Source organism: Dermacentor variabilis, chromosome 4 (genome assembly GCF_050947875.1).
Source record: "Dermacentor variabilis isolate Ectoservices chromosome 4, ASM5094787v1, whole genome shotgun sequence".
NCBI classification, from domain to species: Eukaryota; Metazoa; Arthropoda; class Arachnida; order Ixodida; family Ixodidae; genus Dermacentor; species Dermacentor variabilis.
In genome coordinates this window covers 211,878,730-212,022,908 of record NC_134571.1, presented here as the reverse complement: position 1 = coordinate 212,022,908, position 144,179 = coordinate 211,878,730, and the positions used below count along the sequence as shown (strand labels likewise).

The following is a 144,179-nucleotide window of genomic DNA, read 5'->3' as shown; positions in this document are numbered from 1 at the left end:
AAGAATCCCCCCGCCATGACGCGGCCGAAATTGCGGCAAGTGAAATGATGTTTTATCCATAGGTTAAAATGATATGAAACGGCATTCGAGTTGCAAGTTAACAGTTTATTTTCACATAGATGCATTACAGATTTGCCTTTGCAGTCACAAGTCCGTGTGCACCATTTATTGTCTCATTGCGTAAATAAACGCACCAGCCTAAGAGTCCTACAGCAAGCGCGTCTCAATTAGGCATAATGACTGTTGAAACTAATAGTGGCATAGACGAGCAAGCGAACGACTATATGAGCGTGCGAACTAAACGAGCGAGCAAACGACTAAACGAGCGTGCGAACGAACGAGCTAACGACTAAGCACGAACGACGACTAAACCAGCCATGGAACGGGCGGGCGACCGCACGTTTTCTTTGCGATGGCTCCACCGCCGCATCTTAAGCTTCGCACACTTTAAAGCTCACGCGAATTAGCACATACGTCTCAATTACCTATGATGCGGTCGCTCGACGATGAACGCACCGCGTAACACGGTTTCGGGAGAGCACGCACGCTTTTCATCGGTGCCTCTGTATCGCAAACCCACCGGGCGACCGCCAACGAGGAACACGAACAAATCTGGCAAACAAAGCTAGTCTTTCTAAAGAAGGCTAGTAAGTAACCACAAAAGGCAGAGAGTTGCTCTCCTGAGGCGCTTTCATGATCGAGACTGAAATTTTATCACAAGGACTGCGCTGAATCTTAATAATTTCGTAATCACGTTATCGCACGCAACCTCGCGTGCCCGCGAACTCAAGCAGGTTGGCGTTCAAAACGATTAAGCGCACCAAATATGACTAACACGACCACGTAGTGCGCATATAAGCAAAGCAGACGTTGCGTAAAAATCATGTTAAAGCGTGCGTACAAATGACAACATGCACAGTGAACTGTGCAATATCTACTACGTTATTGCCCGCAGCACAATACGCAAGCCTGGCACATACAATACTCTGAGAGAGCCACAACTTACATCACATAGTCGCGCGGAGGAAGTTGGTCGGAAGTTCTCCCTCCCGATTCGGTGCAGCCATGTCTTCCTTCTTAACGCGTTGCGCTTACCGGAAGGTATCGCGAACATATTCTTGCTTTTGCTAAAACTATATTGGCATCCAAACGCGCAGCAGGTCATGGTAACAGAAAATGACGTGAAGCGACGTCGCACTTGCCACAAAACATCCTTCGAGGCGTTCACAAGATCAAAACAACACAGAATAGGAACGGAAGGAATGCCGCCAACAAGCGCCGCTTCTCGAGCAAAGATGGCACTGAAGCGCGACTGTAAACAAACGAAGCCGGCGCAAGGGGCCACGTGATGCCATTAGGCCAATAGCGACGCGGCGTCGGCTTCGGCCAGAGCGCTGGAGGAGGAGGCGGCGTTCTTCAAAGCGTGGCACTACTTTACGAAGTTTAAGGGGTTTTACCTGTGGTGTGTTGCCGGCCACATGCGGCCACTGCCGGCTCACGTAGGTTCGTTCGCGTGGTCTTGTTACGCCTCGCTAGATCGTGTTCAGTCATGCCGTCCTTGCGCGGCGTCATTGTCGGTGAGTCAGGTTAAATTCTTAAATTGGTCGCGCCTGCGCCTAATTGAGTCTATGAAAGCCTGCACATTCAGCTTTGTGGGCTACAATGCAGTGCGGCTGGCGTGAGCTGTCTCCACGATGCGCTTCGAGCGTGTCGATTTCGCCGTTCTTTATGTTGGCGGAAACGACCTTGAAAGCAACATGGATCCACAAGAAATATGCGACAACATCAAGGTAAGTCTACTGAAATCACAAAATTTGAAACAATAAGCGCTAATAGTTGTGTTGTCTTTTGAATTTTAGGCCTTGATTGTTCAACGAGACGGCCCCCGTCGTGCTGGTTTTCAAGGAGCTCCCTCGCTGCGTAGAACATGCTGATGCGGAACAGAAAATGCAAAATCGTCGCTTGCTCAACCGCAAATTGACGGCTACGCTGAAGCGCATGCCGTGTCTGCGGAATTTGAACCCCGAGGTATGGACCCTCCTTTTTCCAGCGGCATGCCGTTACATACCGTCAGGAACACGCTTGGCTTATTTCTGACTCGGTAAAAAATGTTTCACTTTTTCTCGCTGCTCGCTGCGGAAGAAATGCGGACCGTTTGTCGTAGTTGTGTCTCCATTACAGGGTGGCATTACTGCGGTGAACAAAGCAAGTGTTGCCGTACATACTGTGCGCATTTCACCCTTTGTTGGGCGGTCGGAAAATATTGGTCCCACTTTTCAGGGCAACTTCGCTACTCTGTAGCGGTGAAGTGTAATTTCTACCATTGAACATTCCTGTGTAGATATGTTTCTGAATCACGTTAAGCACATTTTTTCGTCCATTTCTTTGTCAAACAACGCGATAGAGCGATTGCGCAGATTGTTTACTTCCCGTTCTACAATGTTTATTTTATTCTATCGCCTTCCTTCAAACCACCACAGCGGCAAATGGACTCTTTTTATCGAAATTCCGTGTTTTCATATAAGCTGAATTTTGGTGTGGTTAGGTGTCTAAATTTCTCGTGCCCACAGCTACCAAAACAGGTGATCAAATTATTAGCATCGCGAACAAATCGCATTCCTACATATGCGAGCTGCTACATACGAGCCCTCAAGAATTTTCAAGAAGCATCTTTTTTTCTAAGAACCCTTGTGATATCGGAAAGCCCTGATTGAGGATTCTCATACAAAGCATGCTCAGTAAGTATAATGAAAACGTGCACAAACAATGTATACTGTACTGGGTACTCTGGCTGCTTCTAATCACATTACAGGTGACCACGAGTAGGTAGAAACGGGCCTTGAGGCTGTATAGTGGGATGTAATATTCCCACTTTTCGCTAATACAGAATCGTAGTCAGCTTTGAGATTTTACGTTATGTGAAAAATACTTCATAAAAAAAACAGCACTTGTAATGTCTCGGACACAAAGCGGCCTGTTCTCTGCTTGCGTCTATGAAAGGGTTAAGATGCACACACTATTCAAAGGTCGCATTAAGGAAGAAATGAGCGGCACCGTACTGCCTTCATTTCTTCAAACCCTTCAACAAAGCTTGAACAAGAAATGCACGCGAGGGTGTCACTACAGACAGCTGCGGCAACGCTGACGCATGCGCGAGAATATAAAAATGAGGTGCAGCTGTGCGGTGCACGCTGCCGTGAAGTTCGAATTACAGTTTCCCCCTTGCGAAACTACCGGAAAGGATATATTGCATCCATCGGTGTTAATATATTTTCTTGTTTTCAGCCAACATACACATCCCCGTTAAATCAAATAGATCACTGTAGATGGTGGCCACAAGCATATTACAAGAACTGTGAATTGGAAGCTGTTAGCTGCCTGTGGCACAAAGTCTTGCAAGGGTACATGTAGTCTTTGTGTGCACATTGACTTCATGTTTTACTAATTTGACTGGCTCCTATTGCACTCTGGCTGAATAGCAATAACACACAGGCTACTTTACGTTCGAACTACTTGAAAGTCTGCGAAAGCTGAAGGTACATTCATAAAAGTTCATAAGTCCATGGCATTAGTGAAAAAAAATCTAAACCTTTTCTGGTACAGCTGTGCGTTATCAGAAGTGGCTCAATGCATTGCAGTGATTGAACAGGCACATATTGGCTGTACCACTTGGATTTCAGCCTGCATGCGTTGGCTGGACAAGAAATTCTACCATATTTTACCTCCAAACTTTTGCTCACGAGTGGAAAGCGCTGTTTCTGTTGTAAATAGATGTGGCTTGCACACAAGGTATGTGCATGCTAAGTGTCTTGGTAAAGAAAAGTAAAGGTATGCTGCATGAACAGAAGGTGCTGCAGCCACATAACCTGACCTTTGATCTTCATTATGCTCGCAGATTGAAGGGATGGAACTAAGTGCGTGTCTTTTAAATGCTTGATTTCAGCCAGTTAAATTTGCCAACACGGGGATTCAAACCACTGGTGTCCATCTGCTGTTGGGCTGAACTCTCAATTTAGTGAGAATACTAACCACTGCGTTCATTGGTGCTGACAGATATCAAGTCAGTTGTAGCTTGGCATTACTGTATTACGTCACCAAAATGCTACAGAACCACTTGAGATCCTTCGATGTCAGCATCCTCATAATCAGTGGGCACCCCATAAGAAAATAGGTCAATTTTGGATGGTATCCTTGCAAGTGTAAGAAGGCTAGGCCACAGAAACTCGCGTTACTGATTTGTGCACTATTCAGCCATGTTAAAATGTGGGGAGCCTAGACATCTAAAAGACGAGGAGCAAGCAAATTGAATGCAGCTACCAAGCAAAAAATGTGGAAGCGTAAGCTGTTGATTTTTTTACTCCAAAGGCACGTTCACACTGAAGACAGAGCGGCTAAACCGGGCAAAGCTCTTGGCCAGGCGGATAAAAGCAGGCGTTAAAGGGACCCTGAAACGATTTTGACGATTTTCTACAAACGTACTGAGTCGTTAGAGTAGGTCATTCTGAACATTAATTGACACATCTAAGTGCTCTGCGTAAAGCGTGTAATTTATTATAAGGTTTTAAAAATGCACATCGCTGCCGATCTCAGCGCACTGGTCGGCGGAATTTTAAGCCGCCCCTACCCATATGACCGAAATCACCCATATGACGTCAGTGGGGCGAGCTATCCGATTGGCTGACCAGGGCGCGTGATCGATAATTTTCCAACTTTACGGCAAACAAATGATGTTCGTAATAGTTGGAATGTTAGTTAATTTCTTTTTATAAAAAGAAAGTAACATAGAGAGAATGCACACGAACAATTTTTCAGTAAACTTAAGCACTTCCGGCACACAGCAAGTGTCGTCTGCTTGTGTTACAGTGCTCCGTCTTTGACGAGAGCTCCGCCGTCGGTATGGGTTTGTCCTTTCGCGAGCGCTTTGATTCGACTTTGTTGCGTTGTGGACTGCAGACGTAGCGACTGGCAATATGTCAAGCTGCGACATCGTGTCCCTCTGCAAGCCAGTACACGAGCTGACTGGCTGCAGCGCATCGGACTGCCACTATCCGATCGGCGCCAGGATTTGTGCGATTGTGGCCGTCACTTTACACCGGAAGATTACTAACGCAATAGCGTTTCGCGAGTCCGGTATTAGGGCAAACGCAAGCGCAAGGGGACAGGGCCTGGCCGCTTGACTGTGCCGTTTAACGGGTGAGCAGATGCGCAAATGTGAATGTGAAGTGGACAGAGCCTGGCCGAGCACGAGGTCGCTGGATCGAATCCCGGCCACGGTGGCCGCATTTCGATGGGGGCGAAATGCGAAAACACCCGTGTACTTAGATTTAGGTGCACGTTAAAGAACTCCAGGTGGGCTAAATTTCCGGAGTCCTCGACTACGGCGTGCCTCATAATCAGAAAGTGGTTTTGGCACGTAAAACCAAATAATTTAATTTAATTTAGAGCCTGGCCGTGTCCCCATGCGTGTCGTTTGAGGTGCAGAAGAGCAAATGTGAATGGTCTGCACGGTGCAGCCACCTGGTGGCATAGAGCTCAACCACACACAGTAGCAGTAACAAAATATATTCTTCTTTGCTGCTGGTGTAAATTTTTCGCGGGAGTGTAATCGTTAACACGTTGTTTTTGTAAATGTTTAAAATATTTTACACTTGGTTAGACCACTATTAGCTCTTTATTTGGCTGGTTAAGCTCTACGCCAACGGGGCCAACGGGTGGCTGGACCGTGGAGGCAGGCACCCGTATCAGGCAGCTCACGTACGTCTACGCTAAAGTTCCTTCATCAGCTTGAGTTTATGCCTCCACCGTTCCGTCGAAATATTCAGGTATTGTGTGATTACCGGAATACCAGACACGTTCGGCGCTACGACAGAATGCTTGCAACGCACGCTGCTTCGATAGCTTTCGCTTGGGGTCGACGGCCAAGCGGCTAGCGGAGAGGTTTCTCGCGGTCGAGGGCGGGCTCCAAAACAACCGGAAGTGGACGATGTGACGTCTCATCGTGACGCAGAGCCAGTGAAGGCGGAGCTTAGCCCCGATCGCTCGGCGAACGAGTTGAGGAGGAAAAGCATGGCTTGGGAGAAGGGTAACTTGTAATCGCTTGTAGCTCCTTTAATACGTAACGCTTCACTTAAATTGTGGTGCGAATGTTCTACTTAAGCTGTACCCTACGCGTTTACAGAATTTGTCCGAACCGTTTCAGGGGCCCTTTAAACGAGGCGGCAAGCCCGATCGCTCGCGGACGACTTGTTTTTCCCGCCCGCCAGAGCTGTCCGCTTTCCCGCAGCCAATCAGAACACCAGACGACGCTGGCGTGTGCGCAATAAGGATGGACGACCGGTGCCACAAGACGGCGACAAGTGCGCCACAAAAACGCTTGGTGCTCCGCCTCGGCGGTGCGGGCAGCCAGGCAAGCCGTCCAGTATACAGGGTGTTACAGCTAATTTGTGCTGAGGCTTTAAAAGAGAAAGACGGAAAGAAACTAGGCCTGCAGTACTCAAATGCAATCAATTCAGTAAACTACCCTTTTGAGCAACTTTAATACTTACAGCTCATTCAGAAACATCTGCTTTATTTTATGAAGATAGCTGCTGTGGTTATTTTTTCAGGACAAAAGAAAGTGCACAAGATCTAAAAAAGTACCATGCAACTATGCACTTTTGAGCAGTGACGAACAAATGAACAATGCGGCATCTAGACAGGATGTAAAAAATATGCAGATCCGACACACTGAAAATTATGTAAGCAGCTTTCTTTGCTGCTTCTGTTCATTGATGGCATTTGGCAGTGATATGTTAAGTCTTACCTTGCATGCACCACTTGTGTTTGTAGTACAGAGCTCATAGGCAGACGTGCACTCCGATGCTCAAGGTGGTGTTGTGCACCATCCATATCCTGTGAGAGTAGTGGCACTGTCATTCCCTTGCATGGCGCATCGCATAGCGGGTGACGTAGAAAAATCCGTTTATTGAATCCTTAGGAGAAATAGTTGCTGCCACGTCCTGTGCCCGACAGAGCAGCACCTGCTGGCCACCCAGGCTTCCGTCATGCAGCATGGCCTCCCAGTGTTGCAGTGTAGGGACATTGAAGTTTTGATGCTGGACCACCACTTGCATACTGTCGTTTTGACGCCGTGGTGCTGTATTGCAGCTTTGCATCTGCACATCCTGTGTCAATTGCTGGCATGGACACACTTGCCGTGCTTATTTTTTCAGAAATAGCATAAACATGCCATACCACACCTTGAACTATCATTATAATATTTTTAGTTTGCCACCACAACTGTCACCATGTCTAGTTGTAGTGTTTTTCTTTTAAAGAGACTCTATACGAAGGATGCTTTCTGATGGCATCTTTACCTTCTAGTATGATTATTCAGTGAGCACAAAGTGCTGCAGCTTCTGCAATGCTTTTGCCTATTCCTTCCAGGCACACTACTCTCAATGTATCATTAGCGCTGAAATAGAATACCGCCCGTTGCTCAAAGCAGCTTCAATATAGATTCCAATCGGAAGAATAGGCAGACTTGTGGCGGTATATGACTTTCTATAGCCATAAAAGGCAAGCTAGCATAGTGGGGCATCTCAATGCTTGTAAAAGCATTCAACTGCATGTATCTCCAAATAACTAAGCTCAAGCAGACACTGTCAAAATTCGTGCTTGTCACGGTGAGTTGGTGCGGGAACTTGAAGGTGTTGCTTTTCCTTCATTTTTGTGTGTCTCATGTTTTTGCTAAGGCTCTTGCCACAGCAAAGTTGCACTTGTGGTATTTTAGAAGGGTAATTTACTAATCACCTAGGCGATGTCATTTCCTTCATTTGGTTGCACTTTGTGCATCAGTGCAATAAATAGGTCAAACGGCTTAATACGAAATGTTGCCAGGCCATTTTGGCACAACACTTGTGGATAGCATTTTGGTGTGGCTTGGGCGAGACTGAAAGAGAGAAATTGACACATACAAGCACAAAGGCCAGGCCCTGTTCCCTTGTGCCCTGCACAACCACTATAATAGCAGCTAGTCTTATCAATTCATACTGAGTATCACAAAGTGTAACGTTGCAAGAACTGTAGCTTGGTTGATGAGACAAGGCACTTACAGCTGTAGCTGAAACATGTGTGATCAACATGTACAAGGTTACAATACTCTACACCCTTTTTGTATTTGTTTTTAACTTTGCCCACAATCTGATTACAGCTTTCCAGAGTTCCTTGGAAAATCCTCCCATGCACCTACCATGTGGCGTGCAAGATGGCAGCAGCAGCTGTGGGAACAGTTGAAGAGGCGAAGAAAGGTCCACTTTATAATAGGTTGTATGTAAATAAAACTGATCGAACACAACCGACTCGGCTTCCACTTTTGTCAAGACAATTGTCAGCAAAGCAATGGAGCAATTTCAATGGGCGATACTAATAAATAGTGCATAGAAATTCTTGGAAGCCCCGTCAGCTTTCTTGCTGTTACCGGGCTGTGTTGGTGAGGTGGTTTAGGCAGGGAATGCCAATTCACGAGGGATGGTCATGGCCACCATGTTCAATGTATGTGCAGCATTAATCAGTTCTCTAGACCGAGTGCACTAATGTCACGGCAGGCCAGGACTTTGTCACATGATACATTTTCGAATCTCGCATGCTTTCTTTGGGGCTGAGAAAATTAATGAAGCATGAAACTAAAATCGGCATGTTGCAGTTTTCAATTAACCATCACTGCATTTGTCCATTCTTGAAACAAATTTTATTGTACCAAATGCATACAGAATGAGTTTGTGGAATATCCAAAGTACATTTTGCTTGTTTTGGTCAAGCAGCTGGCAGAACAAAACCACAAAGTTCCAAAGCAGAAAGGTAACACTTCTTTTGAAGTACACAATTGGCGAAACAGTGTTGCTAACACACGAGTGCAAAACTTGCAGCCGATTAAAAAAAGCAGGGAGCTGTTACACACCACTTGGTTCCTTGACCATTCATTTTTTTCTTTTGTGGCTGATTTTTAAAAATCCTTGCTATAGCAAATGCAAGGACATCAGAAAAATTAATCAACGCACAACAGATATTGGTGCTATGGTGTAAAGTAATGAAGATATAATTTTGCATGCACATTATTTAGTCTGAAATAGAGGGATACAGCACAAACATTACTCTTCAATCCCAATAAAAAATATGGAACTCGAGGGCTACGGATAAATCTTGAGGGCCTCTGCTTCTGTAATGTGCAGCTATACTTAAGTACACAAGCGTTTTTGGATTCTGCCTCTACCTGGGTGCAGCTTTGTGACCTGGAATGAAAAGCCACAGCCATCGAGCTGCTGCAGTGGCGACATCACAGTAAAAGGTAAAAGCGAAAAATTCAAACAATAATATGGCCATGCAACTTGACATCAGATAGGTCACCTCAAGCTTCTATTTCCAATTTTTCTGGTGCTGCATAGAAGGACAAAAATTTTGAAAAGTGATAGTGTACGATTTTCATACATTACCAATTATGAATATCTAGTTTTTTTTTAACCATGCAGATATTTAGCAAAAAGTTTTGAGCACAGAGAGCCCGGCGTTTTTGCAAAGGAGTTTCTAGGTGAGGTGGACACACTTTGCTGGTAATGCGAGTTTCAGAAAAATTTATTTTGAAAAATTCAGTCACTTTTTTTACTAGTAACTTGGCGGCAGCCTTCTAAATGGCATATTTGGATGCAGTTGCATGTGAACGCACACCCTTTCTTTTTCTAAATCTCGAAAATTGCACTTATTCTGAAATATTGATTATCGCGCTCAATTGAGTACAATCAAAACTTGGTGCATCCTCCTCCACATCAGGCGGCAGTGCCCTGTCAAGAAGTGTGGGACAAAGCTTAAATGATAGCCTGAAATGGCACACTGACGCACATGCTTGCCAGGCAAAGTGTGTCGTATCAGCAGCTACAATGACTGGCCAAGATGTTTCCATCTGATGAGATAGCGGGACCTTCTTTTCTGCGCTCGCAGCACACTCGGTTCCAATATTGCCTCGATTTACCAGTAAAATTCAATGATGAATATCTTGAATTAGGTGCAACTTTCAAGATTTGTAAGAAATGAGAGTGCATTAAAATGTGACTGCCTCCAAATTTGTGGAGTTCCAAAATAGAGGAATTCCTCTGCAAGAATGCCACATTTGCCGCGCTCATAACTTTAAAACAAGAAAATCTGTATGGTAATAAAAGACACCCTGTACGTAACAGTGTGCATTGGAGCATTTCATGCAACCAGTATTCAAGCACCTTCTGTCTACAAAGAATTCATAAAGCAAATTTATGCATTAAGACTGGAATCAGTTACGAGCACTGGAAATGCAAACACTGTTACGAACCCTGGTCACATGCCAGGCATTGTGTTGCTGCTCTCTGCGTAGGGCCTATGAATAAAAACCACCTTCAACATCGTACAGTAAGCTACCAATTGCTATGTGTAGGAAGACTTACAGTTCTTCAAATGCAATTATGACCTAGACATTCTAAAGCTTTTCTAATAGTGTACTTTTAGTGAACAAGTACCCCAAACTTGAACAATTCTGAGGCTATAATGCCATTATTATCTGAAAGATGCACTACACATTTTTTTAACGCAGTAAGGAAACATTCATAATCGACAATGCCACCATAGACATGAGAGTCATATAATATTGCACTGCGTGCAGCAAGGATAGCACAATCTCGCACAAAAGATTAGTCTCTCCCGCAGCCTTTGAGGCCCCCTTTATTATGTCTCGCTTATGATGCCGTGACATGGTACGAAACCATGATGACGTAACTTATGATCATGAGTTACTCTTGAATGAAAGCTTCTGCACACATGCATATTCCTGCATTGTAATTCTGGAGTGCACTTACAGTAAGGACACTGTGAAAAGAAGAAAAGGCCAACAGCAAGAACCAGGCAGCGCAGTGCTATTTGCACCTTCTCGGCTGTTGTCGGTTTAAGTCACCTTCACAGCAGCAGAGTCGTGTTATGCGGTGAAGCATATTTAGCATCATGCAGTGAAGCATATCTGAAGTTAAAGGGGACACTGTCACGGGGCCCCTGCTGGTGCTTATGGTTACCCGACACTATCAGCTTAAGTACTCGTACTGTGACCTCTTCATGCATTTGGACAACACCAATCGCCATGTGAAAACCTCTGTTCACTGCTAATCTCGCTAAGACCCTAAATTGTTTCCAAACTACAAATTTCACCAAGTGGCAAACTTGGCAATGCTTCTGGAACCTCATTCTCAAGTACTTTAATACTACCAGGATGCTTCAATGTCAAACTGGATTGAAAACCTGGGATGAGATTGCGCAAGCTTCTAGCTTTCTGACTGTTTGCTTCACCTTCTACATCAGTGAGTAGGCAGTGTTCAATAGGCGCTCCCGCTTCACCAAGCAGACGACCGCTGACGAAAGCACGGTGAAGGCGAATAATGAGAGCGCAAGCAAACATTCAGAATGCAAGATCTCGCCCTTTGATTTAGAGAAAGGAAGGATAATTTTAACACCAAGGAACCCAAGTATGCGTTCAACAACAAAAGCTTCTGAACGGGCCACTTCCACATCAGCACTGCGGAAAGACTGATTAGCTTATCACCCAGCAGAAATTTTCACTCGTGGCAGAAATTTTCACTGCCACAATCGCAAGTTCAAAGATATTTGCATGATGACATTTTGGGCCAAAAAGAAGATCCGTTTGAGTGATGGTGTAAGCGTGGTGCCCACTGTTGGCTCGGCTTGTGAAGAGCGACCTGCTGATACCAGACATTCTAAGCAGCTCTTTTCGATGTCTGAATCGATGGTGACATGCACTAGGTGTCACTGCTCTTTGAACATGTTGAGCTGTTGTCCTTGCTTCATGAAACATTAAGTAACTACAGTTATGACATTGTCAAACAAAAGTGTTGTATTAGAGAATTTTGTTAACCACGAAGCATAATATCCCTGTACATTATTTGCTATGCAGTAAACTATTTTGCACCTCTGGTTGGTGAAAAAAAATGGATTTTTGCAATACCAGTAGTATTCATATTCGAAAAATATTCGCTTCGCACTTAGGTTTCATTATTCAAATTAGCTTTGAAATTGAAAAATTCATATTTCCACACCCATAGTTTTGCTCAAATACCTGGAGCATAAGTCATTTGAGGACGTAACTTCAGGATTAGCAACAGTATGCCACCAAAGAGTCAACACAGTTCAAATTTTTTTACATTCTTTTACAATTGTTTCCTAATGTACATTCATTAAAACTATCTTAAGCCTCAATAATTGACTAAACTAAACTTTGATAACAGCTGCATGCTTGGATCGAACGGTGCATGTTCCGGCCACTCTAGGGTAGCAGTTTAAAGGAAAAAATATCCGTTACTTAGGAATTCCACTTGGTGACCTTGTGCAGAGAAACCCCGGCTGGACCTTACCATCTGAATCTGCTGCACAATGGCTATCACTGGCTTTTTTGGTGTTCTCGATGGCATCCACTTGCTTGAGAAGCTCGACCTCAATGACGTCTGACCACTGGCAGCACTTATTTCTGTTTATCACAGATGAAAATTGCCTATGAGCTCTTATTTCGCCCAAAACACACACTTTTGCCACATTTAAGAATGTGGCACTCTCCAAGTCAGTGTGGTCAGCATGCCTGGCATGCACTTTCATCTCCTGCGTCAGAGTGAGTTACTATCCCAGATTAATGTGCTACAGAGATGACAGAGAGGTTGGCGAAGAAGTTGTGCCCAGACAGATATAATGATAATATTTATGTCTATTGCAATTCAAAGCCATCTATTAGAGCACCTTGCACCACCAGAGAAATCCTAATGGCTTCCTTTTCTTTCATCTCATAATGTGGGCGGTAACACCCCATTAAATGATCCCTAAGATGGTTTTTGTCAACCCTGAGGAAATCTCTCACAGAAAACTTGTAGACAGTCTTAATAAGTGTTGTCAGATTACTTTTCAATGTGTTCTTTATCATCACTGTGGTGGTCGTAATTTCAATTCATGTGCAGCACTCACACAGTGCGCACTCCTTGCAGACATCTGTAACTAGTGGCAGTTCACCAGCATATTTGAAGGGAGGAAGAAAGAGCATGGCCACACCAACCACACCACAGCATGTGTATGCATCAGATGACATTGTGGAACCTAATTCTATGTCAGCAGGAAATGCATGGCTGCTGTCGCTATTTCGAGTGCAAATATTTGTCCCACAGGTAGAGAGAAGTCATTATGGCAACCACATAATCCAGGCAGCTTAGCGCTGGGCAACTGCAATATTTATGAAGCAGCACACTGCATTCAAAGCCAGGCACTGTCACACTTGTCTGGGAAAATCGGTGCTTGTATACACAGGGGCCGGACCATTTCAAACCACAGTCACATTGGAACTCTGTCCACTCTTGTAGGGTGCATTTTCTGTGTAGTCGCTGCCACCGCAGGAATAATTTTCTTCCAACTGCACAAAGAGAAAATTGCAGCACTGTGCTCTGCAGTGCTTGGTGCAAAGGCAGAACAGCCATGAGCCTTCTCCCATCCACAATTCAGAAATCCGCCAATACATATATGGCTTACAGTGGCATCCCTACAGGCAGCACACACCACCTATATGCCGCCACTTAGTTTGCTACACACTGAGGGTCTCCATGCCTTTATGTAAATGCTCAAATATACTACAGGACAGGATCTTTAGGGAATAAAGGTTGTTTCACGGTCCTCACATCTATGCTGTGACAAAGCCAACTCCTACTGCACAGGTAGAAATTGCTGTGGAAAATTAAATTTTACAGTTCCATGTACCATATTTTCCATACAGTACTATAGTCTGCAGGATCTAATTTGGGCTGAAAAAGCCCCTCTCATTAAGCACCATGGCAAATTTTAGTTATAGGTGCATTGGTACATTGGAAGCCGTCAAGGGAGCATTTTCTCAAACAAATATTTCTAAATAGTTCATTATTAAAGGAAATGGAAGAAATTGAAATGTTGCATTTTCACGCTGCCAGGAGGCGAGTGCTAAAAGCAACAGCACTCAACCCCTTTGCCTCCAAGTGATCTTCCTTCTTCATCTTCCCCCATGACGGAGCCAAGGGTTCACGTCACACTCGCATGACAAGCCCTGTCTTTTCTTTCATTTTTTCCTTCTCTTCCTTTTTTGCTGTGGGGCACACATCCAGGGATGGCATTTAACATTGTTTGGCTTACGAAAGTCACGTGCCATGGTTGGTGATATTGCAGGCAGCACGTTTTACATAGAGACATTTGTGCATGTAACCTTGACTCTGGCTGGAGCAGGGCTTCGTTGCGACCATGATGGCTTTTGTTTAAAATTTCAGCTGTTTTCCCACTGTGCATCATTTTGATAATTTGGAGACAGGATTGTTAGTGTGTGATCTATGCATTGCACTTGTCGGTTTGCAACTTCCAATCTTGGTGAGACGCCTTTTCAAATAACAAAGTGCGACTGAACTTTCTGAAGGCATTTGCCTTCAGGAAGTTCAAGGGAAGCAGCCCACATCCGCATACCTTATTCACAGCTGTCAATTCTTTTTTTGCTGCTGCTCCGTATTAAAGATGGGAACCCAAGACTGTGGAAGTAGCGTGGGCTTGGTGGTCTGGAGCTTACCATTGGTTGTCGGATCGAACCGCTGGCACCAATTCTTAGAAACTGTGCACCCAGGTGCTCAGGATCGTGCCGCTGACTGCATTTTGCAGCGGCTCGTGAGTCCTCAGGGGGCCAGGCAGGAGATACGGCAACAATGCAACGAGTAACAATGAATGTTTACTTCACATTGTTACGGAGTGGTAAACTCTGCAAGTTTCCCGATGGAGAGCGACAGACATGCTAGTTTGATCAAAAACTGAAGGCTCAAGTCCATTGGCGAAGACGTCCTTTATAGTGCTTGGAATACCCTTGCTAAAAAGAAGGAGAGAGAAAACACTTTCTACGCTGGCGGCCACCGTTCGATACATGGAAGTGTTCAACAAATTTTCTAACCCCCACTGGCTCAGCAGAAGGAAAGGCACTGACGTGCGCATACACACACACACACGCACGCACACACACACACACGCACGCACACACACACACACACACACACACACACACACACACACATACACACACACACACACACACACACACACACAGAACGCTGGCACCTTCCCTGCCGAGGACGAAGAGAAAGAGCGAATGCACACACGAAGCTTAACCATCCCACTTGCTGAAGGGAGACAGCACTGTGGAGACTACGCAGACATCAGGGTGTTGTGCAAGCCGTGGGTAAGAAGGTGAAAATGCCTGTACAAATGATAAGGTCTTTTTGCTATTGGGGCCTCCTAGGCGTTTGCCAACGGTTGCAGGCGGCTCGGCGTATTTAAAAGGTCCAGCCTTTCACCGTTGCTTTGGCGCCGCGACACAAATCATTGACCACACAGGCCAGTCATAACATCAGTTAGACTAGTTCTTGCGCACGCTCAAGGACACTGAGCTTGAACGACGCCATGAATGCTCTGTCTTTTCAGTGCTATTAGAACTGTTCTTGTATTTTCTGTGCATACGAAGTCGATTATAAATCTCTTGTGCATTTTGCAACGTGGCCTTAGATATCCAAGCACTGAAACGCAGCCACATGATCAGAGTGAGCTGCATTCACTTGCATATCGTGAGTTGCCAGAATAAATTGAAGATATTGTGCTGCGACTGTCATTACTGCGTCATGAAGCAACCAGAAATGACAGTACAATGCTTCACAATGCGACTTTCATTTCTCCCCTGGTGCGCTTGTACTTCTCTGGTCCCCTTTCCACTGTGTAGGGCTCCCAGAAAAGCTTTTCTCAAGACAGGGGACCATACTGTGCGCTCAACCAGGTGGCACCCATCACCACAACATTGCCCCAATCAGTCTCACCTTGTCATCTCTCGTCCTGTCCAGTGACGTCCTTCACATTTCAAGGATGAAGGTTTAGCACTGTGTTTCCGATGACTCTCTTTAGAGCTCTGGGACAGCGCTTCCGCTGCCAGGGGTAATGCTACAGAACAGCGGTTCCACTGACCCCAAGCAGGTACGCCATGTTTGAAGAGACAAAGATAAAACCTTGTGCAGGCTGTCCGGCATGCATATACATCTTTTTCTGCGCCTCTTTCTAAGCAAGAATACTTTCACTGGTGAACAGGAAGGCAGCCTTTGTTTCTTTTTTTCATTATCGTTTCTCAGTTTTACAAGGCCATAAAGAAAAATAAAGAAAACAGGAAAGATTGCAAACCAGCCCTGCAATTTTCCTGAATTATTGGAAACGAATATGTGCGAACAGAGGATGCCAAATGAAATGAACAGCCAGGTGCAACAACAAGTGACAACATTCAGGTGGTGCAGGCGGTTTGGCGGGCCCATAAAATGCCTTAACGAGATTTATTTGAGCGTGAACATGGTGAGAAGGCTGCTTCTGCCTTGCAGTGGTGTAAAGACTGCTGCATGTCTGGAGGTTAAAATGCTCATCATTCTATCATACATGGAAGTATTCCGACTATTTAGTGGAGTCATGGGAAAGCCACTCAAGCCTACATTAGCAAAATGTGTAGTACTGATTACAGCGAAACACTCCCTCCATATTCATGCAACCGAATGCAAACATACTGAAACCTGAGGGGTACCTGACGAGCGTACCTGCCAACAGCCCATAGGACAGGAAAGGCAAATCCCTGTGCACGCATAGTGAATTCGTCACTGCTGTGCATGCTCATTTCGGCAAACTGGCATAACAGATGAATTGCGAGTGCAATATGTGACTGTAAAGCACGTGGCGCATCTTTGTCACCATAGCTTGAGCTTGGTGAGAATCAAGTGGTTTGATAAATGTACAACAGAGTCAGCAATGGTGGGACAGTTCTTAGAAACTTCACAGAATGCCCGTCTGCCTTTACAATGTAAAAAAAAAATTGGCTTTGATCCAGGAGCCAGATCTTTTTGACTGGGCAACATTCATGCACCAGCTCTGTCAGTTTTTTGATGCTCCCACTACTTGTGCTGAGGTCGCGAGAAAAGCCCGGAGAGAGTATAAAATTCGAGAATCATGTACCTCTTACACATTGTGGATGTCCTTGCACTGTGCTAACGCATGAACACCACCACGTCTCAAAATGATCGAATGCGACATATTAAAGGCACAAACACTGTTACCTTATACGTCCTTGGTATGCAGAACCCCAGCACCTCCACCACTTCTAAGGAACCGCTTTATTCTTGCCGAGCTAGAGCTGTGGCGAGGAAGAAGCGACACACACTACGTACGGATGAGGAAGATGAAGGAAAGTCACATTGCGCTCACAATATCGCTAACGTGGTAGTTTCCCAAAGGAAGCGGTCACACCACTGCATATAAAGTGTATGCACAGGGATTCTCATATGTCTTCCCTGTCCAAGGGACTGGTGGCAAGCACCACAGAGCAGCACTGGTCAGGTGCATTCCAATTAAATTCTTAAGAATTGAGAAAAGGCCGATTCAACACAAAGCAACGATCTGACACCCTTGCCAACAAACCTGTTGCACTGGCATTAAGTTTCAGATATTTGCGGCCACACATAGGTAAACCAATGGGCAAGGTTCTGACTGTGTTGTAGTGAGTACTGCTCCAGGAGGGCACATGTAACCGGCAAACAAAGGCCTCAGGAGAGCATTAGAATATAATCAAGGAGGCGGCAGGGTACCCAAGGGGCAGCGGAGGGATCAAAACTGGAAGCAGGGCGGTCCTAAACTGGAAGCAGGTTATGTTGCTCCAAGTCACGGACCACCCTGACTCCAGCCTTGTCCGCGAAAGCGGACAGCTGATCTTAAAATGCGTCAGAAAATTCGGAAAGTACGACTTACACACAGCCTACAGACATCATAGATATACTACTAGCACGCGCAGGCCTCGGCGAGCCCCAACCCATGGACCAGTCCGCGTTCTAGCTCTGGTGTCCCCGTTATCGATTTGGTGTCCTGGAGACGCCGCCAATAATATGAAATAGTGACACGTCGTTACTAGTAAAAAAAAATTGGAGGACGCTTAAGCTTCGCCTTCAAGAGTGGAACGCGACAGCGTTCCCGTCGACCCGCCAAGGGGTGTAAGACAATGGGCTACGGCGCAGCGACTACGCGCCCCGCATCGGACGCGGTGAGCGTCGAGCAACGCAGCGTTCGGCGCGACAACGAAATGTGTGCCTGAGCAAGCGACGCACGCCTGAGCCTTAGAAACAGCTCGCTTCTAAGGCAACACCGCGTTCACTAGAGGCGCTTTTGTACCGCTTTGAAGCATCGAACTCGTGGCTGAGTAGACGACTTCCGGCCACCGAGCGTGACGGACGTGTGCTTCATGGGCTCCCAAGGAGCGGCTTTAGCGGCCCAGCCGGGTCGCGGTATCAGGAGCACTGAAATGCCTGCCCAGGATTATGAAATGGTTGTTCCTCATCTGCCATCAGGTTCGAGTGTTTTGAACACAGTATTTCTGCATGGTGATGTCACCGCCAGGCCATATCGCGTCGAGCATTTTCGCGACGCCCTAGCGCGTCTGTCATTGCTGCCGGATGTGGTTGCCCTTGGGGCATATCAGATGAACCACCTGTGGGCCGTTACTTTCAACAGCGAAGGAGCGAAGGCAAAGATTCTGCAGGCCGAAGCTTTCAATGTGAAAGACCACCGCTGCGTGGTTATTGATCCGACCAACCGAGGCGTCAGGCTGAAGCTGTTTTGGCTGCTCCACGGTGTGCAAGACGACGACGTGCGCGTGGCATTAGCAGCGTTCGGAAAAGTGACCGAAATAACCCGCGATAAATGGAAGGTTAAAGGCTGTGTCGACAAGGCTTCAACAGCACGGTCGGTTACACTGAAATTGAAGGTGGGTGTTACCATCGAGGACTTGCCCCATCAGTTGCGCGTTGGTGAGGACGTTGCTCTCGTCCATGTTCCTGGTAGGGCTCCGCTCTGCCTTCGGTGCCGTGGAAAAGGACATATACGCCGTGAGTGTCGGGTGCCACGCTGCGGGCTATGCCGGCGTTTCGGCCACGATGAGAGCCAGTGCGTGCGTAGCTACGCTAATGTTGCGGGCCAGGCACGAAGTGATGAAGCGGCCGAACACATCATGGATGAAGCAGACGCGGTCGAAGCAACCCGCGGAAGTGGGGGAGATTATGCTACCAAGGAGTCAACATCCAAGGAAACCGCACCCGCACCCCTTGCAGATACCAGCCAAGCCGGTAAGGAACAAACCCAGCCGGCCGTCGCATCAAAGCCAGCGTGCCTTCCGGAAAAAGCGGATAGCGTGACTGCTGTAACCCTGGTTACGACTGGGCAGCAGGGCGACAAACAGGAAGACGCCGATACCGAGATGCCCGCAGCGTCAAGTGTACCAGTGAAGCGGGCTCACGAGGATTCGGATAATCAGGAACCGAGATTGGTCGGTGAACGTGGCGAGGAGCCTCCGCCGAAGGCACCTTCAACGCGCCGCGGACCGTTCAAGCCCAAACCGAAACTGCCACCGGAACGCAGTACTGCGTCTGCTCTCCCTCCGCCTTAGCGGAGGCTACTTTTGCCACAACGGTTGAAGCTCGGTCCTTGATCGGGTCAGTACTAAGCTCAAATGCCTTAATGGATGTGGATTCACTCTGTTTGATGTGTGAGTAGACTGATCGGCGTCTCCCTTTTGCTTAGATGGCTACCAACCTCACGTCCAGCCTGCGTGTTGCTACGCTTAATGTAAGGGGCCTGTCGGCGCGTAGAAGGCAACTGCAACTGAGCCGCCTTTTGCTAGAAAATGAAATAGATTTGCTCGCGGTTCAGGAAACTAAAATTGAAGACGAAGAACAAACAGACAGAATGGTAGCGGTCTATCGTAGCAGATACGGCGTTTGCGTATGTCATGCTGTTGGAAGAGCGGGTGGTTGCGTTATTTTTTTAAGAAATGGTATTGGTGCTGTCGATACTGTGTTCTCGTGTGAAAGTGGGCGTCTAGTAATGTGTGATTTTGAATCGGATGGAGTGGCTTGGAGAGCTGTGTGTGTATACGCTCCGAATGCAGTTGCTGAAAGGGAGAGTTTCTTCCGACAGGTGAAGCCTGTCCTGCTTACTGAAAGGCGAGTGATCTTGCTTGGTGATTTCAATTGCGTCTGTAGACCAGAGGATAGGACAACAAACAGTTCCTTTCGAGATCGGAGCGCCGAGTTACTTTCCGAAATTGTAGGTGAGCACGACCTTGAAGATCTACGCTTGATATCGACGCATGAAGGCCAGGCAAAGTACACTCACTTTCAGGGAGGCAGTCATGCTAGATTGGACCGTATATATGTTCCTGTCGAATGTTCGCTGTCATGTTCTGACTACCAGACGACCTATGTCTCTTTTAGTGATCACTGTCTAGTCATGGTTACAATCGGTACGAAGAGAATAGCTGCGAAATTTAATTGGGACTTGTGGAAGTTTAATGATAAATTACTGGAAGATGAAGAGTACGTAACTAAAGTCAAGGATTATATAGCGAACATGCTGCGAAGTAACTCCGGAAGTTTTATGCAAGTATGGGAGCAGTTCAAATGTGATATTAAAAGAGCCGCTATTGATAGATCATGCGCGCTCCGGCGAAAAGAAAAACAACGAGTTAAAGAGCTGCAGAGTGCCCTAGATTTTATGCTAAGTACGGAGTGCTACGAGCCGGGATTGTTCACAAAAGAAATTAAAGAGACTAAAACTAAGCTCGAGGCAATAGACGAAGAAATGTACCGTGGCGCAGTGATAAGGGCGCGTAACGAGAAACTGTGGTCCGGAGAGACGCCCACCAAACGCGCGCTCAGTGATGAAAAAAGGCACGCTTTGTCGAAAGAGATAACGGAAATATGCTATCAAAACGAAATCACAAATCGAAGAGAAATAATCAAGCAGGCATTCGTCGAACATTACACAGATATTTTCAGCCTTAATACTCCGGACACTGACTACTTCAGAACAGAATTCCTATCGCTGATGCCGAGATTAGAGGATGACCTTGTGCACGCTCTAGAAGCCAGTATCACGGCTGAGGAAATTGAATCAGCGATTCTGGAGCTTAGTTCAAACAACTCGCCTGGGCCAGACGGTCTCGGTGCATCTCTATATAAAGCCTTTAGAACAGAAATGGCAGTCGCACTTGAAAGGCTGATTAGCGAATTCTATGAAATGAAAGCAAGTCCTCCATCCTTCCGAGCGTCCCACGTAGTGCTAATTCCTAAAACGAATGATCCGATTAAGTTACAGTCTGTTGAATCATACCGTCCCATCAGTCTAACAAACGTGGACTATAAGATATTCATGAAGATTTTAGCTCGACGCCTTCAAAGTGTTATTAAGTCACTTGTAGGGCCACATCAAACATGCGGCATAAAAGGCAGGTCAATCTTTACCAATGTTCACACAGCTAGAACTGTCCTTGAATGCTGTGACGGAATGTATGGGCGCGTGGCCATGTTGCAATTAGATCTGCACAAGGCGTTCGATAAAGTCGTACACGAAGTTCTGTTCTCGATCCTAGACCATATCAATGTTGGAACTGTTATTACAGAAGGTGTTAAAATGATGTACAATGGTTGTATAGCGAAGCTGATAATTAATAGGCAGTTAAGTGATGGTATTCCTGTGCTGTCGTCTGTGAGACAAAGCTGCCCTTTATCCCCCCTGCTTTTCGCTCTCTACCTCGAGCCCTTTTGTTTGCGGCTGCTGAAGAGCCCAAACATTCGGGGTTACACGTTTCATAAAACTGAAGTTCGAGTTTTAGCATATGCTGATGATGTAGCAGTGTTTTGTACGGACTATGACAGTGTCAAAGCAGTTGTACAAGAGGCTGTAAAATTTTGTACTGCAAGTGGAAGTGCTATTAACTGGAAGAAGTGTCTTGGTTTTTGGCATGGGAATTGGCAATACAAGCCTGAGACTTTTTGTAACATGCAATGGGCGGTAACTCCAGGCACCTACCTAGGTGTCCCCCTCGAACATTATCGAGATAGCAAAGAATATTGGGACAATGAAGTAGCGCGAATGAAAACCCAGACCGGCAAATGGGGAGGGCATAAATTTCCAATGTTTGCAAGAGCCACAGTGTGTAATTTGTTTTTAGTCGCGAAAATCTTTTATGTGATGCAAGCGTTATGTCTGACGTGGATGTCTGTGCAAAAGCTACATAGAGTATTTGCGGTGTTCATTTGGGCCTCAACATGGGAACGTACAAGTCGTAGTAATCTGTTCCATAGAGTGTTTAACGGGGGGCTGGGGTTGTCACATTTGTTCCTCAAACAGATTGTAAGCCGGTTTAGTTTTTTGCGTGATCAAAAGGATGCTTTTCTGAGAACAATGATTCAAGCTAGACTGCGTGATTCATTGCCTGATTATGTAGTGTCGTCCATGTATGCGGGGCCAATGCCTTTGAGTGCTTTTTTGCGTGAAGTGGTCGCGTCTTTCCGAATACTAAAAGCAAGATTTTCTAGTGAATACCTGGCCGTTGTTACTAGCAAGAAGTTGTACAAAGATCTTGTTGATGTATTCTTGCCTGTACCGTTGTATCGTACAGTATTTGTTTTAGGTTCAGAACGAGATGTTCTTAAGAGAGTTAAACGTATGCCGGTAAGAGCTTCTGTTAAATCTTTCTTTTGTCAACTACATACAGGCACTCTCCCAGTGAAACCGTGGCTGCAAAGCAAAGGCATTTTTGTACCTTGGTCTGTGAAGTGCTTTATATGCAAAAAACCGGAGACGATTGAGCATATCTTTTTGGACTGTCATGACGCAGTGTTTTTGTGGGATATTCTAAAACGTAGCCTTAAAAAGGAATTGCCGTTAAGTGCTTTCGGAATACGCTTCCTGCCATGCGCGGAACCAGAGGGTGTGCCTGTCGATCTGTTAATGCTTCTGTGCATGCACAGTGTGTGGCGAACGCGTATGGATATTAGACATGAGCGCATTGTCCAGGCCCCAGCACATGAATACTTCATTGAAAGTGTGTTATATATACGCGAATTTTTCTGCACACAGAGTGATCCTCCTGATTGGCTAAGTGCTTTGGACAAAGTGACTAGCCTACATCGTTCTTATCACACCACACTGATCCGGCATTGACTAGTTGTTTTTTTGTGGCCATGTAATACTCACATTATATTTTCTTCTGCCTAGCCGGTAATAAAAAAAAAACTCGTGGCTGAGTGGTAACGTCTCCGTCTCACACTCCGGAGACCCTGGTTCGATTCCCACCCAGCCCATCTTGGAAGTTGCTTTTTATTTATGAAGTGCCTGCCGTGATTTATCGCTCACGGCCAACGCCGCGGACGCCGACGCCGACGACACCGGGTTTTCTGCGACACGAGCTCCTTAACGCTATCGCGTTAAAACACGATTTAAGCCGCTAACGCTACGTTCAGCACTGCCGCGCCCAACAACTTCTACAACGCCTGTGAGAACTTCACCAAGCAATGGTTGTTCTTGGCAATACTAAGAACTTGTGAATTTTGTGTACCGGTCATGCTTAAATTTGTAGTGCACTGTGGCTTAGTGAAGCACTACGATTGCGTGTAGCATACGTACACATCTTACCTGATAGACGGTGAACAGGGTCTTGTACAAATATCCGCTGAAGAAGAAAAGACTACACCTTCACATGTGTTAAAACACATGCCAAACTTGAAAAAACAGACGTACAATGAACCTCCACACGTTAAAATAGCAAAAGCATCACTTAAAAGGCGAAAACTATTGAAAACTTTGCAAGCGCCATGGCTATAGTGTACTAGAATAATGTCCTAGTGGCGCGAGCAAGAGGGAGGGACAATGCGCCGGCTGAAGCAAATGCCAGTAGCCGCCGTCGGTGGCGCTGCTGTGCTTTTTTCTAGCTGCTGGCGCGCGGTCGAGCCGGCTCAGACGCGCTCTGCGGCTGTTTGCTCCGTGTGTTTTCCGAGCCGTGTTACGTTCAACGTGGCCATGCTTATGAAAAACAGTGGATGATTTGAAAAGAGAAGGCGTATCCCTGCATCTACTGCAGCACAGGAGGTTCGATGCCAAAAAGAAAGACGGACACCCATTTATACGCTCCGGGCATGCCGCAGCGATTATCAGGGCGCTCCTAAAGCGTCATTGTTCGCCGCACCAACGGAAAATGAACTTGGGAAGAAATGGGAGAGCGCAATCTGCGAACAGCAGACAAGCATCTCACGGAATCTTCAGCGGTATTTCATTAAAACTTCTTTCTGGGCGAGTTGGTGCATACTTGACATAAGAATTCCGTGCTTGTGTCTCGTCCTTGTTACTTTGTGGTTGCATGTGTTTGCGTTGTTACAATTTTTTATGTTCAGTGGTATGTGAGCGCCACTTTCAGCCTCGATACATTTGGAGGGATTACGTCGGCATCATCAATAGCACCGAAGTGCGACTTCCACGTGGGAAGCTGTCGCTGGCGCCTGGCGCGGTGCCTACCCTTCTGCCCGACTGTACGTCCTACCTTTCTGTCGCACCTGTTGAAGAGAGGCCAGAAAGGAAGAGGCCAGCCGTAGAAAGTGCACTGATGGTAAGCACGAAGCCACGTAAGAGCGCACGGATCGCACAAAATGAAGAAAGAGCGGGAGAGCGTCAGCTCCGCCAACCACTTCGCGAGATACTGGTCGAGTCTGCGTAAGATGAAAACGGACAGTTTGCGGAGAATGAACCATTCGCAATTAGCTCGCTCCAAGTAGTGAATGTTCCCTTAAGCTCTGGTGCCACTTTAACTGTGGCAACGACTCAACCGTAGTTTTCGCGACAACGTAGGTACAAAAGCAAGAAAGGCTCGAGATATTGCATGAGAAAGTTCTGCATTTCAGTGGGCATGAAGACGAAGTGTCTGCTCAACTGTACTTTAGAGGTGGGCTGTGCCAAGACATATTTGTACGCTCCCTTGCCGCTGCGAACCATTTGCTACATAAACATAAAAAACATTAAAAATTGTAACAACGCAAACACATGCAACCACAAAGTAACAAGGACAAGGACTCTGAGAGACGCATCATCTGCCAAGGAATAATGCCTAAAAGTGACTTTCATGACCTTTCACGTGTTTTAACTCGAGGTTGCAGCCTGCTGCTGTGGTATTTGGGACTACAGCATCCAGTGACAGCCGCCTAATTTTCTATATCGCTGGTTGTGGCGAGAAAGTGCATTTTAAAGACAGGCTGTGAAGCCTGCCTGAACTTACTATTTATCAGAAAATGGGCAGCAGGAAATTTGAGGCTTGCAGAGTTTGCCTTATGAAAGACAACGGTGGTTTGTCATATCCTGCCTCCCCTATATACAAGTTTATGATCGACTTGGACAAAGACTTCATAGTTTGTTTTAGTCTTCTTGAGTTGCACGCAGACCGTGTTTTAGATGTTTTAGCTAGGTGTTGTTAAAGCCAGGCTGCAGCATCAACTTGGCTGCCCTGTACACTTCGAATCCATCACAGCAGAACTCACTGCTTTCTACATCACAACCAGGCTACATTTCTTCACAAAAAGCGTGAAGAAGTGTAATGAAAGAAGGCGCCCTGCAGGCATCAAAATATATTAAGCTAAGTTGATGTTCCTAGAACTCCATGCTACAAGGTGTTGTTTCGTCATGTGTTTTAACAGTAATAGTTACTTATAATGGGATTTGATGCTCGGTGTCTAGGGAAGGTACACTTTAGGGTTCCATTATAGCTGTGCTATTTTCATTGTGAATAAGTAAAGAAAGAGTAACCTGGATTTCTTTCGAGCGTCACTCTGACAGTATGTGCTGAAGATGCGGCGGATTTCTTAGGAGCTAAAATTTCGGGAAAAATTGTGAGTTTGTATGTGCGCAACTGCATAGTCAAAAATGAATTCATTCCGGGGTTTAATGTGTAAAACACACTAAGATGTAATTATTAGGCACGCAGTAAAGAGCGGGGGGGAGGGACACATGAATAATTTTGACCAACTGGGGTTTTATAACCGGCAACACGGACATGTTTGCATTTTCCCGCTATGAAAGTGCAGCCAACGAGTCCATTATTTAATCCTACGCCCTCGGGGTTAGCAGCGCAACGCCGAAGTCGCTACGAACTGTCCTGTCATTTGCGATAAGCACACGATTTAAATGGGGTGGTAAATATAGCTCCACAGAAGCAAGGCAGGCCCAGATATATTGGCTTTCGAGCAGTAGATGAGCAACAAGAAGCTCAGTGAATTGCCAGCTGGCACATGCGATACGACGAGCGCAATGAAAGCGCCGGACTGTGCGAGAATACGCTAGCAGACGGCATTGTCGATACTATGGTCTCGATGTGGCCTTCAAGATCTTCCTTTACACAATACTTTGTTAAATACAATCCTGTTCTGTTATAATGAAAGAACCATGTCCGTAAAAAACACTTAATAACACGGACCGCCTAAATAGCAACGAATATGAGAGCAGCCGGTCTGCTAGAAAAGGTCGCAGTGGCGACACCTGGTGGCGTCAACGGAAAGAGGCACGCGCGCCCCTTTCCGGTCGTGTCACTAGGACATTATTCTAGTACACTATAGCTACAGTGGCTAGAATAGGGAAGTGTGATGAACGCGCCAGCTCGCGCGTGGCGCTTTGGAAGGAAACTTCCAGGGGGCGCTGCCACACGCATACACGTCGGCAGCGACGGCGGCTAGCAGCCGCTGTGCAGGGGCCCTGCGCGGAATGCGATCATCCACGCGCGGTCAGGAATGCAATAACAAATAAGAGAGCTTCACACTACGTATATGCTCGCTCGTTCATGTCTACAAATTGCTATATAGTAGCATAGCTCCTTACGAATCACAGGGCGCCAACGTAACAATCCGATTGAGCGCACATCGATGATAGAATGCACCTTGTTTTATCTGGTTATCGAACGCAAAGCAAGAAAATTCCCAGTGGTAACTCGGAAGCAAACATTTTATTTTCAACACATTGCTTGCACAAACAACTCATATTTTGAAGAATTGCTTAGAATCTTTAGGAAGCAAACCATTCTCTGTCATCGACGATATTTTGATACGCGACACGCCAGAGCTGGTGCTCTTTTTTCACGAGAACAACAAAAAAAAACATTTTGTTTAAATAGTTTACAAGGATTTCAAACAGAACGTTGTCAGCCTCTGCTAAGTGACGCGCCTGAGCTTCAGGTGCTTCTTTTCACAGGAAAACGCGCTCTCTTTGTTGAGTGCCTTAGTGTAGAAATGTGCAAATGGGTGACCAAAATAAATTTTGTAACCTGGTTGGTGAATTTGGGGCCATGCTGTGCACAGCCTAGCGTGGCGTCATTTTTTTTTTTTTTGTAGGCAGAAGACAAGCTTTTCCAAGAAGTCACTGTGCAGCTCGTTGTAACTGAACCACACCGAAAAAAGTAGTTTCAAGGGCGTCTACATATGAGAAGAGCTTCTCAGAAGGGTATATGAGGCCCCGCAGAACTTGATGAACATCGCCAGCTATTCTTTGGCTTCGTCGTGGAAAACAAGGAGCTCGTCAAAGCATTCCTTGCACGCAGTCCTCAGGATTGTTTCGTGTACAACATGCCCTGCCATGTAGAAGACTAGCCGCGGATCGCTCATCTTTTCAAGATACTCATGGTATGGAAGCATTGCGGACTTCTTTATCACGTGAGAAGCTTCTTCTACCTTCCCGCTATGGCCTGCATCCTAACCACTGAGGAGAAAGGTCAGATCGCCCTCTTCACAGTTGCCACTCCTGGGCGCTTTGGCCAATTCGTAAAAACTCAAACAGTTCACAACGAGCAAGAATTGGGCAGAAGAGGGATGGTCGTTGCCACCAGAAAATCGTCTAATGATACCAAACAATTTCTCTAGGCAGCCTTGCCTCAGCCGGCACGTCAGCAGCTAAGCCAAGTTTCTCACGAAGGTACTTCATTAGATCAAGCGTGGCCTGAAGGGTGACCCTTAGTCCCTTGGCAGTGCTTGGTGAAAGAAATCCTGCTGGTGACGTTCCCGCGTGAGCCTCCCATCAGTTTAAGCAGTCTAATACATCCTTGACGTGCCTTTCATGTTCAGAGTTAGGTTTCAATCCTTCAGGTGGAATCCGTGCTGTCATTGCCTTTACTAGCTTCCACATTAGCAGAACAAAGGCTTGACTTGGTGCGGGGTCACCCCAGTGCTCCTTTAATTGCTTCTTGTAGAAAAACAGGCCCCGAAGCACCTGGGGAATGAAAAGGTGCAATGCCAGGTTTACCTTCATCTTTTCAAAGTTGTTAGGTCTCACGTGAGCAAGAGTGGTCTTCGGCATCACTTTAAGGGTAAGTGGACACTTATCCTCTATGTGTGCTGCTCTGATGTGCTCAGTATAAACAGACCCTTCAGGCCTTTTGCACCTTGCTTTTCAGGCATTTGCACCTTGATAACGCATGTTATCCGGCTCGGAAAATCCGAAATGAAGAGGCGTCTTCCGGTGTCAACAGGATATGGTGCAGATGGTTTTATGGACGTCGAGGAGCCAGAAATCACAAAAAGCCGCCACATTGAACGGTTCCATGAAGCTCCGTCCGCCGTGATATAATCTACCTTCAGCCCAGCCTTTTCTGCGAGCTACACGGCTTCTGTTAAGATCTTGCACAAAAGCAGCCTTCACATCTCCCCTGGAAGCGAAAACGCCGAATATCTGGTGCCAGCTAGGAACCAGTGAAAGGTTGAAACATGATCACAAGACCGTGATTGCAGGGAAGATGTTTGCCATTTTCCAATGTGAATTTTCCCCAAGTCCACCACTCCTTCTACTTTCCCTCCTGCGCCAACATTCAAGAACTCTGACAGCTTCATTTCGTCCACAATCAGGCCACCATGGCACTTGAATTCCTCCATAGATTTGGTTTTTCTTTCAATGCCTGTGATAATAGCAGGGTTGAGGCCAAACCCATCCTTGTATTTCCGCATGTGCACCTTCAAACAGCTTCCGCTTGGAAGGATGAGTATTCCTTCCCGCCCGACATGCTCGTCGAGCCTCGAGTTTTTCATTAGCATTATCACGCAATCCAGCAACCAGTCCGGATTGTACTACATACCTTTCGTTGACTTTTGACGAGCAGCTTGAAAGTATTGCATAACAGCAGGTCTTTGCTTCGGTGGAAGGGCGTGTAACCGGTCTGCGAGGACGCCCTTTTTAAGTTCTGCATTTTTGTCTCTTCAGTTTCTCAATAGTTTGAGTGTAAAGTGACAGCTAGGCTTTGAGCCGGCAAGTGGCTTGTGCGTGCGCTCTTCTACGTTTTTAAATTGCTGCAGCAAAAAAAGAAACGAGCACTACTTCCCAGAGGTCAGGGCACGTGGCGTTGCTGAAGCAGCAGAGCCGGCGCAACTCGCACCGGGCGACGTGTAAACGTCAGCGCGCGCCCCCTCGCGGCTCCCCTGTGGGCGGCTTCACTGCGTCTCGTAGGCGCTCCGCGCTGGTCGCCACACTTCCCTATTCTAGCCACTGTACTATAGCCATGGCAAGCGCAAATCCGCCATTGCTGCTGATATTGATGTTGATCAGGCTGTCCCCTTGCGATCGAGTCGGCAAGCGCGTGGAAGCGCGTTTCCTTATTCTATGGAAGCGCAAGTGGCGCAATGTAGCCAAAATAAATACAGAAAACTGCATCAACTCCAAATACACACACGCAAAAGAAAATCGTCGGGATTCTCTATAACGACGTTTCCAACCCCTTGACCGATATTTCATACAGCTCGTTGCATTAATTAAAATACCTGCAGTGCATTGTTTTCATAACGCGCTAAAAAAATTCTGCGCTTAAGCTTACCCGTACAAACACGCGGCGCAAATTCGTAGAACGCCACCAGTGCAGCCCCCCACCCCACAGGAATATATATGACTAGTCAATAATAATAGCATACAATTATAACGTGAGCGTCGGCGCAATCAATGGAGAATTCAATTTTATTTGTTATAGAAAATCAAATGCAATGCAGTAAACAATGGATAGAATTAAGCATATAGCTTCCTGGAGTCTAAAAAAAATCTGCCTTGAAACTTGACGTGGTGACGCGGCAAATTGTGAGTATATGATTGAAAATAATTGCTATAGTGTGTTCGTGTATGAGTAAGCTTCTCAAAAGGAGTTTCAAGTGTTTCCATGGTATGGTAAGCTTATATCTTGATTCCTCAAGTTTTTTTTTATTCATATAGGTCAATTATGTTTAAAAAGCGAATTGGAAATCCCAATGGTTTTGTTTTTTACTGGGGGAACACAGAGTTGAGCCACTGTTTTGAAACAAACTTTTATTTAAAGTAGTTACAAGTAACACCGACACCCTCGCTCATGACAAAACAACTTTCACTCACTGTGTCCAGACACTTGGTTCAAGTTGCATGTAATGCTTCATCTCCAAGCTTTGCGTGGTTTCTTAAAGGCATTGTGAAATCTACACGGTGTTTTTATTTTACACCTCCTCATCTCATAGCACAAGATCTGAAATGCGTGAACAAGAAGAATCAGGCCAGCACATATTCACAGAAATGAACTCTTCACAGTGCAGTTGACAAGTGCAAAAATTACAGCAGAAACTGCCAGTCACATGATATGAGCAAAACATAACTGTTCTTTTTGCGGGAAAGCCTCAGTCCCATGCCGACATTAACCCATATGGTGGTCATCACTGGCAATGTTTGAAAGATTTTCATAAAATAGAGACTGAATGTCTGGAGTATTTATCATAAGGGAAGTAGAAACTCGCACGTCTTCTAAACAGCCCTTTGCAGTGCTAAATGTATGCTGGCTATTGATAGTAATAAATAGTATGACTGTTACAACTGTTAAACAAGACAAAAGCTCACAGGAATATGAAGGCTTGAAGTGATAAACAGTGTTTGGAGGGAGAATGTAGCTGGAGTGAACCTTTTGACAAAGATTTGTCTTCGTCAGTGCCGCAATTAAGTTTGGCACAGCAATCTTTATGCACACTTAGCTCACTTTCCCACACCCTCAATGTAGGATGAAGAGGAGAATAAGATAGTGCGTAGAATGAAGTTGAAGTGTAGAAAAGAAATGGGGAGACAGTGAAAGAGAAGGTAGGAGCACTGTTGTAGATTATTCTTCCAAGGTTACTCTTCCAAAAGAAAAAAAGAAAAATATTAAATGTGTAAGGAAGCATTGCCAATTGTTATTATGCCTACTCAAGTAAGAGATGCACCATAAGGGATGCAATATAAAACTGATCTGATATGTAGGGTGGCCTAAAGCTTTCTGCATAGTCTTTACAGTCATTATGACACTGTCTGCTGCAGCTAAATATGCAGAAGTTTTAATTGAGTGCTCATGACCAGAGCAACTTATCCAGACTGCACACAATACCATTGCATAGGCCCTCTATTTTGCTAATCTGAAAAATAAAAGTTTATTCAAATGCGCAATAAGAACATCACATGGAACACAAAATCTAGATCAAATTATGAGGCATGCCACAGTGCGGGACTCAGTATTGTTTTTGACCACCTTGGGTTTTGTGATGTGCACTTAAATTCAACTACACACTTTTTTTTTTCATTTCACCACCACTGAAATGCAGCCACCTTTGCTGGGATTGAACCCGCAAGCTCGAGCTCAGCAGTGCAACATCATAACTACTGCGCTACTGAGTGTTTACACAAATTTATAAGTAGCAAAACACATTGGAGGCTTTTGCACACTGAAGCACTACACACCATCCAATGCACTTCCTTACATCTATGTACAGACATACTTACCAGCGGTTCATATGACAAGCATGGAGGCGTGCTCTAACACACTACCATCCAACAGCTGCCACATACCAGAGATGACCACTGGGTTTGTACCTATTTTCACAGAACACTTACCAGCAGCTCATACAACAAGCATGGTGGCCTCTCTCGTCCTCTAACACACATACCATCCAGCTGTGACATATGGCTGCACACCACAGACAAAAACAGACGGGCTAATCATCAGAGACCACATGTCATGATTTGTTAACATGCGAGCCCTCAACCTGCTTCAATAAGGCATGACAGCACAGCACTACTGCACCACTTCTCTCTTCCTAACTGCACTGGAGGCTTGTTACCAGTAATCGTGCCCTGCTGACGTGGTTATCTCTTCAGTTTCTATGTTGCTGTCCCTAAGCTGTTATTTAAGGACTTCCTTTTGAGCTTCAGTGGGCCTTGAAAGGCTAGATGATGGCTGCCACAATCTAGGGTTTTTTGTAGAGTGAAATCTTAACAGGCGCACAACTTTTTTGTTGGCTGGTTTATTTGAATGGTCTAGCATCTTTCTTTTTGGGTCACTTTCACTTTCAACAAGCATGAAAACTGGCTCAAACAAATTGTTTGCCTTCTCAGCCACACCCTCAGAGACTTCACCATCTGATATTGCCTGTCTGACTGAGTCCATTTTTGCTCTTAAGAGTGCTGAGCTTGACACTGCTTTGGCTGCTTCCAGCTTTGTTATACTCTGTACAATGTGCAATGCCCGACTTGCCTCACATGCTTCTTCGGGTGAGCTCTCATGGGCCTTGTTGCTGCTAGTTGGATTAGCGATGACCACACAGTGAATGTGCTTGCACACTGTAAAGTGTATAAGATGGTCATAGCAAGTGCACATATAAGTATGCACACACACTGCGCATTCCTTGCACCTCAAAGGACAGCAAGCACCATCTCCCACTTTTGACACTTTATATGAGAGCCCTTTAATAGACTGAGATGGCACAGTCCATATGCCATCTTCATTTAATTTGGCACAAGCTGCCATTTCACTGCCAGACCTGTGGTTCTTCTGAATTCTGCTCAGCTTCTTACCTTTTGCGCCTTTCATCATCTGGATAGCCCTTTTCATTAAAAAATGATTTGTCAAGTCCATGAGGGCAGAAATTAGTTTGTCACCATGCTTATTCTGTTTTCTCTCCAGCATAGTATGCTTTAACGTCCTGTGCTTGCTCTCAACGTGCATGTTAGTGTTGACAGCTGCTCTAGTCCTAAAGCAATAGGCCCACTCTTGCGGCCTAACTGCATAGTGGTCATTGAAGTACTTCAGGAAGTCCCTCAGTTTTTCTTCCTCACTAGGAAGGAATTGCTTAAAATAATCTTCAAATGCCTTTTCCGCGAGGAACTCTAAGAGTAGCCACACACTATGGTAAACATGTGGCCTTAGCTGTTTCTCTAAACACTCGAGTATCTTCTTACGCCAATTGTTATCCACATGCCAGGCACAGAGAAGTTTCTGTTGTGCAGCACCCATGACCATGGACCATGCTTTGTAGAATTGCGACACATCATCAGATATCAATGTCTTAGCAGCCACTTTTTTGGCCATGGCTGACTCCAGATATTTGAAGAATGCTGTCAAAGTTTGCTCGTTCATCCGGTTGCAGATGAAATAAGCTATAGCTACACCTGATCCTACTTTATCTAGCACCAGAAGAGTGGTCAGCTCAAACTGGTACTCTGTAGTTCCATGTGTGGATTCAAGACATACAGTACCTGCAGGGCCCAATTTTTCTAGTAGCTCCTTCTGAGGCTCTGTCATCAGAACAAGAGCAAAGTCTGCTGAAGGAAATGTACCCCTTGGGTCCACTGCACCTTGTGCCTTGTACAGGCGGACAAGTGTTTCACCTTTTTCTTTCATCACAAGCACCCACGTGTCTACACTGATAGCGTCATTAGCGTGACAATGTTATGGAGCAGCAATGTTAAACTGCTGTTTGATGTTATGCAGGGTTGAGCACTCTGCCAAGTGCACTGGCCTCAGCTTGGATGCCACAGATGTTCTTACTCGCTTTAGAATGGTTTTCATGGGCACACCCCTTTCTAGGTTCTCTGCTACGCTGGCCTTTTCCTTGTCACTCATTCTCAAGTGCTGAATTTCTGGCTTATGACCGTAATGGTTTCTTTGATACCTGACTTTTATGGTGGTGCCTTCAGGTGTCGGACTCTGAGTATTGTCCATTGTGACGGTAATAAATGAAAGACATATCTTACCAGACCTACAGCTCCCCTGACTTTTCTCCCGACGGTCACTATGATCTTCCTTTTTCCTTGACTCGCCTGATCTATTACAGTAATAGTGGATCCTTGTTTCTCCACTGGCCAGCTTTTTGGGGTCCCTGGGCAAAATGAACCAGCAGTTTTGGCTACCCTCTTCTTCTGCTTTCCATTCATGAAATTCTTTAATAAAAGCACAAAATAGCATTAGATAGTGACAAGTACTATTGGGAGAGAGATGCAAACAAAAATAATCACTCTGAAGGCTTTGGACACGGGCTAATGTAGCATTTATTTTACTCCCTCACCTTCAACTCGACTGTGTCATGAGGTTACCCTTGATACTGCTCAAATTTCTGTTAAAATTGAATTTCAAATATGCAATGCGCCATAACTTCAAAAAATTTATCATATTAGTTTTGTTTTAATAAGAAAAAAATATGAAACTTAAGCATGATCTATGCTCACTCCTTCCTCAATATTGAATCAGACTGTACATTCGCAGCAATGCTGTTACAATAAGACAAAGACGAACTGAGAGCACGTGGTGCAAGCTACGCCCCAGAACAGTGTGAATCCCTTCCCTCAGTTTCTTCTTGAAAAGCTCCTTCTTTTCAAGAAGAGCTTGATTTTTTACTGTACATAGGGGCTTGGCGAGGGAGTGTTCCATCGTCAGGCGGTTATGATCTGGCTTGGGCATGCGCCTGGTTCGAAGAGGCAGCATTATGTGCCATTTCAATAAACCAGTTGCTAGTCTGCGTTCTTCCTGTCTTCTTGTACGTTGGTGTCTTTTCCCAAGCGCAGTTTACGTTCACAAAAAGATGTCTTACCAAGTAGCCTCCTAACACACTCTTCTTAAAAAAAAAGGATTGCGCGTGCGTCAAATTTCGCTCTACTTTATGAAATCTACAACCAGAGTCCTTCAATTGAAGGACTGTGGTACTACTAAAGAATTTTCCCAAAGTACGCCGGGAGACCAAGCCGCTGACAGCCGCAATTGCAAGTGTGGTCCTGGACCTACGTCGGCCTGCATTCGGACCTATTGCGGCCTGCACTGAGGCGAAGACTACACCACGCACGCAAGTAGCGCAGAGCAACGTCAGGACGCAGAGCAAATTCCTCCTCTCGTTTAAGTAAAAAAAAAGGGGGGGGGGGGGTTGCGCGAGCGTCACATTTCGCTCTATTCTATGAAATGTACTGCTAAAGAGCTTGCCCACAATACGCTGGGAAACCATCCCGGCGACATCCGCAAATTCATGTATGGTCCCGGTTCTGCGTCTCTGCCGCATTGCAACGTGCACTGAGGCGAAGACTAGGCCACGCACGCATGTGGCACAGAGCAACGTATGAACGCAGAACAGCTTACTCCTGTCGCTTAAAAAAAATAAGAAGATGTACAAACGTCAAATTTCACTCCAGTTGCTGTGCAGGATAGCAGACAATGTCAAACGTATGTCATGTAGCGCATCGCTGGGAGCGCGCACACATGACTATACTATAGATGGATAAACAAACAAATTATATTTAACGAGGACACAAACTTCAATATACCCCAAGGAAATAAATTAGGCACCTGCGCAAAAGCTGCTCTTCGCGAAACAGATGGAGAAAGAGAAAACAAAGTCCCGCAAAGCATAAACAACTGCCTTTTTGGAAGCACACTGCGCAACAAGAAATTAAAGAAAGTCCAAGATATAATATTGCGTTTAAACGTCATTTGCTCACGATGACTGAGAATAAATTTAATAAAACTGTTCCTCACCCTTATGCACGTCAGCCTCAAAGTTGTGCGCAGCGATCTGGTGCACCGAATACTTCTCCATTGTAGGCAGGGAAGTGCCACATACGTCGCATTTCATCAATTTCTTGACATCCACGGCCATTTTGTGAACGTTCCTGATGTGTTGCAGCATGTTATTCCTCTGTATGAATAGTTTGTTGCAAAATTCGCAGCGACGATCGTCATCGTCGATGGCAGCTCGATCACAGACGCGCGCCATTCGGAAGCGGAGTAGGCGGCGTTTGGAAGCACGTGGTTTCTGCGTAATTGCACGCACTAAGAAGAAACCTCCCCAATCACGTGACACACTAGGTATTCAGTGGCCTCATAGAGACAGTTGGAAACCAACTTAGGGAACCAACATCCGGGAACGCAGGGTCACGTGGATGCTGCCTTCTATTGTTCACCGGCCTCAGCCGGCCTGCGGGGGCGTGCGTCTAATTGTCCTACAAAAATCCCTCACGTGACCTGATCCTAGGTGCCTAGGGACAGGATCGTTTAGGGACTTTTGAGAAGGCATGATGGTTGCGCCGAGCGACGCCGTGGCGTGTCCGTTCTCGGCGTGATCGTTCACCGGCTCGCGCGGACCGCGCGTTGTTCAACGTTGCTTATGTGATTGTGCTTGCGTTGCTTGTGTGTTGGTTGTACGTACTTAGCGGGAAAGCCGCGAGTAGTGGTGATGCGACAGTGCGGCTTTCGCCATCTGTGCTTTCGCCTCGGTGAGCTCTGGCAGTACAGAATCTGCGTTGTGTGACCCGTGCTTCCTTGACAATTGAAATGTCGAAGTGGCCTAGCGCCTCGGCAGCGAAGTTCTGCGAACCGCGATGCCGTGGCGTGCGTTGAATCTCCGGCCCACGCCGACCGCTGGTCGTGTGTCTCCGCAGTGGGATCAGTACTTGTTGGCTAAAAGTCGCGCAGTAGTAGTGGTGTGGCATGTCGGCTTTAAGTCTCGGTGAACTCTGGTGGTGTGAGATCCGTATTTCTGAAGAATTCATTGGTGCTGACGATTGAAATATTCAAGTGGCGTAGCGCCACGGCAATGCAATTTGCGAACCGGCGCTGTGCAGCAGCGTCGTCGTGTTCGCCCCTTTTCGGCAGCGTCATCACATGAGTGAGTGAAGTAACTTTATTTTGGTCCAGAGAAGACGCAGGGGAGATCCCGCACCACCCGGCTAGTCCCACGTAGGGACCGCCAAGCCGAGCTTGACGGCCCGATCGCGGGCACTCTGGACGGCCAGGGTTTGGTCGTTGAGTTCGGGGCTGCCCAAGAGCGCAGCCCACCTATCCTCGCTGAAGGAGGAGCCTATGGCTTCACACTCCCACAACACATGGTCCAATGTTGCCCTTAGTCCACAGGCAGGGCAGTCCGCACTGGGATATCTTTCGGGGTATATGGCATGAAAAACCGCGAGGTTAGGGTACGCACGGGCTTGTAAAAGTCGAAGGGTAACCGCCCGCGCCCTACATAAGGCGGGGTGCGGGAGGGGGAAGACCCGTCTTGACAGATAGTAGTGCGTAGTGATCTCATTAAACGTAAGCAAGGGTTCCCCGCGGGGCTGAGGGACTGCTGAGGCGGCGCGGTCAGTGAGTCCTCGCGCGGCCTCGCGTGCGCCCTCGTTAGGGTTAGAGGGAGAACCCTCAATCGACCCCAAGTGAGCGGGAAACCAAAATAAAGAATGCGGAGAGATACTTTTGGCGCTTTGGAGAATGCGGAGGGCCTGGGGGGAGACCATGCCGGTTTGGTAGGCCTTAATGGCTGCCTTGGAATCACTATATATTGCCTCTCTGCGACCATCGAGCACAGCCAGCGCGATTGCAACCTGTTCGGCTACGACGGGCCTTGAAGTGCGTACCGTAGCGCAGCAAGTGAGCCTTGAATTGGAGTCTACGATGGAGACGGCGAATGCCTCTTGTTGGACATATGCCGCGGCATCCACGAAGCTTGCCTCAATGTGGTTATTGCGGACATGCTCGAGTAGAGCTCCACCCCTGGCCCGACGTCTGCCGACGTTATTTGCGGGGTGCATATTGCGGGGCAGGGGCGCGATGTGCAGTTGAGACCTGATGTCGCTGGGAATCCGCATGGCGTCAGGGCACTGGTCGACAGGATTGAGGCCCATCTCGTCGAGTATCTTGCGGCCCGTCGGGGTGCCGGATAGCCATCACATCGCACATGCACTTTTACTTGCCGGGACTCGTAGGCGGAGGTATTGCACGTGTATTTCGCCACGACTTACGTAAGTAATATAATGTATAAGGTGGTGTTTGCTCACAACTGTTCACGCGTCCTTGAAATAGGGCAGCGCATGTTTTCAATCGTGTTCAGCGCTAGTGCACTATCCGTCACTTCATGTGATTTACTTTTATCGTGGGCTTTACGACAATTATCGCGTAGTGCTGTGAACAAAACGGAGCTTTAGTGATGTCACATGATCTGCCAGAATTCCACGAAATGCAGAGTAGATATATAATATTATTGGTACTAAGGGCGCGATAAGCACAGTGAGGTGGAGCTTAATACTGTGGCCTGTGATGTTCAGCTGCATTTGTGCCCGTTTTTCGCGCTCTTAGTTTTAGCAACGGGACGCAGGGTTCGGTGCAAAGTTGGGACGAATGAATGTGTATATACGTCTGCAATAACTTCACCGCAACACATTTGTTACCTTGAACATACTGCCCCGCCCGCTTTACTATAATCTCAGGTGCTCTCGAACTCTCTATTTGCCGGTATTTTTATTTTCACGTGCTGAATGGTCCTACCGCAATACATATATATAGTGAGGTGAAGCTGATTAATGTTGCCAAGTGCTTTGACAGTGTCAGATCTAACAGTTATAGAATGACATGGCCAATACAACAGCTCATACCTTCACTTTAACAATTCTATTAGGACTGTCAAACTAATCTTACAGCACAGAAAAGCAACGTAAACACCTCAAGAGTTGATTAGCAAGTAATACTGGAAAGTTCAAGTCTAGTGACCAAGGGTGTAGTGAAGTGCTTTAAACATTCAACCAACACACCTTAAGTGCTTAAAAATTTCTAGCATATTGATGCAGGCTGATCAGGCTTACTTTGATATTGGTTGTTTTACAATGAAAATAATAGTACTGCATAAGAGGACGCAAGCGACTCGTGTGCTGCTTGGTTATGCAAACCACATGGGTGCCAGAAATACCCAAACATGGTGCTTGTTTACACACGCTGCTTGCGTCCACTAATCTAACGCTCTCTAATGTCAGCAGTATAAAGAGAGGCTGTAAAAATATGGCTTTGAATTTCACAACTCCAATTTTGTTTCTTCTGTACTTGTACAACCTATGGTTTTGTGACAGCATCTGCCTAGCTCATTGCCACATTTTGCGAAAAAAGCAGTGATGATTCAATCAGAGTTGCCTGTCCTAATATTACTCCAATAATTCTTTAAACAGTTCATTTTTTTAAGCACAAAGCATGTCATGCCCAACTAGAAAATTAACCATGCAATAATCTACTAGAAGTGGCTAAAAAATCAGCAGTCTTCTGAAGTCAGCTTGATTTGCAGCTGCTAAAATTGGCTATTATTGAATTAGGGCAAGGAAGAAACGGCCTGAATAAACATATGTCTCATCAGAAAGTTGCGGTGGTGTGCTGCAGGCTAAAAGCCGTTTTGGCATTGGTCTACCTCTGTCCCAAAACCAGGCACCACAGCCAAGGCGACTTCACTTGGCTTTGACAGCTTCAAATTCGCTTTCACAAGCACGTAATACTCAGTCGAGGTGAGCTCAATGCACATCACCCGCACTGGGGATGCAAAGACATACGGCCAAGAGGATGCCACCTTGACGAAGCAGACACCACAGAGTGCACATGGCAAAGATGGAGTCATTTTTCAGATGTTGAGGAATCTTGCCGAAACAAGGAAGCAAGCACTATTGCTTGTAATCAATGAAATCTGGAATATTGGAATTCCCCACAGAGTGAAAACACTTGGTCATGATGCCACTACCGAAACCAGGCAAGAAACCTGACACCATAGACAACCTTTGATCAGTCTCACTCACATTGAGAGTGTGCATATTGACAAGGAATGTGCCTCGCGAGGCTGAACCAGCATCTGGAAAAGACAATAGCCTCTTTCTGCATCAAACCATCGTCAATGCCAGCCGCTTTGGAGGAAAGATGTATGGGTTCTTAGTCACAGTCCAACCAAGAAAGATGTTGAGCACAGTCTGCAATGAGGAGGTACTGGTGGCCTTTCGTGAAGCCTGCCCAGTCATTAGTGGTGTGAAAGCCTCTAATGCAACCATATGTTTGAATATGAAGTTATAGTAAACAGCCAAAGACTTTTACCAACTGCACAGGTGGAAATGCAGGTAAAACCCGGACCAGCACACTTGGTTGCAGGAGTGATTTGCTGATGAGGTAAGAAGGTGACTTAACAGTTGGTGATAAGGTACACCGAATGCAGGTATGCGCAATATGTATACAAGCTGTTAGGCTGAAACAGATTAATTTTCTTCAAAGCAATATCAAAAGCTCAATTTTGTTTAGGATGCCACTCATGTGCTTTAGGTAAGTGTGGACATCATCATCATCAGTCTGGTTACACCCACTGCAGCGCAAAGGCCTCTCCCATACTTCTCCAACTACCCCGGTCATGTACTAATTGTGGCCATGTTGTCCCTGCAAATTTCTTAACCTCATCCGCCCACCCAACTTTCTGCCGCCCTCTGCTACGCTTCCCTTCCTAGCAGTGTGGACAGGGTTATATACAGCGGCATAGGCAAATGATACAACTAGATACAGCTGTTATGCGTAATATTTTTTTCTGGACTAAATTCTTGCTCCTTGAACTCATTCGAGATCATTAACTGTAGCACCAAAGTAGTGGAACACTACCAGAACAAAGGCATGTAGCGTGCACATCTCAATTCTTCTTATGCCAGTCTTCTTTTTTACACCAATAGCTGCTATGGGCCAACTCCCCTGGTTCTGATGTCTACTGGTGTTGTCACTCTAATTCCCAAATTTATTGCTAGAATATTGCAGATAAAGTTCTCATTGTGATTCATTCAAACATATGATCAAAAGATTGGCAGTCCACAATTCTACATTTCAGCCACTCTCCTGAAGGTACAGTCGTGGCGAATACCGATCCTGGAGAGTGCGATCTAGCCAACAGGTGCCATGATTGGCTAACACCTGTTCAATGTCTGCGTGCTGTATATAGAGCTGGCGTCCACGCCTTCAAATTCTTACTCATCACTTTCCCCACTTGTGAAGGCAGTACTATGTTAATTTTTCTTCTTACATGTAATGACAGTGATTGGGTGCATCTGCTTTATTAATCTTCTAGTGCTTGGCTTCTCAGATTTGCTGGATGGGGCTGGTTGATGGGGCAGAGCGCGAGACCTAGTAATGGGTAGCTCAAATATAGCTTTGAGAAAACCAAATTAATTCAGCAGTAAGAAGCTAAAGGGTTGTTTTTCTGGAGACCAGAGACCAAGTCTGGATGTGAAAGAGGAGGAAGAAAACTAGTCTTTCCACTTCAACACTGGGAGGCACAACTCCCACTTATTTTACTTCTTTAAAGGAGATTACTGACTTGCGCTGGCAAGTGTTCACTTCAACAAACACCGAATGAAGCAAGCTTCCTGCGCATATTTCACCATTTATTGCATCACTTTCACAGTATGAGTGGAACTCCAATTTTCGTTATGCCACAACTTGCCCAATCTTGTGTTTTGCAGTAGGATTTTAGCAGTGCTATTAAGGCACTTACATATTCGTGAATAGTAGTAGAGAAAAAAAGTAAGAAAACAGTGGCTCTTCGTGCATCGACTATGCATGCACCTGGTGCTCTCATGTCCATTTTTTCCGCTATCTGCTAAACCGTTCTAAACAAGAAAAGCTCATACACAATTATTGTGCAGAGTCAGACAACTAAACCAATATCCTTGGTAAGCAAGGTTTACTTATTTGGCGACATTTTCTGTGGCCCTGCTATTGGGCTTTCTTTTCATCCTTTTCCGCTGTGCAGATTCATTAAGAAGTGACAAGACAGTTTGACAATTTTAATCATTGAAAGACTTAGCGAAACCTTTTTTGGGTTGTTTTTCCTTGCTTTCAGACTCTGCACATTGCCTTCTAAGGCATGTTTTAAGTGTTTCTTTTTTTATGGAGAGGGTATGTTAACATCTTTTACACCATGTCAATTATGTGGTGCCATAGTGCATTCTTGGATGGAGTCTTGCACTTTCATTCAGTAAAATATAATGTTTTTTGTGTCATAGGCCGTTTTACATTTGAGTATGAGTGTAGCATTTCGCTAAGTTTTGCCTCTGTCACCCAAGCTTGCTACCCACTGTTGTTGACATGTGACTTTTGTTCAATAGAAGGAAGTCTGTCACTTATCCTGTGCACTGGTTGTCTTTTTGAATTACGATTTGTTGCCTATATTAGTTCTTTTGTTGTATCTCAGATTAGGAATGGCTATCAAAGTTGACATCATTTAATCATATTGCACACAATGTGGATGATATGTACTTGCAATATATGGCCACCATAAATAGAAGTTAATTCAAGAATAGTGCCTTTGCATGGTGGGGCAGCCATGAATTGTAGCTATAAGTTACCAGCACTGCAAGTAGCACTGTTTGTGCAGAATATAGTTCAACTCTACTACTTTCAAACATCATTGTTTTTATCTGCATTTGTATAGCTCCAGTTCCTGTGAACAACACGCATCTGGCGGAAGAGTGGCTTGCACCTGCAGTGGGGCCCAATGAATAGCCAAATTTCTGCCCGTTTTCATGTTATTAGCATATTAGTTGAGGCAGTCGTTCTTATAGTAAACTGTTTGCGCAGTGTAGAAGCCACTGCGGGTGTCAGGATCTTGTACACATCTTCAGCTTTGCAGGGAACACAGCATCTGGCACATAGTTTGTCACAGGCCATGTTTTTGGGGCAAGTTGGGTTTACTCACTTGCAAAGAGAGAACCAAGCTTGTTGGATATGAATTAAACCGCCTGTACACTCGGTGGCCTTCTTCATTTTGTGTGACATATATGGTTATAGCTACCCTTGCTTTATGCACTTCTTGTCCGGCAGCAGTTTTGCTTTTGAAACACTCAGGATAGCTTTCAGCAAGCTGGACAGGAATAGCACTGAAAAACCAGCAGATGTTAATTGTTGCACTTGTCATGCGAAGCTTCCTACAGTATGATGAGGACGGAAATTAATGAAGGTGTTCCTCAAGGCCTTCTAGCTTGTCATGAGTTTGAAGCAACGTGATGTATAGCACTTTTCTGATCGCATACTATAGGTTCAGCAGGTGTGGCCATGGTTGAAGTGCAGTGCAAGGTCAAGAAAACAGATATCTATGAGCAGCACACTGGTAAAGGAGACGCTGGGAAAACTAGTGGGAAGCCTGTTGAACATCTAATTGACCAAGTTGCTGGCTTCATCAGGCAAACTGTGATAAAGAGAAGGAAGTCATCAACACATCAGAAGGTTTTTGCGTATAGACACTGCTAAGGTTCTCAGGCACGTCTCTTGTAACACGCCAACAAATCTTAGTGCGCAGGCTATGCATGACCAACTACATATGCCTTCTGTTTGGACAAAGAACTGCTCATTGTAACTGATGAAGATGGAGTGGACAAAAAAAAAAAACGGCAGCTCCACTAATCTGGTTTCACTGGTATTAGCAGTGCTTTGTAAGTATGCACCGCCATACTCCCCACTGCCTTCTTGGTTGACATCAGCAAGGACCGGCTTGAGGCAAGGGGTAATAGACATCTTTACAAGCTAAAAATGCATGCATGCATGGAGAGCACGTTGTGTCCAAAAGTAGGCACTTCACAGGGGCATTGGAGAAAAAACAGATTATTGACAGTGGCCAAAGGCAAGCTTATCTGCTACTAAACACCCAACACTGTTGCCATGTGACACCTCTGAAACAATCCTTCTGAAAGAAGAAATCATCCTTGTGCATCCATAAAGAGGGCGGATAGGCAAAGCCCCTTCAGCAATGCGGCCAGCTTCAAAAGGCCCACTTGGCACATCCTGAATGCTTCCTTCTTAGACTTTGATGGGTGCAAGCATTCCACTGTCCAAAAGTTGTCATTGAGAGCACTGTTGGTTTGGTGGCAATACAGTTCAGAAGCGATTGCAAGAAACCTTTCTTCCGAGTTGGTCTGGAGGCTCATGGTGCTCACAAAGCGACACCATGAGACAAGCAAGGTGACCGGATGGCTCCAAGCCCTTGTTCGTGTATCACACTGTTCTGTTAGTAACAACCATCAGATCTGAAACCAACAAGCTCAAGTTCAGCACTTGTGTGGTTACTGTGGAGGATCCATAATAGAAAGCACAAAACAGAAAACTGAAGGGAAAGGATAAGGCATTACTTAACACCTAGTATTGCTGCAGACCACCCCCTTTTATTTTGTCTGGTCATGCTACATTTTTTTCTATATATAGGCATGAACTTATCCTGTGCACAGCTTATTGCAGAGAGCATAGGTGATGTTCCCAATCGGTGTCCGATTTTTATATACACTATATGCTGGCTCAAAGAGGCTCGAAACACTGCAATGGAAGCTTCTAATAGAAAAGGTGCCTGGAAGAAAAAAAAACTGTGCTGCAACCATCTTGGCAACATCTTGTCCCCTTAATAAAAATTGTGCTTCCGTATAAACTTCAGCCCTCCAGTTTAGAGTAAAGTACCAGTGCACTTATGCAAAACGAATAAATTCTCAAAGAGCATGTGCAGTCCAGCCAGAAGCATAGGTATGAATCCGCATTGTGCTCCTGCATTGAAGGTGAATACTGCGTTACAAAATGACGAATGTGCCTTAGTAAGCTTCCCTGCAATATGAATTTGTAATGTACAAAGAATTGTCAATTAAGCTTACCAAGAGCACAGATGCACTTGCAAATTATATCACAATTGAAAATAATGAACAAACCTATGTGCCCTTTCCACTATTAGTATGCTTTACTGCACAATGCTTATTTCCACCTCTGTATTGCGGTGTAGCAAGCTACGAAAGAAACGTTGCATAATTGAGCTTTTTAAGATTAACTTTTTTGCAATACACCTATGTTCTGCGTTGAAGCCTAAGCAATGTACTGCGTTGAAGCATACTAAAAGTGGAAAGGGGCCACTGTCACTGGACATAAAAAGAGTTCTTTAATTATACCCTATGATTATACACTCGCGCAACTGCTGCCTCTCAGGTCGCCTGAGTGGACATACTATGCTGGGTGATAGCGGCCCCCTCCCACTTTTAGTATCCTTTACCGCGTAACTAAAATGCACTGCGGCGAAGAAGCAGTACATTTGTATTGAGTGAATAAACAAATGCTTTTTACAACAGTACAGAAATAAACGCGCACCATGCATCAGTCTACCACATGGAAGAGCGTCGCAACAAAAGGTAGCCGATTCACACAGGCTGTGTAGCCCACTTATCATTCGTAAAGGCTATTCTGGGTAATTCATAATTTCACACACACAGAAATATGTTTATATGTTTACGTTCGTACTCCTTGCGTAATAAGACTTCCAGAACTTCCACAACAGGTAGTAATTTACAACACACAAACGAAAACAACAGATACATATGCCTTGTTTTCAACTCGGTCGTCATGCAAATGACATATAGCACGGAAAAACGTGAACATGCTGTGTGTTAGCATCGTAAACTTCATACTAGGCAAGGAGCACACCACAATCCCGCGACAGCCGCTAATGAGACCAAAACGGGAGCACATATCTGTGAACGTGCAAATGGAGACCCTAAGCCACTCTGCTCCTCCACCACCCCCCGCTGCACGGCTGAACCACTCGTTTCAAGCACAGCACACCTAACACACATTCAGCACTGAACAGTGGGCGGTCGACGCAGTCGCATTTACATGACTTGTAGCGAGCAGCACATCCCTCGATGTCCGTTAAGCAAAGTCGGACACGGCGACGCCACATCGCGGTTCGCAGAACTTCGCTGCCGATGCACTAGGCCACTTCGACATTTCAATTGTCAAGCAAGCACGGGTCACACAACGCAGATTCTCTACTGCCAGAGCTCACCGAGGCGAAAGCCGCACTGCCGCACCACCACTACTCGCGGCTTTCCGCCAAGTAACGCAGAACCTACAACCAACACACAAGCAACGCACGTACAATCACATGAGCAATGTTGAACAACGCGGGGTCCAGAGAACGATCACGCCGAGGACGAACACGCCACGGCGTCGCTCGGCGCCAGCATCGCGCCTTCTCAAAAATCCCTAAACGATGCAGTCCCTAGGCACCTAGGATCAGGTCACGTGAGGGATTTTTGTACGACAAATAGACGCACGCCCTGCGGGGAGACGCATGTCTCCGTTCTTGGCTACGAGCTTTGCTGCTATTGGCTCGTTTGCTTGCAATTCACTAAAATATGTTGATTGGGATGTTTTAATATTCAAAGTAAACATAATATTTTAAAAGTGTGCCAGCCATTATTATCTAGTATAATGAGCCATTCTAGTATAACTAGAATGCGCATCAGCCCGGTAACACCTGAGAAAAACCTTATACCGCGCGGTTTAGCAGCAGAGCATAAAAAGACCACATGAGAGCAACAATGAAAAACAATATGTCGGCGCCCGGATGGTATCGACAGGTGAATGTGTAGCTATAATACTAGCTCTAAGTTAATGGTAAGAAAGGTAGAGCGCTGAAATGTCCGACGTACCTCGTAAGTTGATTGTATGCCTCTGACTTTTGCGTTATACGGCGGGAAGTTGCAACGTTCTAACTGGTGTTGTAAACGTCTCGAGGTGCTTTTTTGCGTCGCGTGCACTGTCACAAACACAAAATTACGTGTCTAACGAACTTAAATGGTGCCGCATAAGTTAATCAAGCTGCCAGGACGCGAGGGAATTGACAATTTGCACAAGTGCTCGTCGGGCCCTCTTTGGTATACTTTGGCGGCGCCACCAAAGCGGCAACGGGGACATCAAAGCTCGAACCCGGACTGGTCCGTGGGGCGGGGGCTCACTGAGACTTCCACGTGTAGGGGACGTATATCGCGGACAGCCCATCTTATATGCGAACGTGGCCACGCACCGCTCTGCTTCCAGCTTTGATCCCCCCGCTGCCATTTGGATGCCCTGGAGATCCTGCGCCGCCTGCTGCTTTGTAATAATCTCAGGTGCTCTCCTGAGGTCTGCGTTTACCGGTGTTATAGACCCCGGAGTCTGACAGCCGACATCTCCAACACCAGTCAGAATCTTCGCGATACAATTGGATTGCTTTTACTTCTTGTAAAATGTTGTAGAAAAAAAAGAAGGAAGAAACCCAGTCTAGGGAGCAGTTACACGACGCCTATTGGGTGCACTGTTTTCCCCGACAGCTACCTTCTGGACAGTTTGTTGTATAGTGCAGACGTTGCTCTTGTGGGGGAAATGACTGATGTGGAAGTGTCCGTCGTTCGCACTACTTTTGATATGTTTTAGGTGAAAACAAACCGTCGATTGCATTTGGTGAGCGGTTCTAAAACGCGTCTAGACAAAATCGTCTTTCTAATGCCAATCCCGTCAGATGCTCCTATTTCAGCATCAAAATCTTAGTGCTTATTCTTTATGCTTGTTTCAGAAACACTGTGTGTTATGCTGTGCATCAAAGTGTTTGTTGTCTGTGCACATAGGCTGTAATGAGTGGATAAATGAAGTATTGTCTGTCCATAACTATTGGAAAAGTTTGGCATGAAATGCAAAATCCAAGCTAGAATTAATGCAGGTGTATGTAAAAGAAAGAACAAAGCGCCTCAAAGCCACCGCCTCAGACCCAGTGTTGTCCATCCTCGTTGACATCATCCTTTTCAATGTTAAGTCAGGAACGACAAAATGTAAAATGTTGGTGTAACATAAAGGTATGTCTGGGCGACTGTGTATATCAAACGTTTAATCATCTTGTTGCCGCAACTTTTCGAGAAATTGTATACTTTGTGTGAAATGTACTGCTACGCCATCAATGACAAAAAAAGAAGGTGGAAGGTGTAGCACATTTCAAATGCCATGAGATGGCTCGGCAACTCATGATGAAAAACGATAGGGATGAATCTTCAGGTTTTGTTGAACCTGTATCCAAGTGTTTAAGCAAACAGACGACAATTTTATCCAAAGAAACAGGAGTAGTGGACTCTTGTCCGTCTACATGGAGATGTTGTACATGCGCCATATCCTATCGAGCAAATAGTTTTTCAGGTTTGTAAGAGAGTGGTTGAGCATAAGAACTGATTATGAAAAGTATTGCATCACTAGGATTATGTTGAGTCTGAGGAGGTTAGGAATGCTTGGTGATAGCAGTGCAAGATGCCTGCTGTGTGCCTCACGTTTGTTGCACATTGAAGAAAAAAATTAGGGAAGCTTGATAAGCACCTGTTTTCCTTGGCCACTCCACAAGGTGCACTCCTGAAAAGAAAAAAAAAACAACAACAACATGAATGCCATGAAATGTTTGGAAAAATTCAGCTGAGCAGGATGACTTTTTCTTGGTCCATGTACTGGTATTACAGCAAACGACATAATTTTATAGCTATTTAAAGCCCATGAATTGAATTTACTGTATATAAGGTGTTACTCCATGCCGCTTTAAATCTTACCATTCTGTGGAATCTTGTGCCTGTCACTTATTCTGAAGTGTCAAAATTGGTTGAAAGATATAAAATTATGCGATTGCAGATTAAAAAAAAAAGAAGTTGTTTACAGTTTGTAAATAAGTTAAAAGAGCTATATGAGCAGACACAACACACAAGGAATGAAGCTGTACCACAAGGTAACCAGGAACTAGCCTGTAGAAATAAACTAGAACTTAACGACAATTTAATATGTACCAACTCAAACAGAAGAATAAGAACTGTGGCAGCAGTGTAAAATTAGTTTTCTTCTATTGCAGCTGTGCAAGCTGGAAATAGAACATGCCTAGCATCATTTCCAAACATGCTCGCTCAATGTATTACTCAATTTTAATCCTCATGTCTAGGCAGTGAAACTAAGTTTTTTTTCATAACACCCATAGTCTGAAAATGTTTCCTCGTGATTGTACGGTACGGTTCTTAAAGGAAATGCCTGATTAGTATTCAAACCAACATTATATCAACATAGCAACTCCATAGAAAAGAAGTGCTTCAATGAAGCATTAGGTACACCTATATTAGAAAAAAATGATTGTCAATGCATTTGTGTAAAAAATTTTGTATGGAACTTTGTATATATATTAATACAATGTTACCTTTAAAAGTGGATCATACTGTATATGTGAGAAAGACAAGAACACAGAAAAGAATATAACTCAATCGGTGGTCTTTTTTTTTTTTTTGCTCAAAGAAAGGACGCTATGAATGTTAGAAACAAGGACGTAGTGGTCAACAACACCATGGAAACTAGTGCAGGAGCCACACCTTTGTAGATGTAGCTTGTGGAAGAAGTTTAAAAGTACAGTACTTTAAAATCTTTGAGTCAGGTATTACTTCAGAAAGCTTTTGCGTGGCTTCCCTTTGTGAAATCAAACTACTGCACCAACTCATACAAGCATAGATGTATTACAACAAAGTTCTAAGCGAGCTGATGTGTGACTGTGTCTACAGCTGAACATGGCTAAGTTTAGTTTGCAGGATGGTGGTGCTTTTCAGCTCCTGAACATGAGAGGTGCTGCTTAAACACAGGGAAAAAACTGAATATTCTGTTTTAAACTTCTTTTACATCCAAAGCTGAATGGGCAATACATGAACACTGCTATGGCAGGAGCCTGTGTTATATACTGACACTGTGCGCACAGTCATGTAACATACAACCTCTTATGGAAGAGAAAAGACGAACTGGAAGTTGCCGGCTGACCTTTACTTTTTTGTTTTAAGGAATACTTGGCAGTAGCACCACATGGGCATTATTGATGACTATTGAAGACACGTTAAACTTTTTCATTTGTTTTGCAAATTTTAGTAGTTTCTTGCTTTAATTCTATTCTGGCCCAAATTATGATGGACTGCCTATAAATGTGTCAAATTTACACAACTCCATTCCAAGGCACTTGACTGTCCACTACAAGGACAAGGTGGTAGGATGGTCTTTAGTAGATTTTCTGATGAGTCGTCATAACTGGAGAGCAATTATTCAATTATTGTGTAGTCATGCTTCATTTTTGCATAAAAAAATTCAATTACATGCTTGAAATGCATGAATTTTTCATTATGAACTGCATGCGTTACGAACAAAGAAAAATACTTTCTGCAATATTACTGCTGCTACACGGCATGTCGAACGTGCCATCAAACATAATAGTACCTTCAGCAAAATGGTCCTCTACCTTAGGATGGGGCCCATTGGGAATTGGAAATGAAGGCACACTGAGTCTGCAGGGGGTTCATTTCACCTAAAGCTCAGTGTCTGCTGCTTTTTCTTGGCCATCGCCTGACAGAACTGGCAACAACAAGTCTTGTCCACGAATGTGGACATGGGTGCCTGAAATTATTATTGTGGTGACTAGTATGCTTGGCATGGGACTGCATTAGCCAGTGCTTCCATGCCTAGATTTCTGAACAGAAGCATTGGAGAAGATGTAAGAATAATTATTTGTAGTAACTACATAGTTCAAAAGAGTCAGTATTTGAAGTTAAAATAAGTATTGGAAGCTAGCAGTTGCATTGCATAGTTCAGTTTGCCCAAAGGGGCTTGTGGCTTGTTGGCCGAATATTGATGAATGTAATGCTGCTTCTTTTGCTGTGAAATGTGCAGTCCTCCTCATTGGGTAGCAGTCATCAAGTTTGGCAAGTCATCTGTAAACAATCGATCAATAGCAAAGTTTGACACCCCAACGGAGCTCGAACGCTGTGAGAGATGCCATAGTAGTTGACTCCCAATTCATTTTGACCACTTTAGATGTTTCTAAACATGCACTTAAATACAAGTACATGAGCGCTTCTGCTTTACACCACCATTGGAATGCTATGGCTGCTGCCAGGAGTCACATTCGCGATCTCATGCTCAGTAGCACAACACTGTAGCCACTGCAGCAGGTACACCACTAGTGCAGTACTTGAAGTCATGCACACATCATTTCATCATTACCCCTTATCTGCACCCAGATGAAACACTTGCTGTCTCCTCGGGCGATGGTGCTTGGTCCATGCCCCTGCCAGCATTCACCAAGGAGGACAACCCGCATGGCGTGCTGTGCGAGAGTGCATTTGCCACCCTTTTCCCTAAGTACCGCGAGAAGTACTTGCGTGAGTGCTGGCCTCTGGCCAAGAAGACACTCTCAGAGCATGTGAGTGTTCTGGTGAGCTCACCTCATGGTAGTGAGGTGGCATTGATAGCGGTGGAGAAGACGTTCTTCTATCTTTTATCATGCTGTCTTTGTCAACACATTTTTTAAAACTTCTTAAAAAATCTTTTGGCAGATCACTTCAAGGGGCTGTGAGAACGCTACGGTTTTATTGTAAGGCAGTAGTTAAGAAGCTTTATTGTAAGGTTAAGCTAGCTCTGATGTGTAGAGTAAAGCCCAGTTTTTACTTTTAAAGCCTGCTTGTTCTCAGAATCGAGGTAATAAATGCAATCTTCCATGTCCTTGCATAGTGGCCAGAGCTCTCCAAAACAACTGGTTGATAATGCCAGTATACACAGTTTAATTTTTTTAAAATGAAATCTGTTTGGATTGTTAGGTTGTTATTGCTGATGACTGCTGTACCTTTTATTACTGTGAGCCCTTTTTTAGTGTTACTTTAAAACGCATGGCTGTTGTCACGTGTTGCGATACTTTTTGTGTGGCTGTAGGGTACACCGAGCTGATGCATTGTTGTAAACGATGAAAGCGAGAGCTTTTGTGGCACCTTGTGATTGCATTTGGCCCCCCCTGCAGTCAACCAGCGCTCTCTTGTAGAGCAAAACGCGCCAGCTGCTATGCAGGCCGAATGTAGCCTTTGAAACGCTGAGCACTGTACTCAAAAGTGTGTAGCACATTTTTGTACTAGCCGCTTGTTGATCCAGAACGTACAATGAAGCCCAATAAAGTGGGGCCCTCTGAGCTGTTAGCACTTCGTGTGACGGTCACAAGGAGTGCTGTCAGCATCACCATTCTTACTACCCAGTTGCAATTAGCAGAGACCCTACATTTGAAACTTGCCGTTACCTGTTTCACAGCTATCACTGATATGTGACAATATTCTCATGAACCGAAACTTCAATACAACAGTGGGCACTGGAAAAGTCAAAGGCATATTGGAGAATTGAGAATTATGTAAATGGAATTTATTTTCATCAGTACAAAAAAGAACAAGTGAAGTATAATTGCACAGTCGGGGGTCCCGAAGTGAAAACTGTCGGGAGGACCTCCTAAACAGGAAACAAATGGGGGTTAGTGCAATTGTGGCAACAGTAGCAGGCTACATCATACAAAGGTTGTGTTAGTCAGCAGCGTTTAATGCAGTGTTCTAATATGAAACTAGGTGGTGGTAGTATGGGGAACAAGCAATGCTGTAAAGTATTGACAGGGACAGAAAAAAATCAAAGAAATATAAAAAGGAAATTAGGAACAGTACAATACAAATATGTTTAATAATGTTTACATCGCACAATAAAAATACTAGGAGTTAAGATAATGATTTGCGCTTGAAGGCTTGAAATGCACATGATTTGATATCGGACAGAATCAAATTCCCCAATGATATGCCTGAAAACATGACAGTAAATTTTCTATAATTAGTTCGAATTTTAGGAAGGAGCAAATTGTGACGTGCGGAAAACCTTGTGTTATTATTATTAGTGAGGTCAGTACAGGTAAAACTTTCAATACCTAGCTCTGTATTTATGTGACTGAACATTATTAGCAACAGCTTATGATTTAATAACATGCGCAAGGGGAGAAGGTTTAGCGAACGAAAAATGGGAGCAGAGTGAGATGTGAAAGGTTGAAATGTCATCAATTGATGAGTTGCTTTTTTTTTTGTAAAGCTTCTAGTTGGTGGAGATGAGTGAAGTATGTATTGCCCCATGATGAGAGGCAATATGAAAGATGACTGAATATACGCGTAATACAAAGACAAGAGAATACTTGGCTGAAAAAAGGAGTGCGATTTGATAATGATGTGAATGCCAAAAAAAATTTTTTGGACAAGAGATTGGGCATGGCGGTTGAATTTTAAGTGCTCATCTAAAACAATGCCTAGAAATTTGGTTGACCCAGATCTTGTAATTATGCGATTGTTAAGTGATACAACTAAGGAATCTATAAATAATGTTTGAGGGGAATGACATTCCATAAATGTTGTCTTCGATGGATTGGTATATAATGTGTTTTTCAGGCACCATTCATGAACATTAGCGAGATCATTGTTTAGTTTGTTTAGTAGGGTGATGGAATTTCTGTCAGATACGAAAATGGTTGTGTCATCGGCATAGAGAAGGCAGTGGACATGCGTTAATACTTGTGGCAAATCATTAATGAACAATAAAAATAAGTGGCCCAAGTATTGATCCTTGAGGGATGCCTCCAATAATAATTTTAGGTGAAGAGAAAGAACTATTCACTTTGACAGTTTGGGGTCGGTCTGTTAGTCGTGAATTAACTGCAAAGGCGGGCCAGAAATACCATAAAATTCTAGTTCGTGTGGTAGGATGAGGTGGTTAATTGTATCGAATGCTTTAGTGAAATCAATAAAGAGAGCACCAACTAATAGGCCTTTGTATGTAGCTAATTTAACTTTGTCAGTAAACATAATAAGTGCAAGTTCTGTTGACAAATGCTCTCTAAAAACAAATTGATAAGGAGATAATAGCGTAAATTTGGATAAGTAATTAGTTAAACCCTTGTGAATAAGCTTGTCAGTTACCTTGCTGAAGAAAGACAAAATGCAAATAGGACGATAATTATTTGAACACTCACAATTACCTTTTTAAAAATTGGGATTACCTTACCCATTGTGAGGCTTTTGGGAAAGACACCATCTTTAAATAATTTATTTATTACGTCTGCAAGTACTGGTGAAATTTTTTTATGCACAAGCTTAATGTTAGACGGTCGGATGAGATCAAGGCCAGGACCAGTTGTTTTGAGTGATGTTATGATACTACAAACTTCTTGTGAAGTTGTAGGGTATAAGTAAAACGAATAGGTACTGTGTGGTAAACTAGGTAAGGGGGTTCATGCTGTAGATCAACTATAGCACTAAAATGGTAACTGAAAGCGTTAGCAACGTCCTTAGGGTCTGTTAAATTAACTGAATTATAGCTGACGCATGATACGCCATTATCAGTGGTATTAGTGTTTAAAAATTCTTTAATAACTTGCCAGGTTCGTCTAGTGTCGTTTCCATTTTGTCTATCTTGTTTTCATAATAATTACGCTTAGCACATTTTAGGGTGGCTGCAAGAACATTTGAATATGCTTTGAATCGTGAACATAATGTGTTATTAATCGCGGAGCTTTGAGCTTCTTGTGAAGGTTGTCTTTTTTTACTATGAACCGCATTAAACTCTTGCTGATCCAAGGCTTTCTTGGTGTACTGAACCAGTGCGTCACTGTGAAGTTACTCATGCATAAGTTAGTACATTCTGATATCTTCGTTGAAAAAGGTGCAAAAGCTTTTTCTGCACATTGCTCCAGAAACATGTCAGTCCAGTCAGTCACATAAATTAGGTGAATGAATTTATTTGAATCAAAAAATGACCTGATGTTTTTTCTAGATTGGCTAGATGTTACGGAGCCTGCACAAAAATATATGGGATAATGGTCTGTTATATCATAGTTTACTACACTGGCCGTGGTATTATCAGTGGCTAAGCTGGAAAGGATTTGATCTATTGAGGTGCTAGAAACGCCTTGTTCACACCGAGTTGGAGTATAAATTAGCGAAGAAAATACACAGCTCAAAAAAGTGCTAACATACTCTGAGCACGACTGACTGTTAGGGTCAATTACATTGATGTTAATGTCATCGCAAATCCTTGTTCCTTATTGTATCTTTGTTCTTGCCAATTAACTTGTTCAGTAACTGCTCGAATTCTCTGCAGAACTCAATATAAGAAGACGAAGGTAAGCAATATATAGATGCATTTATAATATTACGATTGGTCGGCAACAAGTTACTGCTTGACTGAAAGTTACTTTGATTTACTTCTAACTAAAGCCCCTACATCCACGCCCCACCGCCACTTTCTTAAGTAGCGACGACCTTTGTTGTGTGCCGTCTTTTCCCCTGACACCAAATCCGGTTCCGGTATTTCCGGTTCCGGCATTTCCGGTTTAAAAATTTCCGGTTCCGGCGTTTCCGCTTCCTGGAGTTGCGCTGCGGGAATTTCCGCGCTGACTGCCGTTGGACGATGGTGAGACGCCCGCACGTGCTTAGCAAAGCTGTGGCAGTCACCATAAGAAGAATGCAAAGGGGACAAGCTGCGTATTCCACTGAAGTAGTAGTTCGTGGTAGCTGTTTTCCAAATGCACGAAAAACGGCAGTGGTCTCCAAGCGCCTAGGCACTACATTCCACTGTACTTTGTCGCTCGTGCCACAACCCGTTGCAGGTTGACACGAAGCAGCGAACGCGAGCAGGTCGCTGGTTACAGTAGGCGGTGGTTCTTGGATGGAATCGCATTCACAGTTTCAACCGCAGCTCGTGCAATTAAAGCCTTTCCAGCGACGCGAAAGTAAACAACGCTAAAAAACAAAGCGTCACTTCCACTCGGAACCGGAAGCTACAGCTACGTAAGTTCCGTTTGCCGCCGGAAGCTAAGGGGGTGAGTGGGAGAGGAGCGTAGAGGAGGAGGGCAGGTTGGCGGTACTTAACCTGGTCGGCGGAAACGTGTATGGAGGGGCTTTACTTCTAACGAAACAGATTCGCAGAGAGAGGCACACAAAGTGAAGTCATGATGGCGTTTATATGACAGTTTTGAATTTACTAATATGGCCGAACCGCCACTACGATATCCTTCGTGATGACAGTATTCAGAAGTATAACCGGGAACACCATACAGATCTCCGTCATGTGATGACAAGCACGTCTCAGGCAGGCAAATGAAAGAGAAAGCGTGGCCCAGAATGGAAACAAGCGTGACAACATTATCGTGGGGCCTACAAATACTGCGCATGTTAAGATGTACCAAAGATAGCGGGGGCTGCTTTTTTTTTCAGCAGAGAATTAGTTTGATCAAGTGAGAAAACAGACTCAGCCATGATGAATTGTAAAGATCAGAGCATGCTAAGAAAATGACGTGTGATTACATGAAGGTAGTTAGATCGGTCACACGGGAGAGGCGGTGCACACGGCTGTCTTACCATAGTTGTCGGTCCACAGAAATTTCCAACTTTTAGATTTCTTAAGTTCTAGCACCTGTGCAAAAAGTTGCTTATTTTCCGATGTTAGATGATCGTTGACAAAAGTAGATGTCGGTGGCTTATGCGAGTGCCCAATAGCAGTCGTAGTGAGTCGGGCCTTTCGCGCTTTGGATGCAAAATCGGCCTTTTTTGTCCTAGAGCAGAATCATGCTATGATGTTGGTTCCCTGTTTAGCAGGTACGCAGTGAACAATATCTACATCAGCAGCAGCCACAGGACAGCCGACCTTTTCACCCAAGACCTGTGCAATTGACAGGCAGTTTTCTCGGTCTGTTTTTGGGATGCCCCTAATTTCCACATTGTTTTGCCGCGAGTACTGCTCCAGGTCACTAACTCTTTGCGAAAGGTTCTCGTTACTATCGACAAGGGATTTGTTCTCATCCCTCCGGGATTTGTTTTCTTGCACAAGACTGTCATTCTTTGATTTCATCAAGGAAGGGATCCACTTTGTTTTGAGAGCTGCATCACAACCATTGCCTTACTCACTTGTGGGTACTTGGGGTTTGCACTTGTACTGCGATACTCTGGTACGTAACAACTAAAGCAGGCTGACACTTACGTAGCAAGGTTGCATTACAGATGTAGTAGTGTTCTTTTGTGCTCTTTTCTCTCTATTGTTGTGTTGCTTCAACTTTTTTATGTAGTACGCTAATTGATAGTAGTATTTTGTTTGATATGCTGAAAAACTGTAAAATTATTGTTGTGCTGCATAGATACTCATTCGTGATTCAGTGATAAAGGCACTTCGTGACCGATTCTGCTACTTCAGGCTGCATGTTATTTGCTATAGCTGCATAACTTAAAAAGTTTGATATCAGCAGCCTAAATTCCATGAAGCACAAACACACATTTGCCAGTGGATTTACATGCACCTTGCGGCCTTCCTCCTCCCTCCTTGTTGGCGATGAAATGAAGGCTACAGAACCAAAGCGCACCTCCGTCACCGTTGCTTGATGTAGTTGCACAGTTTTGTTAATGCTTTCCTATGTCGAAAATAGAAAACAATATTTTTTTTTCATTTATTACAGTGCCTAATTTGAAACAATACATAAAATAACCAGTTAGCTACTTTTTTTTTTTTTTTTTTTGCCCTTTCGAGTTTTCGCACACCCGAGACCATCGCATGTTTTACGCATTTGTCAAAGGCGTGATGGTGCCCGTGTCTTCCAGTCAGTGTTTGTCGCTTGCTTGCTGTCCCACCAGTCAAGTCCCCCTGAGATGCTGTTGACCAACTTAAACAACAAAACACTCTCGAAGCACACAAAACGAATGTTTGCAGCATGTACGCAGAAACGAAGTGAACTCATCTGAAAATTACAACCGGCGGCATGTACAAACGAGCCAGCTATGTAACCGTAGCGCCAGCTCTACCAGCGTCAGTTGCATGTCCAAGTCCCAACCAACACTGAGGTTATATGGCCGCTTTGAGGCTCCAGCGCAGGCTGTATAGCTAGATTTTTGGAACTCGGTACATATCAGATGTGTATTAACATTGATTGATTCATGCCTAGTTAATTGTCTCTGCCCTCACTAAAGTAAAGAATTTGTGCAAGGTTGGAGAAACCAAAAGCAATACCGAGCTCTCGTGAACTACTTTGTGTACGAATACAGTCATGCACAGAAAGTCCACCTTCGTAGCTTTCGCTTCATAGCCAAGAAAAGTTGTCTGCGAGTACAGCACCTCTCGTGTTTGTAGTGCTTCCTGATTGCACCTCAATGCTGTTACAGCATGTAATGCAATTTATTGGAGAGATATTTTAGGCTAAACATGCAATGTTTGCTTATAGTTGTAATGCCTAGCCACTAGAAAGAGCTTTCAACACTACATTTCATTGTGCCCTTGGGTCGAGAAAGATGAAGTCTCTCGAGGAGCACCAGCAGTAAAGCAAACTACGTTTTGGCCTTGACCAGGGTTTGTGTCCTCTGAGCTCCGTCTCCACACCATCATGTGAAGAACTACAGCAGCACATGGCATTCCATGACTGTGTGTTGGTTGAGTGCATTATGCCAACCTAAAATGCATTTGAGCTAGCTGGAGTAAGGGTTAGTTGGAAAAATATTGATGTACAATAAACCCTCATTAACTCAAACTCTGATATCGCAAAATTTTGGTTGAGTGGAAATGTTTGCCTAGCTAAGTGCCAACCACATCTATTTTTCACCGTTATCTCGACATACTATCGCATCGAACTTTGGATATCTTGAAGTCTCGACTGCGATAATGTTGGGAAAAAGTGACTGCCCAAAGATTTCGATACTTTGTGTACAGCCGTGATATTGCCCATTAATGACAGGAGTGCAAGTTTTTTACTGAAGTATGCTTCATTCTATTCCACTCTTATCATCCACCATTCACGGCCAGCTGCAATCTCATTGATAATGCAGGCAGAGTGTCGCTCTGGACCCTGACAAAGCATGAGAAGGTACCTCCGCAACATGCGTGTTCACGTGTGCACGAGTTTGCTTTTTCAAGGTGCTCTGTATATCTATGTGTGGGGATCTGCGCACTACGCCATGTATGCAGCTGCACCATTCGTTCATGGTGCATCTGTGTGGAATTTTCTGTACATTTTTTTGCATTTTCTCGAGTAACAAGTTCATGGCCACCATATTGTAGTGACGTCTTTTTGGATACTGTTTCTTATTGCGCTTTGTTAGTTACCATGTAGCAATGCTCCTCCTGTGTTATTAATGGGATAAGCCAGGTGAGAACAGTGGATGAAAGAGTGGCATATAATCGAGAAGAAGGCACGAATGCACAATTGCAGCGCTTGGGTGGTATTCTCGGTCAATTACATTTTTCTCATTATTTCGTGTAACTAGGCTTTGGACAGGTTGGTGCCTATGTGCAACAGTGTTTGCTTGTCTCTGTACGAAGATCACTGTTGCCCGTAGACACCCGATGTGTAGGGTGCTAAGTCGCACAATATTGTGCAAAAGTGATCTACCGAATCAAAATGCTGCTTCTGGAATATTGAGCTTTTCTGAGAAATTTAGTGGCTATTAGTGCTTATTTTGAAAGGCTCTACAGTGGAACCCACTTATAACGATACCCATTTTAACGATATACCGGTTATAGCAATGAGAAGCTGCTGCACCATCAACTTTTGTATGTTTTCCTTGGTGAAATAACCCGCTTACTACAATGCCCTAGTGCCGCATTATCAGTTCTAACAATGAAGTCTGGCTGCTGGTTGTCCATGCTGAAAGGTAGTAAAATGCAAAATCCTCGAGAAAAGAAGAGAAAACGAGATATTTGAGCTGCTGCATGATGGACCGCTGCTTCAACAGCTGCCGCATGCTCAATTTCCAGCCATCTCCGCGTGCCTCTTTCCTGTCGCCCTTCCACCCCTCCAAACAGGAATGGGCTGCTCCCATAGCTCTAAGCTGCCCCACCTTTCAAAACACGAATGGACCGTGCCAACTGCACTACTCGCAGATTCCTTGCTGGCTCCTTATTCAGCGCAGTTCTGCAAACAGCTTAATCGCTTATGTTCGTCTTTGTTGGCTGTGTCGAAATTGTTCCTGGCCACATGGTTTCTCAGCCTCGTTCAACCAACAGTTGGTTTGACTCGCCGCCAAAGCAGAAGATGGCTGGTGTGCCCGCTGATCATTGGCAATGCATGATGTTGCCGGTGAAAAGAAACTGCATGGCTATAGATTTGGAAACTAAGTGCTTCTAACCAATGAGGCAATCGTCGCGAACATGCTTGCATCAGATAGCGACGGTGACGACGGCAGTGATGACGCAGTTGGGCAGGCTGCCTCAATGTTGTCCTCACGGGAGGCCTGGCAGTGGATTCAGTCCCTCCGAGGCTTCGTTTTCGCGAGGAACCTTCCGCTGCACTACGTGGAGCGCCTGGATGCCTTGGAGAAGAATGCCGGCAAGCTTCGTGTAAAGCATGCAAGGCTGACGGCGATAGGGTTTTCTCGTGCAAGGCAGGAGAAAAGTATGTGGCGAGATGCTTGTGGCGATCTCACCTCAGCGTTCCGTATTTCTCAAGCTGACAGGCTGCTGCAGCAGCCTTCTCGCAATTTTTAAAAGGCCCCTTTTGGGGCCACCGAGTGATGCCTCGGTGGCGCTTGCAAATCGCTTGCCACCCATGACCCCTCTTTGCAGTTGTTATAGCAGTGCCACTCTTTAACACTGACAGCCACAGCTTGTTACGCGCGATCGGTGCACCCAGGAAGCAGTTAAACGAGTGAACACAATCCGCAGCCAAATGGAGGAAGGTGGTGGGGAGGGACACTGGCCTGCCCGCCATTATAGTTTTCTCAACATCTCTGCCATCCCCCTATTTTGATTTTTTTCATGCAACCCGGTTATAACAATGGAATTTTCGTGGCACTTGAATATTGTTATAAGTGGGTTCGACTGTATGTGGTCTATGCACAACCAGGGGTTTCTATTTTCGTGACTTCGCTTATCTTAAAACTCCACTCACCTTGAAATTTTCCCGTTTTAGAAATTCAACTTCACGAGGCTCTACTGTATTTTCCATCTATTTCACACATGTTGGTAGTACTGTGCGAGTCCTACAAGAAGCCAGATGAGTTCACATGCTGTCACGCTTTTGGGGCTGTAGGGTCATTCTTGTGTATTAAGTAGACACACCATAATTGAATCTGTAATTGTGGAATGTGTTGCCAAAGGGGAGTTGTCAAATAATTTATCTGTCGCACTATGTATAGCTAGCACTCAGTTTAATTTGAATTTGCCTTCAAATGATGTTTCACCTCACTGTTTTTCAGGGTGTGAATGCAGAATTGGACGTGATCGAGGGCAGCATGACAGTGACGACAACGCGCAAGATGTGGGACCCATACATCATTCTCAAGGCACGCGACATGATCAAGCTCCTGTCGCGCAGCGTGCCGTACGAGCAGGTGAGAACAAGTGACATGGGCAGCCGAGCATGAGGACAGGCTTGAGACTCTAGCCTGCATAAATGTGCACACGAGGGGGAGTCAGGGGAGCCCCTCCCTGTTGGCCGAGCAGGGGCGCAAATTCTGTGAAGGCAGGGAAGTTTACATACATCTCAAGAGGCATGAAAGGTGCGAGAAAGGCAGCACATGCCATGCAATTGGAGACGAATTAAAAAGGCCACTGCTAGTGGACGGGGGACATCTGTGACACTGCTGTTTCTAGGGCACGAACAAAGCTGTGGACCCTGAAAACTACCCCAGTAGGCACACATCTGTTTTGAGCTATTTGTGACGGAAACCTCCGCTCCCACTTAATGCAAAGGAGGTGCTACAATTTGCGCCTAGGGATGTATTCTGCGACTCTCACTTTTGGCAATACTAAATTAAAAGGCAATACAATACTGCCTAGGTCATGCCTTCGTCATTGGCACCCGCCAACTGGCTGATTGAGCACTACTGCGATTTCCTGTTTTGGTTTCGTAAAGGTTATGACTGCTATTGCCTCTCCGCGCCCAACACTGTAAGGGTACCCTGCTGTGTTCCTTTTCCCCTCATTGGAATAAACAGATTCTTTGTCTGGTCCCCAATTTGAGCAGTCCAGCTCTTATTTTGCAGCACTTCGCGCCCCGGCCATTAGGCCTCACGCCGTAGGTCCTGCTTCCAGCTGCCCTGTCGAAGCTCTACTACAAACTGGCGATGGGATCAACACTCCCATGCCGTTTTGCTGTTGCGGACACCGGTTCCTGCATGCGTGCTGCTAGTGTTCCACTTGAGCAACGTCCAGCTACGTAGCATGTTGTAGCCGCGCCACATCCAGCTGTACAGCGCGTTCCGTTGCCGTTCACATACTACAAACTGGCGACGAGGTAACCGTTTATTCTGCTTGCTGCTTGCCTCTGCCATTCTACTACAGTCTAACCCACTTATAACAATATTCAAGTGCCATGAAAATTCCATCGTTATAACCAATAATTGTTATAACAGGGTTGCATGAAAAAATCAGAATAGGGGGTGGCAGAGCTGATGCGAGAAAACTATTATAGCAGGTAAATCAGTGCCCCTCCTAAGCACCTAAGCACCTTCCTCCATCCAGCTCCTGATTACGTTCACTCATTTAACTGCTTCCTGGGAGCTTCGATCACGTGTAACAAGCCGTGGCTGTCGACGTTAAAAGTGGCACTGCTATAACAACTTAAAAGTGGGGTCACGGGTGGCACGCAATATGCAAGCACTGCCGAGGCATTGCTTTGGTGGCCCCAAAAGGGGCCTTTTAAACATTGTGAGAAAGCTGCTGCAGCAGCCTGTCAGCTTAAAAAATCCAGAAGAAACGCTGAGGCAAGATCACCACAAGCATCTTGCCATGCACTTCTCACTGGCTTGCCCAAGAAAACCCTATGTCTGTCAGCCTTGCATGCTTTACGTGAAGCTTGCGTACATCCTCCAAGGCATCCAGGGGCACCACGTAGTGCAGCGGAAGGTTCATCGCGAAAACGAAGCCCCGGAGGGACTGAGTCATCTGCCGGGCCTTCTGTGAGGGCAATGTTGAGGCAGCCTGCCCTACCATGTCATCGCTGCCGTCGTTGCTGTCGCTATCTGATGCAAGCACGTTCGCAACGATCGCCTCATCGGTTAGAAGCACTTCGTTTCAAAATCTATAGCCGTGCGCTTTCTTTTCACCGGCATCGTCATGCATTGCCGATGATTAGCAGGCGGATCAGCCATCTTCCGTTTCGGTGGCGTGTCAAATGAGGCTGAGAAACGGTACGACCAGGCACGATTTTGATGCATCCAGCAAGGACGAATGCAAGCGATTAAGCTGTTTGCAGAGCTGCGCTGAATGAGGAGCCAGTGAGCAACAGGCGAGCAACCTGTGAGCAGTGCAGTTGACGCGGTCCATTTGTCTTTCAGAGGATTGGGTGGCTTAGAGCTATGGGTGCAGCCCATTCGTGTTCGGAGGGGCGGAAAGGCAACGGGAGAGAGGCATGCGGAGATGGCTGGAAAACTAGCGCGCTGCGGCTGTTGGAGCAGCGGGCCATCTTGCAGTGGCTTGAATTTCTTGTTTTCATTTTTTTTCTTTTTTCAAGGATTTCACATTTCACCACCTTTTGGCTCGGACACCCAGCAACCAGTTTTTATCATTGTAACCGCTACTGCGGCATGAGGGCATGGTAGTAAGTGGGTTATTTCACCATGGAACACATACAAAAATTGACGGTGCGGCAGCTTCTCAATGTTATAACCAATATATTGTTATAGCCCGTATCATTATACCAAGTGGTTTCCACTATACTGCTCCTACATGGCTTCCGGCATGCAAGACGCTACTACTTCTACTTCTGCTCCGTCAACCTCAACTCCCCTGTCTTTGTTCTCGGAGCCCAGCATGGCTATCGTGCCCCCCATGCCGTCTTTCCTTGCATTACCTGGTACTCCTTTGGTGCCGTGGTTGACTTGGAAAGGTTCTTTTTGCACACTTCTCCAGGCGATTGGATGCGAGGCACTACAAGACGAGAGGAAGAAGGCCATTTTACTGAGTAATTTGGGCTTTTGAGGGGCAGCATCTCTACTACGATGTGGCGTCGCAAATGGACCTGACAGCTGTAACATTCTAAGACTTTCTTCACATCTTCAACCAACATTATGAAGAAAGCACAAATCTCCTGGTAGATCGTGTTATCTTCAGTGACAGAAAACAATGACCCAGGGAAACCTTCCAGGACTTCATCACTGCTTTACTAAGGCTAGCGCCTGCTTGTGTGTTTGGCACTTGGCACGACGAGTCCATTCGTGACCAAGTCTTGCAAGGCATCGCATCAGCAAGAATACTACTGGTACCGGTTTTCCTGCTGCAGCCACTTCATTACAACCTCCTGTTTCATCCCCGTGACCAGGATCACCCCGTGCAGAAGAACCTCCTGAACTTCCGTCCGACATTCCCTCCCAAGACAGGGCTTCTGAAGGCACTCTGGACACCAACACACATTCCAGTTCATTTACAAGTAATAATTCCTCTGGACCTACTCTACAAGCTTTACTGCTTTGGTTTATTTATTTTTTTTTTACAGAAGTTTCAACCCTCCTATGCGAATTTGGCTGTTACGCCAAAAATGTCTTTCCTTACATGTTTATTAGGTTAATAGTATACAAGTAGTATCCTTCAAAGGGATGGGATTTCTTGCAGCGTAAACTCGCAATGCGCACATCTCCAAGTTTCTCTATGATAAATAACCGTTATATGAATTCTTTCCTTATGCAAAAAAAAAGCACCTTCCATTCGAACTAGTTTCTACGTATCCTCACAGAAGGGAACCTTACATTTCTTGTACCTTACAATTATTGCAGCGTAAACGTGCAGTATGCACGTCATCACTACGGTAATGATCACCATATGAATTCACCTTTTTATGCCAAAAGTCTTTTCCATGTTACTTAAGTCCTTTAGTATCCTCACAGAGGGGGACTCCTTGCATTCTCGCAGTGTAAACATGCACTACACACATTCTTAAATCTATGACGACCACAGAGCTGTCTCAACTCAGGCTCGGAGTGAATGAGCCACCCATCCGTGTTGTCCAAGGGGGTACGTGGACGTTTGCATTGTGTGTTTCTTTCTTGTATTCAGTGAATTCTTACTATCATGTTTGACGCGTATTTGCAAGTACGCATCCCTTCGTTGTCCTCCATAGACAGGTACATTTGCAAACTCCTGCACAGTTGTGTTCACGAACTTGTGTTCATATTCAATGTCTTTATATTGTATGCTTTGTTTCTTCAAATATTGGAGAAACCAAAGATGTCTGCTTAGAAAAAAAGAATTCTGTGATAGGCACACAGACCTGAGTTTTCTACTGTATAAAAATGTCATCCACCTAACGCTTGTGCTTGCATGTGATTTAATATTCAGAACTCACTTCAAGTTAATAACACATGGCATGTAGTGGGTCGCATTCCCACTGCATTTATATTCCATTTGGCCAGTGCCAACTAAAATGTGTCACTAATGCATGTCCATCAGTTATGCTATTAGTAAACCCTATTCATTGTATAGTGTAAAAACCCGCATATAATACGAACCGGCATATACCATATTTACTCGCATAGTGATAGCACTTTTTTGTCATAAAAAGCCACCCATATTCGCTTATAGGCATGCACCGTGCTTATGCATAGCTTGCATGGTTGGAAGCGGTGTGGTCATAAAGGCAGCCAGCTGCACAGGTGGAACCAGGAAACGTGAGTGCAGTCTGCTGGCAAACGTGCACGCAACAGCAAGCAAAAAAACAAAAGCTGTGTGTGCTTAGTGGACGGTATGATGTGCACCAATCGCACAGTGCCACGTGGCAGTAGGTGCCAAGTTTTGATGAAGCAGCACTGGTTCTCACTCAGTACAATCATTGTACCAAGTCATGCGTGCATTGGAGAAACCTTGACACGTTAGTGCATTATCCTCTGTGCTGCTTTGGTCCCCACTGTAGATTTGAAATGTTAATTGGCATCCCCTGTTTTCTATCGCATTGTAATGAAGAATAACGCCTGGCCTTAGGCAGCAGGATTGCCAACAGCATCACATGCCGTAGAGGCTATAGCTTTGAGATTGTGCTCGGTGATGCGCTCTACCAGTCACAGAGTTACAAAGGAGGTTTATTCGATGAAGGGCCGATGACTGGTGTAGCGCTTCATCGAGCACAACTGCCAGGCATTCTTCTTCATTACAGTATGGTCACGTGAGCGAGTTGGGATTTTCTTTCACAGCATTTTGGAAGAAAAAAAGAAGCCACGCGCCCTTGACATGGTGCCGCAGCCAATGAGACCTTAGGCTGCTACTGACACCGGACACTGGCTTTTTCACTCAATGAGCTATTTGATGCTTTCACATGAAAAAAACCCCATGGATTACATGGAAAATAATTCATAAAAAGCGTCCTTTGAAATAAATGAAGGCTATTCTCTTCAACAGCATGTCATCATGTTAATTTCATTTCACAGGAGCTCAAAAGGTAAATTATTCAAGCGAAACACTGTTACACGAAGCAAACAGTAACTAATTTCATCAAAACGTCCCTGTGCAAACTCTGGAGGTACATTTCTCAATTTCTGGCAAGTGAAAATGCAATTATCACGAATATCTCTAAAATGGCTTGCCTCCAATGAATGTTTTGAATCAATTTTCACTTGGGAAAATGACTACACCCCTAACATGACTTTCTAGTAAGCAGCATCCATCTTAGCTAACTGGAAAACAAGATGGCATTCTGAATTTGCTTTTTAATCTAGCTGAGTAAAAATGTGGAGGCCCCAATCAAATTCCTAATGCTATTTTAAAGCAGTATGCTGAGTGGTGCTCATTTCTTCTTGTGGATATCTTTACCAAATCTCTTGGATCTGTTGGCATTCTGAAAGTCTGGAGGTGGGCTAAGATAATACCAATTCACAAAGAAGGTTTCAAAAATGATGTTGCTAATTACCGGCCAGTCTCCATGACAAATGCATGTTTCAAAACACTGGAGCACATTTTAACTACCCACCTAATGAAACTTGTGGAAGAAAACGAAATTTTAGGTAAAAATCAGCAGTTTTCTACGAGGCTACTCTACACTCACAATTCTCACTGAGGTTGCACATGAAATTGGTGAATGTATTGATGGAACGGTTCAAATAGATATCATCATCATGAATTTACGGAAATAGCTCAATAAAATATCCCGCAGAAAGCCACTTATAAAGTTGTCTCATTTCCTTGGTAATAAATACTCGGCTATTAAAATTTATGGAGACAAATTTTTCAGAGGGGGAGCAGTTTGTTTAAATAAATTCTGCTTCCATTACCAAGAAATCAGTTTGACCAGCTGTGCCACAAGGATCCGTTATAGGCTGTTTACTTTTTTCCATTTATATTGGCGATGTGGGTGCAGGTTTTTCACCACAAGTAGCAAGAAAGCATTAGTATGCAGATGACACCATTGTGTATGCTAAAATGTGCTCCCCCAATGACCAACAGAAACTTAGTAACAAGAGAAAAAAGAAAGTTAGTCTGGTGTGAAAGGGGGGGGGGGGGGGGGGGAATGGAAATTAACACAGCAAGAACTCTTTTTATGTGTGTGACGGGCAAAATGATTTATTAGCTCTTCCTTCAACGGTGCAGAATTAGCTGAAGTTAAGGAACTTAAATACCTAGGGATTCATCTTACACATGGTTTGAACTGGTCAGTACATGTTGACAATATTTGCAATAATGCCTTGTGTAAACTTTTCTCCTTGCGACGAAAACTTCACCATGCCACACCATAAATAAAAACAATGGCTTACAAAATGACTGTACTTCCTGTACTGACTTATGCAAGTCATATTTGGGATCCATACACTCAACAAAACACTAAAATGTGAGCATGTAGGAAACAAGGCATTGAAGTTTATCTTTAATTTGTACGCTAGAACCCAGCCTGTTACTGAAGTTAGAGGCAGAGCTGAACTTATGACTTTCAAGAGAAAAATGCAGCTTAATAGGTTCATATTCTTATTTTTCACGTATTGAGCAGAGGCTATAAAGTGGAATTAGAAAAACACATCATGTTACAGAATCCTGCTAACCCCCAAACAAAGCATTCAAAACATATCAACCCTCTTAATTATAGAACAGAATCATTGAAACACTAATATTTAGTTCGATGCACAGATGAGTGGAACAACTTACCACTGTAAGTAGTTGAGTGTCTTGACTTAGAAGCTTTTGAAAAGGCTGTTTCTAAATAGTATTTGTTAACGGTTGTTTGTTTTATATATTTTGTATAATTATTGTTAATGTTTATTTTTAAATCATGATTCTTTTCTGCTTGTCAGTTTCACGTGTTTGGCGTCATTACATTGTCTCATATTTCCTAAATTATTTTCGTTGGCCTCTACAGCGATGTACTTTAACTTGTTATGTTTAACTCATGTGATTTATTATTTTTATATTTTGACATGTGTCTTCATATGCGAATTGCTGTATATTGAATTCTTTAAACTTGTGCTAACTTTGTTCATAATAGCAATGTAGCCTCAATTCAGGTCATGCCATATCCTGACAGTAAGAATAAATCATTAAATAAAAATATTAAAAAATTCAAAAATTCTACGCAATCATTTGAACATGTTTCATGTCTACATTTTGGAATACTGTGGGTTCACTGTGGCGACCGTCTGTGCAATGTTCAGCCATACGTTGTTGGGTACCTTTGTGATCTTTGGTCCAGACTGGCTAGCTCTTGTCTGACTTTGGGAATTCCATGGCTAGTACTTTAGGAATATGGGCACCCTGGCGATCCTAGTCGGGACCACGAATTCCATTGCATAGATTAATAGCGCACATTTTCTCTGGTTGCAAGGCCATCCGGGTGCTGGAAGACGGTGTGGGCTGTGACATAGTGAAGATTGGCAGCCTGGTGCGCAACCGGGAGCGGTTCATCAAGAGGCGCCAGAGGCTGCTGGGACCCAATGGTACCACACTCAAGGTGTGAACCCTTTCACGGCTGCTGCGCTTGGTGGTCGATTCTGCCCATTGTCATCTGGTGGCTCAAAACTTCCTACTCTTCATGGCACATTTTTAACGCAATAGCGCTAAGGGCCCTGTGTCGCGGAAAATCTGGCATCGGTGTCCTGCGTCGGACATCGTTTTAGCACAAACAATTTCGAACCACACGTACACAGGCCCTCCATGTGGCAAAAGGAAGTTACTGAAATAATTGAATTTCTCAAGCTTAAATTAGTAGAAAAATGGTAAAGTACGACATACACACAACCTACAGACATGATAGCGTCGGATTATAATTTGAATATGAGAAAATGTAATTCAGTTATGTCAGAACTAAAAAAAAACACACGCACAAACCCCTTTTCCAGCGTTTCTACCATTCATAGAGCGACCATAGCCTCCCAGATTTGCACGTGTAAATCTCAAAGGCCGTAAAGTGGCATGCCCAGTTCCTTGCAACATCTCCACATGGCGCTCGCTTCCGCTGCATCTCGGCCCACAAGAGGCCGCGTTTCTACCAGAAGGCTTGCCTTCATGCATAGCGTTTGCCGCCACCATTTCCCGATAAACATTGTGGTTACATGAGCTGCAGTTGCTGGGAAGCGGGAGAAGCAGTCAGGCATCTTTGAATGCTATTGCATTCCACTCTTAAAGATGAAGCTTAAAGGGACACTAAAGGTTAATATTAAGTCAACGTGGACTGTTGAAATAACATCCCAGAAACCTCGAAACGCTTGTTTCGTGCGAAGAAGAGACTTATTTTAAGAGAAAATGCGTTCTGAAGTGTCCACGTACCTCTAGCGCAGTTCAAATCACCCGCCTTCCGATCGAGGAGTATTGGCGTCATGGTCTCATAGTGATGCTGCGCCGTCGGTGAGTAAAACGGCTCCAGCAGACGGCGCTACGGCTTTTCTGCACAAAATGCAAACGCGCGGCCAGAAACAGATCCAAGACAGCCGACAGCAGCGCGAAAACGCAACTATAGTGGCTAGCTGAAGGGAAAGCGCACCACGATAAGCTGGTCCTTTATTTTATGATGCCAACTTCGACGCTCATTGCAATGGATGACCCTGACAACGACACATTAGCTCACGATGCTGGGCTCGAGTTCAGCGATTTAAGCACTGATGAACATGACCTGCTGTTGAGGGCTCGCGCTGCCGGCGTCGTTGCGTACTACTATGACGACGGCCTGCTTTGAAAGGCACTTCACGTGACTTCAGTTAGTCGGCATTGAACTCGTAATCCTCTGGACGAAAGTGCAGCGAGCACACTACGTGATTTTTCGGCTCTTTGCCAGCGCGCTGTGGCAGAGGTACGACACCTAACCACTTCGAACGGAGAGGTTCACTCGTTGGCATGCAGTGATAAGTAACGTCGGATTCGCCGCTGCAACTGCCCTTGGCCAAGTTCCGCGGACCGTTCGCGCATCCCATGACATCACATGGACATGGCATTCTCGCTGCTTGTTCCAAATGCAAGTTTCGCGAGCCAGCAGGACGACTGCAGCACGATGCGATAAAGAAACAACTGAAACTCCAAAGCACGCGCAGCGCAAAGTCGAGCGCGCAGAGTCAAGTGAAAATGAAACCTTTCGATCACCCATACTATTCAAGGGTAACGTCAAAATGTTATTTTTTTCTTAGAATACGAATAGAAGTAGACAAGTAGCATTTTCTTCCGTCTTATAATCTAATGAAATGATCTTTTTAATGCGAGTAGTAGAGTACTAGCGACATAAACTATGATAAGGAGTGCTTTCGTCATCGGGCTAGTACTGGAATGTTGCTGGGGGGTCTCAAATCATGTCATGCATTTACCTCAATTTCTTGGTTACTAAAGCTCTGTTCGCGATTATATTGACTCCTTAGACGTTCTAGAGCATTGCTTTATCACTTTAACTTGACTTTCTGGTAAGTTTTAGTATCCCTTTAAGCGTCTTCCAAATTTTTGCTGAAAGGACAGCAGCAGCAGCAGCAGCAAACGACTTTATTGGGGTCCTGAGGAGCTAAGCGGGGGCCTGCAGGTCCCTACCCAGCCGTTGGCTAGTCCCATGTCGGAACAGAGAGGCCATGCCTCTCCGCTCGTTCACGGGCCCTCTGGACAGCCAGGAGCTGGACGTCCTGTCTCGGGTCTGTGATGGCCTTCGTCCAGTCTTCTTTTGTATTAAAATTTTGTAACACAGGGCACTGCCAGTGCATGTGATTTAATGAGCTAAATTCAGTGCCACAATCTGGGCAGAGTGGATCGATGTCCGGGTGGAGGATGTTCAAAAAGCCCCTAGAGGGGTAAGACCCCGTCTGGAGCATGCGAAGCGTGCTAGCTTGTGGCCTGTTGAGCTTGTGATGGGGGAAAGGAAAACTCTGCCTATTCCCTCTGTAATGAGAGGTGATTTCATGAAAAGTAACCAGTGGATCACTGTGGACGAGCTCTCCTGAACTCTCCCGAGACACCATCCCGTCGCGGCATACGAAACCTCGCGCACGGTCGTGGGCTATCTCATTGGGGTTCAGGTGACCCGGTAATACGTCTGGTCCCGTGTGAGCTGGGAACCAGACTATGTGGTGAACAATGTCAGAGGGGTGTTTGCCGTTTAGAATCCTGGCTGCTTCTTTGGCTATCATCCCGATGCTAACGCTCTAACAGCTGCTCGGGAGTCCGTGTACACCATAGTGCGTTTTGAGTCCAGTAATCCGAGAGCTATAGCAGCCTGTTCCGCCACATCGACCGAGGAGGTTTTCAGCGAGGCTGCCGAGAGGAGGTCTCCCCTGTCATCGACTATGGCTACGGAGAACTTGTTGGCACTGGCGTGTCGCGCCGCGTCAACAAAGGTCTCCGTTCCGGATATGTTCTTTAAGAAAGTTCTAGCCCTCGCTAACTTTCGACCTTTATTGTGTTGGGGGTGGACATTTCTTGGAAAAGGGTCTACAATAAAGGAGTTCCTTGTCTGAATATCAAGTTGCGTGATATTTTCCTGATTGAAGCTAGGACGGAGGCCTGCCGCATGCAGAAGTCTTCTGCCTGCTTTGGAGTTCGATAATCTAATAATTTGTGCTGATCTTTGTGCTTCTATTAATTCCGAAGTTGTGTTGTGTACTCCCAATGTCATGAGTTTCTCTGTGCTAGCCGTGATTGGCACGCCGATCACCCTTTTGATACTTTTGCGCATAAGCGTGTCTAATTTCTCCATTTCTGTTTTCGTCCAATTGAGGGCCGCGACTATGTAAATGGCATGGCTGATGAGGAAAGCATGGTGAGCCCTAAGGAGTATATCCTCGCCTTTGCCACCTTTCTTGTTGGACACTCTCATAATTAATCTAATAATGTTTTCAGTTTTCGTGGTGAGGTGGGCTATAGTCTTAGCGTTGCATCCCTTTGAGTTTATTGAAAGCCCTAGTATTTTGATGGAGTCTACTCTCGGGATGGTGTGCCCATCTCTGGTACGAACGCTAATGGGCACCTGATCGAGTGGGTTGAGTCCCCTAGCACCTCGTCTAGCCTGTCTGTACAGCAGGAGTTCCGACTTTCCAGGCGAGAGTGCCAGTCCCGTACCTTTCAAGAAAGACTCTGTAACATCCAGAGCCTCCTGTAGAGCTTGTTCGACCGTAGCCTCCGATCCTCCAGGACACCAGATTGTAATATCGTCAGCATATAATGCATGACCTACGTAAGGAATTGCTGCAAGGCTTTCCGACAACTTGCGCATTGCTATATTAAACAGAAGGGGTGAGATAACTGCCCCTTGGGGAGTACCCCTGTTTCCGAGTGTGAAATATTCCGAGACTGATTGCCTCGACTTTATGGCCGCCGTCCTGCTCTCGAGGAAGGATGCAACGAAGGAGAAGAATTTAACTCCTAAGTTCAAGGCCGATATCTCCTGAAGGATATAGTCATGTGCAATTGTATCGAATGCCTTGGATAGATCCAGTGCGAGGACCCCTTTTACATCTTTGCTTTGAGAGTCGATTATCTGTGTTTTGAGCAGGAGCATGACATCCTGCGTTGAAAGCAAGGGCCTGAAACCAACCATATTGTACGGGAATAGTTGGTTGCGCTCAATATGTCTCGATATCCTGTTATGCACTGCATGTTCCGCTACTTTGCTAAAGCAAGAAGTAAGGGAGATAGGACGGAGGTTCTCCAAGCTGGGTGATTTACCTGGCTTGGGGATTAAGACCACTGTGGCCTTGTTCCAACACTCCGGTACAACGCCCTCCTCCCATACCTCATTTATCTCCTTCACTAAAGCTTGAATTGCTTTGTCGTCCAAATTTCTTAAGAGCCGGTTTGTAACTCCGTCGGGGCCTGGGGCAGACCTTCCATTTAAATTGTGCAGCACTTCCCTGATCTCAGCTTCCGAGAAGGGGACGTCCAGCTCTGGGGCAGGCGCGCCCTCATACTGAGGGAGGGGAGAACCTGGGCTTTGGCCAATTGGAAGGTATTTGTTTGCTAGTTTCCGAAATATGGAGGCCTCTGAGATGCCTTCCATTTTTTCCTTATTAATTAATCGGTCTATGACTAGTCTCTGATTACATTTGGATTGTCCATCGTCTAAGAGATGTTTAAAGAGGGTCCATTTGCCTCCTTTGCGTATTTTTCCATCCGCTGCCGAGCAGGCGTCTCTCCATTGCTGTTTATTAAGTTCGGAGCAATGCTCCTCAATGAGTTTATTGAGCTCCGCGATCTTTTTCCGTAGCCTGCGATTGAGTCTTTGTGTCTTCCATCTCTCGAGGAGAAAGCGCTTGGCTTCCAGGAGATGCGCTAACCTTGCGTCCATCTCTGGGGCATCAAAATCCGTAACTATTTCCTTGGTGGCCTTCTCGACATCCATTTGTATCTGTACAGGCAGTTCACTGAACGTGTCGTATACTGCCTCATCTTCACCTCTTATTTTCCTAAAGAGGTCCCAGTCTGTGTATTTATAGATTTTGGGAGGAGCTGCTATTATTTCCATCCTGAGTTCTGTTATGTAGTGGTCGCTCCCCAAGTTCTCCTGTAAGTTGGACCACGTGGCCACAGCATTTCTAGTGAAGCTGAGATCAGGGGTCGTGTCTCTGGCTACCGAGTTTCCCAGCCTCGTGGGGAAACGTGGGTCCGAGACCAGCGTCAGGTTTAGGTCTGTACTCGCTGCAACTAGGTTGGCTCCTTTCTTTGTTCGTGTTACATAACCCCAAGCCGGGTGGGGAGCGTTGAAATCTCCTGCGACTATTAAGGGCTGCGATTTCGCAGCGGTTGCGACCCTATTTAGTAGTGACCGGAGATTATGCTTATGAGCGGAAGGAGAGCTGTACAAGTTGAGAATGAAAATGTTTCGTCGGATTTTTCCGTGGGGGATTTCTTATCCGAGTTACAAATTTTGACTTCGTGCTCCTGAAAAGAGGTGTCTGGATGGATGGATGGATGGATGGATGGCGGCTATACCCTTTGTAACGGGCGGCGGCTGGCGCCACCTAGCCTTTTGCTCCCCTTCCTATTTTATTATTATTCTTCTTTTTCCCCTTTCTTTATATCCTCTTTTCCTTAACCTAGTTTTCACTCCCCTCCTCCCCCCAAAATACCTATCTAACACAGTAGAGGAAACATTATCTATCCCTTGACTTCCTCCACCAATCCTCTAGCCTCCCCTTCGTTACTGCCACTCTTTTCACGTCTATTTGCCCTCGTTCCCCGGGGAAACCTAATGCCCCTTCCATATCTGCCACTGTTCCCTCTGCCAGGGTTGGGCGAAGGTCTGTGCATCTCAGCACTATATGCTCAGTGGTCTCCATTTCGGTTCCGCATGCTGTGCACCGAAGGTCCACGTCTTCAAATTTAGCCCTGTATGTTTTCGTTCTCAAAACCCCTGTCCTAGCTTCGAATAATAGTGAGCTGCCCCGCGAGTTATCAAATAAGAGCTCTCTCTTAATCTCCTGTTTTTGTGACCTATACATTGATGGCGCTGGCTTTCCGAGCATTCTTTCTTCCCACATTTTTCTTTCCGTCTCCTTCACCTCCTTTCCCACACTAGAACCACGTTGGACCCCCTCCCTCGGCTGTAGGTATCTATTCCTCAGCTTCCTAGTTCTGAGTGTCCACTTTGTGTTCAAACTTTTCATGTACAGATATTTGTATACTTTTCCTGCCCACCTTTTTTCATCCAGTGCTGGGAGTCTCTGTTCAAATTTTCGTTTACTTATTGCCTCTCTACCTTCGAATGACGTCCATCCCATGTCCCCCTGCACTCCCTCATTAGGGGTGTTCCCGTGTGCTCCTAAGGCCAACCTGCCTACACTTCTCTGTCTCGTTTCCATGCATGCCTGAACTTCCGATTTCATGCACAGTACTGAATTTCCGAATGTGAGGCCAGGTACCATAACCCCTTTCCATACGCCCCTAACCACCTCGTACCTATTATAGTTCCAAAGTGCCTTGTGTTTCATTACAGCTGAGTTCCTTTTCGCTTTTTCAATCATAATTTTTTCCTGTTCTTCCAAGTACTTTTTGCCCTCGTTTAGCCATATGCCCAAATACTTGTATTTTTCAACATGATCAATCTTAGTGCTTTGTATTTCCAATGGTTCCCCCCTTTCTTCATTGTATACTATTATCCCAGACTTCTGTCTACTGAATTGTAGTCCCAATTTCCCCCCCTCCTCTCCACATATGCTCATTAGTTCCTGTAGCCCTGCTCGGGTGTCAGCAAGCAGTACAATATCATCTGCATACATCAGTCCGGCTAGTACTTGAGCTACCTTCTGCCCTTCCAGCATATAGCTTATGTCAGTTCCTATTGTGCTCTGTTCTAGTCTCTTTTCCATTTGGCTCATGTAAATCATAAAAAGCAGAGGCGACAATGGACAGCCCTGCCTGAGACCTCTTCTTATTTTAGCTGGCTTTGTAGTTTCCCCCTCCCATGTTATCTCTACCTCATTATCTGTATAAACTTGTTGTAGGAACTCAATCATCTTTCTATCTAGACCATATTCCCTCAACTGGCTCCATAACTTTTCTGGGTTTACATTATCATAGGCTCCTCTAATGTCTAAAAAAGCTATCCATAGCGGTTTCTGCCTGGCTGTCGCTATCTCTATGCACTGTGTTATAACAAATAAATTATTATCTAGCCGTCTGTTCCTTCTAAATCCATTCTGCAGTTCTCCCAAGATCTCTTCACGTTCTGCCCATTCCTCCATTCTCTTTTTCACCATCTGCATTGCTACTCTGTATATGACTGATGTGATAGTTATTGGCCTGTAGTATTGGCCTGATAGTATTGGCCTGAATTCCCTGTATTCCCACTATGTGGGAATACAGGGAATTTTTTTTTGCGCGCCTTCCTCTCTTGGTTTTTGTTGCATGGTTTGTTTTATAGCTAGTTTGCTCCCGTGCGTCTATATACTACCTCTTGCGCATTGGCGCATGTGCGGGCGGGCGGCAGTTTGGGTTTTGTTCCGTGGGCAGTTTTGACTTCTTGCACTTGCAAAACTGATGGCTATCTCGTTACTAATCGCTCAAAGGGCGGCTGCTTGTTTCTCGCTCGTTTAGTGCTCACAGGGGTGTGCATAGGATGGATGCTGCCATGCATGCTTTCCGTTGCATTTTCTTTTTTCTTGAGACTCGTGAAAACTAATTGCCTCTGGTTGGCAATAAAATGAAGCTTAGCAGAAGTTTGTCATACGTTTTCCTTTTTTGATGGGCACACAACCACACAGTTTTCTTGAGTGAGTGCACCTACGTAGTTCGATTACGCTATGGATTTAGATATTAGTGTAAGAGCAGGAACATTCGAGTCTTGCGAAATATTCTTGTGTGTGCATTTTCAAAGCCTTGAACTGTGTGTATAGTAACGCATCAAATTTTTTTATTCTTATAAGTCTATTTCCTTTTTTATTGTTATTATTCATGAATGAAGAGTGCATATATACCAATGCAAAATATTTTTGTCTCACTTTACGGTCAGCCTAGAAAAATTATGGTAAATTTTTTTCGAAATAAGTCCCTTAGAAGAATTGGAGTCTGCAGTAAAAAAAACATCGACCCTGGATGGTCGCATATGGTGAAAGAAATCAACCCTCAAAGGGTTAATTTCCACTTTGCATTCTTTGGCTTCATTGTATGTTGAATGAAGTAGAAGCACCCATCCTTGAGATGATAATGCATTTGCACAATTCTAATGTGCCCCCATGTCTAACACGCACCCAAATGTTTCCAGGCTTAAAGTAAGAAAATAAAAGTGCACCTGAATGTAATATGGAGAAGAATGTTTGTGCCTGATTTATAAAAGAAATATATAGTATGACCCCACGTTTGCGATCAGAAAAGAAGATGTGCAGAGTTTTCATGAAAGCGAAACTTTTTTAAGTGAGCTCTCGTATGAAATCAGTGCATCGTTATTGCTGTTTACACTTCATTGGCCACATATACCAAGCAAACAGGGCGGTATGCTCGAGCCATCACATTTAGAGATACTAGTACTACATGTAGTATCACTTTCACAAGTTTTTACGTGGCCCAGCATCAGACTTGTCGAAATATGTGGCTGAGAGCATTCCTGACACTCTGCGCAGATTGCAAGCTTGGCATGGCGGCAGAAGTGCTGGTGGTCGTATATGTCGATGCATCCGGTGATGAGTTGCGCAAAATTTCATGAAAGTGGCACTATCTCTGAAAACGATTGTTGTCGAGCACAACCTGAACCTACAGCAACCTTCAAGAAAATGTGCTCTGCCGCCGTCTCTCAATGGCAATAATGCTGTGTCTGACAGCTTTGATGGAAGGCTGCTGCCAACGTCGTAAGTGCTGTTTTGGTTTTGGATCCGATTCTACCAGGCAGGCAATATTCAGACTCATCTTTTGAGAAAAAGGTGCAAATTAGATTCGTGTAAATATGGCATGTCATTAATGTCATGCTGACATCGTCATTGCCTTATCCGGCTCATCTTGAAGTGCAAACGTTAGGTACACAAGTAAAAAGGAAACAAGGCGCTTTTGCTTCTCGATATTTACATGGGAATTCTTTGCAACCAGGCATACTGGAGACTTGGTGCTACTAAACGGACAGGTGCATTCTCAACGCACACCTCATGCCTTCCACCGTTGCCCCGTGTTCATTGACCAGATGCATTGCATAACATCACTTCTGCTCACTGATGCAGGCCATCGAGCTGCTGACCAACTGCTACGTCCTGGTGCAGGGCAACACAGTCGCTGCGCTTGGACCCTACAAGGGGCTGCAGCATGTGAGGGCTTGTTTCTACATTTCTTTTTCTCAAATTTATTGCAGATGGCAATCTCAAGATACTTCATGCACTTTTCGGTATCTATCTATGTTCGGATCTAACCATTTTGGTGTCACGCCAACACTGGGCATGTGCTGGGGGATATGTGCCACTCCTCATAATAATCATCATAACATCATAAAAGATATCACCAAGTACACACCCATCATAGCATGGATGCACTGTCAAATTTCTTTTCTTTTTTATCTTACGCAGGAGTGTCCCACCTTTTTAGTGACTTCCTGTCAAACATCTGTAATGAAACTGAGATCACTGCAGTCACACAGTCGTGCTGTCAGGGACATTGGAAAACGGGGAAGAGAGAATAGTTACTCTGTTAGGCTTCAAAACCCAAGTTGCTCAACATGGAAACGGTGCTTTTTCAGACCCTGTTGTGGTGGATGCAGCATGCCGATATAGGGACTACAAAGAAACAGCTGTGAAGCAGTTGCAACGAACCAAAGTTCCATTACAGATTTTTGCAAACATGGTACAAAGCTGGAAACGAGCCTTGGGTAGTTCTTGTAATATTGAAGTCCTGCTCACTGTTCAGAAGGGTGTTCCTGGATGTAGGTTGAGGCTAGTTGTGAAACCACAGCTCAATTGTCTTGACAACTCTCAGTCTCCTCTGCTTATTTTGCCCCTTTGGTCATCAAGGCAAACTTGTGCACTCGCTCACTCTATTTGCAGATTGTGATTAAGTTCCACTTCAGATTTTGACAGGTAGGTGGGGGGTAAACAGGGTCATGTGTTTTCCTCATTAAAGTCTAGCGAAGTGATCTTGTGCTTACCACTGCTATGTTCTTACTGAAATATTGCAGAGAGATTGCTTTTGCTGGTCCGGACCGTTCAGTGTAACACATTGCATAATAACTTGCGTGGTGTTTAAGAAAAAAGTGTGGCACTGCCCTCATCTCAGGGTAAGCTAGCTGCTGCCAAGGCAGCGTTACCACAGACTTCTGGCACCGCCTGTAGGGGGCAGTCGAAAGCATTTGTATGCATGGTTTGTAAAAGCAGGCATACAGAACCTCGAGTACAAAAAAGACAGTGCAAATGCTGACCATCAGCTGAAAAGAAGGAAGGCAAGAAAACCATCTGTACATTATCTAGGGAAGGCAGTGCCAACTCGTCAAACAGGAACATATGATACTCACAAAACAAGCAGCTGTGACAGCATTTCTCTTTGCTAAATTAATTTATTATGAATGAGCAGTATGCACCACTAAACCAATCTTGGCAATGCCGTTGGGCTGCAATTTAATAGTTTTCTTGTTAGCAGGCTTTGAACGGGCCCTGCACCACAAATCATGCAATGTTTTTATTCCACACTTGCTTAATGCGAGAGGTAAGCAAATATAAACCTTTTTGAATATGAATCGAATACAAATAGTAAGTATTCAATTATCAAATTAAACATTGATTAGTCAGACTTAAGCTCACATATTTATCTCAGTAATATTTAGTTGGATATGTATAATTAGGAACCACGCTTGTATTTACCAGTGAATAAAATGCAGCTTTCAGGGACAGTTAGAATCAGTTTCAAATGCGAGATTACTAATTGTCATTGAAAGAACTGCATGAAAAGCCTCTCAGCATCTTTAGACACTGGTTGCAAGTAAGCTTTCCAAGAATGAATGGCTGCTATATGACTAAGCTTTCCAAAAATACTAAATAAAATGGTTGCCAAAATAGATCAGAAGTTTGGAAAAAAGAAAAACAAAAAGCAGCATAAAGACTGGACTGGTGTGTTATCGATACATGTAATAAGGCCCTTTGCAAGGAAAACGTCACCATTTATAGCCAAGGATTCGTTGTAGCGCAGAATATAAAACTGGTAAAACTCATATATGAAGAGACTTCGAAAAACAATAAACCTGAGACTACAAGCTAAAGTCACTTATGTTATGTAGCGTTTCACTGTGAAACTGAAAACAAAGCTTGCATTACCTATTTTGTTGCTGCGTTGCTTCCAAAACTCTTCTCATTGCTTCGCATCTGATAATTTTCTGTACTTTGCTCAGCAGACCGTGAACCATAACCAGACTTTAATAATCAGTTTTTGTGAAATACCCAAGAAAGTGCATGGGGAACAATCCCATATCTTCGCATTACGCGTACGATGCGAAGATGTGGGATCGTTCCCCACCTGCGGCAAGTTGTTTTTTCATCCACTTTCATTGTCATTAATGTATCATTTCTTTAATTCAATTTGTATAAGTAATTTCCCCTATGTTTTCCTTGGTGTCTTTGTTTGTTTGCTTCACATGATATGAATAGTTAGTGTGTAACTTTCGATTCATATTCAAGAGTTCAGATGTTCACCCACCCCTGGTTACTACTACATATAGAAATTGACGATGCCTCTGGCACCAGTGAAATTGCTGAAATGGGGCATTTGATCTTTTAATTTGCTTCTGAAATCAGTTTCCATGTCAACAGCAGTGTCATAAATCTACAATTTCTGGCAGCACATGTGAGGCAAAGGCGTGTGAATTATGCTATTCATTTTGGTTAGGTGTAAAAAATATGCTGTGCATGTTTATGCTGGACATACAATGATATTAAAAATAAAAACGTGTTTTATGCTTTTTAAATCTATAAAGAGGACATCCATTTGTGCAATACAAATTAATTTTGTTTGCCACCGACACTAGAAGCACTCACCAACGGTCAACACTTGAAATATAATGCAAAAAGTAAATGTTTGCACTTAGCAAGTACGTGTGAACAGTGTCACAGTGTCAGGGTGTCTACCAACAGGGAAAACTGGGAATTATCAGGGATTCTCCATATGTCTGTAAAACTCCGGTAATTGTCAGGGAAATTACAAAAAAATGTGACCAAATCCGGGAAAGTGGCTGGTAAGATTGATGCAGCGATGAACAGATTCTGCTGCACAATCTCGGATGCCGCGTGCAGCAGCGCCGTTGCTGCACACAGCGTCTGAGACTGTCACGAACATTGTGAAGATCTCGGAGGCTGTGTACAGCAATGGCGCTGCTACGCATGACCTCTGAGATTGCGCTGCAGATCCCTGACTCGATGCATCATAACTCTCTGCAGTTTTTGCTGCGAAAGCGTCCAATGGCTGACTGAGAAAAAAGCCTCGCGTCTATTGTCTGTAGCAGCAAAATGGCACCTAAGCTACCACTGCCACTGGCTGCAACGAAACGGCATGAGCACACCTCAACGGAGAAGAGCGGAGAATGTGAACACCTGCTGCTGTGTTGGTGTGGCAAGTATTGTGTGAGGCAAGAGGGCTTTGCCGCAATGCCACGTCACCCTTGCTCTCGCCCTCGGAAGCCTGTGTTATCCGCCCGTTCCTTGTCTGTGCAAGCTCATGCCCGCATTATAACTGCGCCTTCGTAAGGCCAAATGAAAGTGCGCCAAGCTTCTCAACGCGCTTGCTTGCCTGTGAGGAGTTCATAGCTTGAAGGACCACTCAGCGGCATTCAATTGGACATTAATGCTTTCACATTCACAACTCATAAGTGCTTAGGTGTCCTTGCATTTTTTAATTGTCACTAAGTGGTGCCAGTTACCTACTGCAAAGGGTCTAAAATGCAACTGGTATCATAATCACTGGATGAGTAATGCCATATATAATCTGTGGCATGCCTGTGGGTGTGCTTGTGTATGCTGTGCTTTGTTCGTGGCTGGGGCATTTTTATCGTTTTTTGTGGGGAGCTTCTCTGAGCAGCTTTTGAAGAGACTCGAAAGCGACAATGTCACAGTCAATGAAAGGCTTGTTCAATGCTACCTGGACTAATGCCAATGTATCCGACTTCACAAGCTGGGTTAAGCCTGTGCCCAACGGTGTACTATAGAGCGCACAATGCATAGTGTGCCACAAGACATTTTACTTAATCAACATGAGAAAAACCGTGATGTCTAGCCACGCTATAAAGCATAAGAAAGCCATGAAGGCCCACAAAGTGGCTATTGTTAAGTTAAGTAGTGCAGCCCTGTCAACTGCAATGAACATCGACAAAGGGGCGAGGAGAGCAGGCCCCTCATCGTTGCCTCCTGCTACATCAGCTCCTGCACCCATCTTGGTATGTGACTTTCTATTGAAGAAAGATGTTGCGAAGGCTGACATCATATGGTGTGTGAATGCTGTAAGGACTCATGCATCCCTCCGTTCCATGGCATCATCGGTGCCGCCCTTTCCATTAATGTTCCAGTCTTGTGAAATTGCCACAGAAGTACAATGGGGATACTATCTGTTACAGAATCATGTCATTCTTTCAAAAGAAGCTGCCATCAGCTCTTGCTACAGCTGTAGCATTCAATGAATCACTAAACGAAGTAGCGCAGAAAGAACAAATGGATGTGCTGTTCAGATACTGGGATTCATCTGATGCTACTGTAAAAGCTCAGTATCTGACTTCATGTTTTCTCCTGTTCTGAAGACCTAACATTTACGTTCAAGAAAGCCATAGAGGATATAAAGCACAAAATATTGCAACTGTCAATGGATGGGCCAGATGTGAACTTCAAATTTCTTAGATACCTTAAGGAAGAACCCAGTTGTCATGACAGGGACAAATCTTGGACATTTGAAGCTGTGGCTTGCACATGGTCCATGGTGCCTTAAAAACAGGCCATGCAGCAACTGGCTGGAATTTGGTAGTCTTCTTGGGTAGCATTTATAACCTTTTCAAGTGTTCCAGTGTGCCGTGCTGAATACACTCGCATCACAGCAAGCACATTGTTTCCTCTCAAATTATGTGTGGTTCGATGGCTTGAAAACAGCATCGTGGATTCAAGAGCTCTTCAAGTAAGTATACTACAGTTGAACCCGACTATATTGAACCCGTTTACATCAATTTATTCTATATATCGAACAATGTCTTCGTACGGAGTAAATTTTCTTTACCTTCTTCTTACTTTCGTGGCACAGAGTGCCTCCAAGCTGGCGTAACCAGCTGACTTGGTAGAAAACTTTTCTTCAGCTGTCGTCGTTTCTCCCCTTCCATCAGAGATGGGACGCCATAGCCGTTGCACTTGGAGAATAAACTTTATGTACAGAATATTTACATTGACAGCTATTTACAGTGGGTCTGACGTATCAACTCGACATAGCCGATAGTGCGTAGCACCGTTCGTACGTCAAGACCCTTGGGTTACACTGGAACCGGCGCCTTAACTCGGCAGAGCCGAAAGTGCAGAGCACCTTTCCTGCGCCCGGAACCACCGTGAGAGGTCGGGAGCCAGGTTTTAACCCTTCAGTTGCTCCTCCCGAATCCCCTCACGGCAAATCACGACACCCCAATGACCTGATTGGGTCAACTGGGCTGTCACTCATTGGACACTCTCTTTCTCTCACCCTCTCTCTGCGTTCCTCGGAACATTCAGAGAGATAGAGGGAGAGAAAGGAACCACCAAACAACAAATAAACAAATAACATCCCAACCGTTTCGTCTCCGCGACATATATGGAAAAGCCTCCCGACACTTTGACGAACACTTACGGGAAACGACCATCTGCGTCGCCCCATCCTCGCACCTTAATTAAAACCATCGCGCACTGCGTGCCGGAAAAGGTACCTCTGCCGAAGTGCACCCACCGATTCACCATGCCGTCTTGTGCATGGTTCGTCTCCTCCGGCGGGCCCATAAAGCTAAGTGCAGAGATGGATTTGTCTCGGGTGCCAGCCTGCCTTTCAAGAGACCGCGCATCGGGTCACCGATCCCTCTGGCTTTAAGCTGCCCCTTTGTACCCCCAGCGTGCCCATTGACACCCTAACGACGCTCTGCCCGTGGTCCGTCCCAGGCAGGGCGCCTCCGTCCGCGCTTCCGGGCCAAAGGGCCCCCAACGTCGCACCCTTTCCTACGTTTCAAGACCGCACGCGCGACAGGTTAAGATGTCCCGAGGTGTCGGCGCGGGCCATCTGCCGCCAAAGAGCGCCTTCCGACTCATTACCGAAGCGCCCGGCTGGCTTTACTCTCGGCGAACGAAAATGGCGACCTCCCACAACTCTGGGGCGAAATTACCTTTCAGCGTCCATGCCGTTTGTCAACATACTTTACATACGGTATAGTTACAATGAGTATATATAGCAAAAATTATGCATACATTGAACAAAAATAGCAGCGACTCCCGATATATTGAACGTCAAGCGGTGGAAAAGTGCCCCCAGAAGTTGGCTTTCCTTCGTGGTGGCGAAAAAACCCAGCGGCGCAGCTTCATCCAACCGCTCTCCCTACCGTGACCGGGCGAGCCATCGATACCGCCCTGCAAAAAATTATCCTGGCCCGCCCGCCCGCAGCGCTTGCTCAGACAGCCAATCAGAGGCTTGTGTGCCCTCATAGTACAAGATGGGGAAAGTGCGAGTTGTCTCGCTGCTTTTCTGGTTCATTAGACAGTTTTAGTTTAGCGTAGGCAACTTATAGCTTGCGCTATGCGCTATAGTATAGCGTACGCTAAGCAGCGCACATTCTTTAGATTTAGTTGGCCGGCGTGATCCTCAGATCTCAGAGGCCATATGCCGTTGTTTCGGCTATTTCCCGACTGTAGCGATAGGTGGCGCTGACATCTCGAATGTTTCTTTCATTAGGCTTCAACTTGTTCGAAACAAGAAGCGATCTCGAAACCACCACAAGGTTATCCATAACACTCTGTCGTCGAAGTGGCCTGAGACTAAGCGAAAGCCGTTTACACAATCAGTTGCTACGAACGAAGTACATTTTACAAGAGCAATGCCAAATGCAATTCGAAGTCGGTAGCCGGGACCGCCGCCATGTTTCACACAATCTCTGCAAACCACGCAAATACGCTAACGCTAAATCTGAGAAATAGCGTGCGTACGCTATACACTATGGGTCGTTTAGCATTCTGTGCATGCGCAGTGACGACCTGCAATATTATAGTGTACCCAATGGTATAGTGTACGCTATACTAAAGCTGTCTATTGTGTGTGCGCCTTGTGAGCTTTCTCTCGCAGTGTTGCCGTGATGAAGCGGCAAAATTTGCCTTTCGTCGTGAAGCTCGAAATCATAAATCGGGTCGAATGCGGTGAGCAGTCGGATGTCCCTGCAGCATGCAAGATTCCGAGGAGCACTCTCAGCATGATTGTGAAGAATAAGGTATATTAACTATATGGAATAAGGGGCGAGATTAGGGCTAAAGTGGCCAAACTCTCAACCCAGTGCCCGTAGCGCCCGACGCAGACGCACGGCTGTATACAAGTGGTTCACCCGAAATTGCTTCAGCCATGCAGGCTTCCGTGTACTCTGTGATGATTAAATTATGATGAATGCGACGAAGACGTTGCCGGTGTTTCCGAAATTTGGAGCGAGCTGTCAGAATTTCCGGAAGCTTTTGACGAATCAGCAGTGGACGAGTTTGTGAGTGCAGATGATGGTGTCGTGAACACGGGAGAGTCCCAAAACGAAGACTACATTGTAGACATCGCACCCAGCACAAGTGAAATTGGGCACAATGAGGAAAGCAACAACTGTTTTTTGCCCACGTCCTCTGAGGTGACTGGTGCACTTGCACTAGTCCGGTGCTTCTGCGCGAATGCGTAAGGTTGCGGCCTCAGCTGCTCCGGCTCCTTAGTCAATGTGGAGTAGTGTGTATGTCAAAGGCAGCGAAATTGCCCAAGCAGAAGAAAATGCAGGACCATTTCATGCTAAACTAAGCTAGTTTCACCAATAAAGTGATTTTACAAATGGTATGTGCTTTTATGACATCCAATTATTTAGCAGGCTTATATCGAATTATGCTCTATATATAACTGATAGGCATTTTTTTAGGAGTTCGATATAGCCGGGTTTGACTGTACCAAACTTGATAAAGTATGTGGTGTGTTCAGCTAAAGCCAAGAGCAAGCCAACATGCACCAGCTATGCCACAGTTGAGATGATAGTAGCTGACGCAATGCTTCTGGCAAAACTGGCTTTCATGCCATCAGTGGCCGAGGAATTGAAGCCATTCCAGGCCGAATTTTAGACTGACAATCTGATGGTTGCCTTCCTTTCTGCAGCATTGCAACAGCGAGCATCTTATGCTCGCTGTTGGGAGAGATCATTAAACAAGAAATTTTGAACACTGCTGACATGCCCTTCAAGTTGCTTTTTAAAATAGATTTGGTGAAGCCCAAGAACATCGTTTCTGTCAAAGCTTTTGATGTCAGTTTCATGGTTTATTGGTTTTGATGTTGGTGAAAACGAACTTTGAAAAGCTGCAAAGCCATCTCCACTTGCACTGCTTACTTTCAAGAAGGAATGCATTTCTTTTTTGATGGTGTACTCGCAGAAGATTATGGAAAAGTCACCTCTAAACTATAAGCTAATGATAGGAACAAGTTGCTTGGATCCGGACTGCGCCTTCTCGGTAGAGGTTGGAAAAATAGAACTTCCATGTACTGGAAGTTACAGCTTGAGTGATAGTGTGAACAAGCATCATGAAGAACTCAGAGGAGGAGGAGGAGGAGGAGGAGGAATAAACTTTATTTTAGGACAGCAGGTTTGAGACCTAGATGATGGCCTCAAGCCTTTGGCCTCTGGCGGCATCGTAGGCCTGCTGGATTGCTTTAAGTTGGTATTCCGGTGCACAGCTGAGCAACGCGGTCTCCCACTCCTCTCTGGTGTTGTGTATTTTATTCTGTGTCGGTGTCTGAGGACAAGCTCAAACCATAAGTTGTAGGTCCACCCTTTCTTGACAGAAGCTACATCTATCTGTGTAAAAGTCCGGGTAGTAGCGGTGGTAGGCCACCAGGTTCGGATATGTATCTGTTTGTAAGAGCTGCCATGCCATAGCTTGCCGTATAGGTTAGCGAGGAGTGTGCTGGGGGGAAATTGGCTTTTCCGAATTTATAGTGTTTGGTGATCTCGTTAAAGCTGGTCATCCGGTCGCTCTCCGTTCCCAATATTTGCGTGTCACCTGCTTGGCCTGTCAGTTCTTGCACCAGATTGCGTGCTATTTCTTTCCCAGGAAGGGACAAGTGTGTGGGTGCCCATATAATGTGAATGTCTCGATCTTCACGAAAGTTGGTTAAAATTCTCAGCACTTCCGGTGAAGAACTCAGAAGCAATTTTTTTTTAAACTTCTTTGAGCAGTAACTAGCCTATGTAATGTGGACCTGTACAAAGGGTTGAGGGCCAGAGACTACATTATGTTTTGACTGTTTGTCCGGATCTTACCTTGTTCTCGCAAACTTGCCCGGATGTTCTCGTTTGAGTGCCCGGATAACAGCTCTGGCTTTTGGCTCAAGGTCACTTGAAGGTCGCCGACAACAGGAGCTGAAGCATTTCACGCTTAAAAATTGCTGGCTCTTCCGTATTCGAGAGTAGAAGCATGAAATGGCAACTGGCAAAGGAGATTGACTGGAGAATATACTAGGCACAATCTTAAAATGGGTGTAGTGCATGTTCACAATGTCACACCCCACCACACCACGCCATACTGTGCACTGGTCCATGTGGACGCTGCCCAGCTAGAAGACAAAAACTGGCTGAAGGATGCAGGACAGGCAGCAAAAGATGCCAGGGAGACAGAGTGCACTGCCCAGATAGAAAGAGAATGAATTGAATTCTGTGGTTTCATGTGCAAAACCACGATTTGATTTTGCGGTACGGCGTTGTGTGGTAGTCCGGATTACTTTTAACCACCAGGGGATCTTTAACGCTTTCCCAATGCATGGGGCACAAGCGTTCTTGCAATCTGCCTGCACCAAAATGCAGTTGGCGCAGCCGGAATTTGATCCCGTGGCATCATGCTTAGCAGCGTAACACCATAACCGCAATAGGTAGAAGTGCCTGAAGGAGGCACTACGCAGCATGGTGCTATCTCTCGAGAGGACGCAAAACCCACGCCTTCGAACTTGTGCTCAGTGCCAAAAGATGACAACTGAATGTATAGTGCCCTGTATCTGGCTTTTGAATGTCACTATTGTAAATGGCAAGTAAAACTTCAGCATACTAGAAGTTACAGCTTGAGTGATATTGTGAACAAGCATTGTGAAGAACTTGGAAGCAGTATTTTTTGGGACTTGTGGGCAGTAAGTAGCCTATGATTACTACGGTCCTGTACAAAGGGTTGGGGGCCAGAGACTGAATTATCTTGTGTTTTGACTGGTTGCCCGGATGATCTCGTTTTGTTCTCGCAAACATGCCCGGATGTTTTCGTTTGAGCGCCCAGATAACGGCTCTGGCTTTTGGTTCAAGGTCGCTTGAAGATTGCCCACAACAGCAGCTAAAAGTATTTCATCCTTAAAGCAAGCACTTGTGCTGGAAATACTCACAGAGCACCAGTGGCTGAATGGCTTGGAAGCAGAGTTGGCACACCAATCCTATGTGCAAGTGTGTTCGCTGAACTCTGCAGAGCTACTTCTGAAGAACTTTGGTGGTACGGCACAGAGACCGTACGCCTTGTGGGTTGGGCTTTGCTCACGAAACCATAGGGAGTTGTTTATCTTTGTCAAGATCATCCTCACCATGTCCTGTGGCAATGCTGTCGTTGAAAGCAGCTTTTCTGTAAATAAAGAGTGCCTCGTAGAGAACCTGAAAGAAGAATCTCTGATTGCCCAGAGAATAGTGTATGATGGAGTTTCAGCAGCAGGTGGTATAGCCAGTGTTGACATAGACAGTATGGTGGAAATGGTATGTGGTGAAATCTGTGTGGAAGGAGGACCTCAAGAAAAAATATGCGGATTCCACGCACTATGGGAATCGATGTAAGCAAGGCTTTCTGTGCTGGTTGCTTTGATCGACGATTATTAGCGGTGATGTTGATGATGAAAGCTTATATTAAGCGTTTAGTCCAATACAAGAGTGGGGAGTTGATATTAAGCGTTACCTTGTGTACACCACTGCTGTTTGTCTGCGTAGTCCACCGAACACACAGGGAGACATGTTTGCTTGAAGCATTGGTGTGCACCATTATACATAATCTCTGAGAGGGTTGAGCATTATCATTGCCTCACATGACACATCTCATTGTGGCAGAAGTGTTAAACTTCAATTGAATTATGGGTCTGTACGTACCAAAACCACAATCGGATTAGGAGGTGCACGTCATAGTGGCAGACTCCGGATTAATTTTCACACCATGATGTCCTTTAATGTGCGCCTAAATAAGTGCACTAGCGTTTTTGTATTTTGCTCCCATCGAAATGTGGCCGCCAAGACCCGGATTGAATCCGCAACCTCGAGCAGTGGTCAAGCTACTGCAGCAGGCACAGAAGTGTTGATTCGGCATGCGCCTTCTGTAGTGTCGCACAGACCCTACGATGATTTAGTGGGGCTTTGCATCTGCATGCCCTGCATCATTTGTCCGCTTGACACATTTGTACGGTGCTTATTTTTCCACCGATAACCAATGGTCAAGATAACCGATGGTCATTAAGAGTTAGGGACTGGATTCCTAGGGAAGGGAAGCGTAGTAGGGGGCGGCAGAAAGTTAGGTGGGCGGTTGAGATTAAGAAGTTTGCAGGGACGATGTGGCTATAATTAGTACATGACCGGGGTTGTTGGAGAAGTATGGGAGAGGCCTTTGCCCTGCAGTGGGCGTAACTAGGCTGATGATGATGATATTTTTTCAGAAATAGCAGAAGCGCACCGTCCTGTGCCTTCAATTTACCCGCAGCCGCAGTTTCCTTGCCTTCTCGTGTCATCTTTTTCCCTCTCCCACCCTCTCCTCCTGTATGGGAACTGCGAGAGTGGCAAGGCTGTTATTGACTCGTTACGTGACTGCGTCGGTTCTACCCATTCTCCGCCTTCTCTCCCCCTTCCTCTCTAGAGTTCTATCTACGTCCTCTCTGTACTTGCACATTAGTTTAACGGTAAGTGCTGCAATTTCTGCAATGCCTTTGCGGGGAGTCGTGGATAATCACAGTTGTCAAGAGCCTAATGTGGCAACACCCAGGGAGCCCCAGAGGGCATTGTGCACATGTCACGCGACGGAAAGATCCAAACAAGTTTCTTGTGTCAACTTTCCTTTCTGCCAGGCTCTTTCCATGTATGTGCACGCTCTGAAGCACCCTGCGAATGGGCATTCAAGAACACAGCAGCAGCACAAAAGTCCAAGGAAGAGGCGAAGAAAGCTTTGCTTTAAAAGAAGCAAGGCAGGCGGTATGCATTTGAGGCTGAGCAAAGCATGAAAAAGGGTGACCACCTACATCAAGTAGCTCCAACAAAAAGAAGCAAAGGCTCATCAGTGGAGCACAGAATGAGGCTTCTCTTCTCCAGGAGGAAATTGACGCTCTACAGTGAATAAATGTGCTCATAATCTCATTTTGGTGCTGCAGTAAACTGTTTAACCTATTCTGTTTGTGGAATTCTCTTTGTGAATTGTGCCTCTGTATTGGTTCCCAAGCTTTCCTTTTTAATGTTCAGGAAACTTTATTGACGTTATCAAGGAAAACCTGGAAAATTCAGGGAATATATATATTAAGTAATTTAGTAGGCACCCCGAGTGTGTAAAGTTAATTTCGTATATATTAACAAGTATCTGATGGCTCTTTAGATAATTTACTGTGCTTCGAAGAGTGCATTTGCAGGCAGCTTAACTAGATGGTGCCACCACATTCAGTACTGGCGTGGCCGGCATGTTGTGGGGAGGCCACAGTTGGGTGAAAGCTTATATGAAATGGAATGCCTCTTTCTGTCATCTCCTTTTATTTCGAATTTGTCTGTTGAATAAGTTTTGTAATACTGTGTCAGTTTTCGTAATTCTTTTTGCATTGACCTCGGGATAATGCAAGGAACACATTGTGGTGCAGAACTGGGCAGTTATGGAAGGGTCACGGGGCCCCTTGAAACAGCCCCTAAGCAGACGACGCTTGCACCTGGCGTTTGTTGCTATGATGTAAGTGCCGGCACGCTGCCTTCGAAAATTCTCAGCGTGCTGCATTAAGCCGCAGGGACTGCCTTATCTTGGGTTGTCATGCTGAGAAGCTGCATGCCTTAAGTCATGCGTCACTTCTGATGAACGATAATGGCAGCATTAAAAAAAAATTTTTTCGGTTTTGGCAATAAAAGCAGCTATTTCTGTGAGCTGTTCGTGACTCTTTTACTCCTATTTAAAATTTCAAATTTTGCACAGAGGCTTCTTTATGTCTACATTATCCTAAAGTAGGCTTTTTATGCCCTTCGAAATTTCATTGCAGTTGGCCTTTAAGGGTGATGGTTTGGGCCAGTTGGCTTTCCATTTTAGATTGTGTGATACAGCACGAAGCAGGGACAAGGGACGCAAGAAAAAGGAAGACAAGTGCTTACTGCCAACTGAAATTTTATTGCCTGGTGCAAGGTGTTATACGTAAAACACAGAGAGAAAATGGCGTCAAAAATATATATGTAAAGAAACAAACAATACAGATGAAATGCAGCCTTTAAGCTCCTTTTTTCCACCTCAGTGCGACCTTCTAGGTAATAATCAACATTTGTGTTGTCGATCCTTTTGTGTCTGTGTTTCGTATGCCTGCCATATTTTGAACGTTGAGTCCCTGTCACCTTGCTCAGCTTCCAGTCTACCTATCAGTGCTATAATTTTGATGTGGGCTTTACCAGGGTATTGTGCCCACTGCATGATTTCCCAGTTTAGGGTCATATGCCCTCTGTGACACAGAATATACTTAACCTGTGCAGGTTCGCAAGATAGTGGAAGACACTATGAAGAACATCCACCCCGTCTACAACATCAAGGTGGGCTGATCTCTCTCACAGGCCTTGTTCAAAAGCTGATAGGTCACACGCTCGGGTCAAGTTAAACCTGTTCAACCTTAGGTTCCCATTCAGCAGCATGGTTAGTTTTGTGCGTTGCCAGGCGGCCAAAAGCTTCTGGAAGTTTGGAACTGCTGCATAAGACGAGTTAGTGGCAACATTGTAGAATGCCTGCTTGATTAGAACTGCAATGTGGGATACACCATTTTCTGTGTCTTAAAAACTAATTGTGTCATTAAATAATATTTGTGAGCTTAATCTTTGCATTTTTGTGCGTTATTGTTTGCCCTTCACATTTCATTTATCGATGAAGGTTTTTTTCTCTGCCTTACCTTTTTCATGGGCAAATTATTTTTCTAACAGGAATTGTTTCTAACAGGAATCGTTTCTAACAGGAATCGACGAAAAAATGGTGGAAATAAATGTAAATGCAGCATTGGTTCCAAAGCATTTAAGCTCCCTATTTTCCATTACTTCGTGCAGGACTGTTCATATGTTTTGTGGACATGAGCATGGCACGTGAACCAACTTATATGAACATAACGGCGTTCTCGGTGTCATGTTTGCGGAAGATATGAACAGTGTCCGATTCCACGTGCTAGACGTTATGAAGTTACTGTTGAAGACAGCCGTATCAAAATGATGCTCTTGCAAGGGCATCAAAAGGTGTCGTGACTTGTCACACGGTTTGTATGACATGACGACTTCTCTGTTGCACGGCTGTCCCAATGTCAGGCCCTGATGATCAAGCGCGAGCTGGCCAAGGACCCCAAGCTGTGCAACGAGAACTGGGAACGCTTCCTACCGCACTTCAAGGCCCAGACGCTGTCCAAGCGCAAGAAGCCCAAGAAACAGCGCATCAAGGGCGAGTACACGCCCTTCCCACCACCACAGCCAGAGAGCAAGGTGCGCCAGCCTTCCCCACTTCCCTTGGCTTGCCTCTGTGCCGTAGCTGCATTGCAGTTGCTGCTACCAAGCCTGAGGGCTGGTGCGAGCTTAGCTTGAGAACTGCAGCTTAACTCTTTCTTAACCACCGTTGCTCGTAATTTATGAGCGAAGCAGATGATTTCTGCCGTACCACTTATTAATGGACCTTGGCGGCCGACTTAAATGAAATGTCGCTTTTGGAAATTGATTATAAATGGAGTACCATCAAGTAATCTTAGCAATGCTGCAGGGCAGGTAATTGGCTTCATTTTTTTATTAAGAGCCTTTAAACAGCACCTAAACAGACCGTGTGGGCATCTTGTGATTGGTGGACACGACACAAATCCCAGACCATGGCATCTAAGACTTACATTGCACAGCAGGTGCCCTCTGCAGTAGAATCTCGATGATATAATCACGTTTGACACGAATTTCAGAATGATACGAATGTTTCAGAAGTCCCAGCCCAAGTACATCAGCTTTTAATATGGTAAATTTTGAATGTTTTAAACTGCAGGGTGTCTACCAACCGGGAAAACCGGGAATTCGCAGATATTTTGAGTAGTCTGGAAAAACTCGGGGAAAACTCAGGGAATTTCGGCTTCTGTCAGGGAAAAATTAGCTGCTGTTTTATCAAAAAGGAACCCAAAGTCACAGTAATGCTGTCCCGAGTAACAGAGAGGAATCGTAACGAATTGTCTTTGACGCCGCGTCCTCGGCTGGAGGAGTTGCCAGAGTGCAGTCAACTAGCGATTTTCCGGACGCCAGATAATTCAGACGGCTTCGCGGCACCACTACGTACCCCATAGGGTCACTGTATAAGAATGTCTGAACTTTCGGACGCAAGAACCCTTTGCTGTCCGATTTCCCGGACTTTTTGCCGTGACCGCAGGTCCGAAACGGCAATAATAAAAGCCACAACCGCCGCCATTTTGATAGCATCGCTGCCTTGAACCGGTACACTTGCACGCAGATCCGCTGGCAGCCGTAGTAGAGTGTACTAGATTCGGAGAGTGGGTCCAACGAGGGCTCCGCGCTGAGGCATTTTTTATTGAAAATCAAGAGGGCGCCACCATCGCCTTCTTCTGGAGGCCACGCCCCCGCGCGCGGCGGAGGCCACGGCGGCGGCAGTTCGAGAGCGTGCCGAACAGAAGCACGGCCGCGGTCGAGCGCAGCGTTGCAGTTGCGTTCGAGGATGACCGTGCTTGGATTAGCTGGAGTCACGCAGTCAGATGGATCGCGTTTGCAGTTTGCTTTCCTTACCTTATGTGCGTGTTTCACTGTGTCATGAGAAAACGAAATGCATAGCTGATATTCCGAAGAAATGGGGATCATGTGCAGTAATGGGATGAGTTACAGGAATCAATGAACTGTGTGACATAATTAGGTGTTAAATAGAAATTGGTAAACCTTTGTTCTCTTCCTTTCTCAAGGCGATATATTGAATGCTAACAAAATTTCCCCGATGCCCTAATAACGGCAGCAATTTGAGATTTAGGGAGCCTATATGGGTCACATTACTCTTTACGTGCAGTAAATTTTTTTTGTAGGTTAATTGTGGGTTTTGAAAATATTTACGGAATAGCCTTTTTCTTCCCTATTTTTATGCGTCATATACGCCTGAGATGTAGTTGGTTTTCCAGACCTTCTGGGTGAATAAAGCAAAACACATATTTATATATTTGCTTGGATTAGGAAGCATGTTATCAGTTGTCTATGTCTTTGAGTTCGCGCAGGTTTCCATTGACACATGCCTCTAATTTGAATGACGGAGCGTGCTCGGGTGTAGGCTGCTCGTGGAGATAATCCTGAAAATACAGCAAAAGATTGTGGGTACCGCAACAGACTGAAGCGCAGGCTTTCCACGCTGTGTAGATACTTCCTGGCTTTCAATGATATGTACATAATGCCTCAGTATGTACTTTGCATCAAAGTGCAGCTCGCGAATGGAGTCGGTGTCTTCCAAAGGGCCAATCGGTGTGGTGAAGAATGAGCTCCTGCATGCGTTGCCGTTCTTCATCTTTAGGGACTCTGAAGAGCGAGAGCTTGGCCTGACCTTTCAATCTACTGTATACGGTTATGCAACCCACTACACAACAGTTGTTCTTTCGCCGAAGTGTGCTCATCCTCTCATTCTTCGAACACTGTGTCAAGTCGCCGAGTTACGAGACAAACCATAACACATTTGCGAGGGCCATCTGCGCGCGTAGATATCATGCAGACGGCATTGTTTGACAAAAGCGAGGAACCTCAATTCATGGCAAAGCAGTAATTTTATTGTATTCTATTTTTACATACGTGGTACAAAAATCAATTACAAAATGACGAAATAAACACAAGCACGATGGCATGTTCAGGAGACGGCGGTGCGTCGAGCAGACGACAGCTGGGCGCCGCCGTAACCACCGTCGGTAGGCGTGGTTCCGCCAGGCCGTCGAGGCACCGGATTGGCCGGAACGTCAGAAGAAGGCGACTGCAGCGCCGCCGCAAATTTCAATGTTTTTTGCTTCAACCTCGCCGCTTGTCGGGGCCTCCACTGGACCCACTCCCCCATTCTAGTACACTCTAGCCGTAGCCACCACCGCAGCAGTGCTAGGCCTAGCTGCTTCGACGTTCGGTATTAAGCTTCTTGCCCCTTCTGTACCATGTTTTTCATTGAAAGAATTCGTCGCTGTTAGCAATGGCACCGACACCGCTTTTGTGGTCATCGCGATTGGCTTCAAAGTTCGGAAAGCACGGCGCGTTGCGTAATGCCGGTTCCCGAAAGTCAACTTCACCTCATTACAGTAATGTTGCGCTGTGAAGCATAACAAGTGTAGGAAGGGGCAACTGTCATGGGACACAGTATGTATGCCTTAATTATACACGCGTGCACCCGCCATCTTCTGTCACAGTACGAGCACCGATATGCCTAATTAGTGTACTGGCAGGCCTTCAGAGCCTTTTCGGGCGTGCCTGTGGCGATTTGAGCCCTTAATGGCTGTAAATAACATGCATTCATTTTTTCGGACGTTTTCGCGGCCCCTATGGAGTCCGGAAAATCGGACGCCGACTGCACAACTGTCTAAGAGGATGCTTCAAATAGTCCGCGTGGCGAACGCGCAGCCGAAGAAGGACAAGAAGACAAAGGACCTACGCATTGAGAAATGAACCGGAAAGGAAGCATGCTGCCACTTTTTTGAAGGAGCTTGCACTCTAAAAGCAAAGTGTTGGCTGACACCGAGATGCAGGTGTCCCTCATCCAAGTAAAAAAACTCTTTCAAACGGTGAAACGCAACACTGAGGCATTGTGCGTGGGCTGAGAGTATGTCAGGACTGTTGAGGTTGATTTACTAGCTGTTGCGAGAGAAGCTCACTTGTGATAAAGTTCAGGCCTCATACCGATTAGCTTGCTATCAGTTGATAGAAATAGTTCATATTCGAAAATATTCTGTGTGCATCTTTTTGATTTGTATTTGAGAATGTTCAACTCAGTTTGCAATGGGTTTTACTATTTCTTTTGAATATATTTTATTCGCTGTGCATTTTACTAGCCCCTCCCTTCTGTTTTCTTTTTGAATAAAATAAACACTACCCCTTGCTATTCAAATTGGATTAAGTTGTTTTTTTATTTTCTAACATGCTTGAGAGTGATACCTTTGGGCGACATGATGTAGGGAGCCCGTCTTGACATAAAACAAAGTTCTGTGTCACTCAGGGAATATTGGAAAGGCACTCAGGGAAAACCTGGAAAACTCAGGGAATTTGGGAGTGTCAACTTGGTAGACACCCTGAAACTGCCTTTCGTGCCCTGGTGAATGATACGAACAACCAAGCTGCCACACTGTCACCGGCAGAGCTGACTAGAAGGCCCCAGCACAGTGGTAGAGCAGCCGCACTGATGCATTGGTTGCATATCTGCTCAACCTATGTTGCTCCACTGTGACTCCATCCTTGCGTGTAAGAAAAAAACAATGCTTTTGCTTTGTGCAGTATCATGTGTGAAGAAGAAGATGCGCCTCGCGGCGCAGCCACATCGCCAACGCGCGGCGAAGCGGCACTTCTTGAGGTTGAATTGGAGGCCAGCGTTCGTTAGACAGGTCAAAACAAGTCTGAGGCGGAGCAGGTGAGTCGGAAAATCAGGCGAGAAAACCATGACATCGTCGAGGTAACACAGACATATGGACCACTTGAGGCCACGCAGCGTGTTGTCCATGAGTCGTTCAAAGGTGGCAGGGGCGTTACAAAGCCTGAACGGCATTACGTTAAATTCATATGTCAGGCGTAATGAATGCGGTTTTCTGGCAATCGGCTGCAGCCATTGGTATCTGCCAGTACCCTGAACGCAAGTCAAGGGACGAGAAGAATTCTGCTCCCTGAAGACTGTCGAAGGCGTCGTCGATGTGCGGCAAAGGATAGACGTCTTTCCGCGTTACCTTATTTAGCCGACGGTAGTCGACGCAAAAGCGAATAGACCCGTCCTTCTTGTGAACGAGAATGACAGGCGATGCCCAGGGACTGTGCGAAGGTTGAATAACGTCACGGCGCAGCATATCCTCGACTTGGGTGGTAATGACACGATGCTCTTCGGCAGAGACGTGGTACGGTCGTTGACGTAACGGCTGATGTAAACTGGTGTCAGTGTAGTGCTGCACTTCCGACGTGCGGCCCAAGTGAGGTTGTGAAACGTTAAATAAACTTCTAAAGTGGTGCAGGAGATCAAGAAGGTCGGCGCGTTCGGCAGGTGTGAAGGTATCGGCGATGGCACTCGAGAATGCATCCCTTGACGTCTCCTCAAGCGCTGAAATCGAAGATGACTGGCCGGAGTCGACATCAAAAGAGTCTCCGGCGACGTCAACCAAAGACGAAGAGTCGAGGAGTTCCACGAAGCCAAGGCATTCACCAACAAGCAATGTAATAAGCGCACAGAGGGGATTGCAAAAGTATATATTGCTGCAGCCGCCGGCCATGTCAAGTGTTGCGAAGGGTAGTGGGAGAGATTTACGGCTCATGAAGACGTCGGACGGTGTGAAGAGGACCGTTGCATCAGTGATGGCATCGCAGGAGACGGGTACGAGAGCGAAGGAGCCAGGTGGAATATCTGTGTCCTCGTGCACGGTAAGTTTAGAAGGGCGGTCACAATCTTCGTGCAAGGGTGCATCACAAGGGAAAAATTCAACTTGGGCGCGTGTGCAGTCGATCACGGCTTTATGACGGGATAAGAAGTCCCATCCGAGGATGACGTCATGCGAGCAGGTGGGAAGAACAATACACTCGACTATGTAAACAATGCCGTGAATAAGCACACGTACAGTACAGGCTGTTTGCGGAGTGACATGCTGCGCGCTTGCCGTACGAAGCGACAGTCCAGAAAGCGGCATGGTCACCTTGCGCAGTGAATGGCACAGTTTGGCAGCTATCACAGAAACGGCTGCGCCGGTATCCACAAGAGCGAATGCAGGAACACCTTCTACACAAATTTCGACCACGTTAGCAGGACAGGCGTGAGGACTTAGGCAGTTCGGATGGGGCGCCGTTCTTGCCTCGTGAACTGCGACGTTCAGTCTTCCTGGTCAGGTGGTGCGGGTCATTGGGGAGAGCAAGCGTCGGCGAGGGGATGGCGAGCGATGCGAAGGAAATTCTGGAAGGTCAGCACGAGCATACGGTTGGGGGGAAGGAGTGGCGTATTGGCGAAAGGGCTGGCTGCCGTACTGGAAGGGCCGAGAGGCGTCGCCGAACGCTTGAGGCTGACGGCGGCAATATCGGGCGACGTGTCCGGGAGTGCAGCAAGAATAACAGATAGGACGATTGTCAGGCGTCCTCCAAGGATTAGCTCTCGGTGCGGTCCAAGATGCAGCATGGGCTTCCGGTGGCACCGGTTGGGAATGGGCCGCGAAAGACGCAGGTGGAGGCCTGCGTACTGCGTGCGCATACGTAAGAGGCGCGGCCACAGGCAGGACTGGCTGCACATAGGTGAGAGGCGTGGCGACAGGCTGCACTGCCAGCGCAGAGTTGAGATTCGTGGCTACAGGCGACTGATGGTGTGCGGAAGGGACAACTTGAGTGACCTCTTCGGAAATGAGAGTGAGGAGCGTGTTTGGAAGATGGGAGGTGGGCTCCTGAGTGAAGGGGACTAAAGAAAGTTGGCAGGCAACTTCCTCACACATGAAGTCCTTGACCCGTTGAAATAATGAGCATGGGTCGTACATGCTGTCAAGGCTTGCCACCAAGTCGTCGCTTCCCAGGGCACGCCGGGTCGAAGCACGTTGCTTCCTTAACTCATCATAACTTTGGCATAGGCTGAAGACTTCGGACACAGTGTGCGGATTCCTGGCTAGGAGCATCTGGAAAGCGCCGTCATCGATGCCCTTCAGTATATGGTGAATTCGCTCAGCTTCGGGCATTGCGGCGTTGACTCGTTTACACAGGTCCACGACGTCTTCAATGTAGCTCGTGAACGTTTCTGCCGTCTGCTGTGCTCGGGCGCGCAAGCGTTGTTCAGCGCGCAGCTTGCGAACAGTGGGTCGGCCGAACACTTCCGTACAGGTTGTCTTGAAGATTGACCACGTGGGTAGGTCACTTTCGTGGTTGTGAAACCAGAGTTGGACAACACCAGCCAGATAAAAGATGACGTGGGTTAACTTCGCTGGATCATCCCACTTGTGCGCGCTCACCCGTTCATATGACGCCAACCAGTCTTCTACGTCTTCGTCTCGTCTGCGCCACTGAAGATCTTAGGGTCCCGTTGTCGTGGAACGCCGGTGCAAGTGACGGGCTGTGGTGGTGTAGGCGCCGTTTGGGATGAGCTGTCGGTCATGGCGGGCGGTAGCGTTCTTGATCGCAGCTCCAGGGTTTCAAGCGACGGGGTTTGAGTCCCGGCACCTCCACCAATTGAGAAGAGGTTTATTGGCGGCTCCTAATGCAAAAGTGCAGCGACCGCGAACGGCGAGACAGCCCGAAGCACTGTCCAAAAAGGCGACAGTAATCAACAGCACGAGCGGAGCCGAGCCACGTGTTGGCGATGCGGCTGTGCCACGAGGCGCGTGCAATTTGGTGGATGTTTTCAAACATCTTGTGAACCAGGAGCCGGCAATCACATACGACTGAGTTTTGCCGCACCAGCGAGATTGACGGCATTCACATTCGTGGGTAGTCTTATTATGTGCCTTCCGTCGTCTTCGATGCCCGATGAATATTCACAATTTTTCTACCTTTGCACTTCTCAGACTGCACAATACAAAGTAGCTTCACTGCCGCGAAGAAAAACAAGCAGATTCCCTAAACAAGCAACCAATAGGAGTGCTCCCTGCACGCCACATGACTGCAGTAAGGAATTACGATGCTAATTCTTCCTTTTCCCTCTCGCTTTCATTGCCCTTAATTCTGCATGGAGAAATACAGCGCTGTGACTATCAGAATCTCCAACCTTGTGTTAAAGGCGATACCAAGATGAGCGGCGCTACATCAGTGGGAAGCCAGAGTTGCATGACTGGCGGTGCGATAGAACCTTCCAAAGCCCCATTTTCTTCCCAGACTAAACACTAAAAGAAATCCAGTTTTCTCATATGCTGCTGTGTATTTTCCCATATTTCACCATGAAATTGTGGGGGAAAAAAAGAAAATTTTGAACAAGTCAACCATTTCATTGCAGCATCTCCCCTTACTTTTCCGATATTTTATGGTTTTGGGTTATACAAATTTTGAATGATACAAACATTTTCGCCTTTCCAAGAGATTTTTACTGTTGACATTCTACTGTAATCTCCCAGGCCATGCTTAGTAGCTGCCGTGGTTCTCAACATTCTGCGCCCTGCTTCATTGGTGGCACGAAATAACAGTAGCGTTTTTCGTAGCTTAAGCATCAGACATGTCCGTTTTTGCTAGCGTTTCACGATGCATACACTTGTATTGCAAACTCAAGGTTTTGCTATTAGGATGGTCCACAACCACACTGTCCAAGGCAAGGCTGTTTATGTGGTGCAAAATTTTGTCGCAGTTTGCTTAATGTCATAAAATTTGCAGTAAACACTTCTATTAGAAACTTCTTGTATTTTCTGCAAGATCAAGCAGAGTTCCTTGCCTGGTGGACCCAAGCACTACTGCACTTGGTGTGCATTGCCCCATACATCATCTGCTAGCCCATAGTGCATCTGTATTAGAGACTTTTAGTTTGGCCGGAAATTTCTTACTGTTCGCAAATTACTGAGTTGCCGGAGGCGTAAACGTGAGCGGCCAGGTTTGTGGTGCCATGACACAGAGCTCGGCAACACAAACACAGAGCTAATATATTGCAGTAACCAAGTGTATTCTACTCGGCTACTAGTGTAAATTTTCTGCAAGGCCGTAAAGGTAAATATATTGCCTTTTTAAGTGTTTTTTTATTCCTACAAGAGCTCTCATGTAACTCAAAAATGTGTCTGTAAGGCATTGTGTTTAGATGAAGCATTACAAGATGTTGCCACCAAAGTTCTTGCTGCTGTACATATCTCTTGTAAACTTAGTATAATAAGTTTGTGAACAAGCTAAAGCATATTGTAGTATAAAGGCTTGTATGGTGTGCATATCTTTTGAAGACTTTGGTTTTGATATTTCTGTGGAAGTCATTCCGGCTTCTCTGGCCTTTTCGACAATGCGCAGAAGTGTGAGGCCTTGCAGTGTTGTTTTGCACCATAATGAGATCAGTCACTGTCCATGTTTAGTGCGACCTGCATGATCCTCATGCTCTCTGCTCGCCACAGACATTTCAATCTTTTTTTTTTTTTTTGTGCCTAGCACATCTTAGAAAACATTTGATGCCATTAGTATAAAGACAAATGGGTCACTGCAGGACATGGACGCAATGCTTTAGTGACACTTTGTCTTAGTATGTTAGTTATTACTGAACATTTGGCATTCCATAAAGCTTTAATCAGACTTATGGCAAGATGCTATGCATCCATGTTGCCAATTGTGTAACCTGTGCACTTTAAACCTACAAAGCCGTCACACTATTTTACATTGAGCAAAATCAAAAGAACTTGTTCGTCTTTATTTCTAGCCAGAGCACATTCGTACCAAAAACAATGAAAATGTTGAGGAGGGTTAGTATAGTAATTAGTAAACTGTTTGTTGAACTATCCACAACTGAGCACTCACTCCAGCATATGAAAATATTGCGGCAGAACCCATATCGCGATGACTGTTGACAATCATGTGTTTAGCGTTGAATCAATATAGTGACACAGCGTATTGCCACTGTTTGAACGAGTTATGTGTGAGGAGTGTACTTCCCTTTCGTGCTTCCCTGAGAACACTCGGAGCCATCTAGCGCCGCTGCTGCGAAGCCTGCGCATGGCCTTCAAAATGCATGGAGCGTCAGTGCATACAAATGCTGAGAAATGCTTCATGCGGCAACTGGGCTCCCCTCTGTCCCTTTTATCTGGACACGCTGCGCCAGCTAGTGGCTGGCACCGCCTAGAAGTGTGCGCGCTGCCTCTGAGACGAGAAGCGTGGCACGCTGGTGCCTGCGAGCGCTGAGAATTGTTCCCTCGCTTGCCGCATACTCAGTGGCACATACTGAGTCATCCAAGTTGGCGAGAGGTTCTTTGAAGTGAAGAGAGGTGCATACCTATTGAATTCATTGCACAGCTTGCTAAAGCGTTGGTGTTAAAGGCATGCATTGGCAAGCGGCACATGCCCGGTGCACGTGTGGTACGGCCTGCTAATGCGTCGGGTTGCTGTTCTTGGGGAACCCTTGTCATCTGGGTTCAATTCCGCTCAGCATCAGAACTATTTAAGGGATCTTGCTATTGTAGAGTGCCACATTTCCAGTGACACATACCTAGTTACTCAAGTTAGCGTCAAAGACATTCATTGAACAGCGGCACACGCCTACTGGCGCGTGCCCGGTGACCCAAGTTGATATCGAAGAGGTTCGTCGAAGACCAGCACAGACTGAGAGGCACATGTGCAGTACTACAAGTCGGCATAAAAGATTATCTCCACCGTTATCACCAGCTCTCTCACTTATGTCAGCATGAGAGAGCTTTGTTGATGTCACGACTGATTCGAAATCATCATGTTGAATCAATAACACCAGTTAGAACACGTACTAACACCTACAAGTTTTCATTTTTTCTATGAACGATTGTTGACTAGAACGCTTTGCCGCTATGTACGCTTCAGAACAGTGACTCATTCGACGCATTAATGTCATAATGTGACATGCTTTTCTTTTGTTTTCTTCTTGCTTTTTTTTATTTATTTCTTGACTTGAACCCAAGGACTGTTTCTTCTAAAGTTGCAATGTTTATAATTGTTTTCACAGCCATAAGTTGCTCATTGATGTCATGTTCATATTATTTTTTTCCCTCTCTTCAAGATCTGTGATGATTTCTGTTTGATGTTTTTACTAGTGCTTGTATAAACCTTTTTATACCCCTCCTGCATGGGCCCCAGCTTGGGCCTGCAGTATCTTGTAAATAAAATAAATAAATAAATAAGAGAGGCATGTGTGTACACATTGGCACATACTCTGTAGCCCAAGTTGATCCGATGGTTGATTTCAAATCCTGTTGCCTCAGCACGGTAGCCTGATACGTTAACAATGACTGACTACCCAGTGACCCGGCTAGACGTGGAAAAAGATGCAGATATAGACACATAGATAGGTAGCCCGTGGAAAGTGTGTGAAATACCCAAAGGTGCTAACACATTAAAATGTTACCATGGGTACTGTATTATGTTTTCCATGCATCAGAACTTTTAGGTATCAAACTCAGTATATGCATTGGGCTTCAAAAAGGTACTGTAATATATCCTTGTACAGTTGAAGTTCATATGTCACATAGGTCAGGTAATACTGTCTTCACATATGTTATCACTCTTACCATGCTGGTTGCTTCGAGGTGTAAGGGGTTGCTGCACAGCATAGGGAAATGTAGACACAAGGTGAAGAAAGGAGAGGGTGAGCGCTGACTTAATACTGAAATTTATTATGCACAAGAGTGAAAAAGGAAGAGTAACTAAATTCATGTGCGTGCCCATGTGCTTGTCTCTTCTTTTCTTTACCTCATGTCTGTCTTTTTTCATGCTCTGTAGCTGACACATGGTTGTACAAACTCAGCCAAGCTTCCACTCTTCCAGTTATTATTACTAGTTCAGTGCAGTTGGGAAGTTTAAATACCAATAACTCTACCGAGATCGCATTCAGCAACTTGTGCACTGTGTATGTTTCCATGCGTGTTACGAACTGCCTGTCTGCTCCAATGCGGCGACACTGCTGCCACCAGTCGGTTGATCTCGTGGTGAATCTTACTTTTTGGGGAACAAAGTTTAGTTCTTGTAAGCAGCATCAAACTTGTTTCTCCCACCCAGTTTAGAAGCACTTGCTTTGTTGCCAAGCCCCGTGGTCTTTTCTTGCATTGGACAGATGGACAAGGAACTTGCCTCGGGCGAGTACTTCCTCAAGGAGCATGAGCGCAAGACCAAGAAAAAGCAGGAGAAGGAGCAGGCCAAGGCCGAGGCCGAGGCCCAGCGCCAGGAACGCCGCAGCAAGTCCTTCCAGCCGCCTCCGGAACCCAAATATGTGCCCAAGAAGCAACCAGCAGCCAAGAAAGGTGAGCGCAGCTGTCCTGAATTGTGTTGGCTGAGTATGGATAAGGGTTTGCTGTTTCTGATGACTGCGCAGAGTCCTAACTTGGGCTCTTTTGTAGCAACTGCTGACTTGCAGATGCATTTAGAAATCTGCAATGTTGAAAGGCCCTCATGCTTGAAGATGTGAGTAACGCTCAATGCTACAGCTGCTGCTTCTGTTAGCTTCCCATGTACGAATGGCATTATTAATTTTTATGGACTACAGTAAAATCTCGGTAATGCAATTACGCCTGATACAAATTTTTCAAAATTCTTGGCCCAAGTTCATTAGCTTACAACGTGCTAGCTTTCCTATGTTATTAACTTCTTTTTTGTGTCATGTCGATTGGCGTGAACAATTGAGCTGCTGCACCATCCCTGGCGGAGCTGGCGAGGAAGTCCTGGTGTGATCAACGAAGTGGCCGTGCGTATGCACGGGTCGCATTTCTGTTGCCAGGATGACCTACGTCACTCCTGCTCCATAATAAATAAACAAAAAAAAATTGTTTTGTGCAGTATTATGCAACTTTTCGGTCGTTTTCAAACACCTTGCAACTTTATCAAAAGCTGGCAATCACATGTGACGCAGTCATGCCGCATCAACAAGACCAGTATTATTGGCATCCATGGGTATCCATGGGTAGCTTTGTCTCTGTATTCTACGTCTTTCATCATACCCCGGGTTAGATGGCAATTCAAAACTTTACTACATTTGCACCCTTCAGACTGCATGATACAAAGTACTAGCTTTGCTGCCGTAAAATAAACAGATTTCCTTATCTTGAGCAAATCATGCCCTTATCACCATCAGCCAGCAGCTCAAAGTAATGAAGGAAACTCTGGATAGCTTGGCAGATCTTGAAATCTTGGCCTTGAAACATGCGAAATGCACAGCTCGTTGCTGCCAAAATGTGCATGGAGCAAGTGTAATTTAAATTCACAGCAAGGTAATTTAAGTTCATGTCAGCGAATTGAAGTGCTCCCTGTATGCCACATGACTGCTGCAATGAATTGCGACACTAAGTGTCCGTTCTCACGCTCTGTTTTCTTGCTTTTATTTCTGCATGGAGAAATGCAGTGCTGCAGCTATGTGAACCTCCAATTTTTTGTACTTTCGGTGATAGCAAGATGGCGGCACTGCGTCAGCGGAAAGCCGTGCTCACACGATCAGCAGTGTGATAGCACTTTCCGAAGCCTGATTTTCTTCCCAATTTCTATGACAGCACACTAAAGAAATGCAATTTTCTGGAATTGTGCTGCACATTTCAGAATATTTCGCCATGAAATAAAGGAAGGCCTTAGGATTGCAGAAAAAATAAAATTAGGGAATTTTAAGCAAGTCGACCATTTCACTGCAGCATCCCCCTTAATTTCCTAATTTTTTAACATTCTTGGGTGACACGAAATTTTGGGCCATCCCAATAGATTCATATAACCGAGATTTCACTGCATGTGTAATAAATATAAAACACACTGGTCAAAAAAGAAACACGGCCTATACAGTAGAATATGTGCCCAGAACTAAATGGTCAATGTGCAACAAGTACTCATGACTTGCACCATGTCATCCACATTACCTGCAAAGCTTTAGCATAATGCCTGCTGGGTGAATGTCACTGTGCAGTCATAAGGATCTTTATAAAGAGAATTTTAAGCTGAAAGTGTATGCGCTACAAACATTCACATAATCTATTTCTTCATGTTGAGTTGCGAGTTGTTTCTAGAAAAACATTGAAAGTGGCAATTCCTCTATTCACGAGCGTGACTATGTTGTGAGACTATATTTCATGTTACTATTATGCAAATATAACAAAGACTCAGGAGTGCAGTAGGAACCTATCATTCTCCACCGGTACTTAAAATGAAAACCATTAGTTTTTGGTAAAGTAGCTTTGTCTGGCGATTCTTCTTATTTTGCTTGAAACTGGAATGAGCGGTGTACTATGCACACTTCTTGCATCTCTGCTATCTGCCTGTTGTCTATCAGCCTCTTGGGAGACCTTTGATTTCCCTGGACCATTTCTCACAGCGTGTTTGGAAATTTGCAGTTGTGTCCTAGATTTCTCTCGTAAATCTCCGACATACTCTTGCTGCATTGCCAGTGTCAACAAGCTGTTGTTGTGAAGTTCACTGTTGCAATGCATGACTGTGACTTGGCCAAGTGAGATGATTGTGTGCTATGTTTCAATGTTTCTGATGCAGCAACTCCTGTGGACATTGAGGCTTTAAAGAAGAAAGTGAAGGCGTCATCAAAGGTACCGCTGTCTCTGCGATAAATCACTATATCATGATATATCACGATAAATTTTGGTCAAAGAAAGATTGTCAGGTTTATTGCATTTCTGGGTTCTTTCACTACTTTAAGCTCACGATTGCAGGACGACATTCACATTGGTGTACCAGCAAATCAGTAGTTTGTGTTCATTGGTGAGTTAGCATTAAACACCATGGTCCCAGCGGGATTGACGATTTTCAACGTGCCTGCTGTACAATGACTGCTGCTGAGCTGGGCTTGACACATATCTGTTACATGCACAGCTGCCACCATCACTGTCATCATCATCCTTTACACCCATGTATAGCTCAGCATTGCTTGACATGTGAAGTGGGAAAAAGAAAGGTCAGAAAAAAATTCTAGCACATGTCTATCACCACTAGAAAGTTTGCTTTGCTGTCTTTCTATTGTGCCAAAAATCTAATCCATAGGTGTGAGCGAAGAGAAGTTTGTAGAAGCATATTTATACCAACAAGTTGGCGCAGTATGCTTGAACATTGTTATCCAGTGGAATCTCGATGATACGAATCTCACGGGGCCACGGAAAATATTCGTATTTGCCGAAATTCGTATCATCGAAACAATTAAAACTAGCTAAATTAAAGTCAGAGGTGAACTCACTCAGGCACACGTACGTAAAAAGCATTTATTTCTTGAAGAAAAAGTCTCTAATGTCCTTCTGCTTCTTTCTATTTGACAGGTCATTTAGCAGATTTTGTTCAAATTCATAAAAACGCGTGCACGTGCCGTCGCTGATTTCATCCACGGCCATAGCACGCCTCAGAACTTCGAGCGCATGCAGCATTTCAGCCACCGGTGGTGGTCCTTCGCCGTCGCCCACGTCTAACACAAAGAATGCGACCCGAAGCACAGCAGCCACTCCGTCCGATGGCACCCGGAAAAGGAGGAAAAGCACAAAAGCAACAAAAGTGCCACCGCTTCAAGCTCTTCGCACCCAGTCGCGGCCTCCGCGCTGTCCGGCGCCGCGTCCGCGCCTCCGCACCAAAAGAGAGAGGGAGAAATCTTGTAACTGCGTGCTATTCTCTCACTGCCGTCGGTGGGCTCATGCTCGTGGTCGCGTCTGTCCATGCGCTGGAATCCTGCCAACTTTGGCCTCTCCTCCACGCAACGACGCAACCTCCTCCTCCCCTTAGCAACCGGCACGCCGATCGGGGGCGCAGCTGCGCATAGCAACCGTGACATCACACAGTAGTGTTAGAACGAGCGCGCAGGCGTCGGCGGTGGGCATCGCCACTCCTTCATCAGACGTGTCTTTGCCGTCGAGTGAGTGAGACCCATTGCTCCGAAGTGGCCCAGTGATTGCGCGCCAAGCGGTTCAAGGAAGCGGCAGCAGACGCCGGATTCCCCCAGCACCAAACGCCAGAATAACAAGGAGCGAATGCGCATGCGACGAATGAACATGTCACCAGATGGGAAAGCAAGGGAGACAGAACGGAAACGCCAACAGCAACTGATTAGATTGCCGGGTACCAAAGGCAGGGAAGCAGAACGAAAGCAGCAGCAGCGACAGGCGATATCGCCTAACACCAAAGCGAATGAATTGGAGCGCAGACGGCAGCAGCGACCGGCCATTTCACTGAACAGCAAAGCCAGGGAAGTGGAGCGCAGACGGCAGCAGCGTCTGGCTTTCGTCAAGCACACTTTCAAATTTCCAAAGTGTCTTCGGTAATTTTCGTATCAACCGTTCTCTAGCACGTTGCAAAGTAATGGGGCTCGGCCGGGACCACAGAGAAGTTCGTATCATCCAGAAATTCGTATTAGCCGTGATCGTATCATCGAGATTCCACTGTAATGAAATGAAGTAGAACCTCATTCATGCAGCTAGGTAAAAAAAACGTAAGAGAAAACGTACTAACCGGGAAAACGTACGATCAGAAGTAACTAGAAATTTGTCAGACTCAACCATTATTGACATTTACGTAATGTGAAACGTTGCACGGATGGTCGCGGCATGAGACGCCGACGTGCATCGAGCTGGTGGTGCTCCTGCAGCCTGAGACACGTTTTGTTGTAGCCCTGTGCATGGTGTTTTAAAAGGGCGACGGGAAACCGAAACAAAATCGAGCTGGGGAATGATGGTGGATGCTGGCAAAGTGAAACGTGATGCCCACATCGCTGCCGCCTGCAGCAAGGAACGGCGGCATGTTTGGACTATCACCTGATAGAAGCATGCAGTACACTACCAGTGGCACTATGCACCACACGCTGTGAAACAGATAGGTGAAGAATTGAAGATGCTTATCGCAATAGGTTTGGCGGCGATAGCTGTGCAACGACCTGGCCGGAGATGTGCTGGTACCGGAATTTGAAACTGTGCACGCCTTCATTTTCACGTGGCATAGGCGGCTATATACTGTTCTCGATCCCGCGCGCCTCGCGCCTGTACTTGTTCACATGGGATCTAGCAGCAGGAAAACGCATGCGATTGCAGTCTGCAGCAGGGAACAGCGGCGCGTTTCGGTTATCGCCTATTAAAAGCATGTGTTACGCTTCCGACAGAATCACACACTGTGAAACAGATAGGCGAAGATGCTTGTCGCAATAGGTTTGGCGGCGATAGCTGTGAATGTGGCGTGCAACGACCCGGCTGGAGATGTGCTGGTACCGGAATTTGAAACTGTGCACGCCTTCATTTTCGCATGACAAGGACGGCTATATACTGTTCTTCATCGCGTGCCTCATGCCTTTACTTATTCACATGGGATCTAGCAGCAGGTAAACATACGATCGCAGTCTGCAGCAGGACATGGTGGCGAGTTTCGCTTATCGCCTATTAAAAGCGTGCACCACGCATTGTGAAACAGATAGGCGAAGATGCTTATCGCAATAAGATTGGCAGTGATAGCTGTGAATGCCACATGCTGCTACCCCGAAGATGTGCTGGTACCGTAATGATAAACTGAGTGTACGCCGGCGCTTTCACGTGAGACGGGCGGACGAGTATTGCGGTGAAGCTGCCGCGGCGGGCAGCTACGTACTGTTCTCGATCCCGAACGTCTCGCCCATTTTCTTGTTTACATGGGATCTAGTGGCCGTAAGAGGTATCGTACGATACCTCTATTATCGTACGATAACTGAACGTTGGGGCCGAAAAATCGTATGTTCCAGGAACGCATGAACCGGTAAAAAAAATAACAAAATAGAGCAGCTCCATTGGGTCGTTTTTGTTTTTGGTTGTGAACATTGGCACTGTTAGAACGTGCGTAATGGGAACGTATTAACGAAGTTCTACTGTAATGCATATATTGAAGTAAATGAAGGTCTACTTGAGATCCCCATAGAGATCCATGTATTTAAAACCTCATTTTGTAGAAGTAAACTTGTCCTGCCAATGAATATAATGAAACTATATTAGTCTCCAAAACCTAAATATACTCAACCTTTGCGCACCGAGTATATTGCTTTCCACGGGGTTTGCCCCCTTGTTTAGTGCCGCAGTAACTCCCGTGCCCGTGCATCGAATACGCCGTCGAGCAGCACTGATCTTCTCACTCTCCAAGCAGGCTGGCAAAGGTTGGGCATGGCTAGCTTTGTCGAACCTTCACCAGTCTGGACCTTTGCCTTCAGCCTTCACCAGGACGCACCAGGCAAGGCGGGTGCATCCACTTATCTGAGGGAAGAAGAAGAAGTGATCGTAGCGAGCAGCTTCAGCTTCGAGCTCTCTGCATTTTCTATTTTATTTTCTGTGATCTCTGCAATCAGTGACAAGAAAACTGGGGGACGTCGTCCTCTGCAATGGGGGACCCAAACCCCGCCCAGCAGTTTGGTCCTGAACGGCCAGTTCATTACGCCGGTGACGTGAGTGGCCGCTTCGACCCCAGCATGGTCCCGATTCAGTCATCTGATGGCTCCTCTACTGATGAGATGGGCTCGGACAGCGATTTTACCATGGTGTCAAGCCGACGTCTGAAGAGAAAGATACGAAGAACATCACCGACCAGTCGCCAGGCAACGAAAAAGGCAAGTGGCAAGCAACCATACACTACTGCATATGTACCAACAACGACAACAGACAACCTCAACTCACTGAACAGGCAGAGCCTGTCGGAATATTTTGAACGAACTGCCCATGGTCAAGTAGAAGAAATACGTATAAATGCTCGAAAGAACATCCTCTCGGTGGAAGTCAATACACCGACAATACTGGAGACACTGAAAAACATCACTCAGTTGGGAAGCATCCCTGTACGCGCATTCCCCACATACGGCAAGGAAGCGACGACAGGCGTCATCTACGATGTGGACATTGATATTACAGACACTGACCTGGCTAAACTACTATCATCGTCGGCTCCTGTGCTCAGCTTTCACCGTTTTGGACGTTCCCGATGTGTGAAATTAGTGTTCCAATCGGAAACTTTGCCAACACACGTCAAGGTTGGATATGTGAGGCATCCGGTACGTCCTTACGTGCCGAGGCTTTTACAATATCACAGGTGTATGAAACTTGGGCATGTCAGTGCAGTTTGCAAGGGTGCAATAACATGCAAACGATGTGGTGGACCTCAAGGAGACAGCAATTGCAACATTGCTGCGAAATGTCCAAATTGTTCTGGTGCTCACGACGCAACATCAAAAGAGTGCCCAAAGATCAGGAAGGAAATGGGTATTCTGAAGAAGATGGGTAGAGATCGTTCCACGCACAGGGAAGCGGCAAGGGCTATCCGCCACCGCAGACGTCGTTCATGACACCGACATCAACGAGATCGCAGCCCTCCTCGCGTTGGAGGGACGACAGCTCAAGTGCAACATCCACCCCCTCCTCATCTCAGGAATGAAGAAGCACGTGCCTCAAAGCCTTTGTATGCCGCGAAAGTACAAGGTGACCCATCATCGGCACCAAACACATCGGAGACTCAGTGGCCCTTGTTACCATCAAGGCCTGCGGGAACGCCCTTATGCATTGCTCCTACACGCACTGAAGAAAATGAAAAGATGGATGACATTGACGTCACGAGTATGGTGAAAAATTTGATGGGCTCCATGCGCAGGATTCTTTCCAGCCTAAATACCCCGGCTGCCAAGGCTGCCGTGCAACTACTTGAAGTCTTGGAACCACTGCTAGTGGTTCTTCACTAAGCAAGTTTGGCGATAATGTTTGGAGAACGGATGCGTCAATCGCTTGTTATGCAATGGAATGCTCGAGGTCTGCGTGGTCGTTTGTCGGATTTCCGACAGCGGGTATTTAAATACCAATTTCCAGTTATTGTTATCTGTGAACCGAATATGGATTCTTCTTTCCGTATTTCTGGTTATGCCCAGATGTGGTCTCGTAACGACCAAACCTCGAGCAAAGTATTAGTTTGTATACGTCACGACCTGGTGTATTTCAGACATGACGCCCCATCGCATACTACTAATGATTATGTATGCCTCACCATAAAACACAGATGTCGCACGGTTACAGTGATTGGAGGATACATCCACCCAAGAGCGAGGATCGATTGCTCGCACCTGATGTCTCTGCTGCAAGCATCGCAAGGTCCTCATATTGTGATTGGTGACTTTAACGCGCACCATCCCCTGTGGGGTAGCACTTCGATGAATTCTCGTGGCAAATACTTGGCCGACTTTATGTGTAGTCGGGGACTAAATGTGCTCAATGACAGGTCTCCTACATTTATTCGTGGCACGTCCTACAGCAGTTGTCTTGACCTAACGTTTGTATCAAGGAGCCTTCTGTCTTCAGCATCCTGGTCGACGGATCTAGAGACTCATGGTAGTGACCACCTCCCCACTTACATTCACTTTAGCTGGTTTCGCCGTTCAGCCTCACGTTGCATTCGTCAAACAGACTGGATTGCATTTAAGGCCTCTGTCGACACCGCCTGTCAGAGTATGACATCTCCATCCGAAATAGAGGACATCATTACCTCTACCCTGCGGGACAAAACTAGAGAAGTCAGCATACCGAGGCACAGATCATTGGTCGACATACAATATGAGGCCCTTCGTGCGATCCGTCGCCACCCGGAACGGCGATACAGAAGAACAAAGTCACCGTCAGATCTTTCGAGCAGTCGCCGAGCTCATTGACATGTTCTTCGACATCTGGAGAAGCTTTACAGACAGCGTTGGAGGGCTTTCTGTAGATCCCTAGATCCAAGACAGCCTCTATCTAAGATCTGGCGGGTCATACGAAGTCTCCAGGCAACTCCACAACAAAGACACTCATTCCATGCGGTGGCTCTACATCAATGCCGGACCGAATTGGAGGTAGCAGAGGACTACTGTAAACTGATTGTGGACGCATCTAATGCAGTGACTTCATCCCTTGTCACCATCGCACCCCCGTCACCTGATGAGCGACTCGAAGTACCGTTTACGATGCAAGAGCTTGACGCTGCGCTTTCAGTTTCTCGACGCTCATCGGCACCAGGACCAGACGGAATCACGTACGCTGCACTCTGCCATCTTGGCACCGAATCACGATGTCTTCTCCTATTTTTTTATAATACGACGTGGGAGACAGGAAATGTTCCAGATTGTTGGAAATGCAGTCGCGTTGTAGCGCTGCTTAAACCGGGAAAGTGCCCTAACGAGCTTTCCTCCTACAGACCGATCGCCTTAGCCAGTTGCGTCGGCAAAGTAATGGAAAGAATGGTCTTGTCAAGACTGGAATGGTTTCTAGAGAGAAATAATTGCTTTCCTGATTTTATGCATGGATTTAGAAGAAGCCGTTCTTCGATTGATGGAGTCATCGACTTGGTCTCCACTGTTGAACAGGAAAGAAGTCGCCGTCGGTTAGTTGGAGCTGTCTTTCTGGATATCAAGGGTGCATACGACAATGTACTCCATTATGCAATCCTTGATGCACTGGAAGATTTAGACATCGGTGGCCGACTATATGCATGGATTGTTAGCTACCTCAGTGGCCGCACGATGTATATGTCGACAAGTGATGGCGACACAGGACAGTACCATATACATCGAGGTGTTCCACTGCGAGGAGTTCTCAGTCCAACTCTTTTCAATGTTGCATTGATTGGCCTTGCATCCAAACTTCCTAGCATGGTGAAGATTAGCACATATGCCGACGACATATGCACATGGGCATCTGGAGCCACCCGTCCCCAAATGCGTGCTAGGCTTCACCGTGCAGTGACAATCACAGCTAAGTATCTTCGGCGTCAAGGCCTCCGACTCTCAACAGAAAAATGTTCCGTGATTACATTCACGCGAAAACGAATGACCAGGTATCCGATAATTGTTAACGGCATAGCGATACCTACGGTTACACACCACAGATTCCTTGGCTTAGTTATAGACCGGGGATTATCTTGGTCAAGACACGTTGCCGCACTGAAGTCAAAGCTGAAGAGTTTTGTTCACGTCCTTCGCGTCGTGGCAGGAACAAGATGGGGCCCCTCGGAGTTGTCATTACTCCAATTGTACCAAGCACTACAGTCGAGTCCACTTATAACAATGTTCAAGTGCCATGAAAATTTCATTGTTATAACCGATAATTGTTATAAACGAGTTGCACGAAAAAAAGCATAACTGCAAAGAGGGGTCACAGACGGCAAGTGACATGCCAGCTCCGCCGAGGCGTCGTTTTGGTGGTCCTGAAAGGGGCCTTGTAAAAAATACGAGAAGGTTGCCGCGGCTGCCTCTCAGCTTGAAAATCCCTTAGCGCCCCCCCCAAAAAACAAAGAAAACGTGAATACCTAAGTGCATTTAATGAAGCCAAAATAGCTTGCACTTCTCACTTCTTTGCTGAAACAAACCCGTAATCGGCGAGTTTCGACTGCTTCGCGGTAATCTTGCCGATGTCTTTCTGGAGGGCATCCAAATGTTGAACATGTCCGAACGAAAGGTTTTTTGCAAAAATGAAGTCCCGCAGAGAATCGATCATTCTTGAGGCCTTCTGTTGAGACACAACTTGTACAGGTACCGGTTCATCTTCGTCGTCACTGCTGTCATCGTCTTCCGCGCCGGTGACTGCTGCAACGATCGCCTCGTCAGTCAATTCTTTGTTTGTCGTGACTGCATCGCCGGCGTGCAAGAATTCTTGAAGCCCCTCCGCGTCGCCGTCATCACCACGCACCGTAGACTAAAGTTCTGTAATGGCTCCATCGGCAGTAGCTTCGCGATACTCCGCATCACTGATATCCCCGGCAAAGTCCGCTTTTCGGAAGCAATTCATGATGGTGGAGGAGCTGACTTCTGCCCATGCACCAAAAATGAATTGGACAACCATCAGAAGCGAAATCTTAAAGTCTGGAGCTGGTCGGCATTCCAGGTCAGCAATGTCCAGGTTAAGAGCAAGCCTGCTCAACACACGTCGGCGATATAATGCCTTGAAGCATGCAATCACACCTGCGTCCATGGGCAGCAAGCCTGCAGTCGTGTTCGGCGGCAGGAAAAAAATTTTCACATGCGACAGCTTCTGGGCAGTCTGGTGTGCAGTACAGTTATCAAGGACCAACGCCACCTTCCTGCCTTCGTGCTGCATCTCTTCTGCGGCAGTTGATCCAGTTGAGCCACGCTGGCCGCGCTTCCTGAAGGAGAATCCTCCATCGTTGAACTCTGGGGGGGATCCGATGGGCTTGCAGAACCAGTAGGACCAAGGCCGGTGATGGCAGATGACGAAAACCTCGCTGGCAACGCACGCGCTTTGACACTGTACGCTGCCTTTGGAACACGTTCAACTGGTGAAGCAGGAACCAAGGAGAATGGGAAAGGTGGGGCAGCCCACACTCAACTGCCGTGACGCGTTTTCAACGAGCGGCACACCCTCAGAATGGACTGCTCCCCGCGCGCCGATACAAAAGCAACAAAAGAAATGCCTTCCTTCCCTCTCCTGCTCTGCCCAGAGGAAAGCGTCCGTCTTTTCTCCTGCTTCTCCTGCTCACCCCATTCTCCTTGCATGCGTCGTCACGTGAGCTTTTCGCCGCCCCTGTGCGGGTGGCTCCGCATGCACGCGCGCGCTTTTGGCGGAGTAGTTCAATTGGCCGGCGTGGTCGCTGCGTTTGCACGTTTTTTTTCTGTGAGGGTTGGCTCCAAATGACTACATTTAATTGTTATAACCGACAATCTAGTATGATAGCATTGTTATAAGCGGTTTATTTTACCATAGAACAAACTGCAAAGGTGACGGTGCCGCGGCTGTCCATTGCTATATCCGATATATTGTTAAAAGCTGTATTGTTTTAAGTGGGTTTGACTGTATTCGTATGGTATATACGGTACAGCATGCCTCTCAAGCGGCGCTCTCAAGCATGGGACTTAGTTGTGTGCGCGCACTGGAGAGCATTCAAGCTCAAGCATTGCGCACATGTTTGGGCCTCCCACGATGCATGTCAACCAATGGAGCAATAGCGGAAGCTCGTGCTTGTCCTATTCGGGTGTACTTGCTCTGCGAGCCTCTTCAAATGTACCTTCGCGTGTTGACCCGACACAGGCATCATCCTCTGTCATCGCTCCCTACCACCCACCCAGTTTCCAGCTCTTCAAGGACTATATCGCGGCATCACAGTGTTTTGCCGTCAAGATTTTCTCCCGACTGTATTCCGAGAATACTCCCGTGGGTTCTGCCTAAACCTTTTGTTACATTGCAGATCCCTGGAATTACTAAAAAGTCATTCGTTGCATCTATTGGCCTCAGGCAACTCACCCTGTTGCACATTTCTACAGAGTATGGAGATACTGTGCATGTGTATACCGATGGCTCTGTCACACCATATGCCTCCACTGCAGCCTTCGTCATTCCACATATGATCATCGCTCGGCAGTTTAAACTAGACCATAGCTCAACATCAACTGCCGCAGAACTTGTTGCTATCCGGGAGGCACTTCGATTTCTCTCCGAGGAGCCTCCTCACGCATGGACGATATTCTGCGATTGCAAGCCAGCTCTGCAAACGATTGACTGTGTCCTCAGACGGGGCCCGTATTATTCTCTGGCTATATTAATTACAGTGTATCTCGGCCACGCAACTAGAAATGGCCACAATGTCACCTTTCAGTGGATACCATCACACTGCGGCGTGATGGGGAACGAACAGGCAGACGCTGAAGCGAAAATTGCTTTAGATAATGCTTGTGAAGTACGCATTCCGTTCTCACAAACAGACACAAACTCCCTACTTCGTCGCGTAAACCGCAACTCTACGTTGAAACACTGGACCCAACCAGATCGACGACACAAGCGATTACACAAATGGGACCAAGAAATGAGATTTCGTATGCCTCACAAGTTCAAAAGAAACCACACGAGTATGGTGCACCGGATTCGCCTTGGTGTCGCATTCACCAACCGTTATAGAAATATGATAGGTGCCAGTGATACTAGCCCAAACTGTGAATGCTGTGAGGTGCCAGAAACACTTGAACATATACTTTGTGTGTGTCCCGCGTACGCGCAAGAACGACAGCAACTTGTCTCTTCCATAGCAAAGATCCATGAGAGACCGCTATTGGACGAGTTTCTTTTAGGTCCTTGGCCTAATGCAACCAGCGCAGCCCTGGTAACAAGAGCTGCTATAGCTTTTCTCCAAGCCACTGGGCTGGACACACGGCTTTAGAGATACCACAACTCTGTGAATTTGTATATACGCATCTCTTCCTTATACCATCATCATTCATCAGCCCTTTCCCTCCCCGTCCCTTTTCCCCAGAGCAAGTTATAGCTCAGGCCGACCTCTCTGCCTTTCTGTAAATAAATTTCTCTCTCTCTCTCTCTTCACTTATCTCTCTGACTGCGGTGCGCTATAAAGGCTGGTGCTGCCAGGCGTGGCCTTCGAGGTTGCATAGGCGGCTCTACGACCTTGGAGGCCACGAGCCGGTCAATCCAGGTTAAAGCAGCAAGGTTCGCTGGCTTCTTCATTCTTACAGTGAAGCCACGCGAGGGCAATGGACCAACCTGGACCAGCTGCATAGTTGGTTCACCGTATTGTGTGCCGCATGCTGCTCTCTGGCAACAGACTTCGTTTGTGTTGCACTATGCAAACTGTTCATTTTCGATCATGTTGCCGTTTTCACAATATGGATGAGCCAAGAGGAATCGAAAGACCATCAAAATGAAACGGAAAGCAGCTATCATAAAGGCTATAGAATTAGCAGCAGCATCAGACGTGACCGAGCGAGCCAGATGTAGCATCAGAATGCTGCAATGTACTGCTCCTACTTGACCACCTATGTCATGAAACAGTATTCCCGAAGTAACGAAGCCGAAATGTGCTGTAAAAAAGCTATTAAATTATTTAGGGTGCTCTGAGGGTTGCCAGTATTTTTTTGCTATGGCTTAGAGGTCCAAGACCTTCATTTAACACAAAAAAGGTAATAGTAAAAAATATGTCAATACTCCTTTAAGAATTTCCATTGTCATTGTCATTCTAATGTATTCGGGCCATATAAAACATATTGTGTGCTGTCACAGACACCCAATCTTATGTATTGTTGATATCTATGCCTGTTGGTGCAATTCTTTTGCCTTTTACACAGAAGAAACCAGAGAAGAAGATCCAGTGGCAAAGCTGAGTGGCAGCAAGTCGACGGCATTTTCACTATCACTGCTGCTATGCTGGGCTCGACACCTTCCTGTTAGGTACACAGCTGCCACCATCACTGTCATCACCATCATCCTGTGCACCCACGTACAGCTCTGGATTGTGTCATGTGCCACTGTTCTGCGTGTGGTACAAGATCATTAAGTCCAATAAATGAAGTTATTGTCTGTTATCTCCTTCCTGCTGTCATGGTCAGTGAAGTAAGTTAGTGGACATATTGCCACAACCACATCTGTCACGTGGAAGTCTCGAAGCCTAGTAAAATTATAAAAGTAAGTAATCACAGGAAATGTACCCATGCACGGTATCGCAGGCAGTGTTTTCTAGTCACCCCGCTCAGCTGCATTTGGTTCGTGTTGCCTGCTGGCGCTGCTCGCTAGTTGTAAGGCACGGATAATCATGCAGGCACTCCGAAGCTAGTGTCACCGTTGTGACGGTAATAGTTTTTCCAGGGACCCAAGCCTCAAATGCGGTGAGCAGAAAGAGCAGCACGTGCTGGAGAAAGCCACAATGACGACTGATGTCCAGCAGCACTCAGTGCATACAAATGCATGCAATCCAGGAGGAAGGAATTAAACTAAGGAGAGTATCACGTCACGCAGCCAGCCTCAATTGACAAGCGATCTTTCGATGAAGCCATTTCCTTCACTTTTTCCCTCGCAATATCGGCCCAACTCGTGACCTCTGAGGCTCGGCATGTATGTATGGTTCCCAATACAATAAAACTTCGTTGATAAGATCCCGTTTCGTACGATATTCCAGCGTAAAATTCGCGATCGAGAACAAATAATAAATGACCCAATACAGTTGCACTTCTTTTTGACCGGTCACTGTGTTGTCGGAAAACACTATCTTTCAGTACATCGCCAAACTGCGATCGTATGGTACGTTTTCCGGCCGCTAGATCGCATGTGAAAAAAAGGCGCGAGACGCCTGCCACGGTAGCTTCCCCGCACCACATGCACGCAGTCTCGCGCGTAACATTCACAGCTATCGCCGCTAACCCTATTGCAATATCCTATCTGTTCCAGAGTGTGTGTGCCGTTGGGAGCGTACTGCACACTTTTAATAGGCAATAAACCCAAACGCACGCTGCCGTACCGCGATGCAAGTGGCGCGAAGTCCGGGATATATGGAGCGAACTTTCATGGCTAACTTCGCCCAGCACACATAGACGCGGCGAGACGGCGCCGATGGTTCGCTGGCATCGCTTACATGCAGTGGCGTCGTATTCCGGCGTAGCCGACCAGCTTAATGTTGTTTCGGTTTACGCTACAGAACAGGAAAACTACAAAGCGCGTCTTGTACCTCACGAGCGCGTTGGCTCTCGTGCCGCAGATTTTCGCCGAGTGGGCATGTGAAAACTTCCCGCCGAAAGATGATGCAGAAACCATCGACGATGATCGTCAATGTAAGCGAACGAAACGGACGAAGAGCGAGCGAACGACAGTCCCTCCTCGCCCAAGAGTGCGTAACCTTTCCTGCGATGCCGGTGGCAGCCGTGGGTAGCGAACGCGTTCACTTTATGCTCTTCTTGGTGTGTCAATCCCCGTCACCGTTCGTCTGAACGCTAGAATACGCGGACGAGAATCCGCGATGGTTTTGTTACGACTGCCAGCAGTTCTTAAGTTGGGGTTTCGGCGACCTTCAACATCGCCTGCTTGGAGCTCGAACCAGATCGATTGACCATCGGAGAAGGTTCGGCAGGGAAGACGAAATGATGCAGAAACAAAACAGAAGTTTAATATGTCGTTACGGTGGAGCGGTGCGCTCCAAGGCAAACTCAGCGCCCTTCTATTCTGTGAATAATGATGACCAGCGAAGCTGCGTATGTGGGTCCCTTAACTGCACCTTCGCCACTATATTTGGAACCGGCTCACGTATGGGGAGTTGTGTCTACACTCGGACAGGATCCGGGGGGAACTATAGTCCTTAACTGCTTCGCTGAAGTTCGTTGTAAAATCGATTACGTCTTGTGTTGCTTCTTAATTAACAAGTTAATTAATGACGAACACGGGAGCAGTGGCACGAGCGCGGTAGCACCGAGCGGCGCCAACGAGCCAGCTGTGGAAGACAACGCTGGAGCCAATCGTGATGATGACAGTTTTGTGTTGCCATACGGACATGATCCTGGGGGAACTAGCCCTTAACAACTTCGCTGTAGAAGTACAAAAAACGTTCAGCGTGCATGCTCCTGCACGCATGCGCAGAGATGTCTTCATGGCGTCTTACTGGCCTTACACCATCCTGCTGGTCAGCCCACGCAGAGGAATTCGAAGAGAAACCACTCACTGGCGTAGATATGTTGAACGTTGGACAATGTAGAGTAGGATTTGCACTGGCTTGTCGCACACACGCGACGGACAAATCTTTTCACGTTAACAAGCGTGAAGATTAGGCACGCCGTGTCTCAGGCGCTTGGCATCCATTTCCTTCATCGCCGCACACAGTGAGCTGTAACAGTTTCTTGTCCGCCCCAGCACCACGGAGCAAGAAACATTTAGGAGTAGAAACTCCGCTGATTGCGGCGACCAGAAAAAGTCACAAGCCCGCGGAGCCGTTACCGTGCTGGCGGCGCCTCGTTTCTAAGGCAACACCGCGTTCACTAGAGGCGCTTTTGTACCGCTTTGAAGCATCGAACTCGTGGTTCAGTGGTAACGTCTCCGTCTCACACTCCGGAGACCCTGGTTCGATTCCCACCCAGCCCATCTTGGAAGTAGCTTTTTATTTATGAAGTGCCTGCCGTGATTTATCGCTCACGGCCAACGCCGCGGACGCCGACACCGACGACACCGGCTTTTCTGCGACACGAGCTCCTTAACGCTTTCGCGTTAAAATGCAGCGCCCGTGCAGGCCGCTCCAGCGCGCTCTCAACGGCGGTAATTTCTTTCCAGGCGCCGCCAGCACGGTAACGGCTCCGCGGGCTTGTGACTTTTTCTGGTTTTTTGCTCGTTCGTCGCGGCAAGGCGAGGAAACCAGGACACGGCCGCGTGCTCTCGGGCATGCGAGTGATGGGGAGGAACTGCAGGGAGGAGGAGGAGGGGACGCTGTCGCTCGCTCGTTCGTCGCACGCCAAGCGCATCGTGGGTGCTGGGTAAGACATTTAGGAGGGGAAACTCCCGTCAGCGCGAGCGAGCGCGGGCGACTAGATAAGGTCACCATTGTTGTATGCGCCGACGGGGGCCATATACAGTGGCCGCGCCATGCGGCGCGTCGAAGAAGCCGCAGCGAAAAAAAAGAAAAATTGGAGGACGCTTAAGCTTCGCCTTCAAGAGTGGAACGCGACAGCGTTCCCGTCGACCCGCCAAGGGGTGTAAGACAATGGGCTACGGCGCAGCGACTACGCGCCCCGCATCGGACGCGGTGAGCGTCGAGCAACGCAGCGTTCGGCGCGACAACGAAATGTTGTCGCAACTCCATCTTCGCAACTAAACTCCATCTCAAAAGCTGGTTGCAGCACTGCCGAAGGTACGAGGCGTACACAAGCAGTATCCTTGCGCAGCGGTATATGCGAGGTGTTGGATTCCGCGAGCACTTTCAAACATTTTTTTTAAAATGTTGCCTGCGGCAGATAGCACAATTATAGTCCATGAGCTGGTCTACTGGAGGAGGCGGACATACACAAAAAATTGATATGCATAATCGACTAATTAACAAAAATCACTAATTTTTGTCTAATTGCTTTATGGCACATATTGCAATTTACAAATTCTAGCCGGGGAGTTAGCAAAGCGGGTCCATTTGGAGCGAATTCTCAGGATGACACCAGTTCTGAGATATTAATTCTCGAACTTTGCAGAGAAAAGCCTTGGCGTTGCAGTTACTTTTGTGCTTCAATGAATAAAACGACGATTAGTTAAGAACGTAACGACAGTGCACTTTTGCCGCAATTCTGGCGGCGCCTATCTCGCAAATCATGTCACCCACACAATTGCTTTCAAGTGGATATGCCTTGCAGTCTCACCCGCTAGAACTTGTAAATTGCAATATGTGCCATATGGTAATTAGCTAAAAACTTAGTGAATGTTTGTTAATCAGTCAATTAATGCATATAAATGGTTTGCGCAAGTAATGCCTGCCTCTTCTAATAGACCTGCTCATGGAGTAGAATTCTATTATCTGTCAGGCAAGTTTAAAGCATTTCTGAAAGTGTTTGCTGAAAGGCCCGGTATTCGAAAATGAAGCGCTGCATTAGCGGAGATTTGTTTGCGGCGACTGCTGTGAATCGCGCCCACGCGTCACACACGCGCTGCCTCTCGCTATCTCCCGATTAGCGAGGCAGTCGCGCCACACTTCGCTTCGTTTGCAACGTGCCGCACGAGACAGATTGTCCGCGCCAGCAATATCTAGCGAAATGAAAACACGTATAGAGCTGTGCTCAAATTTCTCATAGGAAGTATCGTAATCGTCGGTGATCTTTTTTCTTAAACTTAGGATTGTCAAAGCAAATTCTAGTTTAAGGTATTTATTTACCTTGCCAACGTTGGTTCTCTCGGCGACCATCAAGTGGCGGCTTTATCAACAGATGGTTCTTCCGAGCTCAGCAGGCCCCTCACGACAGCCTCGGGCGCCGATCCCAATATAAAGGAAATGGTTGCGGCGGACCTGTTCCCTGCGCAGGCTGAAAACATTTGCAAAGCTTAGTCGTCCTACCGAGAAATTTTCGACTTCGACGATCACCCTTTGCCCTTTAGACCAGACGCTCGCGGTCAAGCATCGCATTCGTACTGGCGATGCTAAGCCTATTTACCGACGACCATGCATATCGAGTTTCTGCGTCGGAACGCTGGCTAGTTCAAAGTGAACAAAATGCTCGATAAAAACATAATTTAGCCTTCTTTGAGTCCCTGGGTGTCACCTTCGTTGTTGGTTAAGACGGAAGACAGCACCTGGCGCTTCTGTGTAGACTATACTGTCATCATCATCATCATCAGCCTGGTTACGCCCACTGCAGGGCAAAGGCCTCTCCCATACTTCTCCAACTGCCCCGGTCATGTACTAATTGTGGCCATGTTGACCCTCCAAGCTTCCTAATCTCATCTGCCCACCTAACTTTCTGTCGCCCCCTGCTACGCTTCCCTTCCTCGGAATCCAGTCCGTAACCCTTAATGACCATCGGTTATCTTCCCTCCTCATTACATGTCCTGCCCATGCCCATTTCTTTTTCTTGATTTCAACTAAGATGTCATTAACGCGCGTTTGTTCCCTCACCCAATCTGCTCTTTTCTTATCCCTTAATGTTGCACCTATCATTCTTCTTTCCATAGATCGTTGCGTCGTCCTCAATTTAAGTAGGACCCTTTTCGTAAGCCTCCAGGTTTCTGCCCCGTACGTGAGTACTGGTAAGACACAGCTGTTATAAACTTTTCTCTTGAGGGATAATGGCAACCTGCTGCTGGCAACCCCAGCCCATTCTTATTCTTCTGATTATTTCACTCTCATGATCCGGATCAGCAGTCACTACCTGTCCTAAGTAGATGTATTCCCTTACCATTTCCAGTGCCTCACTACCTATTGTAAACTGCTGTTCCCTTCCGAGACTGTTAAACATTACTTTAGTTTTCTGCAGATTAATTTCTAGACCCACCCTTCGGCTTTGCCTCTCCAGGTCAGTGAGCATGCATTGCAGTTGGTCCCCTGAGTTACTAAGCAAGGCAATATCATCAGCGAAGCGCAAGTTACTAAGGTATTCTCCATTTACTCTTATCCCCAGTTCTTCCCAATCCAGGTCTCTGAATACCTCCTGTAAACATGCTGTGAATAGCATTGGAGAGATCGTATCTCCCTGCCTGACGCCTTTCTTTATAGGGATTTTGTTGCTTTCTTTATGGAGGACTACAGTGGCTGTGGAGCCGCTATAGATATCCTTCAGTATTTTTACGTACGGCTCGTCTACACCCTGATTCCGCAATGCCTCCATGACTGCTGAGGTTTCGACTGAATCAAACGCTTTCTCATAATCAATGAAAGCTATATATAATGGTTGGATATATTCCGCACATTTCTCTATCACCTGATTGATAGTGTGAATATGATCTATTGTTGAGTAGCCTTTACGGAATCCTGCCTGGTCCTTTGGTTGACGGAAGTCTAAGGTGTTCCTGATTCTATTTGCAATTACCTTAGTAAATACTTTGTAGGCAACGGACAGTAAGCTGATCGGTCTATAATTTTTCAAGTCTTTGGCGTCCCCTTTCTTATGGATTAGGATTATGTTAGCGTTCTTCCAAGATTCCTGTACGCTCGAGGTCATGAGGCATTGTGTATACATGGTGGCCAGTTAAAGCCGAATACCTGTTCTGTAGCTTGATCTGGAATTCCTCTATTTTCCCTCTTACCGCTAACTCATTGATCGGCTTCTTGTGTACCAGTTTCTTCCGTTCCCTCCTCAAGTCTAGGCTAATTCGAGTTCTTACCATCCTGTGGTCACTGCAGCGCACCTTACCGAGCACGTCCACATCTTGTATGATGCCAGGGTTAGCGCAGAGTATGAAGTCTATTTCATTTCTAGTCTCGCCATTCGGGCTCCTCCACGTCCACTTGCGGCTGTCCCGCTTGCGGAAGAAGGTATTCATTATCCGCATATTATTCTGTTCCGCAAACTCTACTAATAACTCTCCCCTGCTATTCCTAGTGCCTATGCCGTATTCCCCCACTGCCTTGTCTCCAGCCTGCTTCTTGCCTACCTTTGCATTGAAATCGCCCATCAGTATAGTGTATTTTGTTTTCACTCTACCCATCGCCGATTCCACGTCTTCATAGAAGCTTTCGACTTCCTGGTCATCATGACTGGATGTAGGAGCGTAGACCTGTACAACCTTCATTTTGTACCTCTTATTAAGTTTCAGAACAAGACATGCCACCCTCTCGTTAATGCTATAGAATTCCTGTATGTTACCAGCTATATTCTTATTAATCAGGAATCCGACTCCTAGTTCTCGTCTCTCCGCTAAACCCCGGTAGCACAGGACGTGCCCGCTTCTGAGCACTGTATATGCTTCTTTTGGCCTCCTAACTTCACTGAGCCCTATTATATCTCATTTACTGCCCTCTAATTCTTCCAATAGCACTGCTAGACTCGCCTCACTAGATAACGTTCTAGCGTTAAACGTTGCCAGGTTCATATTCCAATGGCGGCCTGTCCGGAGCCAGTGATTCTTAGCACCCTCTGCTGCGTCGCAGGTCTGACCGCCGCCGTGGTCAGTTGCTTCGCAGCTGCTGGGGACTGAGGGCCGGGGTTTGATTGTTGTGTTCATATAGGAGGTTGTGGCCAAGTACTGCACCAGGGTGGCCAATCCTGCTCTGGTGAGGGAGTGCGTTACCGGTTCTGGTCACCGGGATCAGGCCGCACTCCAGGCCTGTTTATGCAATTTTATCAACACGCGGATTTTTTTTCTTTTTTTATCTGGTGGAAAATTGCGCGGAACCGGGATTCGAACCACGGACCTCTTGCACGCGAGGCGGGTGTTCTACCTCTACGCCACCGCTGCCATGTCAAATCGTATCATGTGCTTTCTCCATGTCTAAAATAGCGACAAGAAAAACTTTACGCACATAGGCATCACGGTTATTTGTCTCGATGCTGACAAGGTGATTTGTTGTGCAACCTGAAACCGCACTATAAGCGATCTAGTGCTTTGTTGCTTTCAAGAAAATAGATCCCGCACCGGTTAGTCATTTCCTCAAAGTTTGCATAGACAACTGGTTAGAGTGATATGCATATAACTGCTGGCCGAAGTGGGGTTATTGCCCTCTTTGAGAATAGGAATTACTATTGCGTCTTTCTAGGGAAGCGGTATGTACCCACCACAGAATGTCGAGTTAAAAAACTGCAGAAGGTTTTTCTGGGTTTCGGGGTGTGCTTGATGATGTTGTAAGCTGTTCTGTATTCCTAGGACAGACTTGTTACAATTCAGTTAGGCCTGGAACTCCGCGATGTTATATGAACGGTTGTATGATTTATTCTTTGTTATTTTCCAATCCAGAGGCAGTGGATCTTCTTACTGCTGGCATCGTAGAAACGTGTGTGTGTAATGGGCCGAATTGGAAATGTACTCGAAATGGCCACCTAGAAAATCAGCCTGGTCTTCAAGAGTATTTCCTTGGGTGTTTACTAATGATATAGGATGAGTGCCGACTTTTTAATTCTGTTCCAGGATTTTCTTTCGTCTGTGTAAAAGTTTCTTTCGCCAGCTTTCCCCTTCGGCACTGCGGCGCGTTTTTCTACCCTCAGGAATTGTCGTCTCATTGTTTATTATGTATTCTGTGGTTCGAGAGTCACAAAGGTGACCTCAAGCCGTATATTGCTGTCTTCCCGCTTCCATAGAATCATTGTTCAACCAGAGTCGTTTGAAATGCGATCCTTCTGTTTCTGGGATGCATACGGATGCTAAATTCACAATAAATGCTGTGAAGTATGCTATTGCGTCGTCGATATGAACTGTACGGATGTCATCGCAGGTTCACATTGCAGAGGCGTGAGTTCTCTGCATCGCCTCCAGTCGGCGGACTCAACCTTCCACTGGGGAACACGGGGAGAGGTTTCATCACGTTTTATTATTTATTTATTTATTTAAGAATACTGCTGGGTCTCTTGATTCCAAGCAGGAGTAGGCACAAATGCAAATGTTAACACTAATGTTAAAACTATCGGGAAGTGGTCACTCCCGTAAGCGTTCATGATTGCGTTGTGCTCCTGATGTGACATGAGTGTACTTGATGCGACACTTAAATCTATAACTGAGTATGTTTTACTTTCCGTGCTGTAGAATGTGGGCTCTTTTTTGTTTAGGAAGCACACACTTGTGGAGAAGAGGAAATTTTCAATCAAGCAGCGTCTCGCGTCACAACGAAAGCTGCCCCACGGAGTGCTATGTGCCCTTAGACTTCCAACGACAATATATGGCTGAGGATGTTCACCGATAAAGCTTAGAAAGTCTATTCTGGAAATTGGGTAGTTCGGAGGGAAGTATAGAAAACTTATGCTCACCAACTTCTGAAAGAGCACCGCTCGGACTCAAGGGGAATTCAGAAAAGTAACTGTTGAGAAACAGCACCCTTGTCCACCATGATTGCAACGCCACCCGACGAGGCGGATGCGTCGACGCGGTCTTTTCGGAAAATGGCGTATTGCCTGAGGAAGTTTCTTTGTGATGGTTTTCGGTGTGTCTGCTGAACATATAATACCTTGAAATGGATTTGTACACAAGTTCTTTCATGTGATCAAGGTTGTGAATACGACCTTTCACTTTTGTACTGCGTCAAAGAGGAGTCAAGTTGGCGTATTACGGAGCCTTTCCAGGCCCTGTAATCCGGGGTTTGTCTTTCTTGGAGTGGTCGCGGGAATCGCGCTACTCCTGAGGCGCTGGTTTCGTCGGCTGGCTAAGCGTTGTGTTCATCGATTCCTGGGAGCCGCTGGACTTCAGCTCACTTGAGCGGGGTGTTTTCGAGGTAGGCCTTGCCTCGACAGACAAAGGCTTGCATCCCAACAGCCCAGAGACCGATGGGCTCTCCTTCAGGAACGGTGGAGCAGCGCTGGCTGCTGTTGCCGAGGGCGCATGGTGGCACGGCGGCGGCCACACTCTTTGTGGGCCAGGCAGATGCCGGAGTCTGCTGCGGCGTCGCCCTCTTACATTTCGCACCCTATACTGTCATCTGAGCAAAATTGCTAAATGTCTACCCGCTCCGATGTATAGACGACGCCCTTGGGTGCCTTCGTGGTTCCAGCTATTTCTCTTCTGTTGATCTTCGTTATGGATACTGGCAGATTCTGTTGACTGCGTTCATAACACCCGATGGCCTATACCAATTTCAAGTGATGCCCTTTGGATCACGCTACGCTCCGGCCACCTTTGAGCGTATGATGGACTCCTTACTCCAAGGTTATAAATGATCCACACGTCTCTGCTACCTCGACGACGTCATCGTCTTCTCACCAATGTTCGATTGAGTGTCCAGCAAATATAGACGATGTTTTTTCGAAAGGCGAAGGTGCAACTCAACTCGTCAAAATGTCGTTTTGGAAGCCGCCAAATTACTCTCTTGGGCCATCTCGTCGACGCTTCCAGAGTACGGCGTGATCTCAGCAAGCAAAACTAGCGCTGTCCGAAGTTTTTTGGTTCTGAGGACAGCCGCAGACGTTTGAAGTTTTGCAGGGCTATGCTCGTACTTTCGTTGCTTTGTTCAAGATTTTGCGGCGATTACTGGATGACATCTCACTAATCTTTTAAAGAAAGGCGCACGATTCTCGTGGGGTACTTCATAAGCCGCCGCTTTCTCTCGTCTAGTCGCCTCTTCTAACCTCACCACCCTACTTCGCCCACTTCGACCCTGATGCCCCAAGGAATCGCATACAGATGCCAGCGATCACGGCCAGGGGCGTAGCCAGGGGGGGGGGGGTCTTATGGGGCTTCAGCCCCCCCCCCCTGAAATTTTTTCGTGCTGTCGTGCGCCGCCAACCAAAATAACCCCCGGCGCCGGAAATGATGCTGGATTTAGTCTAGAATGGACCTTTTCATGCTCGAAAAGACATTTCAGCGCGAACATTGCGAAATCGGACTGGATTTCGCGGCAACGCCCATGCACAGGGAGTCACATAACGTAACGCAAGGAGCCCGTCCCGAGCACAAAGTTTCGAGGGCGTTTTAATGGCAAGCGGGCTCGTCGTGGCATGCATCTCGCGGAGGCCGCGCAATCGACGGAGCGCATGATTTCAATTCTGGAACTTTATGGGTATGAAGTTCTCATAAACTGTTGATGGGAATGATTCATTGACATTTCCAAAGTCGTGCTTTAGATTTTCAATTCCGTAACATTGTGGGCTTAATCTTGTTATAAACATTTGAAGCCAAAGGTGCGTTAACTTTTCTAAAGTCCTACATCTGACCATACAACGAGACAAGCCAAATCAACACACTATCAGACAAGTTTACAAAGCACGCAGCGAGGTCCGATGAAACGAAGCGTTGTGGTGGTTCATTTGTGGCAGTATGTCACAGAAAAGAATATCTACATTTTTCTTTCACCTGCGCCAAAGCATCCATGCCAAGGTACGAAAGCCAGCAAAGGTAACTACGTTCCTATTTATTTTTCTACTTTGACTTTCGTTCCTGAGAACACATTGAGCCTCTTCATTTTTTTTTTTTTTTGTTCTCTCTACCCGCGGGCTGCCGGAACCAGCGAGAGCGCATGCGTTTTTCTCGTGTTTCCCCGATCCCCGTGCAGCGCACTTCGATGCGCGTTCGTTTTTCTCTGACCGAGTGAATTATCGTCTGGCATTGTTTTGGACGCTTTCTGGCTAGCAGACGAAAAAAAGAAACGAATGCATGGCCGCTCGCCGCCATCATTGCGGGGACTTGACGGATTGCAACGCGTTCGCTTGAGCGGAATTTCTCCGGAAAATTAGGATACGATACCGCGCAGCATGCCTATGGTTATCTGTGGGCCAATCGTCTCACGTTTTCTTCGATATTCCTTCGGTAGCCGCCTTAGGTGCCCAAAGTAGGCATTCAATTATGGTCAACATGCCTTCCTTGCGTTTTTTTTTCATTCCATGCCCCCGCCCTACAAAAGAAAAGAATACATTGTTGCGGCGCAGCAAATTGTCGCATGGTGAAAGTTTGATTTTGTTACTTCCTTTGTGGAAAGTAATGGGCCACGGGACGCTTCAGTTGGCGGATGCTCATTATATTATTGTGGTAGCAATCATGTGGACCTACCAGGCGCATTCCTGCCGTCGCCCTCATGTTCCGTATAAAGTTCAAGGGCGATAACATCGTGACCGCGTGCCGCATGCTGCATGTGCGAGTGAAAGCGTAAGGGGGGGGGGGCATGGGTTTGCCGACGATGGGGTGGCTCAATCTCGTGTGCGCAAGGGAGAAAAACAGGGAGGAAGCTCGCCGCCTCCTGTCGCGCGCGATACATCAGGGGGAGTCGAGGGAGGGGGGGTGGGGGCTGTGATCTGTGAATCTGTGGTTGCGCAACACGTTTATTTGCCTTGTCTGACGCATCTTATATAGTCACTTTTTCTTAGATACGTAGATTTATTTGAGACTTATAGTTATATTGAAATATCTTGTTGCGAGGTTTTGTGTATATACGTGCAGTGAACTTTGTTTCCAGTGACACGTTTTGCCTTCTATCAAGGTGTACCTTCGCATTTGCACATTCCATTGTATCTTCGCATTTCTAATGCACGAGGGTGAGTGAAATGAAAGTGAACCAACCCACGCCGCCCAATAATGGTTCGGTTCATTATCTGCGAGGCATGCACATAGCACAGAGGCATCTCTCGTTTACGAAAGTGACACACAGGTGTGAGGATAAAAGTTCTTTAATGCTCTTGTACATTGGGTTGAACTTGGTTTCGTGGCATAATGGACACTCCGAAAGTGTCACAGCACGTTGTCGTGAGGTTTTTGGCAGCTGAAGATGTTCCGGAAAAAGAAATCAGTCGCCGTGTGGCTGCCGTGTACGTTGAACATTGCATTTCATTGGCCACTGTGAAGCGTTGTAGCAAACGGTTCCAAGAAGGACGTGAAAGTTGCGAATACGATCCAAGACTGTGCCAATGCCACGGTGCAATCAACACAACACAATTGCAAAGGCTAATTAGAAAAAAACGGAGGATAAGTGTCGGTGAATTGGCAGGTCGTGTGAACATCCGTCATGGTTCGGGTCACACCATAATTCATGAACATCTCGGTCATCGGCTCTTGTGTGCGCAATGGGTGCCCAAGATTTTGAACCACGGCCAAAAGACGGAGAGGTTCGGCGCTGCCTTGACTCATGTAATCTTTTATCACAATGCGGGTGACGATTTTGTCTGCAATTGTGACCGGGAACGAATCATGGTGCCACTACTATGAGCCTGAAAGACTACGGCAAAGCTTACAGAGGAAACATTTCAATTCATAACCCCCTTGAAAAGCAAAGGCCGTCATTTCTGCCGAAAAGGTGTTGGCTTTTTTTCTGTCGTCAGGATCGAATTTGCTAAACCTAGAGAGACTCAATCGTTACGGATGTTGTAGAACGTCGGATCGGCTGCGTGTCGCAATCAAAAACAAATGACGTGGAAATTGAGGAATGGGGTCATCTTGCTCCACAATGTCCGTCCCCGCGTCGCTGATGTCGTTAACATAAAACTGGCAAAGTTCAAGTGGGAAGCGCTGCAACATTCGCCATACAGCCTAGACCTGTCGCCTTGTGACTTCCACATTTTGGAGCATTTGAAAAAAAAAACAGCTCGAAGGAACCAGAATTGTGTTGGAGGATGACGTGAAAGAGTCAGTTACAGACTTTTTGAAGCAGCAACCCAAGGAATCTTGTGAGACGGGAATCACGCGGCTCGTTAGTCAGTGGGTCAAATGTCTAAATGCTTATGGAGACTAGTTTTTAAAAAAGTACGCCGTTAGTCATATATTCGCATCGGCTGAATTTCATTTGACTCGCCCTCGTACATTTCGCAGAACTCCTGTTTTTATATTTATTTCATTTATTCCATACTGATAGCCTGGGTGCCAGGCCTTAAGCAGGAGTGAGCATACATAATTTTTTTCGGCAAAATAGTTGCAACATATAACATCACATTTCGCGAATTTCTGACCTTTCAGCGCGAAGCGACAGCGTAAGGCAACTGGCGGAGAAGGTCTCCCAGATACAAAGCGAGATGGCCTTTCAAGCTGAAAGTATGAAAAAACGTGTGTCCAAAATAGAATCGTTCCTAGAGAACGTAATGTTGCCAATCCCTGGTCCTAGCGTCAATGTCGTACCACATACTACCATTGGGTCCCCTATAACTGGGGACAATTCATCCGCAGAATATGGGGACAAAAGTAGACAGCAACAAGATGGCGGGCTCAAATGAATCTTTTCGCATTTGGCAATGGAACTGCAGGGGCTTTCTTAAGAAGAAAGCGCCTCTGCAGCAGTACATTCGCAGCAATTCCGAAAAACCACATCTAATCCTTATTCAAGAAACCCTATCTGCTGAAGTCAATTTGTCGGGATATCAATCGATTCTTGGTCAAACTGGGAGGAGAGGTGTATGCACCCTTGTAAATCGTAAGCTCACATATATCACTCACGACCTGGGGATGGCCACCTGTAAGGCAGAGCATTTGATGATAGAAATCATACCAGGCCGATTGAGACGCCAGGGCGTTTTCATTCTTAATGACCTTCGCCAACGTTTCAAAGCGCTTCTAAGGAAGGCAATCAACCTCGCCGGGACTAATCCTTTGATGATAGCCGGGGACTTCAATGCCCCGCACTACGCGTGGGGCTACATGTACAACACGGTCAAGGGAAAGGAGTTATGGCCGAATGCTACAGACTTAGACCTTACGCTCGTCACTGATAAGTCTTTTCCGACCAGATTGGGAACATCTACGTGCAGGGACTCGACTCCGGATTTAACGTTCGTCAAGAATTTGTCAAAGGCGCAATGGACTAACACTGCTGTTGATCTTGGCAGCGATCATTATATCCTCGCTACACACTTTCCAAAAACACCTAAGAGGCCGAAGGAGTTCTTCTTCACGGATTGGGACAAGTTCCGCAAGATAAAGAATGAGCGACAACCTCCAACCACCAGACTGAGCCTTGAACAGTGGATGGACCAGATCAGGGAAGATATCAAGAGTAACACTCACAAAATATGCACGGACCTTCGCGTGGAAAAGATGGATAGTCGCCTAGCCCATCTACTAGAAGCTAAGCAGTCACTCCTCAATCGAAGGAAGGGACAACGGCTAAATCGCAGACTATATATACGCAAAAAGATTGCTGAACTCAATAGAACCACAGAGGAGTACTGCCACACCCTCCCAAAGCAACAACGGGACGAGGTGCGCAACTCAGTTGATGGTCAAATGCGGAATGGTCGAAACTGGAATCCCTTAAAGCATCTTCTGGACGACACCAACACAAGGTCCAACCAGCAGCATGTGATGGCAAAGCTTCTGCATACAGCCACACGAACCAAGACCACAGAGGAAGTCCTGCAGAGCCTGGTGGAGAAGTACCTCCCTGTTGGTCCCCTGCAAGGGACATCGGTCGTCTACGCAGACTACCTTGAGCCACCCAACTCCGAGCTGGATGCAGATATCAGCACGGAAGAGGCTAGGAGGGCGCTGCATGAGCTTAATAGCAAGTCTGCTCCTGGTCCCGACGGCATCACGAATAGGACCCTCCGTAACCTGGACGATCACTCGATAGAATACCTGACAGAAGTCATCAACGAGACATGGAAGGAAGGCAAGGTCCCGGAAGCATGGAAGCGGGCACTTACAGTACTGATCCCCAAACCTGGCAAATCATCAAGCCTGGACAACTTACGACCAATATCGCTCACATCCTGCGTATGCAAGGTCGCGGAACATGTCATACTCAACAGGCTCACGAGGTTCATAGAACACAAGGAACTCTACCCCCACACGATGATTGGCTTCAGGACAGGTTTGTCCACACAGGACGCCATGAAGCTCATCAAGAGTCAGATAATCGACAATGACACGCGGGCACTCGGGCCATCCATGGATTAGATTTGGAGAAGGCTTTCGATAAGATAGCCCATCAATTTATACTGCAATCGATATCCGAGCTTGGTCTGGGCGTAAGATTCCATGATTACGTCAGGTCATTTTTGCACCAAAGAAGAGCGACTCTCCGCGCAGGAGACATGATCGCGGAAGAGGTGGAGCTTGGAACAAGGGGCACTCCACAGGGCTCGGTGATCTCGCCCACTTTGTTTAACCTGACCATGATCGGCCTTTCCAGAACACTCTCACGAGTCGAGGGCATCAGGCATACCATCTATGCGGATGACATTACCATTTGGTGTGTTGGAGGAAGTGACGGACAGGTTGAGAGTGCGTTACAGGAGGCCATCGAGCTCACGGAGGGCTATCTTCGACCCATGGGATTAAACTGTTCAGCTAAGTCAGAGCTTTTACTCTACCGCCCCTAAGAAGTGGTCGTAAGCCCATGGGCTGGACACCACTGTCTGACAGCACCATTTGTCACGGAGGGCTATCTTCGACCCACGGGATTAAACTGTTCGGTTAAGAAGTCAGAGCTTTTACTCTACCGCCCCTTAAGAAGAGGTCGTAAGCCCGTGGGCTGGAGACCACTGTCTGGCAGTACCATTTGTCTTCGCACGGGCAAGGGAGACAAGATTCCTAGGGTCGACGCAATAAGAATACTCGGCATGGTAGTCGAATCTACTGGCTCTAATGTGCAAACGATAATCAAGCTCACGACCAAGACGGACAACGCAGTACGTCTCATCCGAAGGGTGGCTAACCGCCATCATAGGTTTACTCATTATTTTCAGTTGTGATATAATTTGCAAGTGCATCTGTGCTCTTGGTAAGCTTTATTGACAATTCTTTCTACATTACAAATTCGTATGCAGGGAAGCTTACTAAGGCACATTCGTCATTTTGTAACGCATTATTCACCTTCAATTCAGGAGCACAATGCGTACACATGCTTCTGGCTGGACTGCACATGCTCTTTGAGAATTGATTCGTTGTTCATAAGTGCACTGGTACTTTACTCTAAACTGGAGGGCTGAAGTTTATACGGAAGCACAATTTTTATTAAGGGGACAAGATGTTGCCAAGATGGTTGCAGCACAGTTTTTTTTTCTTCCAGTCACCTTTTCTATTAGAAGCTTCCATTGCAGTGTTTTGAGCATCTTTGAGCCAGCATATAGTGTATATAAAAATCGGACACCGATTGGGAACATCACCTATGCTCTCTGCAGTAAGCTGTGCACAGGATAAGTTCATGCCTATATATCGAAAAAAATGTAGCATGACCAGACAAAATAAAAGGGGTGGGATGCAGCAATAGTAGGTGTTAAATGGTGCCTTATCCTTTCCCTTCAGTTTTCTGTTTTGTGCTTTTTATTATGGATCCTCCACAGTAACCACACGAGTGCTGAACTTGAGCTTGTTGGTTTCAGATCTGATGGTTGTTACTAACAAAACAGTGTGATAAACGAACAAGGGCTTAAAGGCATCCAGTCACCTTGCTTGTCTCATGGCGTCGCTTCGTGAGCACCGTGAGCCTCGAGACCAACTAGGAAGGGAAATTTGTTGCAATCACTTCTGAACTGTATTGCCACCAAACCAACAGTGCTCTCAATGACAACTTTTGGACAGTAGAATGCTTGCACCCAGCAAAGTCTAAGAAGGAAGCATTCAGGATGTGCAAGTGGGCCTTTTGAAGCTGGCATCATTGCTGAAGGGGCTTTGCCTGCTGCCCTCTTTCTGGATACACAAAGATGATTTCCTCTTTGAGAGGGATTGTTTCAGATGTCATTACATGGCAACAATGCTGGCTGTATAGTAGCAGAGAAGCTTTTCTTTGCCCACTGTCAATAATATGTTCCTTTTCTAGTGCCCCTGTGGAAGTGCCTACTTTTTGGACGCAAAGTGCTCTCCATGCATGCATGCATTTTTAGCTTGTAAAGATGTCTATTACCCCTTGCCTCAAGCTGGTCCTTATTGATGTCACCCAAGAAGGCATTGCGTAGTATGGCGATGCGGACTTACAAATCAGTGTTGATGCCAGTGAAACCAGATTAATGGAGCTGCCGTTTATTTCTGTCCACTCCATCTTCATCCAGTTACAATGAGCAGTTCTTTGTCCAAACGGAAGGCATATGTATGTAGTTGGTCATGCATAGCTTGCGCACTAAGACTTGTTGGCGTGCCTGAGAACCTTAGCAGTGTCTACACGCAAAAACCTTCTGATGTGTTGATGACTTCCTTCTATTTATCACACTTTGCCTGATGAAGCCAGCAACTCGGTCAATTAGATGTTCAACAGCCTTCCCATTAGTTTTCCCAGCGTCTCCTTTACCAGGGTGCTGCTCATAGATATCTGTTTTCTTGACCTTGCACTGCACTTCAACCATGGCCACACCTGCTGAACCTATAGTATGCGATCAGAAAAGTGCTATACATCACGTTGCTTCAAACTCATGACATGTGCTACAAGGCCTTGTGGAACACCCTCGTTAATTTCCACCCTCATCATACTGTATGAAGCTTCGCATGACAAGTGCGACAATTAACATCTGCTGGTTTTTCAGTCGTATTCCTGTCCAGCTTGCTGAAAGCTATCCCGAGTGTTTCAAAAGCAGGACTGCTGCCGGACAAGAAGTGCATAAAGCAAGGGTAGCTATAACCATATATGTCACACAAAATGAAGAAGGCCACTGAGTGTACAGGCGTTTTAATTATTATCCAACAAGCTTGGTTCTCCCTTTGCAAGTGAGTAAACCCAACTTGCCCCAAAGACATGGCCTGTGACAAACTATGTGCCAGATGCTGTGTACCCTGCAAAGCCGAAGATGTGTACAAGATCCTGACACCCGCAGTGGCTTCTACACTGGGCAAACAGGCTACTGTAAGAACGACCGCCTCTACTAATATGCTAATAACATGAAAACGTGCAGAAATTTGGCTATTCATTGGGCCCAACTGCAGGTACAAGCCACTCTTCCACCAGATGTGTGTTGTTCACAGGAATTGGAGCTATACAAATGTAGACAAAGACAATGATGTTTGAAAGCAGTAAAGTTGAACTATATTCTGCCCAAACCGTGCTACTTGCAGCACTGGTACCTTATAGCTACAATTCATGGCTGTCGCACCATGCAAAGGCACTATTCTTGAATTATTAACTTCTATTTATCTTTATGGTGGCCATATATTGCATGTACATATCCACATTGTGTGCAATATGGTTAAATGACGTCAACTATGATAGCCATTCCTAATCTGAGATGCAACAAAAGAACGAATATAGGCGACAAATTGTAATTCAAAAAGACAACCCGTGCACAGGATAACTGACAGACTTCCTTTTATTGAACAAAAGTCACATGTGTCATATGTCACCAGCAGTGGGTAACAAACTTGCAAGCTTGGGTGACAAAGGCAAAACTTAGCAAAATGCTACACTCATACTCAAATGTAAAACGGCCTATGACACAAAAAACATTATATTGTACTGAATGAAAGGGCAAGACTCCATCTAAGAACACATTATGGCACCACATAATTGACATGGTGTAAAAGATGTTCACACGCCCTCCCCATAAAAAAAGAAACACTGAAAACATGCCTTAAAAGGCAATGTGCAGCGTCTGAAAGCAAGAAAAAACAACCCAAAAAAGGTTTCGCTAAGTCTTTCAATGATTAAAATTGTCAAACTGTCTTGTCACTTCTTAATGGATCTGCATTGTGTACTAGGTGTTCTGATAAGGCAGTTTCAGCAAGTGTATTGGAAAGCAGTGTTCCCAGTCTGTGTCCAATATTTCGAATTTAAGGAGGGTCAGGCTGCCTTTCAAAGATGTACATTTTGTTTATAAAACAGAAAAAGGCAAGCAAAATTGATGTGCTTTAGAAATTCACTTAAAGCAGTGCTCTTAAATTAAAGTATTAGCTTGCACAATGCCATTATAACAGCTTTCCACCTCTAACATTTTTTATCCCAGTTGTAAAAAGATGGCAATTTCTCTTTGAACAGAACTTCTTAAACTATATTTAACAGGCGAACCAAATACATCATAAAAGTGGCATTTCGCATCTGCAACAACTTCAATGTACTTGAAATTCAGCATATTGGGACATGGAGGAAGCCATAAAAATGCAATAACGGCCCGAAAGAGTTCTCTGCAATTAGGTGAAGAAATTGGCACATACCTGCAACATTTACTGATATCTAGAGTGAACTTTAACATCCAACACAATATAGGCTCTTTGGGACTGTTTATAACGTTTTGTGCCAGCGCACATACGTTAAAACACTATTCAGTGCTTTCACGCCGTGTCCATGTATACCGAATTGCATTAGCAGGACGTGAACAGCACAGTAATCGCAAGGGCGTTTTGTTTCCTCTTGAGGGCATCGCGCTGCATATCATTAGTAGTAGTGGTGGAATACGACTCCATCTCACAGGTTCCGAGCATTGGTTTCGCCCAGCGATCCTCGCAGCGTAAACTGTCGCACCGGCGTAGGTCCCGATTCCTATCAATCGGCAGGGCGGAGAGGGCGCTTGGATGGATGGGACGGAAAGTCGCGTCACCCTCGGCTCGCGACCGCGCTAGCACACAGTTACGCCTGTTTCACGTAGCCGCGTCTGCGTGCCAGCCACGACAAAACGTTGGCCACGGCGTTGGCCACGACCCACAAGCTACGCGAAACCACTGGCGATGAGAGTACGTTGTTAGGCATGACGCCACGGCGCGTCCCCGCAGCCGGCAGCCAATAGCGTGGCGCTGCGGTTGCCATGCGTTGTCCCTTCTGGATGTTCCAAATACGCTGCCGGGCCGACCCTCGGCAGAGGTGAAGCAGGCGTTAAGCACTCCCTATACGTGGGCCGATCCCGAAGATATCACAATAGCGGGATGACCCGCGGCGGAAGTGAAGCAGGCGTTAACGACTCGCCATACGTGGGCCGACCCCGAAGATAGCGCAATGCCGGGCTGACCCGCGACGGAGGTGAAGCAGGCGTTAAGCACTCCCCATACGTCGGCAGATTCCGAAGATATTGCAATGCCGGGCCGACCCGCGGCAGAGGTGAAGCAGGCGCTCAGCACTCCCCATACACGGGCCGATCCCGAAGTTAGTCCAATTCCGGGACGACCAGCGGCGGAAGTGAAGCAGGCATTGAGCACTCCCCGTACGTGGACAGATCCAGAAGATAGTGCAATACGGGGCCGGCCCGCAACAAAGGTGCAGTTCGCACATCCTACAACACTATCGCCTTTGACGAAGGACACTACCGCCGCATCATAATGCTCAGACGCGAGAGGAAGCCGTAATATAACGAAAAGTTCAAGCAAATACATATCCACATTTTAGTCTCTGCCATGCCATTAACCCTGCACTGTCATCATCATCATCATCATCAGCCTGGTTACGCCCACTGCAGGGCAAAGGCCTCTCCCATACTTCTCCAACAACCCCGGTCATGTACTAATTGTGGCCATGCCGTCCCTGCAAACTTCTTAATCTCATCCGCCCACCTAACTTTCTGCCGCCCCCTGCTACGCTTCCCTTCCCTTGGGATCCAGTCCGTAACCCTTAATGACCATCGGTTATCTTCCCTCCTCATTACATGTCCTGCCCATGCCCATTTCTTTTTCTTGATTTCAACTAAGATGTCATTAACTCGCGTTTGTTCCCTCACCCAATCTGCTCTTTTCTTATCCCTTAACGTTACACCTATCATTCTTCTTTCCATAGCTCGTTGTGTCGTCCTCAATTTGAGTAGAACCCTTTTCGTAAGCCTCCAGGTTTCTGCCCCGTAGGTGAGTACTGGTAAGACACAGCTATTATATACTTTTCTCTTGAGGGATAACGGCAACCTGCTGTTCATGATTTGGGAATGCCTGCCAAACGCACTCCAGCCCATTCTTATTCTTCTGATTATTTCCGTCTCATGATCCGGATCCGCCGTCACTACCTGCCCTAAGTAGATGTATTCCCTTACGACTTCCAGTGCCTCGCTGCCTATTGTAAATTGCTGTTCTCTCCCGAGACTGTTAAGCATTACTTTAGTTTTCTGCATATTAATTTTTAGACCCACTCTTCTGCTTTGCCTCTCCAGGTCAGTGAGCATGCATTGCAATTGGTCCCCTGAGTTACTAAGCAAGGCAATATCATCAGCGAATCGCAAGTTACTAAGGTATTCTCCATTAACTTTTATCCCCAATTCTTCCCAATCCAGGTCTCTGAATACCTCCTGTAAACACGCTGTGAATAGCATTGGAGATATCGTATCTCCCTGCCTGACGCCTTTCTTTATTGGGATTTTGTTGCTTGCTTTATGGAGGACTACGGTGGCTGTGGAGCCGCTATAGATATCTTCCAGTATTTTTACATATGGCTCATCTACACCCTGATTCCGTAATGCCTCCATGACTGCTGAGGTTTCGACTGAATCAAACGCTTTCTCGTAATCAATGAAAGCTATATATAACGGTTGCTTATATTCTGCACATTTCTCTATCACTTGATTGATAGTGTGAATATGGTCTATTGTTGAGTAGCCTTTGTTGTTGTTGTTGTTGTTGTTGAGGTGTGTGTTGAGGTGAGTAGCTGTTGAGGTGTGCAGCGGTGGCGTAGAGGTAGAACACCCGCCTCGCGTGCAAGAGGTCCGTGGTTCGAATCCCGGTGCCGGCAATTTTCCACCGGATTAAAAAAAAACAATCCGCGTGTTGATAAAATTGCACAAACAGGCCTGGAGTGTGGCCTGATCCCGGTGACCAGAACCGGTAACGCACTCCCTCACCAGAGCAGGATTGGCCACCCTGGTGCAGTACTTGGCCACAACCTCCTATGAACACAACAATCAAACCCTGCGCTGTATTCCTGTAAATTCCCACACTGCAATCAATGCGCAACGCTTTACCACTTGGTATGGGCTTGCGTAAGCACACCGCAGCTCACACCCGTCACGCGCCCCACCACGCGGCAATGGGAGGCAGGGCTGTCCCGCTCCGACTCAGCGGACCAGCTCAACCTGGTCAATCGAGAGACAAGGGCAGCTGAGGCCGCTGGACTCCGGGACTGAGGGGTCCACCCACTGCTTAGTGGAAGAGCTACATGCGCTCGTGTGCTCTTTTCTATGAAGTTTACTCTCTCTGTCGCGATTAAGGCGTCCACGTACAGAGCTCGCTCGTCATCCTTCTTCAGAGTGGAAAGGTACCGAGTTTTATTTCTTTTTTGTAGCGCGCGGAAACACGTGATATTAAAGCGCGCCGCCACACAACCTAGGCACTTCACACAGCTTTTAGGTTTATGAGCGCCCACTTTTCAGAATCTAGAGCTTGTTTAATATGTGGTGTTCCTATCGCCGTCCCAGCGACAGCTCTTTGGAATCCGATCTCGAAGGTCATGCATTTATGTACTGGGAGCGCCAGAAGCAATTAACGTTGAAACACATGGCCGTCATATTTCCAACACTGCCTTCGAGAAATTCTAAGCTGGAAGGGTGTCGCACAATGCCTGTCTCGTAGGCTACAACCGGAAATTACGAATATCCGGGCGTGGGCTTTTGAATTTATGCGGTATAATTTTCATGGGAAATTGTGGGACTGCCATAATGCTATAAATTAACCGAATTTTCAAACAAACGAATCTAGTTATGGAGGTGTTACTCTTTTTTTTTTTTTGACACGTTGTAGCAATAAGTGCATTTGCGGCCAAGTGCGTGTTTTTGCCTGTGCCAAAAAGTCAAAGGGATGTTCCACCACTGCTGCTCGGATAATGAACCGATTTGAAAATTATTGTAGAATGCTTCATAGATGGCTCTTTATCACTTGCTGTGTATAACTAAAGCATTAGATGGTACCTCGTGAGAGGCCGTTTAATGACCTTGGTGGACATGCTTGATACATAACTTGTTTCGACGGTGCCAATATGTTGTCACTATATAGATTCAATGCCCATGCATTACCGTCTATAGTTATCGTAAGATGGGTTCCGCCGCTTTTTGTAATTTAAAACTCGGAAATGTGCTGAGGAGTAACATCCACTCATCCATTTCTGAACCACAGCTAGGCAGCGTGCTTTGCCTTTTACGGTTAGCGTAAGCGTAGTCCACACAACCATTAACGCGCCCGAAGTGCGGGCCACACCGTGGTGTGTACAGTCGTCCTGGGCAAAGGACTGTACGCTTTAAGCTACAAAGGCTCACTGCTAATCTTCTGTTCCACCTCGTGCACAACTGAGGTGGAACTGCTCCGTTGGTACAACACTGGTGTCGGGGCATTTCCTCAAGCCTGCACTGCGAGACATCTATAGCTACCTCGCCATTGTTTCTGCTGCGCAGCTGAAGTTGCCTCGCGCGCTGTGTCACGCCAGCATGTCGCCCCCGGGTATTCTCACACTGTCTGAGCAGTAGTCGGATTTGGTATTCTTACTATCGCTTTCATTACTGCGCCCTTCAGGCGGAATAGCCCAATATTTACAAAACACGTGTGCGCTTATTCGGATACCCTCCAGGACTGCGCCTAGTGGTTATTTAACGTTTTAGACGTTCTACATTGTTTGGCCTACATTAGATCCCTCCCTCATCAGGGGAGTCGCCTAGCGTATATGCAAGACATATCCCTACAAACGCGGGTATAGCCGACTACAGTGCTTGCAGCCATTCGTAATCATCCTAATTAACACGCCGTGCTAGCCCAGTGATTATGGCATTGTGCGCAGCTGAGCTACAGTTTGAGGGTACGATGCCAGCCGCGGTGTCAGTTCAATAGGCGTGAAATTGATTAAAAAAACTTGTGTTTCGAAATTTGAGTGCGCTTTACCAAAACTCAAGGGGTCAAAATTATTCGGGAGTCATCGGAAACCGAGTGCCACATAGTGCGTTTGCGTTTTCTTCACGAAAAACCCCAGGAAGTAATTTCCGTCTGGCCTCTACGCCTAGTCAGGTATATATGCCCAATTTTCGTCCAATAGATGAATGTGCAGAATGCCACTAGCACATTTTGTGTTTACTATGGGAATATGTACTCGTACCGAAAACTCTTAACTAGGAAGGACATCAGTGAATTTCAAATGTTTACCCTTCCATACCGCAGGTTGCTGATGAATAGCCTTGCCATCCATTACTTTCTCTGAGGATTTGGTGCCAAGAATGAAGACTTATCTTGTTAGAGACAAGTGCATGGTACCGTGTACTGGGGCACAAAGCGCATGCGTTTATATTTTTAGTTCTTGATCATGGGGAATGATAAAGAGATATGCAAAAGCGCATGGCCCGTGAGGTATGGGTGTAGCCCAGAGTGGCCACACGAGAAAACGTAGGCCATGCCGCGTTGTCTGCTGACTTCGAACAGTGTAGCCAGGACATTCTCAAGATCAGGAAGCTCTCTCGGTCGCGCTCTAATATTTACCTACCCTTTTTGCAGGCTGGATAAGAAGTTCTTTACCAGTGGAGTATGGTTGGCACTCGCCAGCTGGCACGAACTACTACTTGTGCTGTGACTATCTCTAGGATGCATGTTGTTCATGTTAGCCTTCTGCCTTTCCAGGTGCTACCGCAGAACGCCTGGCAGAGCTGGAGTGGCAGCTCAAGTCCTTAAAGGACTTCTACTATCGCCAAGGTAGCGCGCCATGCAGTTCTGTGGGTTAGATCTCTCGAACTGGAGAAGCTCGCCGCGGACCCATTTCACCTGATGAACAGAGGTGGGCTCCTCCTCCTTGAGACCAAGGAGAGACAGAGGCTGCGGGCTGAGCTTCCAAAGGTACGCGCCTGCTGCTCTGCAGCAGGCGCGTACCTTTGGTCAGCATTGTACCTCTGCTCAGCATTGTTAAAGGCCCACTATTATGGACCGCGTGGAATCATAGGCTAGATAGTAGGGATAGGCAGTATCGAATACACATTTATCTTCAGCAGTATCTTAACATATTATTCTGGTATGTCCTCAAGCTCTCCTGAAGAGCAGTTTTCTTTATTTTGATCTGTTTGTGGTAATCTTAACCAGAAACGAATCAGTATACTTTAATAATCTAAATGACATTGAAAAAATACAAATAGGTAAAACAATAGGAAAATATTAGTTTTTTCGAAATTTGGGGGTTAGAAGGTTGAAACAGGAGTTACACTTATAATACAACAATGATAAACTGAAAGCAAGGAAGATAATCAACGCTAGTAAAGCAATAAGGCTGTGAATTTACTAGGTAGCATATACAATTTATTTAAATTTTACATTTTCAGACGGTATAGTTGCCGTATCTTTAAGCCGCTGGCCCAAGATACGGCGTGGATGAGTCGTGCATCTGCGAGTGGAGACTGTTTCTGCAAAGATGCAGATTGTATGAAGTTGTTGCCGCGGGATATACGAGTGAATAGTCTTTATTTTTCCTTTCTTGGCTGTTGTTACTGGTGTTGCAGGTTATGTGCGAATAGTTTCAGCAGATACTTCTAACCCAGCCTGAAAATAAATAGCAAGACTTAATTAACGGTTCTTAGATTCTCTTGGCAATTAGATAATGGCAGTGGCGCACAGAAAACAGTGGTCTTTCTTAGTGAACTTTCCTTATCTTCTGTTAATCCGTTTTCCCGCACGTTATCACGCACCACACTTTTTGCCACTTCCAACGTTACTTTCGATTTGTTGTCCTCTTGTTTTTAGTTCGAGTATGGTTTGCCATATCTACCTTCCTTGTTTTTTTTGTCTTTGGTTTTATGGACAAGTGGCTCCAGTCTGCCCGTAACAATAGAAAGGTTCGCAGGAAGGTGGAAGCCCGACACTATTCGCTGCGGTAGAGCAAGGAATGTTGCAGAATCTGACATTTCCACGGGGGAACTTCGTCACCGCAGAGACTGTGGCTATCCGCTAGTCCAAA

General features: G+C 46.0%; 2 protein-coding genes across 3 annotated transcripts; both read left to right on the top strand.

Moving 5' to 3' along the window:
* Window positions 1-18,321: 18,321 nt before the first annotated feature.
* LOC142580102 (uncharacterized) lies at window positions 18,322-19,567 on the top strand. Its single transcript, XM_075690898.1, has one exon. It carries the CDS (start codon window positions 18,350-18,352, stop codon window positions 19,547-19,549), a length of 1,200 nt encoding a protein of 399 aa, XP_075547013.1. The 5' UTR covers window positions 18,322-18,349; the 3' UTR covers window positions 19,550-19,567.
* A 26,770-nt stretch (window positions 19,568-46,337) lies between these two features.
* Window positions 46,338-117,966, top strand: dbe (KRR1 small subunit processome component homolog dbe). 2 transcript variants are annotated; one of them, XM_075690896.1, is made up of 10 exons: window positions 46,338-46,476; window positions 50,866-51,047; window positions 60,859-60,993; window positions 68,397-68,522; window positions 77,677-77,760; window positions 91,395-91,451; window positions 92,205-92,375; window positions 103,786-103,972; window positions 106,191-106,243; window positions 117,730-117,966. In XM_075690896.1, exons 1-10 carry the CDS (start codon window positions 46,461-46,463, stop codon window positions 117,763-117,765), a joined length of 1,047 nt encoding a protein of 348 aa, XP_075547011.1. In that variant the 5' UTR covers window positions 46,338-46,460; the 3' UTR covers window positions 117,766-117,966. The 2 variants fall into 2 exon arrangements, with proteins under 2 accessions (XP_075547011.1, XP_075547012.1); XM_075690897.1 differs by lacking the exons at window positions 106,191-106,243; window positions 117,730-117,966 and adding an exon at window positions 104,069-104,151.
* The last annotated feature ends 26,213 nt before the right edge of the window (window positions 117,967-144,179 follow it).

What these genes read in the sequence shown, in the direction of transcription:
- dbe (XM_075690896.1), top strand. An exon ending in GCAGCGTGCCGTACGAGCAG is followed by an intron (nt 60,994 to 68,396) that starts GTGAGAACAAGT and finishes TCTGGTTGCAAG; the next exon opens with GCCATCCGGGTGCTGGAAGA. An exon ending in CACCACAGCCAGAGAGCAAG is followed by an intron (nt 92,376 to 103,785) that starts GTGCGCCAGCCT and finishes TGCATTGGACAG; the next exon opens with ATGGACAAGGAACTTGCCTC.
- LOC142580102 (XM_075690898.1), top strand. Translation starts at nt 18,350, where the DNA reads ATGGGCTCCCAAGGAGCGGCTTTAGCGGCCCAGCCGGGTCGCGGTATC.